The sequence below is a fragment of the Labrus mixtus genome, chromosome 17 (genome assembly GCF_963584025.1).
Source record: "Labrus mixtus chromosome 17, fLabMix1.1, whole genome shotgun sequence".
Lineage (NCBI taxonomy): Eukaryota > Metazoa > Chordata > Actinopteri > Labriformes > Labridae > Labrus > Labrus mixtus.
Window position 1 is genome coordinate 7,445,865 of NC_083628.1, and position 144,179 is coordinate 7,590,043.

At 40.0% G+C, this 144,179-nt stretch overlaps 4 protein-coding genes across 24 annotated transcripts in view; 2 read left to right on the forward strand and 2 right to left on the reverse strand.

Moving 5' to 3' along the window:
• The window catches only part of sema4d (sema domain, immunoglobulin domain (Ig), transmembrane domain (TM) and short cytoplasmic domain, (semaphorin) 4D), a 45,284-nt gene extending 34,290 nt beyond the window's left edge, over nucleotides 1-10,994 (reverse strand). Inside the window, exons 1-2 of one of the 6 annotated variants that reach the window (XM_061060783.1) lie at nucleotides 4,641-5,031; nucleotides 871-985 (exon numbers count right to left, since the gene is read on the reverse strand). In XM_061060783.1, the coding sequence (XP_060916766.1) occupies nucleotides 871-908 (38 nt within the window). In that variant the 5' untranslated portion in view covers nucleotides 909-985; nucleotides 4,641-5,031. Of the gene's footprint in view, nucleotides 1-870; nucleotides 986-4,640; nucleotides 5,040-10,972 lie in introns of those variants that run through there. The other 5 variants (XM_061060785.1, XM_061060786.1, XM_061060782.1 and 2 more) reach the window with 5 other exon arrangements.
• Nucleotides 10,995-15,355: 4,361 nt separating this feature from the next.
• On the forward strand, nucleotides 15,356-46,160 carry add1 (adducin 1 (alpha)). 16 transcript variants are annotated; one of them, XM_061061885.1, is made up of 19 exons: nucleotides 24,479-24,676; nucleotides 26,555-26,763; nucleotides 27,549-27,711; nucleotides 28,016-28,167; nucleotides 28,954-29,034; nucleotides 29,196-29,345; nucleotides 29,441-29,584; nucleotides 29,750-29,848; nucleotides 30,143-30,316; nucleotides 30,543-30,893; nucleotides 33,754-33,849; nucleotides 33,969-34,061; nucleotides 35,597-35,683; nucleotides 37,220-37,376; nucleotides 37,895-38,254; nucleotides 39,476-39,565; nucleotides 41,350-41,365; nucleotides 43,346-43,399; nucleotides 43,873-44,009. In XM_061061885.1, exons 1-18 carry the CDS (start codon nucleotides 24,550-24,552, stop codon nucleotides 43,395-43,397), a joined length of 2,601 nt encoding a protein of 866 aa, XP_060917868.1. In that variant the 5' UTR covers nucleotides 24,479-24,549; the 3' UTR covers nucleotides 43,398-43,399; nucleotides 43,873-44,009. The 16 variants fall into 16 exon arrangements, with proteins under 16 accessions (XP_060917866.1, XP_060917868.1, XP_060917871.1 ...); XM_061061888.1 differs by lacking the exon at nucleotides 43,346-43,399 and having other exon boundaries at nucleotides 24,480-24,676; nucleotides 43,873-44,022; XM_061061887.1 differs by lacking the exons at nucleotides 41,350-41,365; nucleotides 43,346-43,399 and adding an exon at nucleotides 40,758-40,795 and having other exon boundaries at nucleotides 24,480-24,676; nucleotides 43,873-44,011.
• A 1,276-nt stretch (nucleotides 46,161-47,436) lies between these two features.
• Nucleotides 47,437-60,691, forward strand: nop14 (NOP14 nucleolar protein homolog (yeast)). The gene is made up of 19 exons (XM_061060646.1): nucleotides 47,437-47,554; nucleotides 47,873-48,055; nucleotides 50,616-50,750; nucleotides 50,960-51,101; nucleotides 51,948-52,105; nucleotides 52,940-53,077; nucleotides 53,174-53,296; nucleotides 53,395-53,526; nucleotides 53,638-53,968; nucleotides 54,073-54,203; nucleotides 54,315-54,400; nucleotides 55,124-55,259; nucleotides 55,580-55,681; nucleotides 56,873-57,026; nucleotides 57,138-57,297; nucleotides 59,269-59,416; nucleotides 59,510-59,628; nucleotides 59,947-60,102; nucleotides 60,189-60,691. Exons 2-19 carry the CDS (start codon nucleotides 47,873-47,875, stop codon nucleotides 60,283-60,285), a joined length of 2,631 nt encoding a protein of 876 aa, XP_060916629.1. The 5' UTR covers nucleotides 47,437-47,554; the 3' UTR covers nucleotides 60,286-60,691.
• A 3,093-nt stretch (nucleotides 60,692-63,784) lies between these two features.
• Nucleotides 63,785-73,633, reverse strand: LOC132992392 (alpha-synuclein-like). The gene is made up of 6 exons (XM_061061654.1): nucleotides 73,341-73,633; nucleotides 72,716-72,874; nucleotides 72,496-72,525; nucleotides 70,918-71,060; nucleotides 65,930-66,001; nucleotides 63,785-64,587 (listed from the first exon to the last, which is right to left on the reverse strand). Exons 2-6 carry the CDS (start codon nucleotides 72,834-72,836, stop codon nucleotides 64,570-64,572), a joined length of 384 nt encoding a protein of 127 aa, XP_060917637.1. The 5' UTR covers nucleotides 72,837-72,874; nucleotides 73,341-73,633; the 3' UTR covers nucleotides 63,785-64,569.
• Nucleotides 73,634-144,179: the final 70,546 nt, after the last annotated feature.

The window sequence follows — 144,179 nt, forward strand, 5'->3', positions numbered from 1 at the left end:
CACATCCACCTCATTTCCTCTGCCAAGGAACTTTTCCTAAGAGCGACATAACCTTTTACTGAGTCCTGCACAAGCATTCAGGGTCAGCCATGATACAGCACAGTATTCTGAAAACAACCCATTTCTCCTGTTTTGTTTCTGTTCAAACATTTTTCTTCTACATCTGAAGCGGTTAAAGGTTTGGACTTGACCACATTTGCACCCATCTCTTTCAGCTGACCGGCCGACACCACTTATTCCGCTTATTATGACCGCTGACGGCAGATTATTTTGCTTACTGCACCCAAACTCCCCATCGTCTATAGATAAAAATCCAAAAGAAACACCAGGCGAAGAGACAATGGTGATGTTGACAAAAGAAACAAAAAGAGATAGGGTGCATAGAGAAATGAAAAAGGGGGAAGGGGGAAAGGAGGAACCAAAATAAAGAAAAAAAACAGGGGGAGAATACAGAAAAGGAGCAAAGGGAAAGGTTGTACTGCAAAGGCGGAACCCCCTTTAAATGACTGTGTTTTGTCAGTGAAATAAAGAGCAGCTAACAGCAGCAGCAACATACCAGCACAGTGAACGAGAATGCAAATCAGCCCTGATGCAAATGTCATACGTCTTCAGGGGGCAAAACAGACTGTCTTTATACCGCCCCCACCCCTCCAAACATTACACACTTCTCTCTGTGCGATCAGAAATCCCCCATGATTCTCCTCTGAAACACAAACACTTCCAGGAGACAATCTTGCGCAGAGCAGGAGGAAAGTAATAACATCATCTTCTTACTTCACACTGAACAAAAGGCCCGAGTACAGTGGGCTCTTTACTCAAACACACACACACACACACACACACACGCTTCAGAAGAGATCAATCACTTACTTGTCTGTCATGGCGTCGGCTAGCGAATACTGATTCATTAAAACTGCTTTTCGCTTTCTTCACCCAGTTGGAAACGGTTGAGGGAGAGGCCCAAGGTAAGAGTCACAACACCAGTCTGCAGGAGAGGGGGAAATCAAGATGGATTTGAATTAAATCACAATTGGACGAGACAATACAACATCTCATAAAAATTATCTTTCAATGTATTGTGACCTATTATAAAGGCTGAAAACAACAACCCTCATCTTTATTATTGAATCAGAAGTGAGTGAAAAATGCTTGCCATAGCCCAAAGTGACATATTCAAGAAGGGTTGTCATGATACCAGATTTTAAAACCTTAATAGGATTCTAAGACAAATCAAATGATATCAATTGCAAGTTAATATATTTAATACCTTTTCTATTTACAAGAAATCAGTGGATCTCATCTGGTCTAGCCTCAGGACCCACCACCAACTCCTTCATTAAAAATAATTTCTGATAATATTCCTCCAATCAGATTTATACAATGAAAAACAGTGCAGTTTGGAGCTCAGACGGTACAAAACATGTGACAGACCAAAGAGACAGAACAAAAAAAATCATGTTAAAAAAGTGCTGCATAGACTTTATTACACAATTTTTCTCCAGGTAGATGTTTGCGACCCACTGTAAACGGCTCTGCGGCCCACTAATGGGTCCTGACCCACTAGTTGAGAACCACGGCTCTATATTAGAGTATAGAGTGTTTATAAATGGGGATTCCAGTGCCAATGTTAGGTACTTCTATAATTATATGCACATTCTTTTGTCTAACATGTATGTAGGTCAGGCAACTAGACAATTCACTGCTTTTGATGAGCAACAAAAGATGAGAGCTAATCAGTTCTATTGTGACGGCAACTGCACATCAGCTAGGACCCCCCCCCCAAAAAAAAAGAGGAAAAGAAAACCCAGCAAACAGGCCTTGGTCCAGACTGGGACTGCGGCGAACTTTGCAGTCATGCTTCACTAGCTCACAATTAGCCGAGCAAGGCCCATGGTCTCCTTTAACTTTCTGTGGGATACTGTTACCATAGTTACCAAGGCAGCCAACCAGCAAGCCAGCTAGCATAAATAGGAGTGCACCAAGAAATCCTCTGGGTAGCAAGGAGACAGTGTTCAACCAAAAGCACAGATTAAGAATGCATTGTTTGCGATTGAGGAGCAATCATGACATTTTCACATCAGTACAGCTGCGCACACATTTAAGAAATGCAATACTTTGCAGGAATCTAAATGCACCACCCTGATAAGCATGCGTGTTTGGGGATGCACATAAATCAGCAGATGTTCCCTGTCAGCATCCTGATTTTTCAATTTTAATGAGGAGCCGAGATAAGTCACATCCTGTGTCCTGCTGGGTGACGACCAATCTCCCAAACCCTTGAGATTATCTGCCTTTAAAACGATTACCAAAGCAGCACATTACTTTCAAAGATTATACCCTCTAATGTGTTAACACACTGGCAGCACATAGATCTGACTTTCCAGAGAGGGATTTAGGCTCCATAAGCAGATAAAGGTTAAACAGCATTTCGCTGAACGTCAAGTAAACATAATGGACCTGAAGCAGGAAACGAAAGCTGTAAAATCATATGTTTTACCTCTAAATCACGTCAATTTATTAATCCAAAACTGATTAACTAAAGACGACTTAATAGTTTTATAACTGTCAGCCTAGATTGAAGGGAACCACAGGGGTGAAGGAAGGCTCTCCACTCTGCCCAACCCTATCAGCATCAATCGCAGACAGACAGCCTCTGAGGCAGCCAGCGACAGTCTGTCTGCTGATGTGCCCCCCTTTTCCCCGCTTTCCTTTCACCGTTTCCACACATCTTCCCTGAATTCTGAACTTTCTGCTTTAAAGCACCCATCATATTTCCTGTTGCTGTACCTCCTGCGCACCTGTTTCTTTCATTTCCTGCCTAATAGCAGCTCGTTGATCTTATTTATGCCCCTGTCTAGAGTACTGTACAGAAACATGCATTAGCTGTATACACCCAAGTAATCTCCTGTAATCACTTTAGTTCCATTTCCTCGGGTCTCTCAGCCTCTGTGTTTGAGGGAAATGTTTTAGAAGGAGAAAAACTGTTCTACTGAATTAATTGACGCAATAATTAATGGATTGATGGTGCAGGGTTATCTGCAGAGCATTATGTCTTTGCAGAGATAAAAAAAAAAGAAGAGAGAAGAATGCAAAGGATATGTCCCAGCATTGTTTTTAGAAAGGCCAACAAGTCGATTTCCAAATGACATTTTGCTAGATTACTGAATTTTTGCAAGAGTATGTGAAATGCACAATGTGGCAATCCAGAAAAGTATGAGAGCTTTATGGAAAACATCCCTTCTGCTGTGATGATGTATGTTTTCCTGCAAAGCAAGGGTTTTTTTTTTTTTAACCACAAGCCAAAATATAACTCCTGCCTTCTCAAGTACACCATGATACAGTGCTTGTATACTGTGCTCAACAGGAAATATATCTGCACCACAGTGTTTATTACCAGTGCACAGTGAGATACACACTCAGACCTGGAAGAACAGGGCTCTTTGGCTTAAATCAATAGCACTTGAAAAGATACATCAGAAATCTCTGATATACCTGAACACATCATTCACAGACAATTAAAAAGAAGCCAAAAGTGTTTCTCTGCCCAGTTAAGGATAGCAAACCTGTGGCACGCTAAAGGAAATCGGACATGTCCACACTGGGAGAGCAACGCCCTTTCTTCCCCTCTCAAGTGAGATTTATAAACTCCTGACAACAGCCAGCAAGAGGAGGACTAACTCTTCAACATCTAACGCTGGGCGTACAGTGCGATTCTTTTTTTCATCTTGAATGTAGTGTTAAATCACACTGCATGTTTTAATCAGTCCCTGTTGGTTTTGTCTAGAGGGAATTCTGATAAAGTTTATCAAAACAACATGGCTTCATCCTCGATGGCGACAAAAAAGAAAGAAAAAGGTCTGCTTCCTGCAATCATAGACAAACAAATGAAGAACAAAAGAAAACCGTGTGGGAGATTTGGATTATTTGATCCTTCAGTTCTGCAGCAAAGTTGTGTATTCTAGCACGGCAGTGTTAAGAATACAGATAAAACAACGGCATGAAAGATGCTACCTCAGTATCATCAAACACATCTCTAAAAAAAAACAAGCTAGAACAAATCTTTGAACATGAGCAGAATCGACCTCGGCACCAGCAGCATTTGACAGAAAACAAACTGAGTATGCAAATATGCCAGAACTCCAATCTATTACAGACAAACAAGATTAAAGAAGTAACTGTTAAAGGTGTCATGGCCTATAAAAACAGAATTTAATCAGCTACCTTTTCAAGTTAACCAGTTTTGCATATTGCCTTATCCTGAACAGCATGAGCAAATTTTTTTTTACAGAGCATCAGTCAACACAGAAAAATAATACAAATGCCCTTATCTCTGTAAACAGCTTCAATTTAAGCTTAAATAGGAAAAGTAGAGCCTTTCTAGAGAACTGTGTGGGTTTTAACTCAAATAAGGCACAGCAGAGTCCCACTCACTGCATCATGAAAACACTGAATTATTCACCTCCCAGTTGCAAGTCGGGGTAAAAATAGCATGCACAGTACTGGAGACTATCCACTGCCCCGAGTAAACATCAAAACAAATCTGATCACTGAAGCAGAGGAGAAAAGGTGTTGACATTGCGAGATGCCAGCAGTCAACACACTGTCCACACGCGCAGGCTCGTCTGCGACGTGAATCTTACCATAATCTGAGAAGGAAGATCCTGCAGGTTGAGAGAGAGAGGAGACCCCTGCTTAGTCACTGTGTTTTTTACTGGGAAAGTCACCAAAAGGTTTGTATGACAGATGGAAAAAAAAACAAAAAAAACAGAAAATGATCTTCCAGCACGACTAGTCTGTCATCTCCTCCTTCCGTGCTCCCCCGGCGGTCATGCTTCTTCTCTCACACTCCCTCCTTCTGTCTACCTCTGTCTCTCTCTCTCTCCTTTCTTGCTCGATAAACACTAAAAAGACGAGCACAAGAGGCTGCAAACGGTGGAGAGAAAATGCTTGCATCAGCGGTCTGGGGTTACTTTAAAGCGTGACAGCGGTAAAGACTCTGTCTCCGTACGAGTCTGTAACAAAAACAGCAAGCAACGCCTGTCCCTCACTACCACAGCAGTCAATTGCTGCTTGCCGGTGGACAGCGACAGCGCAGAGATCGCGCCTCTGGAAAGCGTCAATGCACACAATTGCTGAGGAGGGGGAGGGGGAATTTTGGGGTAGCGGGTGAGTGGAGGGAAGAGGGGGGAAGGGGGCTAAGGTTAGGGTACTGTGCATGTGGGTGTGTGGGAGTGTGTCTATTGTCGCAGGGTTGTTTTTCCCCCCCCCCACCCCTCTCTTTTAAGGAGTGAAAGGGGACTTCAGGTCCAGCTGCTCAGCACTGTATTTATCAGTGTGTGATGTGTCCACAGTTAAGTTTTTTTATTCCTAATGTTGCCATAGAGCATTGCGAAAGTCTGCAATAAATCAAATTTTCATTAAGTTAATAACATTGAGCTGAGCAGCAGTACATTTATTTTACACCAGGATGATACATTTCCCAGAGATACATGGATCACATGCGGCCCCAACTTATGGGAGATGAACAGACAAGATCATGGATCGACTGTGATCTGTTGCACCACATGGAATTTGATACAAATAGCAATTTTGAGATGGAGAAATATTACTGACAAGGTCTTCGCTATAGTGAATTAAAGCTATGATGATGATGATGAAAAAGGTACTCAGGTGGCTACTTTTTTTTTTTTACACAATAATTATACATTATGTGTGCTCAGCTGAGATGCTCTGCAGAAGGTGCTGCACACAGCGCCAAGAGTTTTGCAAACCTAAAAGAGTCAAGAGCATGGTCAACTTAAACTACATGATGACATCATTTCTAAAGTATTGTTTACTGCACTGCATTTCCAGCAAAACAAGTTTTCATGTTAAAACGTATATGATGCAGATAGATCCGTGATTGGCCGACAAAACATGCTGGCAGATCTATCAAGGTCAGACCCTTCTGGTAATATAAATTATATTATTTAATATTAAAATGGAGTTGCAAATATCAGACACAACTTTATGATTTTGTATCAGTATGTCTTTCTTTAAATATTTCAACAAAATGATGAAACCTGCAACCTTCAGGAAGGACGTTTTTGTTTCAGTGACCCTGCTGTACTCGCAACACATCTACACACCAACTTAGCTGCCAAGACAGTTTACACCCTCGGGCAATGGATCATGGTGTTGGCTTATTTCTCACTATGCAAACACTGAACCGATCCAACAGCAAGCAAATGAAAGAATACTGATTAAAGTTTCAGTTATCCAACATCCTGATATGCAAAACTATCCCAGAGTCGCTTTTGACCACTGACATGCTAACTTCCAGTTGAAAGTTGAAGAAATAAAAGACAGCACCTTGTGCGTTCAGCTGTGTCACACAGTGATATCTCTGCACAGTAACAGAATGTACTGTATGTAGTCTCGCTCCACACTCCATTCCCTTCCAGCTCCCTGCTCTCAGCCGCACAACACTGGGAACCTTTTCAAAACATCAAGTAAGCTGTCAATAGCAGCGCTGCAGCGGCGCATCAGCAAGCTTCCTGCACTCTCAGCAAAGAATAGGAGCGGGTGCAGCATCTTGGGAATCTTGATGGATTTCCTGTACAGTTTTCATAAAAGTAGTTATTGCCAGCACTTCAAAACAAATAGCACGCTTTCGACCAGAGCTTCTTTTGATCAATGAAAACAAAAAAGCAATAAAGCCTCAAAAGGGTGTGGACTTTTCTTCACCTTTATTGTTACCTAACACATGAAGCAGAGAAAAACAGGAAACCAAGCTTAACGTTCAGTGTTTTCCGATTTGAAAACCCACCATTCAAACGCGAGACAATTTTGCTGAGACATTTCTGGAATGCACCAATGCATTATGCATGGCCAGTAACGCATAAAGTGCCGACACATGCCACTGTCTGCTGCCGAGACACAGCCAGATGCTGCACCCGTCTTCGCCAATAGGAAATTATTCCAGCCTGAGGGTGTTGGGGTTCTACTAGGGTGCGGCAGGGGGAGGTTTGTGTTGTGGGAGTCAGACAGAGGTGGGGGGTTGCGGCCCCAGATGTCCGTTTCTAAGAGCATACGCAGCGCACCTCAACATCAGAGCAGGACAGGCCGACCTCTAACCTCTACCCTTTAACTCCTGCAGGACCAAAACAATGAGGCGGCTGCAAGTCGTACATCACACTCGCCTACCTTGTTTCCTAAAACCACGACATCCAATAGGGACAGATCCCATCGGTTATATTCTAAACCGCCCCTCCCACAAGAGCACATTTGAATATCTGCAATACACAGCAAAGTGCATTAAAACTGACATATATACTGCACCTATAACAACACTGGATATTAGCATGTCAGAGGATTACATTATTGCTTTATTTCTAACAGATAATTATATATATATCAATCCTTCAGTTCCCAGTGATTCCTTCAGATGTCTTGGGCTGTTTTCTCACATGCAGACTTACAACTTAGCCCAGATTCGTTCCTGTCAGCCGCCTAGTTTTTCTGTTAGATACACTGTTGTTAGGTCTTCCCTACACATGTTAGCTTGTAGGCATTTTTCTGTAGTTTGGAAGCTGACCAAAGTGACAAGGAGGCACCTTCACATAAAACAAAAGTCATTTTCCCCCAGTGTTGGGTATGATTTTATAACGACGCGAGAGAATCTTTCTTGCTGCCTCGACTTGACCAGGATATACTCAAATGATGAGATTGCTAATTAGAAGGAGGGAACAACAAGGAGGCGTGTCCTTGTTGAAGAAATAGCACCTTTTACAGTGACCTCACAGTAGGAGGTGGAACGCCACAGGCCCGACAATTAGCAGGTAATTCAGCCTTTTCTGCCAGAGGAAGAGGCTGACGACCAAACCCAGCAGAGAGGGGGGGGGGTAAGAAGAAAGCCTCTGATGGCTTGTGAATGGTCGCCCTCGAATCCATTACGGGCTTATTCAATTACCTGACAGTCGCTCACTGTGTGCATGTAAAGAAACGTGAAGTCCTTTAAAATGGGGTCTTCTTGAAGGTGGCAGAATAATTGCATTTGGATTTTTACAGACGAAAGGGTATATGCAACGCTGGCTACCCTCCAGGAAGAAACACAATTTCGACGCTCTAACTTTTTACAAGACACAAATTTGACAAACAGCCCAGGCTTGTTCTGAAACCCAAACAAGGCATCCAAGTAAATAACCCCTGACATCCAGAACAAGTGCCATTTCTGCACAAAGTTCACATTTGACACAAAGCTCTCTTTTAGACATGCAGTTGCAGACTGAACGACCATTTCCCACCAATTTAAAACAGATCATTGAGTCGGAAAAAAAAAAAAAAAGGACTCTAAAGACAAGCCTGCGTGCTTATGCGTGGTTATCTTTCACAAGCAAGAGCGTTCAGGCTAATTTCATTTAGCACATGTGAATCCCATGCTTCCAATGAATGTGGGAAAAAAAGACAAAGAACGTCTTGAAGGTAGTTCAGTCACCCAGCTGATAACATTGAAACAAATATAGACACAAATGTGATAAAAATAGACTAATTAGCCTCAAGTAAACTGGAGAGCCCATGAAAGCGTCATGTGCTCAGAGATTTGTATACTTCAATCTTCGATACTTCAAAAGGAAGAAAAGACTGCCTTACAACACACACAACCTCTAACCTGAGGGAAAGTCAGCAGCTCAGCGGCACGCAGCCTGTGGTTTAATGATTTGTCTGCAGCTGGTGAATGATCACACAGCAATATCCTGTTAAAGCCAGTTCTCCAGGCCCCCCCCCCCCCCCCCTCCCGAGGGTCTGACTGACATGATTCTGGCCTACCCTGGTGACACTGAAGCGCCAGCCAGCGATCATATTGACAAGACCAGAGTGGCCGCCCCCCCCCCCGCCCCGCGCCTTGCATGACCCAGCCAAGGACCTGTAGAATCAAACTCGATGAGGCAGAAGAATGACTTATTGAGGCCGCTGGGGAAGGGATGTCACAGCCCGGGCAGTTTGGTGGAGCGCTGAGCGAAGCGGAGGGAGAGGCGGGACGGGGCAGTTAGTGTCGCTAACGAAGCTGTGGAAAACAAATTTAGAAAGCACAACAGCTGGGTTTTGGGACAAGCCCAATGGCTGGCATGTTCAGAAATTCCAAAGCAATCATGCAATGTAAACTACGTCTGTATGTGATGTGAGGGGCGTTTACGCTTCTGTAAAGAGTATCAATGATCCACGAATTTACTTAACCTCCCTTTATGACAAGTGCAAGAGCAGGTGGGAAACTCTGCAACTCTTCTGTTCTACTTTTTTAAAAAGGTAAATGATCGTTTTCACAATCAAATAAATTGTATTCTGGATAAATTAGTGACACATTTGGCCTGTTTATCCCAGGTCATGTCCTCTACTGCTTTCTCACACACAGAAATCCTTGTATAAGAAAAAATAATCTCCAATGTGCAAACACACATTTTTCTACATTATAAGACATAACAATTGACCAATAGGCTTTTTTAAAAAATAGGTGCAAAGTTTTAGCCCAACATCAAACTTAAACTTGAAAATTAACCTTGGATTAATAATAAATATTTTTGCGAATATGAAACAATTTCATAGGTCGATAGAAATGATCTTTTTTTAATGCAAAGCTGTAGCGGTTCAACTGTGAACATTATCTTTTCATTCTGCTCTGTTTGGACAAAATGATCAAGACATTCCGTGACTTTTTAATGGACCAAACCTTAAATTGACCGAGAAACTAGTCATCAGATTGAGCAATGGTTTAAAATAGCAAATACACGTGGCAACCAATCGGTTTATAAGTTTGCAATGTAAGTATATGATGAGGAAACTCTTGGGATTTGAGGAGCTTGACTAAACAAAACATCTTGGATTATAACCTCATATTGGTGTTCAAAACAGGAGCAGGTTAATTGTCTGTTTACGCGCAAACCAATGATGGGACTGCAGCTCTCATCTGAAGTTTACACAGAATAAATGAAGCCTTTGTCTGCATTTCACTTTTAAAAAAAAAAAAGGTAAGAAGGCCAAGAGAAGGACTACGGTGATGATAGTGTGGTTTGAATTATACTGCACAGAGCCAAGAGAGTCACTAAAAGAGCCAAGAGTTCAGTTAGCCAGGCCAGAGGGCAACTTGTGAGACAGAAAGCAGCTCCATAACTCCTTATTACTCCCTCCGGTCCACATAAGACAAAACTAAGACTAGACAAGCATGCAGGTGAAAGGTTTATGAGCATCCTCTGATGAGCTCCAGCTGCACTACACTTGCCCTCCTGTCCTGGGCACAAGTTATTCTCCAGGCTGAAGAACTGCAAAAAAAAACACACCCTAAGAGGCAAAACAGTGCATGCTGCAGGTCTGTACGCTCCATCCAGCCTTCATATAAACGGTGGTTACGTGTCAATAAAACGCTTTTGTTGTTGCAGTGAAAGAGCACCCTTGATTTATGCATGCCAAGGGTAGAAACCCCTCGATGACCTCTGGGTGCCAGAATGGCATTTTGAAAGTGCAAGGCGAGTTTAATCTTTAAAAAGATTGGTGTGAGCACGGCTGGGTGAACCGAGTAATATTATATTCACGTGTTATGCAGCGCTTCAAGGACAGACAGTGACTGCATGCACACAGTCGTCCGCTTACATCTTCATTTTTGTCGGAGTGAAAACATCGCGCCACAGTAATTAAAAACGTTAAAAACGAAGCAACCAAGGCGCGGGGGAAAGTGTAAGCAAACGTTGTGTGCGCGTGAAATACGTTCAAAACAAAGCGAATATTTCTTTCTTTCTCGGCGTAGTGGGAGTTTAGACTTCAGAGCAACAAGTGCAGCTGAGCTTGAAGTCCGCGACAGCACGCATGAATACGACCAGCAGGGACACACAGTCTGAAATAACTTAGCAAAAAAAAAAAAAAAAAAAAAAAAGTCCCGATAATGCTTTCAAAAACAAGTTATATAATTTAGCACCGAAGTTAAACCGTGTTGTTTACTCACCGTGGGGACGTTTTCCTCTTTGACCCGGTGTGTACGGAGATGAGCGTACGTCGTTGCAGGAGCAGCAGCAGCAGCAGCGTGACAAAGTTTGGTTAGTGGCTCTCTCTCAGCTCAGCATGGCGGCTGGGGGCCAGGGACTGGATTCAAACCTCTCCGGGCTGTGATATCAACAGACAGGGGGGAGGGAGCAGGCTGCAGAGAGGGGGGGGGGGGGGGAGCAAGTGAAAGACCAGAGGTGGAAGAAGTAGCTCAGACTTTGAACTCAATTTTTAAGCATCAATATTGCGATGTAAAAAAATAATAATAATAATAATAAAAACAACAAAAAAAATGTTATAGGAAAAGTCACACATGTAACACTTCACGTGTAAGTAAAAACATTCAGATTTAATAATTGTGGCTGGGATGCTTGTGATCACCCTAATTTAAGACGTGTTCTCTTTAATAAGGATGTCAATAAATTATATTTTTGTTATTTATTAGAATCTGCTTAGCTACGTCTAAAGTTAATAAATAAATGTGTTGCAAAAAAATGCAAAAAAGTACAAATCTGAAATGCATTGGAGCAGAGGTATAAGGAAGCACACAAATGAAATACTCATGTTAAGCACAAGTAGCCTACCTATGAATTATCCTTAGGACAGTAGGCGTACTACAGTCCATGAAATGAATTACTTAATACCCCTAAAGAGACCCACATATCTTTAAAAAAAATAGTCTATTTATGCAGCTTCAACCTGGACTGAATCATTTTTTCTTCCTTTTTAATAATATACTTGCTTATACTTTTCTTAGACAATCCATTTGATAAAGCTTGTATGATGTCAAAAGGGAGTGTAGCAAACTGATACTTTCTAATTTGCAGATTTTTTAACCAAATTAACAGAAATGAATTATTTGTGATCTAGCTAGTAGTATTTTAAAGTTTTGGAATTAATAACAGAATATACTATAGGCTACATTTATCCAAAATTGGGCCTCCTGCACAATGAGGCATTCAAATGTCTGACTTCTACTCTTAAATGTGTGATGCATTAATATAGAAACATATATAAGTCTATGTACAGCTAAGATAAGTTGTTGAAATCACCTCTTCTTTCATTCGATTACAAAATCTAAACATTGTTATTGTGAAAGTATATTAACAGAAAAGTCATGCACATTGCTCTTGACTTTTCCTTGCTTATATTTTAAATGCAGTTCTTCTTGTGGAGTATTTACACATCGTGGTGATGATTCTTCCACCATCAACAAACCATAGGATTTGTGTTAAAGCAGGACTTCAATGCACACTTGTCATTCAATGTTTTGCTTGTTCGGTTCTTTCTCTGTAAAAAAACGGACACCTTGTTTTAGTTCAACAAAATATCAGTTTTAAGCGCAATCCTCCAATGCCAACTCCTTGTCAGGCCACAAATTTCCAGAAATGTGACGGAGGTTATGACCTTTCTGTCCTCTGCGGTGCCTGTACAGTCCAGTTGTAGAGTATAGTTACCTCTAACACTGGCTACGAGGTCTCGTTTAGGTGAGGCCCGTGGGTTGAAAAGGTCACCGCTGGAGGTCAGAGTTTACATAACATTTTGCTAAAGGAGAAGTGAATCAAAAACACAGTGGAGGAAAGACAGGCTGAGCCTTGTCTCATTGTGCAGGCCAGAGGAGGAGGGAGAGGGGGCTTTCCACGGCGCTGCGGGGCGAATACAATACCATCTTTGAGTGAAAGACAGATTGCTGCTGCTGGTGGAAAATAGAATAGCATTTCAGTCTACCTCTGTGGCTGCTTTGTGGGTTCACCAAGTAACAACTGTCGAGGAATTACCTGCCCACTTGAGCAGCAATAAGTCTATAATTTCCCTTTACTTCATTAAGGGAGATGTATGCCGCGTTCCTAAACATGACAATACTTCCAGGTATCATTGGCTATACTACAAATTGTTTATTTTCATACGGGCCTCTGGTGATCTGAGAGCTTAGAGTTGAAGGCTGGCTGGAGTTAAAAGGGGACGCTAAGTGCTGCCTGAAATGAATACGAAAAGCAGCTGGGTTTATCTTCACTCACGCTTTGACATGTGCTGCTAAGAGAAAACAGGTGACCGAGGAATGTGCGCTGAAACCCAAACGTAATACTGGAGCTCAAATGATTTGTAGCCACTTAGGCAGCTCTTCCTTATAAAAGATATATTTATTGCAATTATATGATGTCTTTATGATGAATGTTTTCCTTTTTGTTTAGTTTCTCTAGCCTTGTGTGTCCCTTGTTCTCATTTTGTCTCTCTGCGTGGGCACAGTCTGTATAAAAATGACATTTAAAGGTGTCATCGAGTCATTTTAAAAGAGGGAGGACAAACAGACAGACACAACACAGAGGAGGTAATTTGAATGCTGCTCCTGATAAATGTATCAGCTGAAGACCAAAATGTAAAATGAATAGGGGCAGAAAGTTTCTCTCTCTCTCTCTCTCTCTCTCTCATACACACACACGCACACACACAATAGACGAGAAGGTAATAGAGTAAGGTGTGGATTTCAAGTGTAAGTATATATGATCTTCATGCCTGAGCTCTTCAGACACAGCAGTTGGATATATTTAGAGTCCCTAGCTGTGTGTCTCTATGCTACAAGGCAGACCACAATTATTCACAACACTGAAAGAGCCAGCGCTGGTCTGAGATGAGTCAAGAGGAGAGTGTGTATGTGTGTGTCCACTGGTACGAGGGCAGGATTTACAGTTGAATGGTCAGAGGTCATGGACCAGTCATATAAAAAGTACATGCGGTTAAACCCCTGAGTTAAGACGAATTACCCTTTTAGAGACTTTCACTCCAAAGTCGTCAAAGTTTTAATACGCAGACACTTCTGTGGCTCATAATTACCAGGATAAGTTCAACATTTAAAAAGAAGTAAAGTCTTACTGCCAATAAAGGGTTAAAGAGGGGTGTCTTAAAGGCTGAATGTGATTAAATACAGGCAATTCAAGTTATACACGAGAAAAGTCTTATTAAACAAATATTTGTATACGTTTACTGACAGAGGTGGCCAAAAAAACCATTTGGTTTGTTGCAGCCTTTTCTTGTGTTGCCTCACCTTCTTTGCACTGACATGCATGAGTCATGACACATTTCATATTTAACCTAGATTAATTATTAGCTTACATATTTCCCCACAAAACAAGTTAGTTTAATACATAAACTCTTACCAGCTTTTATGGCTTTGGGGAAATGAAAGGTGGATTTACACCCTTGTAACGAAGCAGGAGACTGCCATCTAGCGGAGATGACGAACACACTCATTTAAAGAACCGTCAGGTGGGTTACCCACTTTTGTCCTGAATCTACTTCAGTTTCAATTCAAAAAAAAGTTTTTGCTTCGGTGATATCTTTGTATATTATGTTATTAAAAAAAATAGTTGTTTAAGAAGCTGCAATAGGGGAAATTGGTCTGATTTTCACCTTGCAAACTGAAGAAATGTATTAATTGCGCCCCCTGGTGGTCAAGTGAAGTTGGTACAGTTCCCCTAAGTGCAATGTTTTCTTTCTGCGATATTACTGAACTCGAGGGGCATCAGGGAGGGTTAGGGAAACCTACCTGACTGGGACCATACATGAGACCTCTTTAGCAAAGCACTGCCTACTGACCTGTCTGCAGAGGGACCAGTAGATAAAGATCATAGACTGTAAATATTAAGATATTGTGCATGTGTGTATATTTCAGCCTATGTGTGTGTGTGTTGCATGATTACAGAGTGTAAAAAAACAGAATTTCCCCTTGTGGGCTCAATAAAGTAAATCTTAATCTTAAATGCTGCTATTTATCATACCAAGTCACTTTAATTACTTTATCTTGTCATTCTCTGCAAATACTGTCTCAATTCTCAATTCCCCCCAGTTAACTTCATCATTCATTTTATACTGTATATACCCCCTGTTTTTAATTTTATTTTTATTTATCTTATCTATTCTGTTTAATGTGTATTTTTGAGCTTTCTTGTCTGGGTTGTCTGTAACGCCCGAATTTCCCCTCTGGGGATCAATAAAGTATTATCCTATCCTATCCTAAATCTTAATCCTAATAAAGATTCAAATGTAACCCTGCCTATGCTCCTCGATTGATGTCAGAAATTGTCTATAAGTGGATAAATCTGGAGTATAATCATTTCTGAATACCTCACCAGTACACTACTTGTCTTATTTTATCTGCTTCATGGATAAATCCAGGGATGTGTCAGAGCTTGTTTCTGAGGGGCGGGGCTAACAGCTCATGCTCCAATCACTCGTTCCGATGCTATCACGTGCCTCACCTTGACCAATAGTGAGCCGCAGATTATCCAGTTCACCCTGAGTTTGCCGCACCCAAGGTGGATGACGGTAAGATGGGGCGGAGCGACCCAGCGACGAAAAAGGACAGGGAGATAAACCCACTCTGAAACCGCCAGGGTCGGGGATAAAAACAGAGGAAAACCCGCACGTCCTGCGTTCGCCTAGCGCCGTTTACAAATCAAACACGTCATCGAAAAGAGGGTAAGCGCTGAAGTAATGTACCAATTTATGCATTATATCGGCTTTATCTGCCTGTACAATAAGGGCACATGTGGGGTTTATTTGATTGTTTGTGCCCTGTGGTGCCTCTCGTTGTGTTGCTGTATGGCGAGCTCTCACGTTGTTTTGCTAATATGATGGTCGGCGGAGTCTGCGAAGAGGAGGCGTTGTATGTTGCTTTACTGCATATTAAACGACTATTTTTTTTTTTTGCTTTTTGGTGCGATTAAATGAGCACAACCTCCGCCGAGACGGTTTCCTGTGTTGAACAACAACATTTGCAGCCCAGGTTTTTGCCCCCAACTGTGGTTAGCCTGCTACCGAGTGAGCAGGCCTGTGCTTCCCAGGCGCTCAGTTACTGGAGCTTTTTTTTAAATTTATTTTTAAAACGGATTTGGGATCTGCTCAAAACCATTTATGTCGTTTTTCTTGAACTGGGTCGGACTGTTTTGTACTCTGGGAGTGTCGTGAAGCAGAGGAAGTAGGGCTGTGCTCAGTTTGTGTGGTGATGGGGCAGTTTCCTGTTAACCAGATAGCACCATGTCCTGCAGGATAATAACTATGTGCAATTAATATTTGGTAGTCACTGCATCCGCTAGAGTATGTTTTTAAATCATAATTAAAGGGGGGGTTGAGATGTGAGAGTTGCAAAGTTATTATTGTTTTCAATGCATACGTGATAAAAGAAACCCTACAGATTACTGCTGAACATTGTTGTACGACTTGCATTGGGACATTAATGTAAATATTATTCACAATGGTAGTGCAAAATGCAACAGATTAATGTCCTAACATGAATGACTACCTAATTGATAATGGAGTTGTTGCATAATGTTTCAGCAACCCATGAAGAAAAGATAAAAATACAATACATATGTATCAGCTGCTAACAGTACAAGTTGTTGTTGCTTTTGTGGCACATGATATAGTCAATGATTGTTCTTGAGATTTGTACTTTTTGCCACACTATATTATTAATTTCTCATTATTTCCCTACATTGAAAGCCCTAAAGATAGTTTATAGCAGTGGATGAACTAATTGACTGACATGTAGGTTGCAGCCCTGTAGTAGGCGTAATGTGAGGCAATAATAACATACAAGTTGTTTAATTTGGAGTACATAACTATTTCCCAAGTCCACTCTGAAGCCCCTCCCCCCTCCAGTCCATACTGTACGAGGTTTTTGCAGCGCCAAACTGCCAACAGAAATTGCCTGTGAGTGTGTTAAGGGATGGTAACTCCCTGGATTTGGTCATTCTGTTAGAATGAGTGAAATTCCCAAAGGAGGGAGCTTAGCTCTGACAGTCTGACTACGTGTTGCCACCCTCCACAAGCTCTACACTACTACACACACACAGATAGACACTCACTACCAGATACTGAGCTCTTGAGTGTTTGTTTTACTCCCACTCCCCACGCCCACACCCTTGACTGCACTGCAGCTGAAAATGTGTTCCTCATTTCAAGTCCATTCTCTATTTCACTCTTCTCTTACCTTCCTCCCCATATGTGGTCACTTAGCAGGGTTTCAGCAGACCCTTTTTTCCTGTTAAAAAATGTGAAAATAGTCTTTTTTTGAACTTTCACTGACACCACACAGGTCACTTAAGATCATGTCAATATATGTATCTATGTTTGGGTCAAATAGTTAGCCAGCATAATGCATTAAAGATGCACATACAATAGTTCAGACGAGAGATTGAGACCAGGGAGGGCTGTGTTGTGTCAGATCTTCCAGCACTCGGTCCAAACATGCAACAGACAGATAACCCCTAAGCTGAAGTACTCACATGCTACCACTGCAGCGTGTGACCTGACCTTGTTGGTAGTCAATAATAGATAATACCTTTCCCATGCCTTTACATCCCCTGATATCCAAATTATACAGTATATGTTTGGTTAGTCCACAGAGCTGTTTGTCTTACCTCTAATTAAACTTGTCTGTGGATTTTCAACCTAATCAAGTCAAGAATGATTTATCTCATTTTAGGGTTTCTGTTCCTCCAGAAATCTATCCGGGAGAAAGGCACATTCATAATAATTCGGAGTCATGTTTTAGATATTTAGCTGCTGCTTTCTCTGATTGTCTGCTAGCTAGCTGCTAACTTTGTCTGTATAGCCTACAGACGCTGAAATGTTCTTTTGTTGGTCGTTCACACATGCACCTCACAGCGGAAGACTATCCCTGACGGGGGGGGGGTGTATTGGGAGGGGTCTCTATATCAATGCTTTCTGTAGTTCGACAATAACGAAGAACACATTGAACCAGAAACACGATGAAGCGGTCACATGCACCTAGGTCGTACTGGTTGCTTGAAAACAATCTGTCGTCACCTGTCGCAGGATATAAATGTCACCATCCCCCTCCCGCTCACTAATGGTAAATATTCCTGAATATTTCCTGCTGTGGTCTCACATCAGCTCACACCTACTTCACAAGGAAAAAAGGGGTTATGTCAGAGTCAGAGTGAAAGATCTGGCCAATTGCCTTCACACATGCAGCCCGCAATGAAAAATTTCAGGACGTTATCAGGAGTTTTGTCCAAGTGTGAAAGCGCCATGTGTTGTCTAGTGCCATTAAGGTTGTGTACAGTGAGTTTACAAAGCTGAGTACAGCTCCCCTCTGACAGTTGAGACGATGTTGTTAGAGCTTGGAGAGCGAGCCCAAACGGTAAACATTTCTAGTTGTACAGGTGAAAAAAGAGGTTAAACTGGCTTTGGCTTCATTAAAACAGAGGGACGCTGCAGATCATGTATAATAATCATAATGTAATCGGGTCATTAGTCTTTTTGTGTTTAGCACTTTAAAAAAAGTTTTCATATTGTTATTAGACAAATTGCTCTGAGATGACTGTACAATTTCATTTCATCACAGTCTCTCTGTTGATGCATGCGTGCCTCAGACTCCTTCTGTTTCCAGGAAAGATCATCAAATTGGCTCAGCGTTAATACCTAGAAACTGCACCATCTGATGAAATTACAGCGTGGAAAGTAAATGTAATCTAGAGGTAGTGGGTGCGAGAGTCTTCTTGACAACTGCATAAGTGGGTTTTAAAGAACAAATGTGTTCCCACCATCAGGCTAATTGGGCTGTTTTTTTTTTTCAGGCTTATCAGCGTCTGGTCTAGAAAGGGAAATCACTGATAAAAAAAAATATGGCAGCCGATTGAATGAATGTAGAACTAGAATGAAAATGGACCTCGTCTTTGTTCAATGTGCATTGAGTGTGGACTAATTAAAGAAAAGAAAGGCTTCAATCTTTAACAAATATCAGATTTTTAAGAATATGCACTTTAAGCGTACACTGTGAACAGCTTATCATGTTCTGTAATACTGGAAAAATATGCCTCAATATTTGAATTTGAATTTATTTATTTAATAGGGACAATGCAATTTAACATGATTTCAATACAAAGCATGAAACTGATGTGCTGCATAGAGAGTATATAGCTATTGCTAATTTCCAACTCGTGTCCCCAGTTGGGCCTTTGTGTAATTTGTAGAACTTTGATAGGACAGTCTTGGTCGAGATCAGGTGAGCTTGACGTTCAAGCCATTTTATGAAGTGACTTCAGGCTTAAGAAATGTGTGTTTTTTATGGTATTTTATGCTTTTAATGGACCAAATGGATTATAGACTAAGAAAGGATCATTTGAGCTGTTTGTAAAAAAAAAAAAAAAAAAGATCATCAGTTGCATCCTGCTGGATATGCGTTTGTGTTTGCTCATTTAAATATGTGGAAGTGGAAAGATGTTTGGGATAGTCTCAAACGTAGCCAACAAACCAAGAATATGTTCATGTGAGTTCTGTAAAAATTGATTTCTATGAATTAAAATGTATTTGTTGCAGCTGATGAGGTATGATATTCATACTGAGTTAGATAATGGCGCGGAGATAACGACTTAAAATGGAGCTTCGTGGTCTGCGTTGTTGTTCCTGCTTTACTTGGTCGATGTGCTTTCAGCTGTGAGGTCAGCACTTGTTTTGTTGCCTCCTCAACACTGCTCTAGTTTGTCTGCTAGCAGCTCATGATGTTGATAACACTACAACTACGACACTGTGTGTGTCAATTACTGTCGGTTGCACAGGACCGTTTAGAGGGCCTGCGCTGAAATGTCATCTAATGCATTCCTACCCGTCAAAGTAGTTAGGGTATCCACCCACCCCCCACACACACACACTAAAAGCAGTTGCTGGTGGATTCTTAGTCCTCAGTCGTGATAGGCATCCAGCTCAGAGATATAAAGAGACTTGTCTGAGTGCTTGTAAAACTGTACACAAACTGATGCAGAAAGACCAGCAGGACATTGAGACCAGTTTTAACACCATGATGATCTTTTCACTGCATGTTGTGTGATTGGCATATTCTTGGAACAATCTAAATGGACCGTTTTCTCTTTTTGGAGAGCTTAGTCATGCTGACAGAGCTGCATTTAATCTACGCTTCCGTCTCTTAAAAAGAAAGCTTTGGAAAAGTACAGTTACGTCTACCTTTTCTCTTTCCCAGCCTCTGTGTAGAATGAAAACGCATATTAGGCTGTGCCATAGCAATTTCAAACGTCAGCTGATTCAGTTTTCTAAAAGGAATTGTGACCCCTTGTTTAACGCATCAGCATCCTGTTCATTTTCCTGTTTGAGTGCACACATGTTCTCTCTCCTTCTAGACATTAAAGTGAAAGATTTCATTAAAGAGCCCTTTTGCCTGTGAAAATACACATTTGAAAGAACGTATTTGTTCCAATTTTGACATATTTACAAGATTTTTTTCCACTTAAGCAAATAGTTTTAATTGGTTACCAGCTTTGGTCTTAATTAGGGAGGATCCTAGTGACTCATTTCCTCGTTGATTAAACAGAAATTTAAAGTCAGACTAACCGACTAATCTAAAGGTAAGAACACACAAACACCGTCAAATTGGTTTGTTGTGGCTAACATTAATAGTGCTAGCACCACCAGCCTTCGGTCCGCCTTCAAAATACTGCCGGACTGCACTAATCCAAGATACAAGATATTATGCATTCACTGTGCTTGTTTACATCCAGGTAGTAGAGCTAGAAGAGAAGGTCCATTCGCCTGGTCTACAACAAAGAGACAGATGGCTGTGTTAGAGCTTGAGCACAGAATTTGACTGGCATAAAGGGTCAACATATAACAATATAAATATTTCATGTAATTGACTAATTCTATCCATGGTGAGGACCGTTAACCATTCAGTCACATCTCTAATCTGAATAGAGCGATATAATGGCAGATCTGTTAATGCAGCAGCACAGTGAACACCTATAGTACAGTTAGCTAAAGTGTCCTCTGGGAGGTTTTGTAGAAGGTGCTGCGTTTCACCCCCAGGCTGCTGTTTCACCCCCAGGCTACTGTTTCCTGTTCTTCACCTTTTTTTTTTTAAGCAAATCTAAAACGCTTGATTATCACATTTACAAATCCAAAAGTCCTCTTATTTCTCACACATTTAATAATCTGCTATATAAATATGCTGTTTGATTCATCATCAAATCTCTTTCCAGTTGCTTAGAGACGCTTGGATGAATATAGATCAAGGGTTCTCCACATCCACTGTGAAAATGTCTGTAGACGTAGCAGCTTTTGCTGTGCTTAAGCTGCCAAATGTTCTATGTAGCCGTGTCCATTGGTGCTGAAATGTTCAACACAGGGTGTTAATTGACATTTTTTTCTGCATGTTGGGGTCAACTATGTGTCTTTCTTGTGATGCACAAAGTACATTATCAAACATTTAAGAAGTAAAGTTTCTGCTCTGATCTTTGGTTTTTCCATACCACACTGTCCCTCTCGTGTTGTTTAAAGAAGAAGATAAACCCCCTTCATGCTTTCAGTTGTCCTTGAGTGATAGTCTTGTTAGAAGAAAAAGTGCAGAGAAGGAGCAGATTCTGACAGTAAATGGCTGCTAAAAATTCTCCAAAATGTGCAGGGTGGTGCACGAGTTTCAGCTCCAGGCACTCCCTTGGACAAAGTACTTTCCAATGAATATATTTTGGCTAGGGGATACAAGCTGACACAAGATGTTCCATTTATACAATTAATTGATTATTTAATGTTCCCTTTTGTTTTTTGAAAAAGTGAAACACTTTCTGCTTATTATGATTGGACTGGATTGTGACTTTTGTACAGAAATGACTCAACCTCTCATTGATGCACAGTGACATTACCAGAGTGGAGTTTTTAGTACCATCCTGACAGGGGATAAGTGATTTTATAAAACAGGGGGGAAAAAAAACAGTTCCCCTGACCTTCACATCATAAAGTTAAATGCTCCTTTAAATACAGACTTTGCTTCCAACTTGACTCTTCTGCTATTTAAAGTTCAGGGACTGTTGTCTTATGAGAAATGCGTGCCGAATCTTCCACTGTTTTCCTGACATGTTTTGATTCTGATGTGAAATGATTTTGACGGCGTGTGTCTTGTGACACTGACTGGCTTGCATCGTGCTTTTAGGCCTACAGCTGCTCTTACGTAACAGTAATCTGAAAAAAAGGCTGCCCTGTGTTTCCATGGTAATGTGTTTGGTTTCCATAGCGATTGCACTCTCAACAGGAGTGGAGGCTAGCCGAGCCCCTGCGACTCCATATCTGAAGAGATAAGAAGTAAGGGGTGGGCCTGTTGTTGCGAGATGACAACATTCTGCATCGATGGAGCCACTTCCTGCAGCTACAGCCGTTGTTATTGCTACACTGTCCATTAGAAATAAACACGTTTTGTGGACGGTGTCGAGTGCTGCCCAGCTGGATTTTTTTTCAGCTGACATTTGTGGTCAGACAGAGTGCAGCAGGAAATAGGTTAGCTCAAACAAATTGATCAGATTTACTGTACCTTCATACACTCAATGCACATCACAGCAGAATGTATTCCCTGTGATCGTCTCCTTGCTTTGTTATTCTGCAAAAGAATAGATATTAGAACATTTTGAGGCTGCAAAGATCATTTCTTCACACCGTCTTGTATCCTCCCTCCTGCCTTTTCTGCTCTTCTTTTCTCCTCCTTCTAGCTTTAGAAATACTTTTAACAACATTCTTACTGTTCAGTCTCGCTGTAAGCAGGTGTTAGATCATTTGGTAGTGTTCACTGCAGTGCTGGAGTCTGCTGGGATTGATGGCAGCTACGAGACATTTAAAGGATCAGGTTACACATTGTTGCAGTGGTGTGGTTGGCATACCTTTTTTTTTTTTTTTTTTTTTTTTTATAAACCCTTGAAATGCCTTTTTGGCCAAGAACCTCTAAATGGCACAATACAACTGTGCGCTTTCTGAGCCGGCTATTCAAAAGTGTAATTACTGAATCGGTAACTGTGGGCTTATTTCTCCCCACTGAAAAGCAAAAAACTTGGAGAGAGTCTTAAAAACTAAGATTATAAACTTGTTTTTCTTGATGATTAAAGTCGTTGTTTGCTCTGTGTTTACTCTGTTACTTTCTTAAAACAAAATCAAATTGTTTTAAGTTCCACTGTTAGTTATGTTATATAAAAGGCATTGGACCATGAGTGAGCAGTTTTGTAATGTGTGGTCAGTTCTCAACAAAGACTGACCTTTCTCTGGAATAAATGCAAAAAAACAAGTATTTCCAGACACTGTACATTTTCATCTCAAAGTTATTATCTGAACAGAACAGGGCACTGATGTATTCATGAAAAAGCTGACCACTCTCTCCGTGATTGATGATCTGAGTCCTTATCGACACTTTTCTTTTAATTTGGTGGAAAGACAACAACGCCATTTTAACAGAACTGGTATACCGTGTTATGTTCTGGGAAAACAAACACATTTCTCATCCAATCAAATGTATTCAAGTTCAAATTTTCTTTTTCTTGATGTTATCTTTGAACATATCATGATGGCTTTGTTTGCCTTTCCATAATAGTCATTTTACTGAGACGACCTTGAACATATCATAATGGATGCATATGTATTCTGGCGATTTCAACACTAGATAACCATTTTTTTTTTTTTCCGAACAGGACTTGTAACAAATTTTGGGTGATCTTACCACAGCTGCTTTGAGTGGAGAGAGGATGACTGTCCAGCAGCATCATGTGTCTGCATGCTACTTGCAGCAGCAGCCAGAGTTGATGGATTTTTTTTCTTGATTCACAATACTGATACACTGGTTGGCTGGCATTTTCGATTCCATCCAAAAACGTTATTAGTCAATTGATTTGTGTTTGCGCACCAGTGGTATGATTTATTTTATTTTTTTTTAAATGTGGCTTGACTCGTGATATAATGTAACGTTTTAAAGTAACACGAGACTCGTTAGCAGTATCGTTAAGCTCAAACGTTTGAAAATGTTCTGAAGCGTGTCCCTCTGGAACCAGGTTTCTGTCACCTCTCTCCCACTCTGCTCTCAGACGGACATCTCAGCAAGTGTATCATCCTCTCATTCAGTCTCAAGAACAGCATGAACGTTGACCGCTTCGGGGGTTGTCACTTTAATTTCGACGTCTCATCGTCTGCAGACATGTTTGATTCGTTATGTTGCCTCTAGCTGCATGAACATCGTGAACAACAGGCAGCAAATGTAGTGTGACCAAGTCAGTCTGAAGTGAATTAGATCAGACCAGCAGCCCAGAAGTATTAAGACCACCGTCCTGTGAACCAGACTGACACGGTCTGTCTTTAAAGGGCTGCAGAGACTATAGTGTTCTGTGAGATATGCAACCAAATCCAAAAAGTTTATTTTGAAGTTTTTTTTATGTGGCAGGTTTATGTGAGGTTGTTGTTATTTCTCCAGTATCAAACCACTTTGTTTCTGGGTTGTTGTTTTTCACGGTGCACTGACATAGATGTGTATTAATAACAGGCTGGGGACTGGGACTCTGTGTCTTTAATGAGAGCATTTGGCACCAGAGCTAATTGCTGATGTCTTTATTCTTCTGTCAATAACTGATGTCCTAATCTCAGCAGTGGGACACAAATGAGTTTTCCTTCTAGAGAACGGTTTGCAGGAGCAGAAAGCAGCTTGTTTTTTGTTTTTTTTTCTCACAGTGGTTCTTTTATAATAGAAATTAAAGAAACGCAGTCATGATTAAAGTAAAACAGCAGCGAGGATTTCGTTTCAGGAAGTCAGGGCAGAAAGGTTTTACATTACCGCCCGTCTCTACTGCCTCCTCTTTGGGCACAGTTTGGAGTTTCTTCGGACACAGAAAACGTAAGGATTATCATGTAAAATTAATGATTTTCTTTTCATTTCGATTTTAATAATGCATTTTGTTCGAGTAGTTTCTAATAATATGCGATTGTAGTGTTCAAAGAGTTTGTGTTTTGATTTGCAGCAAATGACTGAATCGGTCAGATAATGCTCGCTGGTTGCTGTGGTTTGATGGTGTTACCCTCCTTTTTTCTTATTTTGTGTTTCTCCTTTTAATTCTTTCCTCCTCTCATTTGTTTGGAGTCATGTGAACTATTATAAAAATGTTAGCAGTTCCCTTTTCTACTTCGTAGGTCATTTTTGCACTAATGCTTCAAATAACAATATTTAAACAAACTTGTTGATACAGCCATCGCTAGCCTCAGCTAAAGAAGAATTTAAACAGGCTGTTTAGTTTCTTTGTTGAAGTACATCAGTTATAATGGATTAAAATCTTCAGTTGCTTAAGTCTAATAAAACCCAGAGTCAAACTGCTAAAATTTAAAACTTTTTTTTTCATATGTTTTTTTAAATGCAAAGTGATTTTTATGACTTATCTGTGGTCATCATCAAATGCTATTGTTTGTGTATCCAATGAAAATAATTTAAACACACAAAAGTTGTATTTAGAGTTTACCCAGTGAGCATGAAAACCTTTTAATCTTTTTTTTACAACGTGTGATCATTTACTTTCCTTTTATTTAAAGAGGAAATGGACAAAGCGTTGTTGGACTATGTTCAGTCAAACAACATAGACTGAGCACAGAAAGTAGCTTTGATTGAGCAGGTGACCTGAGATCTGTGAAAATGTCCAGTTTGATGTTGTGGAAACTCTCCAGACGTCACATAAAAGCTGACGGAGACAGAAAGAGACTCTGTCGGCGCTCAGTGTGAGACTGGATGCTTTGGGTTTGGTCTACAGTTGTCATGGTGGTTTTGGCTGAACATTTGTATTGATGTGGTCTAATGGGCTGCATCACTTTCTGCCAGAGCTCCCCTCATTACCCATGCATGCTTACACACACACACACACACACACACACACACACACACACACACACACACACTTCCCTATGCTAAGTCGGCCTGTGTCCTTCAGAGTCAGGCCTGGAGAGATCTGTGCTGTGACAGACAGGCGAGACTATTTATCCTTGCATACACCCGTCCAGCTTGATGTAACTATAGGAAATCTGTCTTTATTCTCTGTGGTTCTCTAATCGCTCAACGTCAATAACATTAGACAAATTATAAAGTTAGGGCTTAGTGTTGGTTATTGACGCAGAAGCATATATGTACAAATTAAAACATATTTCCAGGATGTGCAGAAGAAATTCCTGAGTGATAATTAAGACTTTTTTTTTAAAATATGAGATCTGCAGTTTCTTTTTTCCCTGCTTAACTCTGCACAGCCTTGACAGCTGATGGGTGTCCTGATTCCAGGAAACACATTGTAAAAATCAATCAAAACCCCTCAGAGCTGAGAAGAGTGGTCACATGATCTGGACAGGAAGTGGAGGAGAGAGAGAGTGTTGTGTGATTGGCTTTGTAGTTCAATGACTGCCGATAGTTCAGTTTCTCTTTGTCGGCAACTTTCTTATCCGACTCTAACTGAGATCCATTTAATCAGTTTCAGTAGTGGACACATTTCAGAAAGTTAAAAATAACTTAAAGTTAGTTTTAAAAATAAAAGGGCTGTCATACCCGTATGACAGGACAGTGAATAGATTCAGAAACAGGGATGAGAGAGTCGGGGATGACATGCAGAGGAAGGCCGGGGGGGGGGAAAGGGTTTAAGTCCTTGAGGTTGAACCCTCATGAATGAATCAGACATACTTTATATTAAGTAGAAATGTATGGAAAGGGATTTTTTTTTTAAACTCTGGTACCCTCTGTCTGCAGGAGGCCAGGCCAGGATGAACGGAGAGTCAGGAGCCGGAGTGGTGACGGCCCCCCCTCCCACCACAGCCCCTCACAAGGAGCGGTACTTTGACCGGGTGGACGAGAGCAGCCCTGAGTACCAGAGGGAGAGAAACATGGCCCCCGACCTGCGGCAGGACTTCAACATGATGGAGCAGAGGAAGAGGGTGTCCATGATACTACAGAGCCCGGTCAGTGCACAGTAAACTGTTAGAATCCTGTAGAATGCGTTACAGGCACTGTTGACAAAAGCACTCTGCATTTACCAGAAATGAAAAATGAAAAATGGCCTCCTTCAGTGTAAGGGCAGCAGACCTCTAAACATCACATGACTGATCCAGTTTATTCCTCATCAGCAGTCTGTCTATGATCAGCTGAATACCCGTACAGAGAGCAGCACTGTATAGAGGTCTATTGTATGTATGGTAAGAACTAGAGGCATACAAAAGGTCCAGAATATTGCTTTTAAGAGGGTTTAATGTTATTCTGTTCAGGTCAGTGCTGATAGATACATTAAGAGGTACTTTGTATGTCTTTCTCTGTTTCTGAATTTCCTGTACCCTTCAATCAGTTATAAGGTACATTTGCTATTTTCTGTTAGAGTTTGAAAACTGTCCAAATGTCAGGGTTACATTCCTGCTCCTTTTTATGATAGCTGTTTAAAGCCCAGCAGCAACATTATATCCTCAGTAATACAAATCCAGTATGTGATGAACTGGCTGTCCAGAGCAAGTTTCACATTTAGGAATATACACAATATATTGAAGCATGCTGTCTAAAAATCTATGAGCATTAATTCAGATTGGTTGTGTCCAGGGTTTTTGTTAATGCAGGTTTATATTAAAATTGAATTTGATCAGTTTTTTTTACCTCTTCTGTTTTGTAAAGTGGTCATAGTGATCCTATGGGTGTTTTGTTTTGTTTGTTTTTTGCCCTTCAACTGTTTTTGGTTGTGTTGTCATGTTTTGACCGGCAGGCCTTCTGCGATGAGCTGGAGACAATGATCCAGGATCAGCTGAAGAAGGGGAAAACGCCCACCAGCCTGCTGGCTCTGCAGCAGATCGCAGACTTCATGACCACCACTATGCCTTCCATGTATCCAGCTGCACCACAAGGAGGCATGGCAGCACTCAACATGAGTAAGCAGAACGAGCGTGTGTGTCTTTTTGACCCCAGCCCTGATATGTCTGTGCTCACGATGAGTAATGAAGCGTCTGGGGTAGTTAACATCTGGACAAAGAGTCCAGTTTTATTTAAGTGCGCAGACTCCATCTTAATGTCTGTATTTATAAGTGAGAGAATGGAGCTTCATATTTTTTTCCATACAGAGCTCTGTAGTTTATAGATAATTGCTCTAGCAGTGTCCTTTTATTGTCATTACTATAAAAAGTATTTTTTAACCTCTTTCATATAAGCCTATCTGACTTCATCTCTTCCTCTCAGGTTTGGGTATGGTGACTCCAGTGAACGACCTGCGTGGTTCAGACTCCATCTCATATGATAAGGGCGAGAAGCTGCTTCGCTGCAAGCTGGCGGCCTTTTATCGGCTCGCTGATCTGTTCGGCTGGTCTGAGCTCATCTACAACCACCTCACAGTACGATGCACTTCCTTCTTTATTACATAACCTGCCATGTTGACAGAGTCGGTCATCTCGTTATTACATAAAGATTTAATCTGAAGCATGCAGTCTTGTCTACTCACTATTTATAAAAAAAATGTTATTAAACTGGTGAGAGGAAAGAACTGAGGTAAAGATACTGCATTAGATGAATGGACATGTACTTACACTTAATAATCCAGCAACGCAACAGAAGTAAGTTGTGTTTATTTCTCTTTCATTATCTGAATGAGCTCTCCTATAGTTTATAGTATAGAGCCCGCCCAAAAAAAAATATTACCATAACATAAACTAAATAAGGAAAAAAAACTCCCAGCCAGTCAACATTTTTCTTTTGTCTCAAACAAAGCCTGGAAGGGTTTTTTGTGCAGGTGTCACTTTCTCAGTTTTGTCCTTCAGGTGTTCTGACAGTGTCAGAATTTGAGAATCCACGCACTAAAACAGAACGTGTCTAAAAAAAAAAACTAGTGAAGAAACAAACAAACCAAAAATCCCTCAGAGGGAGTTGTTTTCATGTGCGGTGGAAAATGATAACACGTGTTGACACGGCTGTGTAAGTCGTCAATCTGCTATGAGTGTTTAGAATATTTGTCCTTTATTTATGCCATATGAGATGAACAGTAGAGGCCTTATTGACTATTATTATTGACCTTTTGAACTGTTCATAGCCTGACAGATATCCATTTTAAATCAGACATTTTTCATATATTCTTTGCCATGTAATAGAGTAATGTAATGTAACGTTTCTGTTTTATATTTTAGGTCAGGGTGAACTCAGATGAGGAGCGCTTCCTAATTGTCCCCTTTGGGCTCCTGTACAGTGAAGTCACTGCTTCTAGTCTGGTAAGAATCTGACCTAATGTGTGTTAAAACTGCATTTGTTTTCTTTTTTACTTTTCTGTCAGAGAACAAAAAACATTTTCAACGTTTAACTTCAGATACACATAATAAAATATTTGAAAGCGACTTAAATGAACCCCTCCCCGTCTTCCACCGCTCTCCAGGTGAAGATTAACATTCAGGGTGAGATCGTGGACCGGGGCAGCACAAATCTCGGCGTCAACCAGGCCGGCTTCACTCTCCACTCTGCCATCTACGCTGCACGGCCCGATGTGAAGTGCATCGTGCATATACACACACCTGCAGGGGCTGCGGTGAGGGACCGTGTCCACAAAGTGTTAATACCTACGACAAACACAAGCATGTTTAGTCATGATGTCATGTGTTGTGTTTGTCTGTCTGGCTGCAGGTGTCGGCCATGAAATGTGGCCTGTTGCCGATCTCACCTGAGGCTCTGTCTCTGGGAGAAGTGACCTATCATGACTACCACGGCATTCTGGTGGATGAGGAAGAAAGTACTCTCATACAGAAGAACCTCGGGCCTACCAGCAAGGTAAAAACATTACTAAATATAAACCAGAGAAATTATGTTCAGAACTATAATAATGTTTGAACTGTATAAGTTTCATTTTGAACAAGTCAGCTAATTTCTTTATCGTACAATCAGCTGTGGAGTTTTGTTGTTCTCGTCTTAGTCTGTGTTTTTTTCCCGTCCCAGGTGCTCATCCTCAGAAACCATGGCTTGGTGTCAGTCGGGGAAACAGTGGAGGAAGCTTTTTATTACATCCACAATCTTGTAACCGCCTGTGAGATCCAGGTGAGTGAAAGATGTTCCCTGATATATCGTGACTTAAAGACAAAAAGTCTTGAATTATTACTTTAGCACATTTTGTGTAGAATCCCATATCCCATGTTGTTTGTCTGCACATATCATAACTATTGTCTTTGTCCCCTTGTGTCTCCACATCTTTCATATGTGTTCATTCTTCTTCATGTTTATGTGTGCATCTGTGTGCGTGTGTCTTCATGTCCACTCTTTATTTTCCGTCCGTTACCTGGATCCTATCCGTGGTTTTGTCTGTCTCTACCTACCCCCCTAAATTTCTTTCAGGTGCGAACACTGGCCAGCGCTGGAGGGCCGGACAATCTGGTGATGCTGGACCCGGCCAAATACAAGGCTCGCCCACGGGTGCCAGAGCCAGCCGGCGATGGGTCATCCACGCACCCAAAGTGGCAAGTCGGGGAGCAGGAGTTTGAGGCTCTCATGAGAATGCTCGACAACCTGGTAAGAAGAAAGAAAAGGGGCATGTGTTAAACTTTCTCCCCCCTCCTCGTGTGAGGAGGGTAATGAAAATGAATAGGATTAAAGATTTAATGTCTAGTTGATGTAAATGTTTAATTTAGTCTGTCAAACTTCGTCATTAACAACATAATCATTGAAAAAGAGATTTTGTTTCTGCATTAACCCTTTGCTTACCCCCTTTTGTTAATATCTGTCTTCCTGTTTCCAGGGTTACAGGACGGGCTACCCTTACCGCTGCCCGGCATTGCGAGACAAAGGTAAAAAGTACAGTGACGCAGAGAACGCTTCCTCCGCCCACGGTGGTTACTCGTACGGCGAGGACAGTGACTCAGGCGCTCGCTCCCCGCTGAAACACAGCTTCCAGCGCGGCCAGCGCGACAAGACCCGCTGGGTCAATGCCGGCGGCCGGCCCGACGAGCCCTGCGAGGACGGGCCCGACGGCAGCAGCCCCAAGTCGAAGCCTAAGGTGTGGACGAACATAACACACGATCACGTCAAACCCTTGCTGCAGTCTCTCTCGTCTGGTGTCTGCGTGCCAAGCTGTATAACCAACTGCTTGGTCTGTGCCTACCTTACTGTTCATAGTATAGATTGTACAGCTACTTTCTTGGTGATATGGGTAGGTGGTCGGCATCCTGAGGCTCTGGGGTCAGCGAGGAGTAAAAGTATAGTACAATGTGTCATCTTTAATTCAGCCTTCTTTATTTAACTGCTAGGCTAAGAAAGGAAGTGAGTATTCTGCTACTTTTCAAAAACGTTTAGTCTTCTTCAGGCTCACTCTGTAACTGTAGCTGCCGTATTAACCCACATTAAAGATGCACTTAACGCCGCTCTGTTCATTACGTCAAAGCAAAGCTGTGATTATTCTGTTGATTCACTTTGCTCTTGTTCTCTTTCTGGTCTCCTAATGCTTCACGATGCCGGGCCAGCTGCCTCCCAGCATGCCCCACTTGCATGTGTAGTTGTGAAATGCATTGTTGCTGTTGATGTTTTTCCCAGAGGAGCGAGCAGCAGGGGTGTGGCATGAGTCCTCAAGTGGGCAGGTGGATGTGGGAAGACATGGTGACCACACGATCGCTGACCACGCTGTAATACACGCCCTCTTTCTCTTTGCATCTTGGAAGTTAGCTCCGGTGAAGGAAAAGCAAATACTGCTAGATTTAAGTCTTTATTAACCTAAAAGTTCTAAGTGTAAGCTTGCATTGTAAGCTGCTAGTGTAGCATTAAGATAGATTTACATTGCCTGCTAAAAAAAGAGTGAGGTGGCATGTCTCGGTCTGAAGATCTTTAATTATATGAATAATACCAGATACATCATAGACATTTGTTTATAAAGAGATAACGATTATATAACAAGGAAAACTTACAAAAGAGTTGTGCAGCCTGTATGTATTTTACATTTTTAAAACTTCTCAAAGATCTTAACTTCTCCCAGTTGTATGTTTCCGTTTCCCTTTATTTTTGTACTCTCAAATTTCTGTTTTAGTTTCCCCCTAAAAAATGCTGAGAAAAAAAATTGAGGCCTGCATGAGTGGATTTGTTTGAAAAAAAAAAGTAAAAAAAAACAGAAAAAAAAACAACAAAATGTGGAATTTGACCTGACTTTTGAATTAATTATCTCCTGTTGGGAAAGTAGGAAATGTTGTGTTGTGAGACTCTTTCTCAGTGAGTATATCGTGTTTACATGTTCATCTCATACTCAAACCAACCCCCCCCCCCGACCCGGCTACTTCCATCCTGAAAACCCTTCCTCATGCGTTTGGAAAGCTAGCCAACCGAGCTTCAGAATAAAAACTCAGGAACGGAGTCATGAGCTTCTGCTTTCCACTGCAAATGACATGCCTAGTTTGAAAAGGTTAAAACAAAAATATCCTGCATGAAAGCTGAAGATTTGATTTGTACCTTCACCCGCTGCTCATTCAGAAATGGGTGCTGGCTTTATTTTCCTTCAATCATGCTGAGCATTACCAGGTTTACAAAACCACTGTGACAGTAAGTGGGGAAAACTAAAAGGTTTTTGTCCCTGCAGGAAAGATGCCTCCTTGATTAGTTTTTTGTTGCGTGGCGTGGCCTCGGGTGTTTTTCTCTCTTATCTCTGTCGTCCTTGTTGTCGTGTATTAGCCTGGGAAATGACTTTGGTGATGCCAGCTCACCCCTCACTGCCACTCTCGCTTCGTAAGCCAAACCCATCATCTCAGTCACCCCACCCGGCCATCCCTCTCACCTCACCCTCCCTCGTCTCCTGCCACCACCCACCCCTCACCTCTGCCTCCCTTACCTCCCCTTTTAACCTTTTTGTCATTCTGTGATGCTTTCAGTTTGTCTTCAGTGTGCTGCTTCTTTTTTTGTTTTGAATAGACGATCAATGATGATGACAAAGGGATTTAGGTGGTCGCAATACATTGTTAGGCTTAAGTCGCTATATCCTACTGTATGCTTTAACTGGTGTCAGGCACAAAGTCGTCTTTTAATCCGTTTCACACATGCATGAAACTCTTGAAAATGTCCTGAAATGATGTGTTTGTGTTCACACATTCAGCTCCACCTAAAAGTTTGGAGATATTTCCAGGAGTTTTTTTTTTTTTTTTTTTAAAAGCTTGTGTGAAAAGCTGGCACATGTGCACAGCTGCTTTTCAGCATCACTGATCATAGGGTGGGCAGGATTTCAGGCTCAGTCACTCACAGTTTCACAGTGTCGACCAAGCCTAACTTTTTAGCAGATTCGTAAAATCATAAAGCATCACATTATGTATCTAAAGGTTAGTTCTGCAAAAAAAAAAAAAAAAAAGAAATACGATTTTTTTTTTAAGGCAGCATGTAGAGGCACAACTTTGAAACGCCTGTTTTTGTCACTTAACTTTCACATTAGCTGCAAAGTCACCTGGGAAGACGGGACGTTTTCTAAGACTGATCATAAGAAATCAACACCACACTGATTTGTGAGGAATGAGATGTGTAATCGATAACACCTAAACTGGTTGAAGAGGCTTTTTTACTTGAGTCTTATGAGAGTGTTGCCGTAGTTTTTAATACCGTCTGAGAAATGATTTATTTCTAAAAACATTTCAGCACTACAGATCTGTTTAGATTAGATGGTTAGAATCCTCTGCTAAAAGAAAACACTCTATAGACTGCAAAGAGGAAATCTTAAATCAAGGGTTTTTTGTGTGAAAAATGTTATTATTATCCAAATGAACCCTTTATTGAATGTGCCTCATCATCATTGGTTCACTTTTTTTACATTCAAACCTTTTTACAGCCATCCAACTTTGTCCATTTCAGTTCAGCATGACTCTTGTATTGTGAAGCCTGCATAGTATTTTGTCTGAATCTATTTCTGTTCCTGGGTTTTGATTTCATGAATCTGAGTTGAGATTTTTTTGTTTTGTTTTTTTTAACACTTCTTGTGGTGTTTACAGTTTACAAAGGAAGAAGGACTCCGCCAGGCTGCCGTAGCCAATCAGTTCATCCCGATGAACACCAATCCAAAAGATGTGCTGGAAATGAGGAATAAGGTATCAAATATTTCTCCCCCTGCTGCCTTTTTGTTTGAGTGAACAGAGAACATCTCAAGGCTCATAAGGAACTAGAGATGTTTATCAGTTGTTCATGAGTACATTGTTGTGCTTTCTAGATCCGGGAGCAGAACCTGCAGGACATAAAGACAGCGGGACCCCAGTCTCAGGTCCTGTGTGCTGGAACTGGAATGGAACGCTCCTTTAACCAGGTCAGTCGGTGAAGTCTTCTGCAAAACCAAAAAAAAAAAACAACCTCTCGCTGCTACAGCTATCCTGACCTGGAGATGAATCCAAACAAAAGAGACTTTTTTTTTTTATCATTGAATAACACAGTTAAATGCTTGAAAAAATACCTTCATATTCAGTCCAGGTCTGGAAATGCTGCAAACTGAATATTGTTTGTGAAGTTGTTCTGGACATTCAACTTTTTATGGCAGAATTTGGATGCGATCAAAATGCACTCTTTAAAATCTGATCTGACTTCAGTTTCTAAAGGAATAACTTCACTGCTATAGACAGACATGTCCTCCATGTTGTTTTGGGGTGACTGTGTAACTGTCACATTATTCTTTGACCACAGAGATATTCACTCTGCCAGGTGAGTAATGTGTTGGTAGAGGTAACCTCACTCTGCTCTCCAAACCTGCCAACTCAGGTTGTGTCCATAGTCATCCATTTTATTTTTTTTTACTCATTCCTTTGAGGATCGAAGATGGTCATTTGACAGATATATTGAGTTTTATTTCTGTGCATGCACTCTTTATCCCCATCTGAGAAGAAAAAAAAAACACCTCCTCAAAGCTTCCTGGAAATGAAACCAAACACCTTAAGGAGTACGACAAAAAATAAAAAGGGATTCGCTTTTTATTTGAAAGAGTGTCGAGCAACTTTGAGGTCAAACTTCACCCCGCACGTCAGCTGTAAGACCGAGGCAGTCCATCATATGCTTCTGTTTTTGTCAAGCCAAAGCTGTTGCATGAAACCCCCTGTGTGGATAGTTGTTCTCTACCATGCACGCTCTCTGCTTCTGTCTCTGCTCTGCTTGTCACGGCCTCAAATCTCTTTCTAGAACCACCTCGCTTTGCATGCGTTTCCACGTCTGTAAGGTATGTGTGTGTGTGTGTGTGTGCAGAGGTGGAAAGTTATTAATGAACTAACTACAGGCCAGTTTACCCTTCTTTTACACAATCTCTTTAATGGGAAAAAAAAACGATTTAGCGTTTATTCGTTAACAGGCATTATAGAAGTTAAACTGTTTTGTAACTAAAATGAATAATTCCTCTTTTCTGCTTTTCAGTGTCTTGAATTCTCTCCTTCACATTTCTCTTTTAAGATCTTGTTAAAATGGCACCTATTCACAGTGACCATGATGAATATCATTTCCTTAGAGTAGCTTTTAGTGTAAGATAAGATACTCCTTTATTCATCCCACAACGAGGAAATTTAAAGTGTTACAGCAGCAAAGAGCAAGGATGGCCAACAAAAGAAACACAGTGCACAATTAAATAGAATAAGAAATAGTAAAAACTCTCACTTTCTGACAGCCTCACATCTGCTCCACAATATTTCGATAAAAGCATTTGTAGTACTCTTTCCACCTTTGTGCACGTGAAAGCTGCTGTGCTCCTGAATGTCTGCACACATTCAGTCATGCCTGCCCGACAGACCGCTGATTCAAAATGTGCTCGTGTTTCAAGAGATGGCTTGTGGCCCCCCCCCCCCCTCACTGGGTTTACTATTGCAGGACGCCCCTCTGTCTGACTGTACAGACACTATTGACGGCCTCGATGTGTCCGAGGGGTCCTATAGTCCTGCTAGATCAATTAGAAAGGTACTTGCTACTTCAGTCATGAATGCTATTCACCTGTAGTTCACATTCTCAAGTCACTGCGCTCAGTCTGCAGATAGGCCTGTATGAATACAGTAGAATTTAAAGGTAGAATAAAGCCGTTGACCCTTTTTTCTTTTTGTATGGTCGTGTGACCTACACTAGTGTTTCTTGATCTACAGTCTTTAAACAGTTTTATTTAAGGTTTTTGATCCTTGTGATGGATGATTGCTGTCATGACTCTTTTGTAGGAGAGCAAGCAGACTTTCTGTTTCAAAACACAATTCAGCATATTTGTTGATGTGAGCAGTGGAGAGGGGAGGTTTTAGATCCGCTGATGGTGGTTTTCTTTACATGCATGAAACACGTTTGAAAGAAAGAAAAGAAAAAAAAATGTCCTAGAAAACACATTACAAGTGTTTTGGCAAATTAATCCACATTTCACGACAGCTCATTCAAATACATTTTATCTCAGTCAGTAAAAGATTAGATTTTATTAATTTATATATACTTATTTTATCAAAAGTCAGTCGATATGGCAGTTTCTGAGTAACACTGAAATATTTTAGCTTTGGCTCTTTTTTGTGGTTTTAAAGTCAATCAATTTGTATTAATCAATCTTAATTTGTGTGGCTTCAATTCACAACTAATGCTATCTCAAGAGACCTTACAAAAAGGGCAGGTCTAGACCGCACAGTTTGTTATAATATTTACAAAGACCCAACATTATTCCACTGATAGGAAAACATTCAGCGAGGTTACAGTGTCAAGGAAAACGTTCCTTTTAAGAAAAAAAAAAAGCAGAAATCTTGCGCAGACTCATGTTGCTCCGACTTTGTTGGGCTTTCAGAAAGAGATGGAATGAGACTGAAAGAGAAACAACAACAAGCAAAACAGATTCATAGCTACAAGCTGCCACTTATAATGGTAAAAGCATTTGTGGTATAAGCAGGAACAGCAAAATTATGATAATCGACCCACAGTATGAGTCTCATTATTAATGTAAACATCTCTACTGATGACACGATGGGGAGGACTGATGATGTTAATTATAGCAGCTCTGAGATTCACAGTAACAGTGATAATCGTGGTAAGACTGATACTGATGGATGCAGCAGTTGGAGTCAGTCAGGTGGACAGCGGCAGGCTGATAACGCCTCCTCAGGTCAGACACATGGCTGTAGTAGTTCTGCGTTTGTTGTCGCTGATGCTGCACTAAATACTTCTCGAATCTGTCAGTGCTTGGTTATCATGTAGAAGTGTTATTTAATATGAATGTCAAATACAATAAGATATGTTTCTGTTTGTCATAGATTGATAGCTCTATCTTTAAAGCACATGTTGGCGCTCATATTCTGCATAATCTAATCTGAGAATCCTGTTCATGTTTGTCAAAATGTTGCCTTTGTGCAAGTTTTAAACACAGCAGCTGTTTCTCTCTAAGATAATTCCTTTCATGTGTCAACTGCAGTAACTTGTTGTCTGTGTGAGCCTGCATGTCTCAATGCTTTTTGTCTACCTTCTGTGTGTGTCCTGTAGGGGGAGCTAGTGACCGCCTCCAAGGCCATCATTGAGAAGGAGTACCAGCCCAAGGTCATCGTCAGCAAGCAGGGTCCGAACCCCTTCACCAAACTCACCGACCAGGAGCTGGAGGAGTATCGCAAGGAGGTGGAGCAGAAACAGAAAGGGCCTGAAGGTAAACAGAGAAGAAGAAGAAACTAATCTATCAAAATAGCCACAACTGTTCGTTATAGTCTAAGCTGATGTGAGAATTATAGATGTACACGATAACTAGTGTAGGCAGCATTGATTTCACAGCAGAGAAGTGTTCAATCACTTGTGTTTTAACACCTTCCCCAGGGTACATTACTCTGCATAGAGAACAGGGAATGATACTGTGTGATTTAGCCTCCTCCTTCTTTAATCACTCTAGCTTGACCTCCTTCAAGAAATGAAAATTACACAATAATCTCACTGATATGAGTCTGCAGTGCAAAGAAGATTTGTTCTTTGAGCTGTTAACTGTTGATGTTCACTTAGTGTTGATCTTATTCTTCATATTCTCAAGTGATTTGCAGCTATTCTAAGTATATAAGAATCATTTAGATAATGCTTGTAAGTAGGGAAATAAGGCGTGCAGATTCCTGCAAAAAAACGAATGAATTTCTGTAGGCCAAACTGTGATGTTATCTCTCCACACAAATGAATTCACAGTGCAGGGACGTGATGATAGTAAGGAGGGATCAGCCTCCAATGTTCCCTGTCCTGAGCCTGAAAAGCAACCGAGGGGTCAAGCCTCTGACTCCCAACCTCTACAGTCTGCATCCGACTCACCCAGCTTAGAGCAAGCCCCGCCTGCAGCCGCCCCTGAGCCGGGCTCCTCTGCCCCCAGCCCCTCCAGCGAGGCAGAACCGGCTCAGAGCATCGAAAGTACCGCAGAGTTAGTCGTAGATGAAGTTTTAACGTCCGCGGAAGAGACTCTGTCAGCTCCAGATTCCCCACAAAAGGAGTTCCACTGCGCCGTGCTGCGAGCCCTGAGCAAGGAGCCAGTGGTAGACGCAGACCGGGCTCCAGGTACAACCAGATGAAGCGGAGTCATCCTTAAAATCTGGCCTTCCGCTTCCCTCACCCTCCTGCTCAGGCTTGACCCGTCTGCACTGGGAGTGTGGGAATCCTTGCCTGCTGTGTCCTCTCCTTTTCCTTGCGGGTTTTGGAGTCTGCTGCCATTGTTTTAAATCCCTTCCCACAGTTCAGTCTTCAGAGTCTTGCTTGATTTCCCCTCGTCATCCCCCCTCTCTCTCTCTCTCTCTCTCTGATGCCTTGCGCAAAAGGCATCCGAGTTTAAGCAGATCATTACTCTTTCTCCAGGTTTGATTGGACGAGGGACTGAGTACAGAGGATTTGAGCAGTTAAAGGATACACTCTTTTGAGATTTGAAACAGCGCCTCCACTCTTTGAGGTGCTCTCCCCTCAGGTCTAGAAGTGCTTTTGCAGTGCAGTGCTGTGCTAACCCTCAGGGAAACTGTTTCTGAACTCAGTCATCCAATCAGAGCTTCCCGTGTGTGGACATAAATAAGGATGTTCTCCTTCTTCTTTTCCTGCTAATCTATCCTGGATTTCCAATCATCTCATGATAAGATTTAGTTTTGTTTTCCTCTCGGGGAAATTTTAAAGCTCCTGTGAGGAACTTTTCAGTTTGTGTTGATTCATGCGCCCCCTGTGTACAGAACGGTACCTTTTATCTCTTAGCTGTTCTTGTCCTGTACTTGTGCAAGTCATTTTTTTATGTTGAAGAATGTCATCCTGCTGATTCATAATCAGTAAATCATAAAAAATACATTTTAATATTTGCTGTGCATATTGTATAAAAAGACTGCTTATGCAACATTGCAGCAGTGGTCATAGGCTGTAAAAATAACGACAGAGAAAGTATCAATTTTGTCACCGTTCTTCTCGTTTGCTTCCTTTAGGGCATATACAATTATTAACATAAATGTCAGTCTGTTTCATAACAGGGTTAAAAACTCCCCACAGGAGCTTTAAGGTTGATTTTTATCAGGGTTTCTTTTAAAGCTTCTGCGGTTCTCTCCTGATTAATTCTTCCTCCCTGGATTGGCTCCCTTTGTTTTTCTCCCTTTGGTGTTATCTTAAGATTCAGAATTTTGCTTACAATCAAAATCTTAGCCTAAAAAATAAATGCTCATTCATTGAAAATAATTCTTGTTCATTATATCCCGTCTCATATGTGGTAAAAAGATTCTCACTATTTAGTTTCTGCTGTTTCTTTTGGTTCAGACCCTGAGCAGCTAGTTGAGCCTGACGAGGAGCCCCGAGGCCAGAAACCCACCACCACGCCGCCCAGCACCCCGGTCAGAGCAGAAGAAGGTAGGTTTGACCTGAAGTACTCGACACACCTGGCTAGCCTGGTTCAGCATGGGTTCCTCCAGTCCTCCGACTGGCTTTTTGGCTGTTTTTAGGATCTACAGGAAGAATGCAGAGACTTGAGCTCATCCATCTGCCTGTTTGTCTTGAAGTTTGTTTGTGTTGTGGTCTTTAATAATACTACTACAGGTGTTGTGCTTTGTTTTGTGTAATAACAGGCCAAGAGGTTCAGTTTGATCAATGATAGATTCCAAATCATAGGTGCAGATTAAGATTTAATTTTAAAGCTCCTGTGAGGAACGTTTGGTATGTGTTGATTTTGGCGCCCCCTGTGGACAAAGCAGTACTTATTTTATATGTACATCATGTTTAAACTTTGCAGTGGAAATCGTAAACAGCCCGTGTCTTCAGCGAGCTGTTGAAGACTTAGTTTGACATCTACCCGGCCTCAGCAATTTCAGGCTCTAAAAATGACCATCTACAGATAGTTCATCTTTATTCTAATGGTCTAGTTTGCGAGGCATCATTATTCATTTTATTCACAACAGGCAGAAAACACCTCACAGGAGCTTTTAGATGTGGTGTCAGGAAATAGTTCAGAAAGACAGTCATAGTGAATACCAAAATGATTTAAACAAAACTAAGTTGTTTTGGTATTTTAGGTTTTAAATGCAGGCGCTCCAGTTTGACGCTTTTCTTTTAATGTTTACTTTTTTCCCTCTTGGTCTTTATTACTATTGGATTACACCTTTCTTAACCGTATCATCCATGATGATACAAGGATCTAGTTATTATGTTAATTTAATCGTAATTTCAATCACACACTTAAAGTTTTTTAATGTGGGCCACAGTCAGCAAACAGTGAATTTATAAACCTTGTGTGGGAGTAAAGGGATACGTAGTTTTAATAGCAGGTGTAATCTAATACCTGAAATGTTGTTTTATAACAAATGTCTCTATGTACAGTATCTCCTCTGCCCCTTCACTTCCATTCTCCATCTTTTTGGGGTCTACTAAGAATGGTTCCCAACCATTCTTTTTAAATTTCTTCTCCGGTGTTTTTTTGGTTTCTCTCTATTTCACATTTTTGTTTCCTTTTTTTTTTTATAATTTAACACAGTGCTTGTGGTTTGATCTGCATAGACATTTGTTTCTACCTGTGCTTTTTCTTCTTTGTGCCTGCGATTACAATCAGGAGATGGAAATACAAAAGAGTACCTGTTGCCATAGTAAGTACGTACTGTTCCAACTCCTAATTACCCGCCACCCTCCATGCCCGTGTTTTTTGATCATTTACCCTTTTTTTTTATGTGCATGGCTTCACTCGTAGAGCTCTTCTGTGTCCTGAACTAACCCATTTCTTTCTGGGATCTGAGACTGTTCAGTCGGTTCCAAGTCTGTACTCTGAAGTTCTTTAAATCTCTTTCTTGGGGTTGATGGGGGTTATTTCAGAGCTCCACCTTCTCTTGTGATTTGCATTGACTCACTGAAGTCTATATGACTAAGGAAAGAAATGACAAGACACGTCAATAAGACATGTTCCTCAAAGTCTTATTTCTCATGAAATGAGAGTGTCCTGGATTTAACAAAGTGAAGGAAGTTCCTGAAATAAACCTCAACTCTCAAACCTTTTTAAATTAGGTAACCTTTTTCTTCCCTTTATTGACTCACTTTCAAGTAACCCAACCTCTCTCGCACTTATTCACATTCTCTCAATGTACATGACACTGAATTTTTGTTTCATGGGAAAAAAAAATCAGGTAATGCAAATGTTGTTTGTTTTACAGACGAGTCCATGACCAGGTACATGAGTGCTTCTCTGAGTGTGGCTTTCAAACCGAACTTGCTGCTGATGGCTTTATGCTGACTCGCTGTTAGTTTTAGCTTTAAAGATGGTTGAGTTCCACTGCTTTTTCTGTGTGTTTTTTTTGTCTCCATTTTATCTGTCTGTAAGTTTGGCCTCATCTCTGTTCTGACAGACATGAGAGAGTAAAATGAAGAGTGGTGTGCAGTGTTTTCTCTGGTCTTTTATAAAGGAGTTTCTTCATGCTAGTCTGTAGCATGCAAGCCACATTAGAAATGCATAGACCAGTAGTTGTTTTGCACCTGACTGCATTGTGTGAGCTTTAACTGAGCTTGAAGTAGTTTCAGCCACTGATCCACAGAGGTCTGCTAACTCTTTTTGCTGGGAGTATTTTTGAACCACGACATAAACAATTCAGTAAACATGAACAAAATTGACAATCCTTCATTAAATTAAAAAAAAAAAAAGAGAAAAATGTTACCAGTTTCCACAGTCTGAAAGATACTAAAGGACATCGTACTAGTTACATTGCCATGTTAAGCTACGCTACACTACTAAGCCTTTTCCATTCATCCCTGCATGAATGCAGTTTTCCATTTCAGTTTCAGTTTGACTGGTACAAGTTATAATAATCAATTTAGTTGAGAAAGACTAAAGTACGTGCGTTCAAGCAGAGAAATAGCATTTTCAGACAGCAACCTTTGATTTCTGCCTACTCAGATTGTAACAGATGCTCACATTTTTGAGCTATAGCTAGCTAGCTGTTCTTGTAAGCCGTGTAAAACGGTTAAAAATCCTTCTCTATCTGACTTTTAAGTTTTAAAGGAATAACAGGCAAAGCATTCAAATTCAGGATATCTGCTAGAGCAAGAGCAATCTATCTTTTTAGCCAGCAGGCATTTTCTTTTCCCGACTGACACATAGAGGTTTTCAACAGCTACAGAGAGCTAGTAAGATATTTAAGTTAGCCTTATAAAGTGGCCTTATCCACCTCACTTTGAGGTTTAGCTAGCTACTATTGTTAGCCATGTAAATTACTTGGTGAAAAAAATCTAAAAGAATAACACCTTTTTTAGACAAATATAATATAAGGCAGCGTCTCATTTTGAGCCAACAGCATAAATACTGCTGACTCACTCTTCACGGTGTTCAACAGCTGCAGAGAGCTAGCTAGGTTTTTGAGTTAGCCTCAAAAATCCAGTGCATGCTTCCAGACAAAAAAAAGTATTGTATTTATATATTGTTTAGCAAAAATAGTTGACTCCTGTTTATTAACTGAACCTTTTAGTTTTCAGCATATTTTGCTCGATTAGAGTAAACTTATTGAAGTGGTTGAAAATCTGCCTTCAGATGAACTTTTAATATTTAAATGGACTTGTATTAAAATATTAAATTGTAAAATATGCTTTGAGATTGTTAGCTAACAGACGTGTTTTTACAACCTTTAGCTAATGCTATTTGGTAAACACCTGGGTCAATTGCAGTGTGACTTAAACGCCCCGTAAATACAGTAAAGAGCCTGCCATAGACACTAATGTAAGCATAACTTTGATTGTACCATCAAGAACTGGACCAAGCTCCTACATAATGGATCTTTTGCTCTGATATAGCTAGCTAGCTATGTATACATTCATTTTATTCCTCGAAAAATAAAAAGCAAAAGACCAAAGAGACTCTTTTAGTACTCATTATTAAGGAAAGAGGAAACCTGTATTTGTAGTTTTTGTACTCCCAGCAAGTGGTTTAAATTTGTATCAGATACAACACTGTGCTCGCCTGTAAGTAAATTATTCCTCTGGTTGTTAATTCAAGGCTGAGTTTAACCTGCTTCGAAATCTGCGCCAGTTTAATTAACTCACTGGATCGTCTGCTGCCTTTTTATTCTATAACCTCACTTGTGTGGTTATGTGATTAAAGTCTGTGGAAACATTGCAGTATGTGTTCTGTTGTAGACTTTTATTTTTGTTTGTTTTACACAGGGTGCAAATGAGCAAGGGAACTGCCCTCATTAAGATTTCCCTATTTAAATGAAGGTAAACCAAAATGCTGTCTCAGCGTGGACCTGCCCAGAATGAGAAGTCCAAAATGTTACAAGAGCGCAGTCAGTTGCTTATTAGCCTTGGTAGTTAGGATTGTAGGTTCTTGGCAGATGCTGTTCTGTTTTGTGTGGTTAGAAGATAACAGTGCATCATGTTTTTGGTTTAGTGTCAGGTGTGCTATTTTCTTTGTGTGTTTGTGAAACGCTCTTTCGGGTTTCAGAAGAAGTATCTGCTGTTGAGGTAATAAACATTTCTGCATTAAGGCTCTTAGAGTAAAGACTTAATCATAGTTGTTTAAACTCATGAGGTGACAAGTGAATGTTTTTTTTAAAAGAAGAAAACTGTGTGGCTTTGAAAGCTTATCCGGTGGTTGATTTCTAGTTGCTCCAGTAGTGTGCAAGCTCGACTGCAGAACCGTCAATTTGTCCTCCAGTGATCAATAACTCTCCCCTTTCTTCTCCCTACAGAGTCTTTACCTGAGCAAACCTTTAAGGACGAGAGCGACGCAGCCACCCTGAGACAGACCCTTCCAGATTTAACACCCGACGACCCCTCCGATGCTCCGGCACTTCCTGCCGAAGACTCCGCCCCTGCACCTGCACCTGCCGCTGCAGAGGCGGAGGCGGAGGCAGATGCAGGCGCAGATGCTGACGCAGACACAGCTGCTGCAGCTGCTGAGGGGGAGGATGCTGCTGACGCTGGCGAACAGGAGGGTGAAGAGTCTCCAAGCAAATCGCCCTCCAAAAAGAAAAAGAAGTTCCGCACTCCCTCCTTCCTCAAGAAAAACAAAAAAAAAGACTGAGCCCTAGATAGGAGAATGTTTGATCGGTCCTCATGGCTGGCCTCTGCCTCTCTTCATTTTCACTTTTTGTCTGCTTTCATTGCACCCTTCGAGCAAACCACAGCTACACAGTTATGCTTTTTTGTTGTTTTGATATAATTTGTCGCTGGCTTATTAACCTAATTTTCCTCGTTAGTGTGTGCCAATTTTGTATACAGTGTAAAAATGACTGATTGCATAGAGGTTTTTAATTATTAGAGGCTTTTAGTTGTGAGAGGGTGATGCATTCGGTCTTGTCCACTCCATCTGGCCTTTGATGCATGTCTAATACTACAGGCCCACACTCTCGGTGTGAGGTTTTAAGGGTTTTATTGCCCTCATTTTTTTTTAAATAAGAGTATTACTAAACTGTTGTAACCACTAGAATGTATTGGGATTGTATCAAAAATATGTCAAAGTGTCTTTTAAAAAAAAAAAAAAACAATGCAGAAACAGAAGCTTGTCATTTACCTTCTGACAGTGAAAACTACTAATTACAATCATTTAATCACATAGGAGAACTACAGTATGAGAATGTAGTCATACTAAACCAAATATTCTGATTAAATCATATTAGCGTAATCAAATCTGGTTGAAGGTTTTTTTCCTTTTTTACTAAAATATTCCACCAACAAACATTTGACACACCCTAACCTGACAGGTATGTTGTTAAGTGCTTTACAGCTTGTGATATTTTCCAAATCCAATTTAACCGTGTGGATTGAACCTGCGTTTGAACCCACAGATGTTGAGTGTTTCACAACAAAGTGAGTCATCCTGACGGTGTTCATTCGTTGTCCTTGTTGATTATTTCCGAGGGATGGCAACATCTCTACTCCTGGCTTTTTTAAGTCTTTTATTATGAAGGAATGTGTAAAGAGAAATTCTTAGTCTGTGTTGTTTTCATTTTTATTAATTATTATCTGAGCCTGACTTTGTTTGGCATTAGCTCCCTGATCCCCTCTGTCTCTGTGAACGTCAGAAACAGTTAAATATGCTACAAATTGTGAGTTTACGCATTTAATTTTTTTCTTTATTGTAATTGTTTTCTGTATTATTATTTTTTTTTTTTAACCTGAGCTTTTTCCTCACAGGGTAGATTGAGGTTTGATCGCCTGCTGTGAGAGAGCACTGTGAATCCTATCTTTCAAACCACTGTCTATGAACTCATACCCACACATTGTTTTTACAGTCTGTCACCGTGCATCAAGACACAGAACACATCACGATTATGGAGCTGCATGATCAATCATCCTTCTCTCCACTTAGACTTTCCCGTTTGAACCCCCAGTCTGACCAAATGGACACTCTCACCTGTGTGTTTCCAGTTGCAGTAAAGACACGATGTACACTGGAGAAACATTTTGTTTTGTTATGGCACTGATGTGTAATCGATGGTGTGATATAAGCTATGCTTAAGGCTGCAGGTCGTTAATACAAAGACCACGTCCATGCATTGCTTCTCAGCTTGTGTTTATTCATCTTGTTCGATTGAAGAATGATTTCAATCCAATTTGTGGTGAACCAAAAGATGACTATTACAGAAAACTCCTAATTTGGCCTTTTTTTCCAATCTGCTACATGCAAAGCACAGGATGTCTGACTCATGAAGGACTGCATGTGTAGAGTGCTTAGAGTGTGTACTCTCCCTTTTAATGACTGTAACCACCCCATTGATTTGACCTCTGTTTGTTTCAGCTTTAGAGTGCAGACAACAACATCACAGTCGTCACAGTCATGGTTTTTCATTCGAGTCGACCATAGATTCTTTTACAATCTCACATCTATGCTGATTTGTATCCTCTGTCTGACCTACTTCCAGTTGAAATATGTCTCAGCATTGTACCATCTACAGGCTTAATTCTTCCACCTCTCTTTTCTCATGGCTCTGCCTCTTTTACAACCATAAATAAACAAACACTACCATGAAAGTCAGCGCTGTGTGCTTGTAGTCATTTATGGCTAATAGTGGGGGGGAAACGGGACAACGATACTGCATGCTAAGTGCTCATGTTATTTATCAAAACATTACATGTTCATCCTTTAAAGATGTGTGTTTGCACTGTTAACTGATGTGGCTGATTACTCGTATTTCTCAGATTACAGGACAGGTGTCTTCTCTTTTTCTTTCTTCATGACTACAGGGGGAAAGTCCTGCTTTTTTGATTTTAGGCAGGAGTCTTTGTGATATTGAAAATGCATAATGTAATTCAATCAGGTGTATCCAGCAAAAGGCAGGTTGTAGTCCACGCCTCCAGAGAGCCTCAACACTGACTGCAGGGCGCCTTTCCAAGTGAAGCTCGAGCGGTTTGACTTCCTCCCACTTGAGTTTGAACCATGCTTATGAAGCGAGGTCTACAAGACGGGACTGGAAGATGAACTGGAAACTAAATAAACCCTGACAGGTGACCACTGCAAGGCAGGTGAAGTGTCTTAAATATCTAGGACAGAGATATTATACTGCTCTTTTAAATTGTATAATGCACACATCTGGAAAGAATTTGTATCTGATAGATATAAAACATTGAATGTTTGTTCAGAGGTGTTGTTCTGTGAGTTGCCAGGAAATGCCTAAATCTAAGACAGGATCCCCCACAGTGGAAGGTAAACAAGGGGACCCCTGTGTCCAGAGAGATACCCAAGAACAGGAAACAGATGTCCTCGTGTCCTGTGACATAATGTATAAATGGCACTCTCAATGCATGTTCGAGAGAGATCATTATTGGCTTCTCGACTCTCCTGGGCGGACGTGTTCAGTGATTCTGCAACTTGTTAGTAAATAATTCTGTTTAAAAGCAAGTCAGTCTCAACGGCAAATTTCTTAATCATCAAACATATCATCAACAACGGAAATCCACATCACAGGTCAGCGGTGCGGTGTTTAAGACTGGTGCAGGGTTTGAACTCTTCACATGTAGAGGGGACCAGAGCCTTATCATTTAGATATATTATAATAGATATCTTTGTATAGACTGTTATATCTTAAATTGCAGTCCCTTTGTGTCTAATGTTGGAATTAAACATAAAAACACGTTTCCCTACAGACTACTCTGTGGTTAACCAGATTAATGTGTTAAACCCATTCAGCCCTTTCCACTTTTTGAAAGATGAGATTCAAGTTTCCGCCTCTAGGGGCGCTGTGGGGAAAAATCCTGATGTTTCTTTTCTTCAACTTTGACCTCAGAGTTGTGCATGCTGGAAATGGCAACTCGGTGAAAAAAACGTGGATAGTGAAAGATACAGAGTTTTTTATTAAATTCACCGTTGTTTAAGCTTTTGTGCCCCATGTCCTTTCCCACCTGGATTTAAAACCTGCACGCGGCTGAAAGGTAAAAACCTGTTATGTAATGTTAACTTGTTAAAGGCTGATAGTGAGGCTAGCTGTGGTTTCCAACAAGTAGCTCTTATATGTTTCTGCGTGTTGTGATTTGTTTTCTTACATATCATTCATTAAGCTTTGATGAATAGTTGACTTTTAATGTTACACTTTAAATCCATGCAGGTTTCAGATGGTGATATAGTAACATGGTCTGCTGTGTGGTTGGTGTTTGTTTATATGTCCTCTCCTCTGGTTTCAGATGGTGATATAGTAACATGGTCTGCTGTGTGGTTGGTGTTTGTTTATATGTCCTCTCCTCTGGTTTCAGATGGGGAAGGTCCCCAAGAAGAGGAGCCTTGCTGACAAGGTTCGGAAAACCAAAACCTCTGCCGAGATCAAAAACAACCCGTTTGAAGTGAAAATCAACAGGAAGAAGTTTGAGGTGCTGGGTAGGAAGTCGAAGCACGACGTGGGTTTACCTGGTGTGTCCCGATCCAAAGCAAATAATAAGGTAAGGTAACAAAACCCATCATGTTACAGCCCACCTGAAAAACTTCACTCAAGTCAGGTGAAATCTGCTGCCTCCAAATCAAATATTTATGACCACCTTTTAATGTGTGTGTCAGCCTTAAATACAAATTAAATGTCCCACATGTAACTGTTTTGATCACAGTTCATAAATTTTTATTTTTTATTTTTTATTTAACCAGGAAAAAGTCTCATTGAGATTAAAAATCTATTTTACAGGAGCGTCCCGGCCAAGACAGGCAGCAGCACAATTTACAGGGTTTACAGACATAAAACACACAAATACAGGAATCACATTCATCAGAATCTGTCATAAAACGTCAGCAACAAAGCGACCAAAAAGGGGCAATACGAGTTAGTTAAAAACATCTACAGTCAGATGTTTCTGCCTCCAGATCTTTAAGACCACCTTTAAAAAAAAACATTCAAGGAAACCAGCTCCCGAAGATTTAAAGTATCTTGCAACCGATTCCAAGAAGAGGGATACTTGAACGCCCTTTTTTCCTAATTCGGTACGGGCTTTAGGGATGGTGAAAGATAAAGATAAAGAGTGGGGGAAATTTGTGCATTACAGCAGCTCCAGAAAACGGGGGACGGGAATATAATTATTAAAAATAAAAATAGAAGTTAAAATCAAATCAAACATATTTACATCAGTTAAATAAAAAAATACAATAATGGAAAATGACACAGTAACTACACAGGAAAGGGTTATTGTTATAAAAAAAAAAACACACTGTGTAGCATGATGTGGTGATGCTGTTAAAGAGTCTGATTAAACAGTCTGACGACCTGCGGTAGCGCTCTGTCTTGCAGGGTGGGTGTCTGAGAAGGTGTAAATCCTGCGAGCGAAGATGGTAACTTCCATTACTTTTTTTGAAGTATGTAGGTAGGATGGAAGCAGACCGAGAATACCCTTATAAATTGGTAGAGTCGTCACCTCTCAACCGGAAGGTTGAGGGTTCGATCCCCAGCTGGCCAAATGTCCGATGTGTCCTTGGGCAAGACACTTAACACCCAAATTGCTCCCGCTGCTTCAGTGGTGGTGTATGAATGGGATTCGTTACTTCTGATGGATGATACTACATAGCGATCATCACTACCATCAGTGTGTGAATGGGTGTGAATGGGTGTGACATGTGGTGTAAAAGCGCTTTGAGTAGTTGGAAGACTAGAAAAGCGCTATATAAGCTCATGTCCATTTACCATTTACAGGAGCACGTTCAAACATATAAATATATAGATTTCAGTTGTATATCTTTTGCAGTTCATTATATGACCTGTCCCAGATTGCAGAAATGAAGTTTAGTAAATATTTTTAGATATTTTCTGCCTGTATCAGACTGTGTACTTATAAACATGTTTGTATTCTGTACACAGGAGCAGTTCTATCGATTAATCCTCCTAATGCCGTAGAATAAAAGTCAATAATGAGATTGTTCTATCGCACGTGATGCTTGTTCAATTTGAACATCTTAATTGTCGATCAAAATAGAGCCAGAGGAGCTCAGTCTTGGAGTGATGTCGATCAGAACGGCGAGTTCCAGATGCACAAAAAGCCAAACTTCACCATCATCTCCTATGCTGATCGTTTGTTTGAATTTGTTGACGAGCTGAATTCTGCCCGTTCATTATTGGTGTTTCACAAAAAGCTTCAGCAGGTGAGACGGAGGCCCCTCAGCCTGTAGGGACTTTGTTTTGGGATTGGGTACCAGGGGGTGGCCAGTTCAAGTCCCAGTGCGGATAGAAGTCTGGAAATTGTTCTGGTTGCTGGAAAGGTGCCAGTTCACTTCCTCCTGAGTACTGCCAAGGTGCCATTGAGAACCCCCCTGTGTGCAACCTCCTCACTCAGACATGTCTTCATTGAAAAGCATAGGTCCTAATTGTGCCTGTGTGTATTTCAGGCTTGTGTGTGTGTGTGTGTGTGTGAGTAGCATGTCTCTCAATAGAACATAGAGGAAACCTAAATTTCCCCTCATGGATGAATAAAGTACATAAAGCAGCGGACCTCAAAGAAAAAGAGAGACCCAGACCTTAAATTGATAAACTAAAGATGTTTTGTGATGTAAAGGGATTAAGATAACTGCAGCTACAAACAGAAGCTTAAATGTGTAAACGCCAGTGTGACTTTAATGTAATATATGGTTGAATAATGGAAAGCATAAAACAGAAGATTCTGCTGTCTGTCAAAGAGATAAAACAAATGGAACAAAAGAGAAACTCCTCTCCTGTGGCGCTTTACTGGGTCACAGCTCATCATCCATGTAACACTATCTGTGCTGTGAAGCCTGGTGCCCACAGTATCACGCTGAGGGAGGGCGATAACTAACAAGTTAAACTGAGGACAGAAGTATAATCTGCACATCTCTCCTCTGACTGAGAGTTTAAGATTTAGTTTACATTTAGTGTATAAATGCTTTTCCCTACGACACCTCAAAGGGAGCACAGGTGTCTATCTATCATGATGGAGCTTTGTGTGTGTGTGTGTGTGTGTGTGTTTGAAGGAACAAAAATGACATCGCTTTCCATTTTTTGACCTGCAGAGAAAGGAAACCCTCCTGAAGGAATACAAACTGAAGAACAAGTCCAGCAAATTGATCGACAGGCGCTTCGGAGAGTACGACACCAACATGGCGCCGGAAGACAAAATCCTGAAGCGGTTTGCGATGGAGAGGCAGGTCAGTGACGACATCTCTCATCTGACATTAAAGGTTCCCTGAGTGTAAAGCAGGTCTCAATAAAAAATCAAGCCAGCACTCAGATAGAAGAGGGCAAATTAGACCAAAGTAAGAGCTCCAACAGCAGTTTAGACGCAGTTTCCCTTTGTGCTACAAAACAAGAATATCTGATCTCACAAGGTGTCCTAAAAATTGCTTTTGTCTGTCAGCGTGTCCACGATAAGAAGGATGTGTACAACCTGAACGAGGAGGAGGAGCTGACTCACTACGGACAGTCACTGGCAGAAATGGAGAAGTTCAATGACATTGGGAACAGTGATGATGAATCAGAAGAGAAGGGGCTTTTGTCAGGTGAGTGAAACACTGATATTTTTAATCCGCGAGGTTTTATGTATTCAAAAGTATCGTCTAAATATTCAGTTTCAGACGTTCTCTGGTGTGGACTTCTTCAGTTAGGGTTAGCACCTTTTACAAATCATCCTTTTTTGACATTATCTTGTGCGTGCGCTTCACAGAGCAAGGTCAAAAAGTGCTTTACAGAATGTACAATCATGAGAATAATAGAAGATAAAAATAAAAAAAAACACACAAAAACCTTCAATTTTACAAAATGACAGAACTGTCTAAAATCCAGTTTGAACAGATGTGTCCTTTTGAAAGCGTCAGACGAAACTGCAGAGGGTGATTGCCGTGGAAGTGTGTTTCAAAGTGTCGGGGCCACAAATTCAAAGACGTAATCACGTTTTTGATTTCAGTCAGACAAAAGGGACAAAAAAAAGTAGAGCGTAGTCAGAAGATCCGACGGTGATGGAGGGGTGGAGCGGGTCAGGGGTCGACCCCCACAGGTGCCTGCAGGGCTTCATCCAACAAACGAAAAAAAACAAGGATATGAAACTGAATTCTTAGTTTGATTGGAAGCCAGTGTGGGGGAAATAAAGTAGGTGAAGTGAGTTGCTGGACCTTGCAGATGCAGGTGTCGAGCCGGGAAGATACAAAAGTAAGAATAAGCATCTCTGACTCAGCAGTAATAAATAATTTACAGAACAGCAGCGAAAATAAGAAAGAAATTAAGATGTTCTGATATCTAAAGTCAAAGCCCGTGAGCCCTCGCCACAGCTTGATTTGATAGGTCATGATCTAGTTTTAAGAGCTGGTAGTAGAAAAAATAGTGAGACTGTAATGTCGTTCCTCATGCAGCTGAGCTGACCGCCTCCCACTTCGGAGGAGGGGGGGGCCTCCTGAGGAGGAAATCTCCGGGGGATCAGCAGCAGCAGCAGGAGGAAGAAGGAAGCCACCGAGCCAAGTCCAGACAGGAGCTCATCGAGGAGCTCATCCAGAAATCCAAGCAGGAGAAGGTGAGCATGAAACACACAACCCCGTCGATACATCCTCTTGATCACAACTATGTCAACAAGTGACATTCACTTAGCTTATCAAACTGTATTTAGTCATTAAAGGATCAATCTAGCGATGATTTTGTTGTTAAAGACACTAAGGCGCATACTCAACCCCCACCCCACCGGATCATGGGTTGGCGGCCTGCCAGAACAGAAGATTTCTGCCTTTTAATAAGGCAGTTTTTTCTTACCACTGTAACTTTTGCTGCTTTGCTAAAGTGCTCATGATGGATAGGCCGGATCTTTGTAATATAGCAATAAGTAAGGTCTTTTATCTGCTGTTTGTAACATAACAATGAGTAAGGTCTTTTTACCTGCTTCTTGTAAAGTGTCTCGAGATAACACTTGTTATGAGTTGACGCTATACAAATAAAAATTGATTGATTGATTGACTTTGAGCCCTGCATGACACAATCCCTTATACACCCCCCCTGCTGTTGTCAATAATTATTTAATCTATTAATGTCTGTGTAGGTTCTCAGTCATAGCATATTGTATCTGCAAGGCCAGGAGAAAAGACAACATACACTGTTTAAGACTGAGCTGTGACAGGAGCATGCAACTTTGTAATGTTATGAAATGGAAACCGGTCAACTGGATAGCTGGTGTCTTTTAACCCCGTGAGGGTTGGACACTGTGTCAGTCAGTCAGTCCAAGTCATGGTAACTCAAAGCTTGCTCCAAAGTCTACTCATACTGCACATTACAGGAGGGTTTACAAAGTGCTTTGACATACAAGCACACATGAGAACAAAGTTCCCCATGATTCATCTTCCTCTTCCGTCTTATCCAGCGTGAAAGGCAGGTACAGAAAGAGGAGAGCCAGGAGCTGACCGAGCAGCTGGACAAAGAGTGGAAGAGCATCCAGGCCCTGATGGTGAAAAAGACGCCCAGAAGTGAAAGTGCCGACCAACCAGAGGAGAAGCCAAAGGTAAGGGTGCATTCGCTTAACGAGTGAATACAGATCCTCCTCACAGAGCTGGACTCGCCCTCTGTTGACCCTCTCTGTTTGTTTTGTGCGCTCCAGCCGGAGGAGTACGACAAGATGGTGAGAGAGCTCGTCTTCGAGATGAAGGCTCAGCCCTCGGAGAGGATGAAAACACCCGAGGAGATCGCTCGGGAGGCGAGGGAGAAGCTGCAGAAGCTAGAGGTGTGGTAGTGAAGCAGACTGAACTTTTTGAACATTTTTTCAAATCGCTTCTTGTCGTCACTACCTGACGTCTTTTTAAAATCTAAACTTTCCTTTAGGCCGACCGTCTGAGGAGGATGATGGGAGAGGAAGCTGTGGACAGCACACAGAGTCAGACTCACATGTCTGCTGATGACCTCAATGATGGCTTCATCCTGGACAAGGAAGACCAGAAGACTCTGTCTTATCAGGTTAGAGAAGAGAAATGCTTTATTTCTGTTGTAGTCTCACTTTCTGTTTGTTTGTTTTTTCACAGGTCAAAACAGACCGTTTTTAATTTACATTTCTTTTTTTGTTTCCAGGATGGAAAGTGGAACATTGGAGAGGAGTCAGAGGAAGAAAAGGAAGAAGAAGAGGAGGGAGAAGGTGAAGAGGAGGAGGAGGAGGAGGAGGAATCAGGGGCTGAGGAGGAAGACGGAGATGAAGAAGAAGAGGAGGACGAGGAGGGCAGCAGTGAAGAAGAAGAAGAAGAAGAAGAGGATGGCCACTCGGACCTGGAATCTGAGCAAGAATGTGAGGATGAGGAGCGAAACAAGGAGGGTGAAGATATCAGTACCAAACCGAGTCTGAGCAAAGAGGAGCTGAAGGCCCAGCAGGAGGCGGCTAAAGCAGAGCTGCCCTACACGTTTGCAGGTAATTACACAGAAAGAAAAACCAGAATCTGAATTTGTCTTCAAAAACTTCGTCCTTTCAATCTTTTTTTGTTTTCTTACACTGTGTGTTTCTTTATCTTGCAGTTCCAGAGAACTACGGCGACCTGCTAGACTTGCTCGACGGTCACACCCCTGACAATAAGCGCATCATTTTGGCCAGGACTCAGAAATGCAACCATCCCAGTCTGGCTGTAGGCAACAAGCTCAAACTGCAGGTACTAATATGATAAAGGCGTTATATACAATCTGCACTTGTTGTCTGTGCAGGAAACGACTGCTCCAACTTACGATGTTGTCCTTTTTTTTTTTTTTTTTTTTTGTCCTAGAAACTGTTTGGCTTTCTGTTGGAGTACTTTGGAGAAATGACCAACTTGAGGCCACCTGAACTCACCACCGTAGACAAGCTCATACCGTCAGTTACAAATGCTGCTTTTAACCTTGACACAAATGTTAAATGGGATTTTTAAATGATGTGTTTTTATTGGTAATGGGACTGTGTACAAAGTAGAAGGAAACTGTTGCATTTCAGCCTCTCCACAGGTGGAGGTCGGAGCTCTCAGAGAAGGACCTAAGCTGTCAAAATGAATTCAAAGGACTCCTTCACACGGGCAGAATCCAAAGAGAATACTGCAGCCCAATAATCACTTACGGCAAATGTATTAAGGAGTTTTTGTTTTAATCTGCTGTCAGTGATTTGTGTGCTCCGGTACTCTCTACAACTCTCTACTTTCTTCGGATTCTGCCCGTGTGAATGTTTTTTGACGTTTTAAGACCATGTGAAATGTGATGTTGGCGTAAAGCTAGTTTGGTGGATTGCTGCCCTCCGGGTGGGGATTTAGTCTCTGCCTCAAGCGAAAGGAGTTAAAAGTATCTCGTGGTCTCGTTCAAGAGTGAGGGGTAAAATGGATCGCGAGAGAAACAGAAGATGATGCTTCTCCAGAAAACGGGAGCGGTGATATTGAATGTTGAGAATCTTTTAGTTTTCTAACTGATTCTCCAGCTGTATGACTGTTTCCCCAGCGTGCCCCCGACATGTGAATCAATCTGACACGTGGGAAAGGATCACGGCTTAAAACAAACCTCTTAAATGAAGCGTTTACTCTTAAAGGGACTCTCATCATTTCTCCCTCCACAGAGAGCTGTACACTCTGTGTCAGATGTTTCCAGATGAGGCCTGTAAATCCTTGCAGAACATCTTCGGAGACGCCGCTCGCTGCGTTGAGGAGGTGCTTGACATGAGAGGGCAGGCAGATTTGCCAAAGCTGGACATGGTATGTGTTATCTGCCGTGATGAATGTTCAATATGCTGGATTCAGGTTTTCAGAGTTTTAAATGTTGGTCTGTTCACATCACTGTATCCATTCTTGCGCCACTCAGTAACGACATGACCTATGCAATTTGTTTTTAACAATTCACAGTGTCTCTGTAGTCCTCATATGTATGTATAAAACCCAACAACCTAAACCTGTAAGATAGGGCAACCTGTGTGTTGCCTGAGAGTGGAAACTCCTTCTTCTCTGTGTGACTGAGACGTTAACATTAAATCGGTTTGTTTATTTACAACACAGAATGTTTGTTTATGTCTTTGAAGCTTGTTTACCTGAAGGTGACAGCCCTGCTGTTTCCCACCTCCGACTTCAGACACCCAGTAACCACTCCAGCGATGCTCTACATCAGCCTGAATCTCACCAAGGTACACGCAGTCCTCAAGGAGTTGATCCTCTCTGTTGTCATGGATGTTTATGTTTTTTTTTGTTTTGTTTTTTTAATTCAACCCTGCCTCTGTCCACTCCTCCTCGGTCTGTTACTTCATCATCGTGACTTTTGATTGGACCTCTTTCAGACATTTTTGTTGTTCGTGCATTTTTCTGCTGATAACAAGAGGATTCTAAATGTACTCGTAAAACATTTTCACAACAGCAGCTGGATGGCATAATTGTTAACTACATTTATTTAGAAGTTTTTCTTTATCGATCATGCTTGGGGGAAATTCAATTTTTACACTCTGTTATTGAGACTCATCGGCTGAAACACACTCACATGCACAAACAGGATCCCATGGACATGCACTGATGGAGAGATGTCAGAGTGAGGGGACATGAGCTGGTGGGGGGGGGGGGGGGGGGGTTGTCAGTGCATTGATCGAGTGCACCTCTGCATTGCTTAGGAAGTGATCTGGCACCTCTCCAGCTACCACGCCAATTTTCCGGGATTTGAACCACGACCCTCCGGTTCCCAACCCCAAGTCCTTACAGACTGAGCTACTGCCGCCCCTAACTCACAAATAAAGGCCTATGGCAAATAGATGTTTGCTTTTAAGCAATTTTGCTGTATCCATAGGGGAGCGAATCACAGCGTAACTCAAGATACGCTACGACACGTTGTGTTACAACGTGATAAGATATGTGATACGTAGCATATGCTGATGATACTGTCACGCAACAGAGATTCTGTGATAATTTATATGATGCAAGAAAACTATATAAAATGTTACATCACAATATCTGAAGAATATAAAATGAACCTAAAAAAGTAAAATGCAGGATTAATGTATCTATCCTCATCATGATAAATCATTTAACTTCTTTTCACCGCTCTGATATCTATCCCATCGTCGTCTTCTTCCTTAATCCAGCTGTCAATTTCTTCTTTGTCCAATTAACTTCCGTTCCCGTTGCCCTCGTTTGTTTCCCATGCACCACCATGAGGAGTCATTGGCAGAGAAATCTCTTTAGAGGGCTGTTTTTTATTTTTATTTAAATATCAATATTCTGCACCAGGCATTTGATAATTGTTTGACATGAGTCAGGATGCTGTATCGATATTTTGTTCCACCCCTAATTCAAGCCAGTTTGTTCTTTCCCATGATTTTGTATGTCCCTAGGTTCCAGTGAGGTCATTACAGGATGTGACAAAGTGTTTGGTGCTGTGCTGTCTGGCCGTGGAGTACTTCTCTTTTTCAAAGCGCTTCATGCCAGAGCTCATCAGCTTCCTGGTTGGGATGCTACAACTTGCTGTGCAGGACAAGACGTCTTTAGGTAGATGAGAACTCCCAACATATTTGCACAGCTCTTTGATGCATGTCTCGATGGCACCGTTTCATAAAAGTGAAACGGGAGACGACATTATCGGAAAACATTGTGTTGCAGGTTGCACGGTGGCGCCGCCCTTCAGGCCATCAGGGAAGTGCAGCGAGCTGCTGGTGCTGTCGGACTCCGAGTCAAGCAAGAGCTGGAGCAAGAAACGCCTTCAGCTGTCCGCTACGGAACAGCTGGAACTCAATACCGACCTTGACAGAGATCACCACAGGTAGGACGAGAGAGGAGAGAGAGCTACAAATGGAAGGAGAGAAACTGCTTCCATGTCTGTGCAGAAGTGCGGAAGTTTTACAATCTGTTTTCTTCGGCGGGATAAGTTAAGGTCGTCTAATTCACATTCTTGCTGGGAGTTGGATGAAAAGATCTCTCAAGTCTGTCAGTGAGAGGACGTTAAACCCAGGAGATGTTTAGTTTAGTTAGCCCGACTAAAATCCACCGCTTCAAGAGTCTCCAGAAAATGCATTACTAGGTACTGGTGTTGATTTTACTCTGCGGGTGAAATAGTGCCCAGTTGTTTTAGGAAATTCATTTGCATGTATCTTACAAATGAAAGCATCTTACAGTGATAACCCCCCCCCCCCCTCTCCCTCTGTAAAAAAAAGAATTACATCATCAGTGAGAATGAGTTAGCTTTGTGGGCAGACAAGCAGCTGAAGCCAAAAAAGGAATGACAGTCAATCTTTGGTCTTTTTTTTTTTATTGAATCTGTTAAAGAAAAAGAAAACTCTGTCTATAAAGTAAACGAAGGCCTAGAACTCATTACCCTCAATAAAAACACAGCTTGCATATTCAGTCGTATAGTAGGTTGTTGTACACTCCAAAAATGCAGCCTGCATTAACTTACTTTTTAAAGTCATGAGGGCTGCGAGTGTCGAAGTGAAGACCGCGCTAACCGAGGCCCGAGACATTTAGGGAGCGAGTCAAGAACAAGACCGAGGCAGGACGAGACGGAGACAAGGTCATAAATATCAATGAAAAATCGTCATCTTGTGTACAGCAAACCGGGAAGGTTGCGGCCGTAACCGGGGGAAACAATCAAACAACATATATATTGAAGTCGTTTTTAGAACACATTGTCCTTCTAATCACAGTAATGGCGTGCAAAAAAAAAAGTAGCCTGTCAGTGTGGGTCTTGATTTGAAATCCGGAGTCTCTTGAGGTCTCGAGTACTACCACACTACTGCTAACCCACGCTGACTAACTTTAATGAAAGGATGGGTTCACGTTTTCATCTTTTATATTAAAACAAACAAGATCCCCAGAGACGAGGCATTCGCAAACAACAGATCTCACAAAGCCTTAATTAGCCATTCAACATCGAGTCTATGAGAATACAGCACACACACAGAAGAGAATACAAGCTGGGAGACAATAATAGGGACAGTAGGATGACGGAGGGGGGGGGGGTGGGAGAGAGAGAGAGAGAGAAAGTGTGAGAAGATCTTTTGTCTTCACACTGCTGCTTCTCGTGTTCTGTGTGGACCAGTATGTGACCACGGAATATGAAAAGGCGTGACAGGAAGAGATGAAGGGGAACTCATGAATGACTGTTTCTAGCCGAGGAAAACGAGGAAAGGCCAAATGTAAAATAAAAGATTGTATCTCAGAGGGACCCCTCCTTGAAGCAGTCACGTTGTATAGAGACGTGGCACGTCGGCTGTACTGATACAGAATTAGCGCATGATGAATGTCTACATTGATGTCCACCACGTTACTGTTATTAAAAAAACTAATGAAAGCCAGCATAGCGTGTTTTACCTGTACATGCTGTGTGGCGCCCGAGCTAATGCATTCCACTCGTGTGGTTGTGATGAGTCGCAGCGTGGTTTCACACAGCAGCTGGTGTGTGGGCACGCAGCGAAGCTTGCAAACGGGCTTCAGCAGACCGTGATTTGTGGACACTCTGTGAGAATATACGTCTGAATTTGATCTAAAATGAAGACTCATGACATGCCATAAATCACATACAATGCTGTCATCATGGAGGGAAACTAGGAAACTAGATAAATCTGTTGATGTAAAGTATTTTAGTTCATCATGGATCAGGCTGAGGCTTGCTAAGACCTTAAATCCCCGATGTAGAAGTCATTTTGAAATGACCTAAGCCAACTCAACATCCAGTTTGACAAAAAGGAAATCTTCAAACTGTGGCGTTCATCCATGTTCATGTATCTCTGCACAGGTTGACGTGTCTGTCTACGACCCTGGACCTGCTGAAGCGCTGCTGCCTGCTCTACAAAGACCTCTTGTCCTTCAGTCACATCTTTCAGCCAGTCAGAACGCTGCTTTCCAAACACCTTTCAGCACAAACCTTACCAGAGCCCATACAGGTCGGTACAGAAAGGGTCCTAGATGTGTCTCTTTGTCTCTGTGTCTTATTGCACCACCAGCCTTTTTCTGTAATGTTCGTTGTTGTGTTTCAGGAGCTTCACGGGGAGGTCTTAGAGCTCATCAGCGGCGCTCCTGTGACTCACAGTCCGCTGGTTTTAGAGAAGAAGAAGCCCATTCCTCTGAAGCTGCTCACACCCAAGATTGTTGAAGTGTAAGTGGTGATCCAGTCTATTCAGAAGTCGTTTTTTAATGATGTTAAAATTGGAAACTTGCTGCTTGTTTTGATGGATGGATGGACTGAAATGTTGGTGTTACAGCAGCAGGTTATGTCAAAGCACAAGTTTAATAAATAATACACAGAAAATAAACCCTGACACAAGAAGAAAGAAAGATACACATTCAGTAATAAATGAAAGCTTCAAATAGAGAAAATCTGAAACCTATATAAAGCTAAAATATGTCTAAATTATAAACATACTTTACAGGGAGGTTGTGAAAATGTGTTTTTTTTTTCAATCTAAATCGTCAGGTTGGATTATGGAAAGAAGCGTGGCAGCTCCAGGGAGGAGAGGGAGAAGGAGAAACTGAAGCACAAGTACAAGAAGGAGTTCAAGGGCGCTCTGAGGGAGATCAGGAAGGACTCGCGCTTCCTGGCCAGAGAGAAACTCAACGAGGTCATGAACAGGTGTGGATCTCAAACCGCCGTGTCTCTGAGGAATGAGTTTGTTTGACAGGATGAAGCCTCTTAACTTTGTGCGTTTTGCGTTTCAGAGATGCAGAGAGGAAGAGGAAGGTGAAGGAACTCTTTGGCAGTTTGGCGACTCAGGAGGGAGAGTGGAAGGCCCTGAAGAGGAGGAAGAAGAAGTGAGAAACAGAATGTTAGTCGTCATCTCTTCTCAAATGGACCTCTCCCTCCTCCAGATGGATAACATCTACAAGGAGGAAATACGTGAAACAGGGAGCTACAGTTTTTTTTTTTACGTTTACAGATTTAAAAAAAGAAATCACAGCATGGATATATGAAACTGTCCTATCTCAACCACACTTGATACTGTTTGAGGAGGTAGCTGTCAGGAATTTGCACCAAGCAGCCAAATACTGTGATGTAGGCGTTTGGAGTGACGATAGGATGCTGTTGTTGAAAGTGTCAGTCAACACAGCAGATAATATTTGGTTTGCTATCTCCATTTTACAACAGAATCCATCACTATAATGTGCTTTAAATCTACAATAATAAAAAAAAGCATGTTTCTTTTCTCCCATTTTCCATCAACCATACGTATGTTTTTTTATTTAAGATCACTTAAAGCTCCCACGAGGAGACTATCAGCGATGAGATGGATTATCTCTATTTTATTATTAATACCTGAATCTGCTGCCGCGGGGTAGGTGTCAGGGTGAGTGACTTACTGCCAATTTCCACATAATCTGTGAGTGCCGCGGTTTGTCAGCGCCATGGTTTTGCTCTGATGGACGGCGCGTGTCCTGCCCCAGTGGAGCACCGTTTCTGGAGCATGAGCGCAGCCATGAACATCTGTACACGCGCAAACAACATGTTGCTTTGTCTTTCTGAGTTTTCCGTGATGTTCCTTCGGTACCTGTTTTGACTTCATGTTGATAAAGTGATGGAAAATACAATCCTGAGTCCGTATATTGTTTTATTTTGACGTCTTTGCACGTCCTTGTCTGACTTCCTGTCCAGCTCAATCTGTTCTGTCTAGATTAACAGAAGATTACAGCGAGCTCCGTCCAAAATAGACTCGCAGTGCATCGTGGCTTTGCTGGCGCGTGAGACGGAGTGCAGCGCTGAACTGCGCGGTGCTGACAGGCTGCACATTATGAAGTATGTGGACATTGGCAGTTAGTGCAGGATGTGGACAACGCAGTTTTTTTTTTTTTTACATTCCCACTGCAAAATTCTCAAGGAGCAAAACTTTTTTACTGTAGAAAGCAAGTTAAGGTACTTGGTACTTTTTTGCCCACATGGGGGCACCAAAGTTGACACGAATCCAAGTATCCTCACAGTAGCTTTAAGTAAGGTCTTGTTATTTTAACCATGTTTAAAATGCTAAATAATCTCTGTCTAATCATATGATGAAGGGGAGTGTAGAGAAATGCAAACCTGATGACTAGTGTCAGACAAATTAAAAAGAGTTTTTGAACATCCATTAACTTCGCTTAAATACACATAGAAAACACGTGACTTTCTGTTTAATGATGGGCGTCTTCAGATATAGTGTAGCCATTTTGTTATTGAGAATAAACTTGTAAATCCAACATGTGGCTGCATATCTTTCTTTTCACATATTTTGTTTTCACTGTTTGTTTGAGTCTGGCAGCAGAAAGCTGCTTTAAGTTTGGTTGGTTGGATCTGACAGCAGGGATAAGAAAACACTGATCCAAAGATTCATTTGGCACTAAACCAGTCCCACAAATATTTAAACACTTTTAATAGAATATTTGACTTCATGCTCTAACTTCAGCGTTTGTCTTCTCTACATCAACTCAACAGTTTGAGTCTCTGTGATGGTTCCATTCCCCCTCCAGCTCTCATTTGGTTGCACAGCAAGAAACTTCATCATTTTTGTTTTGTAACTACTGAAGCCCTAAGCAGACATGCATCCATTCATTTTAATTACTCAGTTTTCCAGCGGTAAATTATTTCCGGTTATCTCAAGATAATGAAAATAATCTGTCAAGAAAAAAAAAACAGCTTTTTTAATTTAGAGATAGCAAGAAAAATAGGGTTTGATCTGAAGAAAGCAACTGATATTAACTCATTATCACAGGAAAACAAGGGTTGGTAACTAAAGATAATAACAAACTACGACTAAACAAAATGCATGTAGGGGCGCTGGTAGCATAGTGGTTAGTGTGTGGGCCCCATGTACGGTGGCTGTCGTCCTTCAAACGGGCAGCCCGGGTTTCGAATTTGATCTTTGGCTCTTTTTTTTGTCATTCCCCACTCTCTCTCTCTCTCTCTCTTTCCCTGCGTTCTGACTAAAATAAAATGCATAGATACATGTCCGCTTCTGTATTCAACACCTCCACATTACAAACTATGAAATAAGCCAATATACTAAACTTTGAAAACAGCTGCAAACATACAGTATGTGCACCATAACTAGAAATGGTCCTTCGAAAGTGATAAAGCTGTAGACAGATTTGCAGTGAACAAAATACCAGAGAACAGATGATCAGATGCTTGGCAGATAAAAATGGAAGCAGGTTCAGTAAAAAGCTGTCGCTGCGGTCGGTGGTCTTGATGTTAATGGAGCAGAACTGTCTGTCAGAGGAAAGATGTCGCAGGAGTTGTCTGCGAGGAGAGACCTTCGTAGGGTGCGTCTTTCTTTCTTTCTCGACAATCTATGAAGTGTGTCTGCTGGATGACTGGGTACAAGCACAAGGACCAACTCGCTTTATTGTTATATCACAAACTGGTTCAGTGTCTACAGCCAGGATTATTCCGGCCTGTTAACACAGTTTCCAAAAGGCATATGTTCCCCTAATGAAAGTGCACTTATTATAACAGAACATCTGCTCAGATTTCCATCAAACAAAACGATCGAATGATCATTCTAATGTAAAATCATGTAATTAATATATATAATATATTATAATCTGATTAATCGTTTTAACATAACGGCACATTTCAATGAAAACTTTTAACGCATAATCCAGAATATTTCAGTCATTCACTAATCTGCCCTCTTCTTTTCTGTTTAACAGAAATAATGAATCGTGAATTTCTTCTCAGTTGGTTCATTTTGGTTTTTGGTTTTTTCCACCTTTGCCCCTCAAACTGCCTGAATAAAAATCACTTATTATGAACATACATGCTACGCGTACATTTCCAGCACTCCATGATCGTATTTAATACAAAAGAGAAATGAGTCTAAAACTTGAATGTGGGCTCTGTGATGTCATTGTCCCTTATTGTCCATCTCACTAAGTGTCTACATTTTAGAATATGGTTTATTTTCCCCTACAATGTGTCTGCAGAATTCATTTCCTGTATTTGCTCAAAGAAAACATCGACCAGGGTCACCGTGTTAGATGGAATTACAGCCCAGTCATTTAGAATGGTAACAACAAGGGGTCTTAATGCCCAAAATGTGAGGATGTGAGGGTCCAGAAGAGTACATTTAGGTGTGTTTTGAGCTATTTATTGTGTTCTGTGTGCCCACCTGCTCGGTCTCACCATGAAGACCGTCCCCCAGCTGGCTCTGGGTGAGATAGATTTGGGTGCATGTCTTTTTATTTACATTTCTACTCCATACTGATAATAATTCCTGCCAGCTTGTTCTTCTTCTTTTGATGATTCTAAACATCATACTAAAAAGGATGAATCGGATAAAGCAAAAACACACTCTTTACATATTTTATTCAACACTAACACTCCAAATAAACACACCTCACAGCTGTAAACCTGTCTACTTTTACATGCTCTTGGTTTTTCAAAGTCCAAGTCCACAACCTAAAAAATACAACATGTATGCACAAAAAAAGTCCAGCACTTTAAAGCTCATCGCCAAAAAACAGTGACATTGTACGGACAAAAATAGAGAATATCATTATGCCTCGGTTTCAGACAGATCACTGTATTGAGTTCATTTATATAGAGACACTTAGGTGTTTGAAGTGGTAAATTGTAGTATAGTTCCATGTTTGAGTTATTGACATAGCCACACATGTAGATTGTTGAACATAAAGACACACACTCACACATACATAGACACACACACACACACACACACATAGACACACAGTGACCAGGAGGCGTTCTCAGTGGAAGGGAAACACTGTAAAGGACAGCTGGTCACAGATGACACACCTGAGGTCTGCTTTAGGACTGATGTGTATAAGTCACACATGCACACACAAAAATCATCTCTTTTTTTTATCTACAACATTTACACACACTGCTGTACATACATATGTGACATCACACACACACACACACACACACACACACACACACACACACACACACACACACACACACACACACACACACACACACACACACACAGACGTTGGGTACAGACTCCAGGTAAGGACGAAAAACGAGGCACAACGGGACTTGGCAGAGCGACATGGAATGTTTCGGTTGTTGATCTTTTGATCTTTGATTGTGACGCTCTTGATCCGTTCAGTTATCAGAGTCCTCCTGAGAGAGAAGAGGGACAAGAGGTGGGCTGTTAGTGTTCTGTCCTGTAGCTAAATGACCTTTAATGACACATCACAGTATTGCACAATGACACTACACCTCATAATGTTACTGTATAAACCACACTCGATCAAATGTTTTTTTTAATTCCCCTTGCTTATGTCACCTACTCAAACTCAGTCTTCTTCCTTAGCAAGATTTCCCTTCAGAATCAGATTTATTTATCAGCTTTAGAAGATCATTTTAAACCAATGTTTTCCTTCCAGTTACAGAGTGAGGGATTGATGTAGCCTTGAGTATTAGCCGATATTGAGAACCCGTCCATAGTGTGTGATTTAAAAAATAAAAAATGTATACATACAATATATCTATGTTATTAATGTTTAACACCTCGATATTACCAACCCTTTATATATTTAATATGTGCTATCACTGTTGCATGGCCTGGCTTGGTACACTGGAGAAATCCTGAAAAAGAAACCGAGCACCTTTAACAAGCTAGGCTAACGTTAGCATCAGCTCGGCTCATGGAGCCCTGTGGTTCTGTTTAACATGTTACCACCATATTTGTGTTGTTAATAGTAGTATTAGTAGTTACACCATAGTAGTGTTTTCAATTATCTTAACTTTAAATTGTAAAAAGATTCAGCCATTAAATGTTAAAAGAGAAAACTTTAATTGCTAACATTTTGCTAGCTTTGGCTAACCTTACAATCTCTGATAGCACAGTTTTTGTTTTCTGTCCCGTAATGATTTAACCAAAACAAGTTAAGCTTTGCTGTCATAAATATTAGTTTTGACAGCCTTTAAATATGTTATTTCTATGTAGGCTTGTGTATTGAAAAAAAAAATGAACAACTTGATTTTTGGGGTGGCAAATTATGTCAGATTATTGACTGGTGTCACTCGTGCATGCTGCTTTCCATTATCTGAGGCTTTTTTTGAGATTGGTATCAGTATTGGAACAACTCTACCAAATTTAAAATAATGGACAAACATTTTAAAGATAAATGTTACTATGCCTTCCTGGCTGTTTTACTGTTATATTTCAGTAGATTCATATTATTTGTTTAGGCTGATTAGAGGAAAAAAAAAGGGCTCCCTTGCACTGCGTTTTCCAATTCACCTTAACAAGTTAAATACTTGTCCTTTAAAAAGTCCATAAGCTGCTTCCAAGCATCAACATCAAATATTTTATACAGTAGTGATGAAACATTTTACTCTCAGTGAGCTTTTAAATGTAATGCTTTTTCAATAAATCGCTTTTCTGTATTAAACTTTCAATCCCCTTTTTTTCCCCCTCAAACTTTGACCGTAGGATTTACGTCGAACGGTTTCTCACCTCTGTGATATCAGCAGGATCATTGTCAACTGGTGACTCTGCCAGGGTCTGCGCTGCCGAGGGATCCTCACCCTGGAAAAAAACAAAACTTTCTTAAGTCAATTTCCATTCAAGCATGTGGTTAAAACGATAAAGGGGAGAAAAGCAATCCAGAAAATTAAACATTTTAATGTGTTAAGTCTGTGCACAGATAGCGGCACTTAGAGGAACAATGAAAACATAAAATAACATGGACTAGCAGCTTCTCTGATCTGCATTTGTGCAAATATTGAGCCTGTTAATTCTTAATTCTTCCCAACTGAGTAGTTCAGACGGTACTCCTCATTTGAACATTTTTGATAAACAAACTGAATCCCAGTTCAACTAATGCTTCATTTATGTAATGTTCTCCGAGCTAAAGCCTATTTACAAAATTAGATTCAGGGAGTCTTTTGGCGCTTACAGATTGCCGGTTGAAGGCGGAATACTTATGTCCTTGTGAAGCTTTGTGTGCACTGTGCAACGCACAAAGGCAGAATGGTGGTTACGCCCCGATCCACCACTGGAGGTAGTAACAGAGAGAGAATACGGGGGAAGACGGAGGCAATGAGTAACGTTTGGGACGACGAGGAACAGCGGTGTGTGTGTGTGTGTGTGTGTGTGTGTGTGTGAAAACTGTATGTGTGAAGCTCCTGTTGTATGTTCACACGCCGTGCCTCTTGTGCTTCTGCCATGCGGTAACACAATGTGAATTCGCAGACTGGGACAACAATATTTCACCATAACAGATACAATGTGTAGCTAAAAGTAGCTAAAGGCACAATGATGGCCGAACATCGTACAGAACCTCAATCTGTAAAAGCATTTCTAGAGCCCATTTTAAAATAAGAGCCTTTTCCATCTATTTTAACAGAATGACCTTTTGTAAAAAAAAAAAATTGACAATTTCTGTGTCTGATTTGGATCGAGTATGAAACGTTTGGTCTCTGTTTTTAACTACTGGTATAAAAAAAACAACTCTGATTTGGCATAAAAAAAGAAAAGAGCTACAATAGAAGGGGCAACTTTCAACTGTTGAGACAATAAAGTATATAACATGTTTTTCATTTTGATTTTACAGTGACCATCATGGGCCTAATTTGTATCCCTTATCACCCTTCTTAGTGGCCTACAAATGCTGGATTGCGTAATATTTGCATTATTTGCCTTAGGAAGGTCTAGACTGAAGCTTGTGTATGCAGATAGACTCTGGAGCAAAGAAGTTCCACTTGTATTTGCCTTTTTCAGAACTTAGTGGTTATAGAGCTAAAGAGACCACAGAAGGAGAAGGTTAGGGTAGTTGGACAAGCCTCACTTTATCATATTTATCAAGGTGTTTCCTGCCCCCCCCCCCCCCAAGACAGGCGACATAGATCAGAACACTGACCAAAGTATTTTACAACCTCATGTTTATAATTGTAACCATGACATGCATATCCCTGAAGGAGTTTTACATTTGCGCTTTAATTTGTAACGTTTTCCAGTGGAAGAACTGAACTATATATTTTGTCTTTTAAACAAGGCATGAAGCATTAATGAAGAAGGTGGGGGCGGTGACGCGTCTCCTGTCCAGCTAAGAGACGGGGGCTTGATTACAGCCTGTGTTCTTAATGAGGAGCGGTCACAGTGTGCTGACGCGCACTCACACACACACACACACACACACACACACACACACACTTCTGTGATGTGTAGATGTGACGTAGCCCCCGTGGCTGACATAACCTCAAACCAGTCATTGCTCCTTTTCCTCCTGCTGCTGCATTTAACACCACCCATCAAGCCCCCATCTGTTGACCCCGCTGAGTCAGAGAGATGTGTGCTTACTCTAACACACACACACACACACACACACACACACACAAAAGCTCCATGGTGCCAATAAGACACTGCCTCAGATTTACTTTTGCCAAAAAGTTTAAGGTTTTAATACCTCACCTACAATCTTTGTTGTTTTTTAAAGCAGGTTGTAGACAATAATTGCTTCCCAGGGACTGAAAATACAGCAGCTTCTCCTATTTGATTGGAGAAATGTGATATATTCGTTGAGACCTGTCATCCCCCCCCACACACACACACACACATTCAACTCTTTCCACCACTCATCCTCTTCCTCATTGTCAATGTTTTTCTTCTTCTACCTATCTGGCTTTTGTGTCATGATATGACTCACCACTAGCTGATGAAACGGTGAAACAAGTAGATGAGGAGATTAATCAGACTCCCACCTTGTGTTTGTGTGTGTGTGTGTGTGAGAGAGTGAGAAACGCAGGAGACCTTCTTTGATGGGGCTCTCCAAACCTGGCATTAATTTTTCAAAATCAAATCAATATTAATGACGTTTAATGGCTGTGCCACCTGGGAACGAGGGATAAAGGAGGACGATCTGCTGCCGTCTGCATGTCAATCTCACGATCAGAACACCAGGTTTTTTTAATTTTCTTTATCATGTCTGTCCCTGTCACTCCGTCCACTCTGTGTCTGTTTGTCCATCTGTGCGGCCGTCTGCCAGTTTGGCTTGTCAGGGTTCCTCATAATGAGGCTGATCACATTCCAGGTGGAGCTCCATCAGTGTTTTTATCCCTCAGGATGAAAATCATGATTAGCTGTCCAGCTGCCTTAATAACACAACTGCTACGGAGGATGCACAGATTCAATCGGATGTTTGTGAGAAATACCACCAGTGATGTTTGATAGATTGTACAGGAGCTTTTTCCAGCAATCTTAAGATCAAAGCAGAAAATCACCTCAATAAAGAACTGCAGAAAAAAAAACCATTTGTGCAGGTGTCAGTTGAGATAATAACTTGGTAATTTCCTTGGTATTTTTTTCCTTTTACCGCCTAATTGTATCTATTTAGCGCCGATACAAGCAGGAAGCACGCTGAGGACATCTTTGTGTCTTAATTAATGTTATGGATTCCCCTGTGTTTCAGCCCTAATTAACGGAAGGCAGATCACACATCACAGCAAACATTCGACATTCCAGGCAGGGAAATATTTCAACGGCTTATCATTTCCTGGTACTAACAGCAATGTTATGCAAGAGAAGGGTTATACGAGGCAAACTTAGACTCCTATTTGATTTTTTAACACACAGCAGTCCAATTATAAACCACAGAGTATCTGCTTTGGTTTGACAATAAAAGAACAGCGGTGACAGTTTTTTTTTTTTTTTTTTTCAGTGTAAAAACCAAGAGGACCATCTGCTCTTCTTGTTCAGTTTGTCCTGCAGAAACAGTTTCTGCCTTCATGAGAGTTGTCATAAATAAAAGTGAAAATGTAGTTTGGGATCTTGCATGCTGCAGCCTAATGATGATACCCTGTGGAGTATTCGAGATACATAACTTTGTTGCATTTCGTAACAAACACAAGATGTCTCTCGTTTAATTCTCAATCTGCATATTGGTATGCAGCAAAACAAAAAATCTGAGTCTGCCTGAAGCGTTCTCATGAGATGTAAACACATCAGGGACCTAATAGTGAAAATATTGCTCTATAGCACTGCTAGTGGTCAAACACTCTATAAGTGTCCTTTAAAAGTGCATTGTAGTTGTTTCAAATACTGCTAAAATTACTGTGTGCAGTCAAAAGAAAAAAAGGCTAGAAGGCTATGTTACTCTTCTATATTTCAGATAATTCTTGAAAAAGTCCTGATTGGGAAGAGAAGGTTAAATAAATAGAATAAATGTGATTAATCTATGAAAAAGAGAGACACTAAACACATAGCTCTTATTGAAGATGTGTTGCATCAATATTACAGTGAACTACCTCCTCCTTTTGACAAACCATGGCCAGACTGACTGATGAACACCACAGGAGAGCTAACAATGTGTAACGTCTTTCATTTCAGAGAAAGAACGACGCAGCAGACATGAGAAGTGAAGATGGATGACTCAAGGTCAGAAGGCCATTTTGACACAGGAGGAGAGTTCTAGCTGGAAGCCGCTGACATAAAATGGAGGGATGTGCTGAGCTGCAACCTACCACCGCTACAGGTGTTCAACAGTATCATGTGTGAAAGGTATGGACTTAACTCTTCTCGTTTTATGTAGAAGGAAATCTATATCTATTTCTTACAATGATAATAGCTGGGTCTGTTTGTGTTAAAGGCAAATGACCACGACATATAAAGTCACAGCTTGATAATGCTTCTCTTACTCTTTATTCACCCCATAATTTGAATCACAAGAAAGAGAAATGTGAGGAGTCAATTAGTAACTGCTCACAGCACACAAGCGACGGCTAACAACTTCAGACGGAAAGCTTAAATATGTTGACTTTGGAGTCATTGAAATTGAACTGAAGGAACTTTACTCTCTTTGCGGCGCCTGCCCACAAAGATTTAGTCAAATAACCAACAATAAATACATTTTCACTGAAGGCAGCTACAATTGAAGATAGATGGACATTATTTGCAGGTGGTAGCCAGCTAATGTTGGCATATTAATCATCTTTCATTTAAACCCATTACTGCGTATAAAGTGGTTGTGGAACTAGTATATCTGGCACTGTGAGCCCAGCGAGCTAAACTGGAGTTGAAGGACGTTGATTAGCAGCAGGTGTTGTTATTCACATTTTGTGCACACTTGTAGTTTATTTGGGCAAATTTGTAGTTTATTTAATGTTCTTGATAAATGTTTATTTTTAACTTATTAAATGGATGGCATATTCGACATGAACATTTTGTGTTTGAGTGTTGAGGATTTTTGGACTAACTCTAGCTACAAGTGAAAAACCCAACCAAATATAGAAATGTACGTCATCAATATAAAATGTATAAAACTGTGGCTCTGCCATTACTCTCCTGCTGGAGGCGCTAGAATGCTTTTGTCTGGAAGATAAAGTTCCTCAGCTTGCTAAATACAATTTTTCCAATAATATAAATGTCAAAACACATCTGAATTACTGAAAAAACAACAACAACAACAAACAAATAGATGAACTGTAAATGGACAGAATCATTCCTACTTTTTTGGCCGGATCCTTCTTGACCAATCCAGTTGCAGCAGCAATGCTGCCAGCACCCTCCACAGTTTTATTGGCCACAGCGGTTACCCCGGTAACCACAGCGCCTCCCACTTGAGACACTCCAGAAACAGTTCTACCGGCAACTTTATGGACAAAAGATGAAGAACAGAGGAGGGCATTTAAGGAGGTTGTGTGACTCTATGTAGCCTCTATTCCTGTGGGATAGGGGGGTAAGGGATGTACATAAATATGATACACACGTCACAATACTGGACTTCAGAGCGTAATTGTGAATTAATTGATAAATTGGCGTGAAAGATCATCATTCTTCAAGCTATACGTTTTCACCTTAAATAAGCAATGAGTTTACTGTATCTGAATTCTAGTCTGGGTAAACACAGCTGTTTAAAAATCCTATAATCTTAATAATCCTATTAGGAAATGCCCTGCAGATCTTTTTATAACTAGATTATTACCTGTACATTCATTTTGATAAATATGAACTTCAGGAACAACCTGGAGGCACATTGCTTTCGAAACTCTTCTTCAGCTTTAACCCAGTTTTCAACACACCTTACAATGACTTGTAGTGTATTTTAGTTATAAGTAGCACGTTATCTGGTTTGTTTTAAAATGTGTTTCATATGACTTTGTATGAAGGTAAAACTAGACTTTTAAATCCAGGCAGGCTTTCTTTATAGGTTGAGGATGAAAATAATGTATTACCCTTCTTGTCTAAAATAAGGGATATCAGATAACTCATGCTGAACTCTGTATTTAATGTTTCCATTTGGTGCTTTTTAAACATCCACATCTTGATGTCATGGCCCTATCAATGGCTCAGAGTTCTAATCTACATAAGCTATATACAGTAGCAGGAAAAGAGAGGAACCAAAAATCATACAAAACAATGTCAACTTCATCTTTTCTGTTGTTGAAGTGATCACAAGCATATCAAACCCATGATATAAGGTCATAAGTACACCACAGCTATGTTTTTAATGGGAGAAAATAAGCTACATTGGTAGTTAACTATTTCTTGGCCATCATAATTAATCACAGCTAAGCGGCAATAAGGTGTCGGCTATCTATCCCTGCATGTTTGGACCTCATGAAAACACACTACAATTTCAGATGTGGGTCACTTTGTCCCTCTGAGAACAATATATCTTCTCTCAGACTTTAATAAAACACCATTACATCATATATTTCTTTTATAATCCCAGCCTCCAAAACACTAACCGTACTTGGAGCCGAACATACAACAATGCAGACGTTTCCCTGGATCCCTATAACAGGAAGTCTCCCTTGGCTTCTCTGCTTGTTATGTATGAGAAATGGCAGGACCCAGTGGTCTGTGGGGACTTATGGGCAGGTGTGTGTTGAGCAAGGTGGTGAAATGTGACACTCGCTCACCTAGTGGAAAATATATTATTCTCTCTATTACCGACCACATGAGGATGCAGTGATATTCCCCTTTTTTAATGTTTTTTTTTTTTTTTTAAATGTCATAACCTTTGTCTTGTTGTGTGAAATATGATATTAAGAAGCATTTAAGGCTGAATTAGCTTATATTACCTGTTGTGACTCCATCCACTGTTTTGCCACCTGTAAGGTAAGGCAGGTGATTTAAAAAAAAAATGTACAGTGCATAAACATGCTGATTAAACTCAGGCCTATAGGTGAGTGTAAAACAAAAAGATAACTTGTCGTCACTGTAGACGTGAAAAAAAGCTTTTATTTCCATTTTATTTTAACAACAATAGTCTCAATTAAACTAATTGAATTCAGAACCCACCGACAAACTTAACCCCATCTCTCGTCATCTCGGCCGCTCCACTCACTCCCTGCTTGGTTCTCTCGGCCGCCGCCGCGACCCCTTCCTTGGCTCGAGAGAGACCCTTCATTAACGAGTCCATGGCTGCTTGATTGGCTCCCGGATGACACGCGCTCACAGCTGTGGGGATGTCGAGATAACAGCCATGAGAGGCGCTCGGTATTTAAACGTGACATTACACACACACACACACACACACACACACACACACACACACACACACACACACACACACACATACAAAAAAAAAATACACGACGCCACCGCCCTACTTTCCTCTTTGCCAGGTTTTGTCAGGCGAATCTCGGTGTCTGAAATAACATGTGTGTGCTGTTTCATACATCAAACCTGCTCTGAAGCGTGCTGAAAAATCCCACCTGTAGGATTTTGGGTTCAGCCCCACTGAAAAATCATGAATGGATTTACTATCATTTGAAGAAAAAAAAACGTAAAGAGGTCTAACACATTGTACCGCCATAGAGGGGGGGAATTAAAAGTCAACCAACATTAATTAGAAAAAATACAGCCTAGCCTATATTTTAAGGACGAATAGAAGAAGAAATACAAAAAAAATAGGTGTCCCTACCTGTTCGCTTCAACTGTAGGCTACTCAAGGCGACAATAAGATGAGTCTTCCGGAATGACAGCTGAGATTTTCTTATATGAAGAGCCCGAAAATCCTGTTTTATTGTTTCTAAACTACAACTACTCCACAGGCGAGGTGTGTGTAGTGATCCTCAAGACCAGACAGACAGGAAAGAGAGAGAGAGAGAGAGAGAGCGCGCGAGAGACTCACTCCACAGGTTTGATCGGCGCCTCCTACGTTTCGGTGATGGAGAGAGAGAGAGAGAGAGAGCGATTAAAACCCCCGTGATGCTGATGCGTGAAGAGATGCTCTGCTGTCTGTCTGTGACACACATAGTTCCCCCCCTACACACACACACACACACGCACGCACACGCACACGCACAGATTACGTAGCTCTTTCTGTGTACGTGGTTAGACAACAGCGTGTAGGTGCAGCAGGCTCTTAATGATCATCAGTCAGTGAATGCATCTGCTGCCAAACGGCCAATTAGTGGCTATATAATTATGCAAAATAACACTGCTGGTCTTTTGCATGCAGTGTCCACACATGTGAGTAAGATGTTAACCACAGCTTTGTGTGAACTACATAATGATTTCCCCCCCCCCCCCCCCCCATCTTAAATTAAAAGGTAGTTTTAGTACTGGATTTATATAATTAGTCTTTTTACAAGCATTAAAAGTGACTTTTGATTTTCTTTTTTTAAATACAGGTTACACAAAACAAACACTTTTTTTTTTTTTAAGCTTTTGATACATCATTAGAATAACAGAGATTTTATTACTCAAATGTTGATCAACTTCAGGAATAAAAATCTGATCTTCTAGATTAACTATTTGATCCTTTTTGATAGGATGTTACTAATGGCTTTGGTAATAGAAAGCCTAGTTTAAGACAATAACAGGAAGTAGTTTTGGGTTGCCAGGTATTGAAACATACTTTTGAATAGGCACTTATTTCCAGAAAAGGGCTACAGATAGATGTGGTTCAAATGCCTTGTTAGAAAGTGGGACACATGAAGAACTAATGTGTGAAAACAACTCTTATTGTTACAGTCTGTTTGAGATCATTTGGTTAGTCAATACTTTGGAACTCATCTGTAACATATGGAAACAGGGAGTGATGGAACAATGGGGCAATGTTAAGTTTATTTGTATAGCAATTTTAATATAGGCTTCATTAAAAGTAGTTTGCATGATACATTTAAAGCATGAGGCAGAGAAAACAGAGTCATATTCAACATTTGTGTATTTTAACACGAACATCATCAGACACAAATAGAAACATCACAATACATCATAATGGTTTCAGCTGAACACAGAAAACATTGACTCTCTTTAATAAATATATACTTCCAAGATCTGCAATGTGGTTGGCAAATCTTTTTAAGTGCCAAATGAATATAAAAGTAGTTAGTATATTTTCTTTGACATTTCCTGGTAAGAAACTACACACAAACTGTCCATGTACAGTATGGCCTTGAATCTCAAACATGAAGAAAGCCATCATATTTCCTCTAACAAACAAAGATGTTTTTTTCAACAGAGAACTAGGACTTATGTGACAGAGAAGAAAACTAAATCAAGCTGAAGGTCTTCTAAGTTGCAGATATACCAAATTATAAATACAATGGCAAATACACTGGCAATGTATTCAATGCAATCGACAGTATGCTGGAGTTTTCCTGCATTTCTTTGGTAATTAGAACAAGTAATTACCAAAATATTGGGACCCTTGGACTTTGTTGTTGATGTTGTGGGGGTTTGAAACAGGTATCAGTATTGTTTGATGTTCACCAATCATATCAAAGTTTAATAATCTGGTATTGTGACAACCCTAATTTACAGTAAATCTCAACATATGGGATTACCCACTACTCTAAAATAAGTTTCTCTTCATAATTCTTACCATGCAACCAACCCCAAAAAAAGGTTAAACCATCAGTTACAGCATTTTCTTTGAAACCAGTGCCAATGTTTCTCCCATTTCCAGGTTCCAGTGCTCTGGAAATAAATGTTTTTTTAGCATCATGTACATGTTTTTACATATGAGCATGAGCATTTATTACCTCATTCATCAGTCAGTCGGCTCATCACTTGGTTCAATTTCCCACTGGCATTTATTGCCCCAATATTGCTGATCATTTCGGTGTGGAATTCCATCTTTAATTTGTTGCCTCTGGTAGGTGAGCCATTAATCATTTTCTGTTTGCATTCCACTTTCCCAAGGTCATTTGAAATATTCAAACAGTCGCCTGACTGATTACGCAAATGCTGGAGAGCCCGATTTTAAAATATGAAATTGCTGTATTAATAGTTTGGAAATTGCAAAAATGTAAAGAATCTGTGATGTCATGATAAATACACTGCTTCTTTAAATCATCACCCCCTGAAAAGACGACGCATTAGACGTATCGGGCCATATTCAAGGTGAAAGAACTTCATATGATATCTCATTCACTGATGTCAGCCATCAACCAATTCTAGATAACTTAACCATTAGATCTACACCCACCCGGTTGTATAATTTAACACTTGCAGACAGTAATGTTAGCTATAGGGAGTGGTTAAAAGTGCAATACTTTTCTTTAGGTTTCCACGATATGCGCTGCTAGACGCGCCCAATTAACCACAAGTTTTCCTTTGTTTTTAAGGTTGTTTATTCCTCTTCTTAACAGACAATTTTAGCATTCTTTTCTTACCGGGATGGATGAGACACAGACCTGGCGATAGATTCTTTTGTGTAGATTTTTTTTTAGATTTTGTAGATCTTTTGCTTTGCTGCGGTCTATAAACAGTGTGACTGCGTACCTGACTGGGCACAGCTGATATTCATTAGCAGCTGCTGTCGCTCCTTCAGTTGTGGGCGGAGTTTGTATTACGCACCGTCCTTTCCTCAACCACTCGGAATTAATTAATAATTCATTTAAATAAGAAATAATCAATAAACAACTCAAAATTGATAAACAAATGCAAAATATCCAATAAATCACGAAATCAACTATTTGGCTTCAACAGTGGTTAAATGCTAACTTTAGCTCTGAGAGTAGAAGTTGAGCTATCAAATATCTTGTTTTAACCTGACATATGGGCCTGTGTCATCCCACATTTTCACATCTGTTCATCTTTTCAGTTAATGATCATTTAAAAAAAATTTGCGAGAAGATAATGGGGTTTTTTTCAAAAATATTTTTATTGTACTTTTAACTTTTAAACACACATACAGACAATTCAAACAGTACAACAGAACAAACAACACAAATTAAATTTCTCATCTATATCTCAGACACATGGCACACCCCCACACATTATAGACAAAATAGTTACGCCTGTAACCACAAAGTACGGCACGAAGAATGCCACTGCATCCAAGCTTGTGCAGGAAACAGTGTATAATAACCACAGTTGACACAGTTTTAACATTTAAAGCAATGTCTTTTAAGCAAGATTAGAAAACAACGCATAAAATAAAGGGCAATTAAAATACATTTAAAAAAAATAAAAATAATAAAAATGTTCTGCCCTGTGACCCAGAAATATCCCCTTGTCTGTTTTCTGGGCTGTACTCCATCATTCCCTTTAGTACAGAATTTGCAAGTCTTTTACCACTATATCTGAAGAAGGGTGTCCAAATTTCCAAAAAATCCTCACCTTTAACCTATATGTTAAATACTCCATTGGTATGAGGTCAAAGATTATTTTACGCCATCCTAATACTGAAGGTGGAGTATTATCAATCCATTTTAGTAATATGTTTTTCCCGGGCAGCAAACGTGAGGATACTGAACAGCCTTCTTCTATAAAAGCCCTTTAGCTGAGGACTGGGTAAACCAAGGAGCAAAGTCTGAGGCTCAATATTAAATTGAACATTACAAATCAAATTTAATTTACCAGCAATTTTACCCCAGTAATCTTCAATGTGGGTACATGACCACATACAGTGTCTATAGCTTCCCACCTCCACAATACATTTTGAGCACATTTCTGACAGACTTGGATTCATCCTGTGTCTTAGCTGGGGGGGTAATCTGTAAGCGATGTAGTATTCTAAACTGAGTTTCTCTAGTTCTATTACATATGGAGATCCCCTTTGCAGAGCTCCATATTTGAGCCCATGTTGCTTCATCCATTGTTAGGTTCAGATCAGTATTCCACATCCGCCTCAAGTAATCTGAGGACATGCTACCAGCAAGGTGGAGTTTCGCATAACCCTGACCAAGAATTGATTTCTTGCCTCTGTGAAGAAGTAAAGATTCAATCTATAATGTTTTTTTTTTTTTTTTTTTGTGTAGCAACCCGGAAAACATTCAGTAAGACAGAATTTTAGTTTCCCACGCTGGGGGCGAGATGCCAGAGGAAAATGGCCACCGTGTAAATTCTGAGAATTATTTGACCATTGGGCATGAAGCTGAACCTGGAATTTTGCGGTGCACCCGTCATGAAATTAACCTAAACAATGTGGCTTACTGAGAACCTCTCCATTGCCATTTGACAGTTTAATACTCTTAGTGATCCATTTTTCTGGTTATTCCTATTGGTCGTGGATAGAGATTGTTCGCTATGACGCTGTTTTGTCCTGGTGGTGAATTTCTGTGTCAAGCATCAATACTGTGAAACCTATACAAGCCCAGTAAGAGTCCATAAGAAATACCCACTGCGTGTTGGAAAAAAAGCCGGAACAAATACGTTATCCATATCTGAGAGGGATATATATTTAAAGTGATCATATTATAACTTAGAGGAGAATCTAAATTGAATAAATGACCATTTACTGCATGTTATCCATTGAACTCAGAGCTGGCATCTCCCTCTACAGAAACCAGATGGCCTCAACACTTCCCCTCCACTCCGTTCTGTAAGTTTCTATGTCGTCTCCCCACTCAGAGCCCCAGTCCCTGCCCAAAGTCTGTCGCTATGTTTTCTTCTGGTGAGTCATCATCCAACACGAATCTCCACAGAAAAAAAAATTCCCGGCAATCTGGCTTGTAGTTGCCAAAATTTTGAACAAAATAGGTAAACCTGCACCGACTGAGCTACATCACCAACAATACAAGCTATAAGAATACAAAGAGTAAAGAAACACATTTGGATTTAAGGTATTCAGCTAATTTCTACTGTGCATTAGCTGTAGAAACTGTCAAAAAAGCATTGCTGCATTTATGGAGAAATGCACACAGTAATGCATGTCTATCTTAGCTATAATTCTGCAGTCAAATACCTCTTGATTGGTGTGTTTATCGTTGTTACTGTAGAAGTTGAATACATTCAAATGTGAACGTTTCAGCACAGATTGTAGGTGTACTGTACATGTGCTATGATTCACTCTGTAAGTAGGGCAAATTAAAGTATGCAGAGCACTTATTGATTTCTTTTTATTTATTTATTTGTAGCTCAGCTCAGTGTATTGCAATGTTTCTGATACGTAATAGTTTAAACATCTCGGATGGTTTTGGCTCCAGACCAAGAAAAATATCTAAATCTGTACTTGTACTCCGTAATAAACCTCAGCCAAACAAGAACTTGAGCCATTATTAGAGGAAAAAAAAATCCTCAATCAATAACATGGATGGAAGACTAATTACAAGGAAAACAGCACATGCTCAGAGGGATGATACAACGACCCCTTGTCTTTAAATAGCCTCCTAGTTGTCTCAGCGATGTACCTGATTTGTAAACACCCAGTATCACAGGGTTGAGTCGTGCTTCACTCCGTTGTCAATCACATGCTACAGAGAGGAGCCACTACGGCCTTGTGTCATTTATCAGTAGCTACAGGGGACAGGCCGCGCTCATTACTGTCTGTGCTGGCTGCAGGCTCAGTGAGACGCAGCACAGAACAGCAGCCCACAGGCTCAATTAAAGCACCTGATGGATTCCACACTAATAGCAGTGTAGCAGTGTCTTTTCTTCAGATTAATGACTCCTTTGCGTGTGTTAAATATTGCTCTTACATTTGGCACAAAAGAAACATGGCTCCCTCTGTTTGGTTTTTTGTTGCGCTTGTTTAAATGTGAGTCAGTATAGATTCAGATCACAAAATATGAGCTGTTTCTCAGTTATTGTTTCTCCCTTTAGTTTAAACATTCAGTCAAAGAAAAATACTTAAAATCATTGTGTTACATCCGTGGTCACTGACTCTTCCCGCATACTGCTTTCAGTTTTATAAAAAAAGGGGGAATAATGGACATTTTGATAGACTCTTCATTAGATCTCATACTGAGGCAGCAGGCAGCAGGAAGAGTTTCTGCAGCTGAACCTGCAATGCTTTAACTATACCTTTCACCATCTTCTACGAAGGACCCCTAAATGCCTGCATGTTGGCCCTCACACACAATAATCAGGACCATTTCTCACTCATATTGGCATATTTCTTTCGTTCGTTGCCGTGAAAGGGCAGGGGTGCCAGTAACGCAATATCATTTATCTCATTTATCCGTCAGCTGAACTCCGACAGATCATTACAGGTAGGATCATTTTCTCCAACATGCGCTTACATCATAAATCATTTTGATGATAAAAAAAAAAAAAAAAGTGATTGACTCTGCACTGCAATCATTAAAGAATGGTAGAAGATAGACAAAAGTAATAGATCTTATTCTTTGGACTTCCTTGAGAGAAGTTTGCAAAGTAAATGTCTCTCAAAGACAATATCAATCGATTTGTACGAACATGCTGCAAAATTCTTGCCACATTGAACCCACTTGAGATGCCTACTGACAGCTTTAATTACTGGAAATCAAACACAAGTTTTAACAGCAGAAACTGAACAGTTTATATTTTTTTTTACGGCTTCTATCTAAATGAAAATCTACAGTAATTATCTGAGACGGATACATTGCTGTGAACATCTATTTGATATCAGTCAGGACATTTCACTGTGTGCATGAGGCAGGCCGCAAAGGGGTGCAGCAGCTACAGGGACCAGCAACAGCAATGAAAAATAGCACCTCATGACCATCACACAATGGATGAAATAAACACAATCTGAGTCACTGTTGTCATTTGTTGCCTTGATAAATTATTTTCAAAGAAAACATTTTTTTTTTGTTTCTTATATTCAATTGAGGGTGCAGCAATTTGAAAAGAGGGTTCTATGTAAACTTCTGCAGAAGGTAGAAGCGGGCCTGGCATGAGGAGAGACATGTCTGGGGCTGCAATGAACCCCAGTGAGGCATATATAGGTTTATATAGGGATGCATCAAAACCCCGGTATGAGTCTGCAGCTCTGCCCTGCTGTCTCCACTGGTCACATAGTAATTGGTGTTTCTGTTCATCTTTTTGCCCTTTTCTCTCTCTTATTGGTGTCTGTGTGTTTTGCGTCCCTGAGTCTATGCATGCGTGTGGGAGTGTGATTGAACACCCAAAAAGCATCAAAAGGAGTTCAGAGCTAAAGCCTCTTTTTTCTCTTTTTTTTTTTCTATCTCTGGCCTCATTAAAGATGGACCGGCGGAGATCTAAAGTTTAAAAGAGACTGAGGAAGATGTAAGAATTATAAATTATAGAATAAAACAAAAAGACAACTATTTAAAAAAAATTAAAATCAGAACAATGGAACCACTTTCTAGACTACTGCTATAATTATAAATGCACATTTTTAATCACGAATAGAACCAAAATAGTATTATCACAGAACATAACTTTGTATTCGATGTTCAAGTATTGAAAAGTATGTCTGTACTGCCACCTTCTGGTAGTTTATGTGAAAGCTTATTGAACCCGTTGACCTGGACAAGAGAAAAAAAACGACTTATTCTCTGTCAATCCTTCAGAAACATAAGGGTGTGTACTTCAGACTTTATTTGAAGTCACGTGATCAGCTGATAAATGATCCCCTTGGAGAGATGAAGGAAACCTCATGAGTACATTTCAGACAAGTTATGTGTTAAAGACGTTGAGAAATCAATGAACATGCTTATCTTTGCAGTGTGACTCGGGTTTTCTCCGGCTCTATTAGCACTTCATGTGTAATCAAAGAAGGGAAAACAAGGTGATGAATCACGTCTTTGTTAATCATTCAATCTCTAACGTTTTGGACTGCCAACAGGAGGATAAATCAACAGCGAACGATATTTCTGTGACTTCTCAGATGTCCATCATTCAACGTCTAGCTGCTATGAAACTAAATAAATTCATTGTTATTATGATTAAATCATCAAATGAACACCTTAGAAACGTAAAAGATCACTGACACATAGACACACTTTTACTTAATATGCATATTTCTGTGTCATAAAATCTCCATCTGCGTCCTTTAATATACAATATATGTTATCACTCTGTTCATAATGCCAAGATTTGTAGAACAACAACAACAAACAAACATCATTTGATCTTTTGACGTCATATTTTCCTCGTTGTGGCCCATCGTTCTATCAATGGCTCACAAACTCTCACTCTCGCTGCACTCTGTCTGAACATTGTCCACGCTGTAACTCATCAGGCACTTGGCAGACTGAGAAGAGCGCATGACGGGGTTGGTAATTATAGTCACTCCTTGGGCGTCATTGGTGGGTATTAAAGTGGGTGCAGCAGTGAGAGGTGAAGAGGTGATTGTCTGCATCGCCTCTGTGTTCTAATTTAGAACTGATTATGTGACGTCACGAAGATGTTTAAATGCACCGCAGAGTTATTTCAATCATCTTGAAAAGCAAAATGACTCTTCAGTTTGTGACAGCCACGTATCTGTGGCCCACATGTTGTCTGTAAATATGACTTTTCACATCAAATCATTTTTTTTTGCGATCTAATATTTGTATTTTCAATAATGGAGGTCAAATGACACATCACAGTAAATCATTAAATCATATATATCTCCTCCATTCTTACCCTCCTCCCTTTCCTCCCCCACCACGTATGAAGCCTGGGTACTGATTTATGAGAATGACTGACATTAATTGTCAACATATAAACACAGAATAGATGTATCTACATTCAAAAAGAGAAGAGAAATAAAAGGGGCAGCACTTTCAAAAGCAGGTCAGTTGTGATATCCTGCAGGGTAGAAAAACTGAACTTCATGATAAGTTATTGCAAAGAGTGCACGGATTGTGTAATATAGCTTAATTTAGTTGTCTCCAGAGCCCTGGACAAAATGTGTAAGAACAGAAGTTAAATTTCCCCTAAAAATGCAGTTTTGTTACCCAGCACGCGTTCACACAGAAATACTTTGGATATTCTTTTTTCCCATCGTGTCATGAACTATCCAATTGGAACAAGTACGTATTATATTGTCAGCTGTCACAGTTAATCAGAGATTTATTATGGAGGGTAAGATTATCTTCATCAAGGTTTTTTTTTTTTAAAGAAAAGGTGTCAGTATTGTGCAGATGGTGAAATCCGTTGCTGGGATTTTCAAGTACAAGTTATCTTGTCTGGACTTGACATTTAAATAAAGCAAACTGTAGTAATTCAGATTTCCTGTGAGTCACACTGTAGTTGCTTTGAAAAATTAACCCATTATTTGATTGATTTTAGGGAGTGACCTCAGAGACTATGACTAAGTTAATAACACCGGTGGGGTGCTCCCTCAAGATCAACCCTTAACTTACGCAGTACTTCTTCGAATCAGATTTTCCTCTCCCACCCAACAAAGGTTTTAGACTTTCTTCTTTCACTACGGACAAATCTCAAGTTGCTCCAGTAGGCATCGCTTTACCTCTCTTATTGTAAGCTGACTCTACGGACTACACTTACACGATGCTCTTTTTATGCCTTTCGAAGAATTTGACCTTTCCAGATCAGACTGCTTTTAGTCAGTGTCTGAAGTCTGAAATGTATTTCTTGATGTATTGCATTCATTGTAACGCGGACTGGTACAGACCTGCAGACACTGCACTGTCACTAGATGGCACCAAAAGACACTCAAATTGCAGACAGTGTCATCTGTTTAAAATGGCCCAACACAAGTAGAACAAGGATGGACTTGCACTTAAATTGTTTCACTTTAAATACATTATTATTTAAAGTAAATTACAAAAACAAACAACAACAAAATAAGGTTTAAGTTGGACCTCAAATTGAGTTACTATGACGTTAAGGTAAAGGTAAAGATGGTGAATTGGAAGTTTTGGAAACAACCATAAAGAAAGAAAATAGTTGTATAAGCAGGATATGTTGCAGTAATGATGTTATATTTCTTTATGACATCTCTGGAGAGATTGATGCGTTAAGCAGCAGAGATAGATATGAGCCTCAGACAACAGATCATCTTCAAATGATTCAGAGATTTTGATAATCTGGTCAGGTGGTGTTGCCACTGAGTCGGCTTATGTTGCCTTTTACACAGAAAGTCATGAAGTAGCATCAGAGGTACTGAGCGCAATTAAACTGAAAAATCTCATCTTGATTCCTCCAGCTCTTCTTCAAACATACAACACCAGAGAGGGCGCTCATTGAGCACAGACGAAGACCAGTAAACGTCAACTAGGGTATGCAAAGCTACAAGTGGCAACTGTGTCTTTACACAAAACCTCTACATACATGACATTTTGTGGGTTTTTCATTGACCCATACCTGACCCTTCCAACAAGTTTCATAAAAACTGATGGGTAGTTTTTCATAATCCTGCAGACAAACAGATGCCACCTAAAACCAGAGTAAAGAAAGTAAAAGGCTGATGGAAGAATGATTGCTTTTGTCACCTTAAGTCTGACATTTAACGGATTATTCCACAAAAAGTTAAACCTGCATGGTTGTTCAGTCTTTCCACTTTCCACTGAGAGCTTTACCGACATTGTAGGAATACCACCTCTCACCTAACACCACATTTTGTCTAAGCAATAAGCTAAATCGTGCCAACTGAGATGATAACTACTAACATTGAAACATCTTGGTATTCAGAGAACTCCTCAATAAGAACTTTAACTGGGAGTTTCAAGAAAGCTTTGCAACCTAACTTACTTTCTCTGTCCTTTTTTAAATAAGCACTGTCATTGTTTATATGATATACGGCGTTCAGTGGTTGTATATCAGATGTATGCCACATGCTGGTAGCAATTAAGTGCATCTGTTGAAATACAAACAGAAACTAGAGGAACCTGCAAAACCTCTGGATGACTCATCTGATAACCCACCTGGAAAAACAGCTCCACTGCTTAAGGTCAGATTGAAATGATAACTTTAACTTTGTCTAGTTTAATCTCATCTGATGTGTTTCTGTTGTTCTGAACATGAAAGAGCCAGGAAACCAATGGTCTGTAATACCGCATTTTTTTCTGTTCTGATAAGAGCTCTGCTTAGCCATGTCGGCCATTTTCTCCACAACTTTGGTTCAAGCTGAAATATCTCAAAACATATGCAGAACTAATTGCCTAGATATAACTCCATAGACATATAGCCTCCAGACGTTTTTCTTTAAAGCTACTTATGGGGCGCTGGTGGCCTGGTGGCTGGTTTGTGCACCCCATGTGCAGAGGCTGTAGTCCTTGAGGTGGGCGGCTCGGGTTCGAGTCCAACCTGTGGCTGCTTTCCTGCATGTCATACCCATCTCTCTCTCTCTCTCTCTCTCTCTCTCTCTCTCTCTCTCTTCAGTTTCTGATGCTGTCTACTGTCCCATCACTCAAATAAAAAGCCAAAATGCCAAAAACATAAATCTTTTTCTTAAATCTACTTTTTTTTTTGTTATAATCATAACCATTCCTGTACTGGCACCAGATGGCTGATATTTTTGTTTTGGTTGAGCGACTAGATGGCTAGCATGATTTTGTTGTTTTATCTCGTCCATGTCAGTTTCAGTCAAAGTAGGCAGTGGTTTTCATCAAACACACTGTGCGCCTGCACCACCAATTACATATCAACAGAGGACAAAGTGATCGACTAGCTTGACGAAATAGTGTAGCAATTAGAGGTGAACGTGCCGTTTATTCCCCTTAGGAGTTGGAGGACACCAAAATCAGAGCTACAGTAGCTAGCTTAATAGAGATTCACATTCGGCATTGGCCAGAATCATATCCTCAAATAATAGCTAATTATGCGTCATGTTAGCTAGATCTGTAAATTTAAGTTTTGTACCAATACATTAACCATCTTAACCATTTAAGTGGTTATATTAACATTTTAAGTGTTCCCCTTTCCTACATCAAGTGGCAGTTATCACAGTTCATTTATATAAATACTGTATATGTGTGTGTGTAGCATGTACACCTATTCCACACACCATAGCATTTATGCTAACTTGCATGGCCGTCCCTAAAGGCCATCAAAATACATAAAGAATACCCGTAATTTGTAGCTTCATTTGTCTTGAATGTTATCACTGCCTGACAATGAAATACGAAAAAAACAAAAGAAAATGAAGACGTTTTCTGTCTTGTGTCAAATGGAAGGAAACTTCACCTTTTTGGTTTTATTGACCAGCAAGTGTTTCTGCGTTTGCTTACATTGGATTCATTTATTTAAATGAAAACACAACTTTTCAGCAACAAGCATCAGAAAATACAATTATCCAGTTATAGCACCTCGTCGACCGCAGGAACTTTCACCCAGAATTCGGGTCCTTCTTGAGGAACTGTGTGCATTTCAACAGCAGGAACCAGGGTCTGAATTTAGTTCAGAGGTAAAGTATCTACCCCTAAATAAGACCCTGTTAGGGGGTTTTACTTTCCAAAGGTCCATGAACCTTGGGAGGCAGGGCATGCATTGCTGAACGTGTCTGATTGGTCAGGCACAGAAGGGCTTTACATCACCCATTGTTAATCAGTGAATTCATTTGCAATGCAGTGCAGCCATATTTGCATAATGTTCCTGGGACTTCAGGCAGCGGTGGAGAACTATGGGCCACAGGTACCATTTAGTTCCTTGAAGAGAATGTCCAGGGACCTTTGGTCGAAAAGGGACTTTTACTTCAGTCCGATAGACACCAGCACAATCTGGAGCCTCAGTGACTAATAATCCACGTGTATTAGTCGTCTGCGTGGCTGATAGGAGGACACAGACTGCTCTCGGTTGCGACCATAATTCACTTGCACTCTATGACTATCAAATATGTTTTTCTTGTCTCTGTCCACCATGATGGGTTCAAAGGGAAGTCTTGGAGTTTGAAAACAACGGGGACCAGCTTGATGGATGGTTGACTGTACAGTATATACAGCTGATGTTGTTCAGCGCAGCCCGTGCAACTTGGATCAAGTGGAGAGCCTCAGAGACTTAATTAGTTAAGGATGTCTTCTTCAAAACATTTCCATTAAGATTACATAAAAAGAAAAGGCGAGATTGTAGAAGGAGATAGCAAGTTCAAGTTACAGATTCCTAGAAAACATCCTGAAATTTAAGAAATCCAAAGCATGTGAAGATGGAGCGAACAGAGAATAAAAGCCAACTCTTTCCTGGGGTTAACCAATTGAATTACCCTCACCTGGGGTTTTTGATTGGCTGCCAAATGCTTCACGAGGCTCACGCACAAACTGTAACAGGACAGTACACGCATCACATCTTCATCAAACACAACAGCAACCTGTTGCACGTCATTTATTCTGTCTTTTGATTTCCTGCTGTGAAATTGACAAGACACACGGTTACAGTTAGGATTGAAACCAAATGAAACCTTTTTCAAGCCCATACACATGTTTGGCCTACCAACACACAGAAAAAAAAACCACACATTTTCCTCTGGAGTTGGATCTGTGTAGTGCCTGAGGAAGGCCTGTATGGTTCTGTGCCATGAATCTGTGGTTTCCAATACAAATCTCTGGCAGCGAAAGAGGCATTTTCACTTTGGCCTGCTGCTGCACAGCATCAGTCACTGTTTCATAACAACATGCTTCACTTGTTTTCTTAACATTACCCAGCAACAGTGAAACCTGGATCTACGGCAGATCATATCAAACACAACATGTGTGATTTTAAACCACGGCAAACACTTCAGAAGCTGTGGATTCATTTGAGTCTCTAATGTACAAAGTTAATCATTCAAGTATTGAATAGAAAGTGTCTCCTTTAGGTTATCACGGTATGCAGAACATCTGCCTTGGCCCCACACTGTATACATATACGTCGAAAGATGAGGTGCTACAGCCGCTGACACCCAATTCATGATATCATGTAAAGTGTTCGGGATGAGTTTGTGTGTGTGCTCGTGTGCTCGTGTGTGTGTGTGTGTGTGTGTGTGTGTGTGTGTGCGCTCGTGTTTCTGTTGGAGAGGGTCCAGGCTTGCAGATGGCCCTGGTTTGTGTTTGCACTGAACGGCTGCAAGCCTCTCACCTCCCTGGTGACCATGACAAACCATGTGTGCACACACAAACACACACTCAAGACCACATACGCTGACTTTTCCGGGGTCAGGTCACTTCTCCTTAATGTTTAAATGTTCGGTGTAATTGCTGCAAATTCTTCTTTTATAGAACTTTGGAATTTTAAGATTTGAATGATTTTTTCACCCTTTATCCTATAAAGCATAAACTCAATGCAGAAACCATGTTGCTGCCTTGTGAATATTTACAAAACAAACATGCCAGATTGTATTATTTTAAGTCTGGGAGAGCCCTCGCAGTTATAGAAGTTCTGACGTCTATCAGGTGTGTCCTTCTGACTTTGTTCTATTTCTATCCACAGTTTTATTAGCAGCCAATAGGTAGAAGAATCTTCAGTAAGTGTACCTGTTTCCACCTGCACACTCTCGCTGGCTGCCAGCCACTACTATAGCAACAACAATAACAACACAGCAGGAAAGCCTTTTGGACTTCCTGGGAGATCCTCTGGTATGCAGGTTAAAGTCTGGGCCAATGTTTGTCAGGAATGTTGCCTGGGCAACCGGGGCCTAAAGAGGGAAACCCCTTATCTGCTGACGTTGTCGTTCAACTGTTGTCACAGTTCAAAGGCCGCCTAGGGTTGGACGAAAAAAAAAAGACACACACCTTTAAGGTTGGTCTACAGACAGTATGTGTGTCACCATGGCGATAGTGTTTGGGTGGAGCATACACTCCACAGGGCATGAAGGGTTACAAATCTGGGACATAGAAAAGAGAAAGAAAAAAAAAGGGCGTCCCCTTGGCTTTGACTCAGAGCTGGTAGACTTACACTTTCTAGCAGGAACTCCAAAGATGTAACTTCATGAATGAGTTGCAAACCAAAGGCTTGTTATGTCAGTGAAACACAGGAAGTGTAGTTTAAGGGATGTGTAATTGTTGCACAGTTTTCTCTCTGTTAGTTTACACATGTGCTGTTTTGAGAATCTGACGATGACCTTTGTACAATAACATGAAATAAATTAACTTAACGATATATATTTGCACGTGCAAGTCAAAGACAAATTTCTGCCTTTAGCATGCAAAACAAAGACAAAATATTTGCTTTACTATACTATTATTCTTTTATCATATAAGACAAGATGGGTCCAGAATGTTGTCAAATACAAGAACATCATCAAGGCTTTCAATAAATTATACAATGGACACTCACTCAAAATGTTGTGCATGTACATATTGTTTCTACCAGTTTCCACAGAGTTTAAAAATATAAAGCCGGATCAGAATTACATTTTTCTTTGACAGAAACCCTTTCATTACAGTTGCATGACATTACTTTTAAGATGGTATTTATTTCTGAAAAGAGGCGAATGCCAAGAGGATATCTAATTTTCAGACGTCAAAGCTGTTAAGCTAGAAAGTAAAATGTTCTGTGAACCCGTCTTTTTAATCCTAGAGGAGATGTTTATAAGATGTAAGCTGCCTTTAACACATTTCTATTCAGTTTGACCCTTAAAGGATAATAGTTGGGCCAGTCAGACTTGAAAAAAAACAATTTATTGATTAATTAAATTGTCTGTATGGCAGCGTCAATATAGATACCCCATCGTATCGTATCTTGTTGTTTATCATATCACATTAAAGTATATTATAGTATCCTATTGTATCGTATACAGTGAGAGGTCATTTTAGCATTTAAAATGAGTAGTTAATGTACTTATTGATCTGATTTTCTATAAGGCCAAATATTTTATTTTGTTCTTTACATATTTATGTTGTTCTAAATAATCATTGGGCCAGATTGAGGTTGTAAAGAACTGATTTGATGAATGATTTGGCCAATGAGTCGCTTATTGGACAGGTTTGGTCTAAAGGCTGAGAGCTGTGTAGTGAACTTTTATTTCCATCATACTGCAGAGAACAGCAAGTGATGAGAAAACTAAAAGCTTAATGGACAGATATCAAAAGACGGGTAAAGTCTTTCTCTCACACATGCCAGCCGACACAACCTTACACAGATGGAGCAGATTGTGTCAGCGCTCTGATGATACTTCAATCAGTCCTTTTAAAAATCATCATAAGTGTCAGCGTCCTCAGTCGACCGTGTTGCTGCATAATTCTCTTTTGTAGCTTGTGGGAACTCTCGAAATGTGCTCTTTCACTTGGCTCGATGTGAAGAGGAATTCCAGGATGGGAAATTCCAGAAAAGAGTGCACCAAGGCCATGATTTTGATTTAAGGATAAGGAAGCCAAAGGAGCCTGAGGAGCATCGGATTAGGAACAAAATCATTGCGCCTCAGCATGCTCAGTCATGCACAATATGCAACGCAAAACAATATTTCTCACATTAGTTGTCATAGAGGAAATCTCTCTTTTGCCCAAATATTCTTCTTTGACAAGAGGAAGACTAGAGGCCGATAACTGGGAGTGTGCAGATAAGCTTAAAGTGACTCCTCTGTTCTCCCCTGTTTTATAAAATTATAAGAAATCTTTGATGCTTGTGTTTCACTCTGTAACATCATCTTACCTCCTCCTACGTGCCAAACGGAGCATTAGACAGGCATCATGCACTACTATGTGTTCATTAAATAACACTCTCCCTGCCAGCATGAATAATTTAATGCTCTGTTCTCAAATTGAATCAAATGTTGTATCAGCTGGAGTCAGTCAGACTCAGTGAAGGAACTCACATCAGCCCAGAAGTCTTAGAGTAAAAGAGCAACAGAATCTATTCTACCGTATTTTTTCTTTGGATATACAACTGCGCTCCTCCACCTTATCTATCACATTTTGCATATTTCTTCAATCAGTGCATGAGAAAAGTTGCTTCTATTTCCATAGTTTGCTGTGATGTTTCAATGGCAGGATGTACCTTCTGTTGCAGGTCCATGCTGGATGACGTTTTGTGGAATGCATCTTGGAGCTTTTCTCAATTCATCTTCTTTTCAATATACATTTTTGGGCTTTAATGCCTTTATTTAATAGGACAGTGGATAAATTAGGTAATCAGGGGGCGATAGTGGGGAATGACATGCAAGAAAGGAGCCGCAGGTCGGACTTAAACCTGGGCTGCCTGCTTGAAGGTCTAAAGCCTCAGTGCATTGGACGCGACCTAACCGCTAGGCCATCGGTGCTCCTATTGGTCTTTATTCTTTTTGGCCCTCGACTAGCTCCCAAAAAGTTGAGCTTCAGTCTTACAGTAAGTCAAATTAAGTCAGGTTACATTAAGCCCCCAAAAGTTACATGAATCAATATATATCAACTCTTCACAGTATGCTTATTAACTGTCAGCCAAAACACACATGAAGTATGTTTACTTATTAAACAGATAATTTGCAGTTTTCATTCTGCAATATGTAAAACAATACTATTGAAATTTAAAAAAAGGGGCCTCTCACAAACAATTACTTTTTTTTATATTTTAAGATCAACAAGAATCCAGTCAGGGGAAGCTTTGAAAGAACTTTCTGCAGCCTTAAGCACTAAAACTCTGCAAACAAACACTTACCGAGCTGCGGACTGACACCGCTGCAGGGGTGACATATTTTACAGTGTGAACTATGAATCATCTGAACTTCCATTTTATTATGTTATTTCTCTGATGTGGTTTAATGATTATTTCACTTTTGTTTTGTTTTCCTTATTGGATTTCTCTTATTTGTAAAACACACACACACACGCTGCTGTACTCTGTATATTTTTCCTCCTGATGGGATGTGTAAACATTTACTTACTATTCATTAGTGATGATAAACCTAAGCTAAGCTAAACCATTGATCAATATTACACCATGTCTTCCTATGGAGTCCTCAGGAAGATACCCTGTTGGACAGCCCAATACATCAAGTGACCTTTCCTTTGATAAACAACATTTAAGGATGCAGATGCACTAAATCAATTTGGATAATGTTAATATATGCGTTGAAATATTGATTAGGGATGATCTACCTCCTGTGACGAGAAGCTCTTTAAAAAACGTAATCCCCCCCGAGCATCCAGCCGGCAGAAAAAGATCAGACGGGGGTGTTTATGCTGAGGTTGACCTGCTGAATTAAAGATCAACAAAAATCTAATTTACCCTTAAATGAGCATCAATGATTTATGCATAAGTCCTGCACTTAAAAACAAGTATTTGTTTAATTTATTTATTTCTAAATAGACACTGTTTTCCCTCAGAGGGATTATAAAACTCTGATATTAGACAACAGCCGTATTAAAAAACTTTGAGTGAAAATAATGAGCATTTTCAACCATCGCCAAAAAAAAAAGCTACCTTAAAAACACTCATTATTTTTATTATAAAATTTGTGAGCATATAAAATATAATAATATTTTCATTCATGTTTGTTTGGCCAAATGAAAAGCAGCACGTACTGTATGGTTCTCACCCGCAGTGCAGCATGAATGGCAAGGTGTGCTATAAAAGAAGTCTTTAACGTTACAATTGATTCAGAGGGAACCCTGTCTAAACAGGTCTGGCTGGTTCCTCAAAGCAGCCGTGGACAATGAAACCTGGGAACACCATCAGAGTAAATCCTTTACTACAACCGCACCCTTGTGTTCAAGCGTTGTTTCTATGAGGACAAATGAAGTAACACTTTTTCTCATGCGTGTTTGTGTGTGTTTACGTGTGTGAGGAGGCGCTACATTTTCCATGATGACAGTGAGGGAATCCTGAGGTGCAACCCTTTTGTATTGTTTCTCATTGTTTGGCTAAAATGATTACAAAACAAGGGCACACGAAAAAGGCGGTTAGCATAGCATAGCATCAAAGCTAGCTAGGGGTAAACAGCTAGCCAGGTTCTAAATATAGCTACAGCACATGATCCCCCCCCCAAAAAAACCCACAACTTTATGTTTTTCATAACAGTAATAATCTGTAGGGATCAAATAGTCAAGTTACAAATAAGTTAGCTTCAGAGGTACTTTAAACAATGCACATAGTTAGCTAGCTAGCTGTTTGACTTTAGCTCAATGAGTTGCAAAAGTTGGTGTTAGTGTTTTACCCATTTTCTTCTCCTATTTTATTAACTACTACTACTAAATACAGCAACACTGGGTTCTTTATAGATAATGTAATGACCGTAATTTGAAGGCAGCGCTGGGTTACGAGTTAATCCGTATTGGGTCAATGTTGACCCAAGCTCAGTGATTGAATGTGTCTGAAATGCACCTTGGGAGTAGTTGTTACTTTTTCCATTCTTCTTGGTTCTGTTTAAGCGCTTCATCTGTGAGTAATTTAACAAAATCAATGACAATCCTGCTCAAAAATTGGCGTGACCGTTTTCAGAAAGCAGATAAAGCAGTATTTTATCTCCAAAGAGACACACTAAGAAATAAACAGTCAGTAAAGAAGAGCATTTTCTTCTTCAGTGTTGTTCATGTTCTTTTAACATCCTACACTTTCCATAATGCAACTTGGCAACAACTACAGTGAAACGCTCCCTTCTGGTAAACACCCACCATTACACTCAGTGTTCCCAAGTTCTCAGTTTCAAATTTGTAGACACCAACACGGGGTTGAGATACTCGAGTGATGTCACTTGACTTATTTTCGCAGACTAAACAGCAGACATTACACACATGTTTTCACAGGCTTAGTTCAGTAGTACTCTAAGTGACGAATTAATTGACTTTGACAGGTAAAATTGAGGACTGTCTCTTTAACATACTGAGTTGAACTTGCTCTCCGCACACCTTGACCTCACTTTGCCTCTTTAATGACCCCACTCATGTTCTCTCTCTGTGTACATCTAGTGTTTCAGGGCTGACTGACATTATGGTGGATGCTCTGCTAGCCTCAGGTCTCAGATGGCTGACAATTACAGCTCTCATTGTGTTTCATACAGTTTCTACAGTACAGTACCCCCCCCTACTCCCACCCCTGTCTGCCTTTTCTATTCTATCCCAACTTCTCAGCCGCCTACTGCCCCCTTAATCAAAGCCAAGTAAGATTTAGAGAGGAGGTAAACACTCTGGTTTTATGATTGGGCCCCTTCTCAAAGCGTGGCCTGTATAATTGAAAAGCCCTCGTTGACTATTTTAAGACACTAGTGGGAACAGACTCCCATGTGTGTGCTACGGCTGGGAATGGGGCTCTCTCTTTTTCTATTGCGTTTACTGATTGCTAAACAAGCTCGGTGTCTTTGGCTCTTTCTCTTCTATGATTACCGTATTGTAGCGAATATACAGAACATCAAACAAAAGCCTAAAACAGATATCTCCTGTCTCGCCCACAGCCGTGATCTGTCACTTCTGCAACAAAATAAGAATGGTGAATTTCACAATGAAAAGCTGTTTTGACTGGCCTGTGTATTTTTATTTTTTTTAAGTAGTTTTTTTTTTACTTGTACCATCTGTTCTTCACACTGCTCAACGAGTCCTGACCGCCAACATCCCACAAACTAAAATTAACACTGTTTCACTGTGAGTAAAAAGTCTAAACAAACAGAAATATCAGCAGTCAGCGTCTTCTCTCTGCCCCTCAGTCAGCCATAATAGACCCTTTGTTCAGCTGAAAATATAAACTCTTATTTGAGAGGTTGTATGCATGTGTCAACTGGCGCCGTTTAAGTCATGACTGTGAATGCTTCGCACCTGATTTTAACTTCTCAAAAGTGAAAAAACACACGTTCAAAAATGGCATTTACGTGATTGGACTGACAAATAAGGACAGCAAAGACTCTGCGTCAAAATGAAAGAGCAAGTGAGGACACTCCTTTACAAAACCTGTTAAGTTGTCAAATTACGCTCCAACGAGGCGCATCAAAGTCGTCTCACCGCTTGTGAGGGATTCATGCTCTACACATGCTACCTAACCTGAACCGCCCTGAACTCATTACATTGGATAAGGGAGGGGTAATCCGATTCTACATGCGGCATGAGTTGGCAGAGTCGAGTAGATTTCCAAGTGACATAACCTGTCTGCATTAAACATCATGAATCACACAGTGAGGAAGCACCTGCTAGTAAATTACTAAACTTTCCCCAGTTTGTATTTATTAATAATACACAAGACAAGGAGTCAGCCAAGGTAGCAGCTGTGTCAGCCTTTACTTCATCACATCTGTGAGCTTTAGGCTAACGTTGGCATGCTAATATGCTCACAATGGCAATGCTAACGCGCTGTTGCTAAGTGGATGTAATGTTTACCATGAAGTCAGTCAAGAAGCACTTGCCTTTTGTGCTTCCTTCTGTAAGGATTTTTTGTTTGTGTTGTACATGCACTCCTAACAGACAGATTCAATATTTATTATGAATAATTGATGTACAAAATGCAAAAAAGGCCGATCTTTAGAGTACTGGAAATCGTCTCCAGTGCTCTTCACATACCCTGTGGCAGCGATAACAGTCATTAACTTACTTCTAATTTCATTTATTACCTTAGTTATCGTTGTCCTAGTAAGTGGTCTCTTTTACTAGTGTCATGTCCAACTAAAGACAACAGGATGGGCAATAATGGTACCATTTACAGTACAATTAAAAAGAAAACAAGGTATGCTTTTTATATGTTAAGTCATGGGTCCAAAGGAACAAGATGAAGTCGCCTAACATGAAAAACTTTTAAAAATGGCTTCCCCCATTTCTTACATTCAGTCCATGGATTACACATGATTCTGTGGTGGAGCATATATGTGCAAAAAGTCCTGATAATCAATAGTTTTTCCAACATTGTATTCAAAACCACATAATTCACCCTCATGTTGTCGAACAGGAAATATCAGGGATCATCAAAGACATGAGGATCCATCATCTGGAAGCCATGAATGTTAAAACAAAACCTTTGTCAATTAATCAGAAAGATGTCAGATATTCGTTTAGGTAGGTAACATTTTGACCTGAAGGTTGCACTGGAAGAAAAGTCAGGGAATCGTTCCAGGATTCATTCCCCTGCGGACCATGAATGTAACAAATTATTTTGGTCTGGAACAAAGTGGGCGATTAGAGACAGACATTGCAAAAAGAAAGCACAAGTCATGAAGAGATTTACAAATCTTTTATCTTATCTTATCTAGTATTTTATTACTGCTGCTGGTTTATAATATTTTCAAATCCTATAGTGTAAGTTTCATTTATTTCATTTGGAACATTTGTAATACTTGTTTGGATTCATAGTTAAAAATAACTTTAAAATAATACTGTTAATGAGCAAATATCTTCACTATAATGCACCATCACGGGTAGAAAAAAACCCCTCCATGGTACTTGTGGTAGAACAATCTTTTTTATATATAGAAATATAGTCCAATAAAACTGTTTAAGTAACATAAAAGCACGGTCCCCCAACTCTAACAAATAGGCCTCTTACCACATGAAACATGAGCTTTGCTTTAATACCATTCACCATCATAACCCAACATGCCTCTTAAGTCACGCTTTACTGGGCGTACCTCTTCAGACTCTCGCTCTGTTTAATGGAGTTTAACAAATATAATACTGGTTATATTTGAAAATGTTTGATGACCAGCAAAAAAAAGAAGGGGAACCCCGACTAGCACCAAACCTAAAGAACCAAAACAAAAAGACAATATACAAATGTGCAAAATGTTTGAAAACTGTTGTTTTTGAGGGTATAATGGTATCATCAAGTAAAAGTAATGCCGAAGAAACTGAAAGTACAAAAGATGTTCGGGTTTAGAGTGCAGTTGTAATTAACATCAACCATGCAAGACTCAATCAATAAACATTAATAATGCAACAGTAGCCAAATCAAAGAGTATAACACTAATGGAAACAGAAGTGCGTGGGGTTTCCAGGAATTTGTAATTCCCCACTGCTCTCCTTTGGCCTACTAATACTTTAATTCAGTGGAGGGAGAGGGGTTACACAAGTTTGAATACACACCATCACGACTGATGAACCCCTGCACTGATGTCGTGTTTGATTAACGTTTGATTTAAAATGAGCGACTTTCTAGTGAGATATTTTGACAATCTCGGAAAGTGTGATGGAGATAACCCTCTTGTGTTTCTGCATCATGCTACGTTCATGTTATTTCAGACCCATTCACTCATCATGTGCTGACATGTGATGAGATAAGGGTTCACCCAAGTGGTTGTTTTGTCAGGAGAAAATCTGATATTTTTAAAAGTTCTAATATATTTGAAATAGCTATAAAAAAAAACAAGACAGTGCTGAAATACAAACAAAAATCGCTGACTCATGTTAGCCAAAGCCCATCATTCAAGGTGATTAAACTGAACTCTAATGTATTTTTTGTTATATTATTTATTCCGTTTTTTTTTAACCCCTTTACATCAAGCTCTAAAATTATACAACCATTTGACTTGTTTCATAGACTTTCCATACATCCGTCCATGAATGTCGTCTTTATAGCCTCCCACTGAGCTACAGTAGTGCTAAATGCAATCTTAATTCAGCAAACATATTGATGCTGGAGGTTGGGGTGAGTCAGAAATTATTTTCTGGAAAAATATGGCCTGGCTTAATCCAAAGATACATTTCTACCATCACCTCTGAAACTCACAAATGAATACATTATATCTCATTAGTTGTAGCCCATCCATGAACGTGCATCATTTTACTCAAAGTAGAGGTCGTCTAGATGTTCGACATAGGTGTGATTAGCGCCTAGTTGTTCTTACCTTTCTGTTAGAGATTTAGAGGTGTTGATTGGTTGATTTCTTTTTTTTTTTTACTTTGGAGAGATCCAGCCCAGCGTTCCCTCTTATTTTCATTCTTTATGCTAAGCTAATTTAACTGCTGCTAATATACATATGTGGGAGTGTCATGGATCTTGATGGCAAAAGTTTCTCATATATTCACATTTCCTCATATGTAAAGTACTCCTTCGTAACTTGGTTTGTCTGTTGACACAATAAAAATCTGCTAGTAGTCATGATGTTTGATTAATGGTTCATAGAAAAGGGTGACCATAGGTGCTGAACGCTAATATGTCCCCTGCTTTACCGATAGAAAAACATCACTAATGAAGCACAAGTCAAACTTCATCACCGATTTGTCTGTACATGCGTCAATCAATTTTGCGGTTGCGGCTGTTGCTCAGCTTTCCTAGCTAATCATATTAACAGGACCTGCTGCATAACGGCAGGTAGACCAGCTGTCATACTGACAAGGAGGTCAGTGTTTTCCAAAGAGCTCCAGGAGAATTAGAACCTCCCTCGCAAAGTACAAGGCGAATACTGTGTTGCGTTTTGCACACACTGTTAGTGTCAGTTTTAAGTCGGCCACAGTGGAAATGACGACATAAAAAGACATATTGACAAACACAAACGTTGGATACACGCTGGAAGTAGCGCTGTTGCTATTTACTTCAGTGAGGCAAACACCGCTGACAACCAACTTAAACTCGCTGCTCGGGGGGGGCACCTTTGCCTTCCACCTTGTGTGACCAGTGCAGGTCGCTGAATTGTAGACCGATACATGTGGGTTTGCGGTAAAAATTAAAGCGTCCCTAGTTGGAGGTTTGAAAATAAGGTCACCGCAAGTTTCAATATACCAGTGAAAAAGCAACAACGTGCAAAGCAGCCCTGCAACCAGACATTACAAGTGTGTTTCCAGATTTCAAAGTTAGCCACAATCATTACATTTGATTCCAGAAAAAGATCAAACAAGAGTCAGAGGGAACCCGCACGCTGCAGACATCAGAAAAGCTCCACTGCAGAGGACTACAAAAATAGATGCTGTTTTTGTTTCAAACATGCTCAAAACGTGGAGCACATATTCTGTCAATGGATCTTGAGAAAAAAAAAAAAGTTCAAGGAAAATGAGCTTTGACTACAGTATAGAGAAAGACAAACCGAAAAAAAAAGTGACTTGTTTTATGGGTATCCGCTGTGGCAACAACAACCAGCATCACCACACTGTCGCTACTACACAATAAAACACAGCGGCAATGACTTACTAGACAGTGATTCTGGTCTCACTCATTGTTACACAAACAGATTTATCACATTTACAAAGAGGGTTAGTAATGTTTATGTAGCTTGTTAAGCAATATGAATCAAACTTTACGAGCCATTAATCATTTAGGTGCCTTCATATAGTGTATAGACACTGTAGCATCATCTTATGGTGGCCCTTAAGGTCAAAACACAACATGATCTACTAAACCAAGATAACAGGATAACATTTCACAATAAAACTTCACTACACATCATAACATTTACGAATACACACAACAACAATTAACAAAACAGATATTATATACTGTATATGTTTCCAAAAACAAGATGATATTTTACACTCACATTTTAGAAAAGACCAACAGCAGGATTGATTTCTTGGAACCTAGTTTTTTCAACAGAGCCACCGACCGAGTGGATGACTGAAAGAGAACAACCAAATCATTATTCTGTCAAATGAATGAAAGTGTAAACCCAATTAAGGCTTACACTGTCCAATCATTTTAAATTAGTTTTTCAGAAAAATACAAGTAAAATCAATCAACATATAATAAAATCACAGACTCTTCTCTTTTTAATTCTTGGCAAAAAAGTGTGAAAACCCATGTGTCTCAAAATTAAGAGCTACTTCTTTAAGCTGTGCCGCCTTAAATAGTGACTTTAAACATTTGCTGCCACCAAGCACACACATCGGCACTATAGTGCTGAAGAGTATACCATGATCCCTTCTGCCTCTTTATTATACTTAGCTTAAATTAAGAGCCACTTCAATAACAATAAAGCAACAGTAGTCAGGCTAATGAAACACTGAGCTGTTTCCAGCGTGCGACTCTGACCCAGACTTCACTCACACCCACCGGCATATTTTCCCCTTACATCAGCAAACAAGAAAACGGCAAAGCTTTTTTTTTTTTATTATTCATAAAGCAAGATAATATAAACTGTCACTGGCATCGCACACTACATTGTGCAGTCTTTTTTTTTTTTTCAACTTTGAATTACGCTCTCATAAAATCCCCACTTTTTATTCAATACAACATGTCTAGACTATATTTTTACAATCATTATCGCCAGTAGCTAATTAGGATTTTATTGTGCAAGTCAATTGGGGTTTTGGTTTTGCCTTTGTTTTTCTAAGTTTTTGTCATTCCTTGTGTCTCTGGGGGAATGCCAGTCGACCAGTTAGTCAGCCACCCACTCAGATTCAGAGCTGATGGTGGAACCACAAGGAACCAGGAACCGTCTGAATGTCTCCCCGAGCGTCACACTGGAATATAAAAAGTAGAGCCATGCCGAGCATCAGACACGGTGACAGGAAACTCAGAAATCAAGATGTTTATGACAGGACAGCATCACAGTACCAAACTTTTAAAACTAGTGGGCTCACACTGTGTACATCATACTCTGAATAAAGCCCATGCCTTCATTGCAGTCAGTTGTTACTTTAAAGAAACGCTATGTTAATATAGGTACTGCAAACATTGGTTTAGTTGTGATACTTCACTTAGCTAATTGCCATGGCTGACACTGACTTCTCGTGTAAGGGTATAACTGGGCTGGACTTCAGTTTGTAATGGGTAAAGCCATGCTTGCAAACCATCTGTACAGGTTGCTTGTCATCCCAGGTCAATAAACGGTAATTTAAAGTTTATTTGGAATATGTTTTTAAAGAATGAGCTGCACTTATTACACTGGTTAACACTGGAAGGACAATCATGGTTCCAAGAGGATGAATCCCATTGACTTTGTGTATGTGTTGACCTAATATTTTACGTCCATTTCAGGTAGGTTGTACCATGTTGCCTTCATTCAGGTGGGACAGTAGAGAGAAATATTGGTAGGAAAGTCGCAAATGTTGAAGGTCAGACTCGAGCCTGGGACGCCTTCAGGGACGTCCGCCTCTGCACATGCTGCACATGATCTAACCGCTGTGAGCTGACTTTTTCTCTAGATGTAGCATCAGGTAAACATTTGCAGCTTTGAGTAAAATTGAAATGAAATTCTCCTCAGGCTGAACTAAAACAGCTTCGCAGTCCTCTGTCTATTTAATAAACAGCATTATGAGGTCAAATGATAATTGTCCAATGATTTGGTTGATTAAAGGCCATGTAAAACGTTTTTAGCTGGTTATTAAACTGACTGAAAATGATGTTGATTGATCTTAATGAGCTACAAAAGGAAAAGTGATGAATTACTGATATGTAGTTATTGTAATGTCTGAAACCACTGCCACAGAGTAGGAATCCGACGTAATGATTAACAGCAAGCCGCAGAAACAGACTTTTTTCCACCCAAAAAAGATTCCAAGACAAAGATTCTTAACGAGTGAAACATTTGACTGTTTAAAGAAAGCAGGATTTCATTTTTTTTTTTAATCAGCAGAGGAATATGAGGTTTCACTTTGTCCCCAAGAGTCACCAAAATCGTCTTTGGAAACAGACATAAAGAATGACATTTCTTTTGCCGATTTTTTAATGCTGATTAGCAAATGTTTGCATGCTAACATGCTACGCTATGTTGATGGACATGATCAGTTTTATATCCAGTTATGATCATGTAAACATTGTTATTATACCGCTGTTGTTCTGTACAAAAGCAAATGTATTTTATACTTCATTTTATCCTGCAAATGTTCTGTAAATATCTCCTTTTTCTCCAGGTAGCTAATGCTCTTCCCCTCTGGTGAGAGACGGTGAAATGGATCAGATTTTTAGCTGTAGCTGCAAAGTCTAAAGAGGAATTTGATTTAATGTGTTTTTAAAATGGAGGTTTCTTAGTGTGAGTTCACAAATTCTAAAGTTGAAACATTATATAATGCATGAACCATTAACATCACATATCACACAGCATCATAAAACAATAAAGCGTCATCTGCATATTCTCACTCTAATTTAAATGCTAATGCATCAAAAGGTAAAAATGCAGAAATGCAGATGAATTTTTTTTAAACGTTTTCAAGGTTCATGAAACCTTGACTCATGAGCTCATGGTCTTGAATTTAAATAAGCCTCCACACAATTCACAACCCTACTCTGTGTGACTGACAGGTAGTGGGGGGGTTTGTAGGGGGGGGGGATAGGCTGCTGGAGGGTGGGAGCCAGTGAGGGGAAAAAGATTGAGAGTCACAAAAAGAAATAGAAGTACGACTGAAAATGAAGGCAGCCCAACAAACTATATATAGGCCAGATGTGGTGCTGGTGATGCTCCTTATAATAGAGGTGGTTATTGGTGTCAGATTACGCCTTTTCCTCCCTTTCTCTCTCCCGCTCTTGCTCTCTCTCTTACTCCAGCTTCTTGGGTCCTGGGCTTACAGCGCTTTATGTACCCCGGCAGACCTTACATTTACTGCTAAATTACCCCTGAGGTACGTCAGCAGCCTGCTATCCACTTCACAGCTGTCGGTGGTGGAGTCCATAGCAGATTAAAAAAAACAAACCAGCGGTTGGGGGAGGGGCATCATAAGTAAAGAGAGAGAGATGGTACCTGCCATATTTTGCCCTCAAGATTCCCTGCAGAACGAGTGATTGGGTTTCATGGAGGCTGTGTGTGTCCGGATGACGGAGAGGTAAATAACAGGTGTTACATGCAGGGTGCCTGGGGTGATCATCTAGGAAGGGATTATCCAAAATAGCATGAAGTAGATTGGGTGACACAACAAGAAAGTTAAAGCATTGTTTGGGAGGGAAAAGCACATAGGCCGCTTGTGTTTACCTTTAAATCTTTTGTCTGCTCATTTATTTGTCTATTTCCCTTTTTTCACAAAGGTGAGTAATCTTCAAACAGTTTCTTCTTTTTTCAGGCACAACTGTCCATCAGCTGTTTCTTCACAAATGAGCCACAAGGCTTAAATAAAGCCCACACACTGTATCTCATCACAAAGTCATGACACATAAGACTAAGAATTAGCTTGAGGGGAGAACAATGTTCACCAAAAAAAAAAAAAGATTTTTAATTTCACTATAACTGTATTTTCTTTAGCCAGGTTGGTTATATTGAAAGACAAATAAAACCTGAAGATGATATTTTGATGTATATTTTAGAGACCCATAGAGAGAGATTTTCTTTGCCTTTTTTTTTTTTTTTAGAAAAGTTAAAATCAAGTTTAAAACATTTGTTTTGTCCTTATCATACTCTTTCTTCTCCTGACTATAACACACTGAAAATGCAAGTTATAAACAGTTCTTTATTGTATTCTTATATATCTTAAGATATATGTTTTACCTACCCTCTAAGAATAAGGCACTGGCCCTTTAAGAGAGGCTCAGTGGAGAGACGCTGTGGTGTGTAGGCTGAAAAAAAACCAAAGTGATCTTGTGTTGAGCTGTGGACATTTCTTTAATAAAAGTTGCAAAAAGTGAAGATGGGCGAGTTCATTTTAAGGGTGCAACATGACCACACTGACTTTGCTTCAGTGAGTCCCTGGAGGAAGACCATTTTTTTACCACCAAAACTTACAGGCTTAGTGGTTAAAATAAAACCTGCAACAAATAAAAAATGGAAGCCATCAAAATACAAAAAGTTATACATCTCATAGTGAATTCCACTGATGTTAATAAAAGTGTGCCATCCATGAAAAATTTATGATTAAAGTAAACTGAGTCATACAAGGTTAAACCCAAAACCGCAGCCTATCTCTCTCTCTCTCCCCCCCCCCCCACCCCCGCCCTACAGAGATTCATCCAGAGATACATGATTACTGCTCATCTCCTTGAGCATTTCCACTTGTAGAGGAGTCTTGAACATGATCTCTGCTTTCCATCTTCCTCCCATTCTCCTCTCATACATCATCCTGTCTGTGTCTCTTTCTCGCTCTCTTACACGCACCACACACACACACACACACACACACACAGCCATGCATGCCAAGCAGTAATCTGATGGGCAGAGCCTCACCCACATGATTTCATTCTTATTCCTGCTGTTAGCTGCTGATGTTAAACAGGTACCACCTGACCTTCATTCCACTCGCTCGATCCACCGAATGTTCCTCCCTGGCTGTATTATGTTTCTTTCAAATCTGGATATTTTTACTGGCTGTAGTGTTAGAAATGGAGGGCTGCATTTACTGGATCGGAAATACATTTTTAGTGACATAGCTACACGTTTTAATTTGCCAATATTTTAACCGGAAGTCCATTGCTGGTCTGCATAAAGCCGCCCTGAAGCTAACGTCTCCCTCTCATTCTTTAAAGAGCCGGCAGTTATTATGTGTTTCCTTTAAATGACAGCTTTTGTCAATGGAGCACATTTTTGTACCATTATGTTGATCAAAATGGTTGGCAAATTCTATGTGCTAGCTTTCATGGCACATGCATATCAAGGCGTGTGCCCACTCCTCCTAATGATCCATGCTGTGAAGATTGTTTGTCTTCCTCTCCCAGGGAAACGATTGATTAGGCAAATATTTTTACTGGCAACGAATCTGATTCAAACTCTAAGAGCAGACATTTTTAGAATGTTTCTCTGATTTCCCCACTGCCTGACTTTTGCATGTTCTTCCTGCAACATAATTCCAACATGTTGCCTTAACTAACAGATGAGTCAGCGTCGTGCAGCACTTAAAAACAGACCTTCCATGTTTAATTAGTGGGCTTGCGGGGTAGCTGATTCCCTCTATTTATTCAGCTAAACGTTACTGTTCTGGTCGAGACAGATGAAGCACGCTCCTGCCATCGGTCCCCTCTTTGGTGATGTTCTGCAAAGTGTTTAATTATGATCGAAATTTACGTCCTGAGAAAGTGGATCATTCAGACGCAGTGCGTTTCCCAGGCCCCGCGTATAACCTCCTGCACCCCGCTCACACGTGCATGCGAACTCGTTCAGAAAAAAACTCCTGCAGAGGATATCGCAAGGAAATGATGCGCAACAAACGTTTAATGACTTAGGAACAGTATATCAAAAGTGTATAAGCTGAGAATTTAGGCTTTCATTAATTGAACAAAATGTCAACGAGCATTAAAGACAACAACATAGATGTGTAATCAGGTCAATGTTAAATGGCTTTCATTTATTGAATCAAAGTGTAATTTATCAAAAAAAGATTTGGGGCATGTTTCCTTAATTAATGTAGATTTGAAACATAAGAGAGAGGTTGTTCCTCTTTGAACATTTTTAAACACTTAAAAAAGTTTTTATTTTTTATTTTCAGGTTGGAAAGTTTTATTTTGTTCCTACAAATCCTGATAAAAATAAAAAAGTGAAGTAAGGTCTTATATATTCAGTGGATGAATGAATTCAGTGTCGTTTATATTAATATTTGAATGCGTAATTACATTTTGACACTTCATTTCAACATTAGAGTTTCACTTACACGATACAAAGTTGTTCCTCTTTAACTCACAGATCTCCCCTTAGCGATGACAACAAGCCACTTTGGTGCCAAAAAGCCGTTAATCCCACCCCAGGGCCTAAAAACAGCTCTAGTTATCTTTCTCTCTGCTGAATGGAGCGATGCACAAAGAGAGGAGGGTAAGGTGGTAACTCGAGCTCCGGGCTTGTGTCGCCGGCTAGCGTGCTGACTGTGAGAGGCCTAGATTGCGTCCAGTGTTTCCCGTGGCTTGAAGAAAAAGAGTCAATTCTCCTCGGTGGTGTCTGATGTCTTTGGATCCACTTGCTACTCCTGTTACCTATCCTAGTGGAGGAAAGCTAAGAGAGAGTGTAAGAGAGGTTTTTATTTAATATACTTACATGACACATAAAATGTAAAGTTTTTGCAACCTGCAGAAATGTAACCTCTGCTGTGAGTCCCACTTTTGCTTCTTTAATGTTTGTAATGTAAAAAAAAAACATCTATTATATTTTTTTTGTGAGTTGCAAACACTTGGCAATCCTCCTGACAGTCATCCTATACTTGACTCTGGGAAGGCTGAGATAAGGTGACGAGAGAGGATGTTCTGGGATAAAGTGACACAAAGCAGCAGGTGTGGGAAGAAATGGCTCCGTGTACTCTGCCCAAACTCCGGCAATTCCCAAGGTAGCCATCGATAGCTTGGATTTCCAACTGTCTACTTGACCCCTATGTGCATTGATGACTTATATGTGAAAGAGAGATTGGGGGAAAAAACAAGGGGACAAGGGGACAAGGGGGTATAAGTTGCAGAATATGGATATGCTGTGAGAAGAATGTGGAACCTCAGGTCAACTCCCTGAAAGGTAACTGGAGGTGACACTGTGCTGGGAATCCTCCACTTTTGCAAAAGTACTCACATTTAGTTAAACTTTTGTGGCAATGCTTAAACTTCCAAAGACACCAAACATATTGTTATGGAAATATCTGTAGACATGAATGCTCTGGTAAAGAGTTTTTAGCTGATTATGAAACAGACCATAAGCAACGAGACTGATTATTTCTCTTCCGTTACTTTAAATGCCTTTAACTGCCGTAGCGGAGTATGTGTCTGACAAAAATGTTTTTATTATTTTACACTTCCCGAGGCAAAGATTCTCAATGAGTGAGGATGAGATTTGTTTATTATAAAAAAAAAATAAGCATTACTTACACATGCAGAGGACAAGATCAGTAGAAAAATAAGTCCCTCTGTTTGTCCACAGGGAGCGCCAAAATCAACACAAACCAATAGTTCTTTACTAGAGCTTTATGAAAACTTAAACTTAATTTAATGGACTGAAACCGCCCTAAACACATGTAACATTTCTTTAATATAATACATATATATACTTTTAATGAACAGCAGGAACTAGCTGATACAGAATAGTTGAATCTGATGATTTTAAAGGCAAACTAGAACAAATCTCACCAATTTAACATGCTCTGCAGGGAGCTGAAATTGCCTCAAACAATGTCACTTGAGTCCATGATGGTTGGGGCAGAAGATGAATAAAATCTGGTATTCTGGAGGTTTGATAGAAGAGAGGATACCAGAGCTCTCTTGCCTGCTTCTCATAGCTGCCTGTGGTTAGCATCTTGAGGTTAAATTAGCCTCTTCTAGCATACTGCTGCTGAATCTAAGAGCAAATTGTTGCCTTTTGGTTTGCATTAAGAGTTTTGTAGGCACCATGTGTTGTCAAGGATTAAAATACCTGAAGATATATTCTGCACCATCAAATCTGATCTCATTTAAAACTAGGTTGGTGTGACTCTGACATTTGTTGGGATAGCCTACCTGTGGCGTACTCTTATATAAGACTAGTTTTGCTAGCTTTTTTCTCTCTTACCGGTAGATGATTTATAAACTCTCATGTGTGTGTTTCTATCAATCTATCAGGATATATGAGCATCAGGCTACATAATGGAGACAGTTAGCTTATCTTAACTAAGCATTAAGACAGGACAAAGGCAAACAGCTAGCTTGGCTTCTTGCCAAAGTCACAAAAACTTGATACCAGTTCCTCGCTCAATGATTTACACGTTTTGTATTCAAAGAGGAGGTAAGCAGGACTACTACTTGCCCAAAGGAAACCTAGGCAAGGAGAAGTCAAAACCTTAACTGAGCTAAGCTTGCTACACTAAGCTAACTGTTTACTAGATGGAGCAAAAATATATGATATTGTTTTTTACTTGGCAAGGAGGCTGACATTTTATGTTAAAAGAATGTCAAAGTATTCCTTGAAGGGGAAATCCAAAGGATTAAACTCTGTCACAGGTTTTTACATGCTTTCCTTGTGTGTTCCTTACAGAGGCATTCAGGTGGTGTTGAAAGACGGGCAAAGCATAAAGCAGACAACGTAAACATGTGGAAGCCTGTATAGTGAAAGAGAATTATTGCAGAAATGATTTGGCTTATATTTCACTTATTACAGCTCTCTTTACAGTCTATTAGCAGCATGTGGTTTGAGCATACATACATTCACGAGGCTTTGAAGGGTTTGAAATGTTCCTCTCTGTGATGTGTGCAAAGCTCATCGGTTCAGCTTGTACCCCCTCTGGCCTGTAATTAGCGTAAATCTGGCAGAGTCTTCACTACAAAACACACAGTTCATTCGCTGAGAGAAATATGCTCTCATTTCTCACACTGTTAATGAAGCGTACCTTGTCGTATCTAGGAGTGTATTGAAACATGAAAAGCCTTAAAGTGACAAATGATTTGTCAGACACAAGTTTGAACCCAAACCTCGATAATAGATAGCAGGCTCATCTTCAGGCTGCAGTGGTTCATACTGATGACACTCCAGAGAGGAAAGCAAAAATGCTTACTCAGTTTCCCTGGATTCCTTCTGAAGTGCTTCACTGTTTGCTGCCAAACAAACAGCATGATTTTGTCATTATTTCTTATCCTTGTTTTCCCCTTTGCCTGTTTTTTTTTTCTCCCTTACTTTTTGGCAGCCTGGTTGCTGTGATATGCTGCTTTGTTTATGTGATATTTAATCTTGCTTAAGTAAATGCATCATTGCTATGCGTCCAGTGAACCTCATGGGAAAGCCTCGTAAACGTCCCAGAAGGTGCACTGACATTAAAGAAGGGGTTTATACGAGGGTAGAGTGCATTTAGCAGAGTGAGGCAAGAGGGAGAAAGTTTGGATTCGAAATGTCACAAACATCTGTTCCTCCATGATGCAATCGCATCATGCTTGCAGCTCAATGTAGCAGGAGCGTAATGGTTTGTTGAAATGAACCAAACCCTTCACCTTGAGCTTACCAGAGGGGGAACACTGGAAAAACTCCCCCGTGAAATCTAAAACTTTTTATTATTAAGATGACTTAAAATATGTCACGATGTATAAAAGCCCATTTGTCTAGAAATTTCAAGCATAGTTAGGCCTTGCTAATGCTAAAGAAGTATATTACCACTGACATCAAACCACCAACACAAGGCTTCAGAAACTCCTGTTTTCAGACCTGATACTCCTACAATGAAACCATCAGAAATTAAACATTTTATATAAAGGAAGTTCAAAATTTCTGGTAGCGTGTTTTGGTCAATTTTCTGATATGTTATTCTGTCCAATTTTACATTTTTACTTCCTGCATTATACTTTTTTTTTTTCACTCATTACATTTTCCAAACAGGCCAATCTTTTCATCTTTAATGCATTTTAGGTCATTGCATGTCACATTCAAAGCAGCAAGACTGATTCAGAACTATCTGGATGGGACAATATCTTGTCGTAAATCCGGGTTCTTGGGTTTTCCATCAGGGAATATTACCAAGACAGATATAGCATGACAAAAATGACGTAAAGACGTATGAAGACGAATCTGAACCTTGAAAAAAGAGGCGTCAACTGAACAGGATGTTCATGTCCAACAGGCAGAACTTGTTGCAACGCTGATGAAAAAGAACCAGCCGGTTAAGCTGGCCACGTCAGACCAGAAGTCTTTCCCCATCAGATTGATTTCTGCAAAATTAATCCATTTTTTTTTAATATAAAGTTCATTGTTTTTATTTCTCATGTTTCAGTTAGATTCACACAGAAGCAGCCAATAGCAGTGCAGGGCTACTTTTTCCTTTTGTTACCCGAGTACATTTCAGAGTTGTACCTTTCCCCTTTTCCAATACAAGTTCAATCACAACTTATATGTAGAAAATGTCTGTTTTAAACAGGTATTTTGTATACTTGTAATTGGGTGAAGAGCAGGTGTAACCTACCTTTGCCACCTCTGAAGGTTGCACATTGAGGTCCAGTACTAACATGTTAAATGCAAACCTGAAAAGGAAGTCTTACCTTCAGAGGTTCACATGATTCATCTGATTTACAGAATCCCTTTTCATTGTCTTTACACACCCTTTCCTTTGCGAAGAGGAAAGCCCTTTGTTTGGTCCTATTAATGTTAAATGCGCTGCTAAGCATTTACACCCACAGATAACACGAGTGACACTGCACCACCGTCATATGGCGTGATGCCCGGTTGTGCCAGATCCTCGCTCCTGCACGGGTGCCAAAAAGAAGACTCCCCACGCCTTGATCTGGTCTGAGTCAGCAGAGCGCGGATGGTACCCTGCAGATTTAGTCCGTGTTTGTGCGAGCGCCGCAGAGCAGACATGAAAAGGTGGTTGGAGGTATAATTTTATATACACAAGAAATGCACGAGATGAGGTATTATTTAGACAATCGTAATGATACAGTACGTCAGAGAGAGTAAAAAGGTGTTTAAGAGGTAATTACATAGTAGAACCACAGGGCTCAGGTTTATTTAACTGAATCACAACCTTAGAATCTGTGGTTAAATACACACTGTATATAAATGTTAACAGGAATGAATCTGACCCAAGTTGGTCATAAGAAGGATAATTTACACTTATCAGTGGTGTATGACATGACACTATAACCCACAACAGACATTACTGTAGCTGAATTTGAGCTGGTTCAATGTCACATGAAAAAAGGACCGGTTCAAATCTTTTATGTCACATAACAAAAGAGCTTGTCGCTGACATACGTTTTTGGAACGAGCGACACTCCTCTCCCTTTGCAGAGGTTGGAAACATTGACACAATCATAATTTTATTAGAGTAGGTATTTATTGGACCCTATGAGACGTACATTTTAAGTGGCCCGAACGTGTTACTGCGCTCGCTTTACACAGCTGTTCAGCCTCTCAAAAGCAACATACGGCCCATGTGTGTCTCACTGGATGCTTCAAAGCGTCCTTTAGAGATATGAAATGTTATATCAGACGTATGCTGGAATAGTTTGTGGAAAAACGACTTCTCGGGGTGTGTTGCTGGGTTCAGAGCTAATTCACGGACATTCTGAGAGCACGAGGCTTCAAAATATGTGGAAAGAGTTGATGAGTAGACGTGTGTTTACACAGCGAGAAAGTGCTCAGATATAAAATAATAATGAACATAAGTAGATATAAAAATGCATTCTATTTCAAGCTTTAAGCAGCTGTGGAGTCTGCTTCATCTATTTCTGTTTTATACTTTTAAAACCTCTAAAAAAAACTTTAGGTTATTTCGAATAAAAGTATTAATTTATTTGCATTGTACATGTTTTACTTTCTCTTTTTCAAGAAGTCATCTTTACTGTATTTATAGTCAACAGTTCAAAAATCATTCATGTTTACTCTTGCAGAGTCAGATCTGATGAACGATAACGATGCCTTTTATATCTCGTCACTATAATAGCCTCAAGGACAAGGTGATTAGCTTAGATTTGTGCAAAATATGAAAGTAAAAGAAAAGGAGAACCTGTCTGTTTAAAAAAAATCTGCTCATCAGCTCAGCTTCATATCACTTATTAGTGACTTATTAGAGCATACATTTTAATGGTATTATACCAGATTTAGTGGATACGTTGTTATATAAATGCTCACAGTATTTAAATCCATCTATCCAATGTGATCTGCATGCAGCATATCTGCATCATATCCCAGCATGCATTGGACAGAAGTCAGGGAAAGAGTCCAACCAAGCAGCAGCCTCCAGAGTTTAAAGATGAAGCCAACGGAAAGAGCAAAAAAGTGTCCACTTGAGGCTGGCTTCAAAAGCCAAGGAATCCCCGTTAGAGTTTATTTTAAAATGTCCATTTTTAAAGCAGAAATAAACATGTTTACAGATGGTTAAAGAAGATATTAGATTGAAACAGATCATTTATGTATTGGCAAATGTACAGAGGGATTTTTTTTTACAACTGGTTATATTGAGGCAAAGAGGTATTCAGGAATTTGTATATTTATTGTTACCACAAGACTAGATCCATGTTTCTTACAGCCCATGAGTCCATCATATTTACACACTTATATTCACTTGTAGTGTCAAATTTGTCTACAGACACTTGACCTGCACGGCTCTTCGCTGTCGGAGAAAACACTCAACCTTTTTAAAAGTTGAATACACATTACACAGCTACAGCTCCAAGTATAGACACAGATAACTGGACATGTCATATGGTTACTCTAAAAACATAATGTTTTTACCACCATATGCAAATGCAAAAACTGAGATATTAAAGCACCCAGAGGGGATTGTTAATTTAATTACAAAGTTAAAGATCCTTTGAAGAGTTTTTAGCTGGTTATGAAAAAGTCTTCAATCAATATTGATGACTATATCTGACCTACAAAAGACATCAAAGAAAATATTGATCATTTCTATAATGTCCTTTTAGGCATTAGGTGTCAGAAGAAGTTAATTGCGGCACTCTGCCGAGAGCCAAGTCTCACAGTGAGTGATCTGTTTGACCGTTTAAATGAACAGGATGATATGCTTCATTAGAAAAAATAACGACTTATGCATGGACAGGACAAAATCAGAAAAAAAGGTGCCGCCTTGTCCACAGGGGGCGCCAAAATCATGCCTCATAGTTTCCTCACAGGAGCTTTAAAAAAACATATTTAGGAAAAGATTGAAACGTCATTGTTGGACATTTTAGTAATTTGTCACAGTTGTTCCTTTGTTAACTTGTGCTTTAGAGAAACCTCCATATGGACAGCATGATGTTCCAGTTATCTGCTGTAAAGCTGTAATATAAACAACATAGCAGCTGAACTGAAAACATTCAGCATGGGGTTATGAAAAGCACCTGGACAGCATGACCTTTCATTTTTCCTCGATGTTAACGAACACAATTTCAGAGTTGAAAATGTGTTTTTGTCAGATAACAACATACAAGGGGAGAAGTTATTTCAATGATTTGCAAATGTTTGTGCAGTACTGGAGTTCGGCCACATCCCTAACCTGATTTGTCATTTAGCTGCATATTTTTGATTTTATATCATGTTGCTGCTCTGTAATGTGTCCAGATATCTGAGGTCAGAGCTGTTTGTGAGTCCGCAGAGAGAAGGAAAGGGTGATGATTGTGACCGAGCGGAGAGAGAGAAGCAGATGCTCCCTCAGGAGGAGGGTTGAGCCGCACACCTCCTCTCTCCCTCTATTCCCCCACATTTTTTAATTCTAAGAGCATATGGACACTAAAGAAAGACCACAGGATAGGACACACGCAGGAGAGGACAAACAAAAGAAAAAAGCAATGGAGGAGGGGAGGAAAAAGCTGAAAAAAGGGAAACTGACAGGAATGCTGTCATGGGAAGGAGAAGAGAGGGAGAGGAGATGAAGAGGTGTGAGAGAGAGGCCGCATGTTTTACATAAAGATGTTTTTTTTCTGAAATTAGAGCTGGAATGAGAGCGACGGATGGAAAATATCGAGCATAGCATTGCGCATGAGGCAGCGGGCAGCTTGCCTGCTGAGGCAGGGTGCGGTGAGGAGATCCTTGACTCAGTTTGCACCATTTTCTGGCCTCAATCTGATCTCTGTCAAACTGTAGCACGGCTAACAGGCTTATCAGTTTAATAAAGCCATGTGCTCTGGATGTTTGATTACAGCGAGTTTACATCCCTTACTGAAAGGATTGGCGATGAAGTGAAATAAAACTTCTTTCTTAATCACTCTTGATACTTTTTTTTGTTATTTGGCACATTGTTCTGTTTTATTAGGAACAAGTTTCGACTAAGGGCTTGACTGTAAAATTCAAAGGGTTGAATCAACTTGGAAGTCATCAACCAGTCAATCAATGAATTTTAATTTTTATCGCACACATTCATAACCCGCTAACGTTATCTCAAGACAATTTACAAAAAACAGCAGGTCTAGAGCGTACTCTTTATTATCTTATTTACAAAGACTCGACATCACTCCACTATGAGCGACGCACTAAGCAACATTTAACAAAATTACAATGGCATGAAAAAACTGACTTTTAACAGACAGAAACCTTGAACTGAACCAGACTCATGTTGGAAAGCCGTCTTTCAAAACGGTGTTGGGCTTAGGAAGTCAGATAGAGGGAGATGCAATAAGAAAGATGGATAATGAAACAGAGCAACATCACCCACAACAACAATGAATTAAATAGATTTATAACTATGCCATGTATAATGGTGAAAGTATGTGCATTATTAGCAGTATCACAAGATATCGTGATCATGATTTTGATTATTATCATGACTTTTTATATATTCATTGAGTTAAACATTTTCTTTAACTGCATTTAAAGTTATTTTTCAAGATGGTGTATTCATTTTATTATCATGTTTAGGTTTGTGTTGATTCTAGCGCCCCGTCTTTTAACGGTCAATCTTATCACTCACCCTGAATCTTTGTCGTAAAAATGTAAAAAATAAAAAATAAAAAATAAAGAGGCTGTTTCTGCAGTTTGGTGTAAATTCCCTAATTTGACACCGACCTTCATAGGTCAAAGGTGACATCAGTATCAGTTTTATAACCAACCTAAATGTCCTCATAAGAAATGTGAACCCCAACAACCCCACACCCTAACATTTATGTAAAGTAGACTTTATAAATATTCATATTTAGTTTCTCTCGCTCTCTCTCTCTCTCTTGTTCATCATAGTGACAGTTTAATAAAAAAAAAAAAAATTCTTCCTGTGTTTTTTATTTATTCAATTGTCTAATATCATATCAAACATTAAATGTCAGGAGGGAAAACATTTATTTATATTATTTATAAATTAAAATATTTTGACTCAACTTCAACTCAAGTGCATTTATTTATTCATGTCACAGCTGCGTTGCTATGAATTATGGGTAACTGGGTTTCTTTGGTCATTTAACATAAATTCCTTGATCAAGTGTAAAATGTTATGTTTATTGATTAAAAAAAGTATTTTTGTTGTAATCCAAAAAAGAAACATTGAATGAATGACAGCCTCACTTTACTGTTTTCACTGATGTCTTATCACTTCATTGAAGAGACTACAGTTCAGATGAGTATCATTCACAGACGATTAGTCCGCCCAGCATGTGTTTGACTCAGAAGTCTGAGAAACTGTTTATTATTTTTTATGAACTGTGTGCAACTCCTCACGCATATGCTGCATTACGCTTCATAACTTCTACCAGCATAGAAAGTTATAGCTCATGTAAGTTTCCAATTTTAAAGTTAGACCTCACATCCTGTGCTCCACCTGCTGCAGCTGGAGATACTGTATATATATTAATGTATGTGAGATAATATGCCAACTCTCCCATTTCGATGGATTCAGCTGTTTCCAAATGTTTCCTGCTCTTTTGCTGAGCTATGCAAACACGACCTGGAGGTTTAACTCTCTGCAGGCATAAAACTGTTATTGATATTCTTGAGCAATAAAGAAAACACAATTCATCCGATGTTCCGTCCAATTCTAAACATCTCCCTGCTATTCTTAATGAAATAACCATGGTCATAAAAATATGGCAACACAAGAGTCAACCCCTGTGTGATGTTTGATGTGAGGTCATCCTCTGAGTGTGATGCTGCAGTGTTTTGGCCTCGTCGTCACCCTTAGTTTGCTTACAAAACTCTGCAAGACGTTTGGAGTCATAAAATCGAGCTTCGAGTTTATTTAATTTTACCACACTAATCAATTATGATTTTATTACCTGGCAGCAGAATAAAAAGGAGTATGTATTTCTTTTAGCACCAGGATGTAATGAAAAGCACACAACAGCTTCAAAACATGTGTTGTGTTTGTTTTTCTCTCTTCATGGCATCTTGTAAAGATGTCTTTTACTTCCTCTTTATTTCTCTCTGTCAATCTCTCTTTTTTTAACGTCTGCAAACTCCCAAAGCTGCATATTAACTCAGACATGAATTATTCTTTGTGTTTGTTAGAGAAACATTTCTCTTGTCAGTGTGTTGTCAAGTTATGGTGTGTTGAGTCGAGCGTGCTGACTGAGTCCTGGAAACAGAGAGGCATGATGTTGCATTCAGGGGTTTTACTTCTACTGCTCAGGGCCCGTACTCACAAACACTCTGAGAATCCTCAAATCAGAGATCTCCTAACTTAGCATAAAAAAATCATAGCAATGAGTCCTAGCTTTGGAGTGATTCAGGAACATTCTCAGAGCAACTCTGAGTGAGGAAGGAACACAAACTTTTATCTCAGTGAGGTTGACCCCGTTACAAGGTAAGAGAAAAGGTAGCCTTGTGAATACGACCCCTGAAATGTTCCTGAACTTTTTTTCGGGTGGGCTGAATGTGTGAACACAAACTGCTGAATTTTTCACTCAAGCTTTACAATTATTTTTTCCTGATGCTCCCTTGAAAAAAAAGATTCTGCATGAAGTCTGATGTGTGAACACAGCAGGAAATATTCAGGAAAAAAAGACAACCCCACTTCCTGCCCCGGGGTAAACTTAGTGACATGTGTGAATAGGAAAACTCTGGATGATTTTATGGGCAGGCTGTCCTGACATTTTCTTGAAATTTTCAGGAATGCATGTGTAAAAACTGTTTTATTTTTTTAATTACTTGCAGACCTATATCTCCCTTACACAAAAAAGTGTCAACACAAATTAGCAATTATGTCTACTTTGATATCCCATTCAGATATATTTGATGAGAAAATCCTGCACCAATCAGGATTTTATGATATTTGAAGCAAACCACCGGAGTGCTTGTTTGGTATAGCATGCTTACATTACAAAATTCCTGCAAATCTACAATGCTTCTTTGTTTGAACTCTTAATTAATTATATGTAATCATTTTAACGTTATAATACAATAACTGGTTGACACCACATTTTCAACACCTTTACAGGCCCCAACTTACTTTGATCAATAGTTTCTCATATTGACACAAGTTTCAGTTTCCACATTATGTTGTGTCACTTAAAGATTGAATATGTGTATGGCTGATAGTTCTCTTCTTACAGGCGGGACTCAGTCATAAAACTGTAATGTCAAATACTTGTGGCTGTGCACCAATCAGAAATCAGCAATATTGATTTCACATCAGATGAAGTTTGTGGGTTGTTGGTTACAGTTTGTTGCCAAGCAGCTGCCAATCCCATTGGATGAATCCACAGCCACACTCTCATGAAGAAGCAAAATTCATTTTGAACTAAAACTCTTCATACATGTTTTCTTAAATGATCATTTTAAATGGTACATTTGTTATGAATCTTTTAAGTAGGGGAGAATATTTTAGGGGCTTTAAGTTTTACGTTTGTTTGTATAAAGGACTCTCTCAATCAGAACTTTTGCAGTTTCTCCTTTCAGCCCAGATGTTGCCTCATGTGGTGCTGATGAGCTCATTTCATTGGCCAAAAGACAAATCAAGGTCCCCTCACTCACAACAAAACAGTAACTGTAGTGATCACCTCGGGTCAGTGTATGTATTATTTGTCAGATGAGACTTTTTAACCTTTAACCTTGGCGAGAAATATGTTAAAAGGAGCGTGCATTCATTGCACAAGAGATACGGCTCCTCTGACGCAGGGAGCCAAGAATGTGCTGATTTCAGATGTGGCGAATGGCAGCAATGATGATTGTCAAATCGTTACAGTGTTGTTATTAAAACCATGTTTCCCTCAGCAGGAGAGACTCGATCTCTTTTTTTATTTTTATGAAGGCAAGTGAACCACAGCAAAAGTAAAATTGAATAATTTGTGGATCTGAGGGTTGATTTAGAAGCTTGCGACGAGTTAGATCAACACTTGGATCAGGCACCATGTGGCATGTGATCACAGAATATTTGGATATAAGACGATTGGCTGTGCAAAATCAGCTTTTAATCCTTTTTTTTGAGTGGTCCTATTTTTTTAAACTGTAATTCCTTTTTTTACTTGGACGATGTTGTTTTCTGGAATTTACTGTCCTGTAAAAGCACTGCTTGAAAAAATCTGGACAAAAATGCAATCAAACAAATATTCCCCAGTGGACACTCAAAACCTCATAAACCTGTCTTAAGTTTTAGACAATAATTATTAAGCAATACAAATGATGCAAATCCACAGAATGCAACAATAAAAACAACAAAACTTGCAATCCATGCTTAAACTTTGAACTGGCTTGATAGTATTTTTGTCCTGTCTTGCGTATTGTATTCAGCCAGGATTAATAGCATACGTTTTTGTAATTCCTGTGGTTAAAGCCCCCAGAGAAAACCATTGTTTGCAAATGCAAATTAATTTAGAGAGTGAAAGACATGAAGTCTATTGTACAATTAGTTTAGAAGACGCAGATTGCTCTGAAATCATTGCAACTTACGAGAATGAGGAATGTTCCCCTTGAAAGGCAATAAATCATTTTCACAATCGTACTGGACAACTTACTTCATAAAAGTCATAATGAATCTCTGTTATATTAACATTGTTGCAGTGTTTTAAATGTTTCCTCAGGGAGCCATCTGACTGGCCTCCATCAATCCTTCTGTGCAGAGGGGGAAAATTGGAGGTGGTTAGCACATTATATCATTATAGTAATCATAACTTCACTGAGACGGAGTGTTTGTGGGTAAACTCTGTGATCCCGTAAAAGTGTTTTCATAGCAATCCTTACTTTAATATGAGATAGTGCCAACTAAAGCATTACTCAGTCTACAATGTTCTGCTATTAATAATTGTATTATATTCACTCTTGAATGCACACAAAGGGCATTTTAATCTGACATCACTCTGAGACTAAATGATTTTATATAGTCATATTGTTGTGTGTGTAAAGTATATGTTAGGTTTTAAACCGTATTAATTGTCGTAAAGTGACAAAAAAGTTAACATTTCACAGTTACCTATAGATCAGATGGCAATGTATCGTCCAATAGCCTAGCCCATATTTATTCGATAACTCATTAGCTACCATCAAATAATAACTTTTAGCATTCAACCCCTTCCCTTACATCCCCATTTGATGACGTAAAACAATGCAACACAATCTGAACCATGGAAACTCCTTGCAAACTGTAACGTTAGCTCAAAAGTGGACCGCTAACTTTCTCTGTTGAAAATGTTAGCATTCAACCAGTTTGAGCTAACATTAGCAAAGGAGAGGCTGAAAGCTAACGTCACGATTTGATGGTTTAAAAAAGATACAATCAATATGTTTTAGGTTTTATGACAAAATATTTCAAATTCTATTTCAAATAGCATTTTAATAACACATTAGACACAATCATCAGACAACAGCTAATGTTAGCATACAATCACTTCTTAGCTAACATTACAGTTAATAAGCAATGTGTACTGTATCTTGCAAATCACTTCATTTTCAAACATAAATGTTCCCATCCTGGTGAGGTCATCTTTTCTGCTGCTGTAGCTCAGTTTCATTCAATATGCATATTAATGTAGAAGTACATTTGGATAGCCTATAACAACAATGCCAATTCCCACACTACCTGGATTTTAAAAGCCTCTATACACATTGTGATAAGTGTGTAGTCTGCATTTGCAATTGATGTCTAATTAAATCATTTGATCTAATTGTGAGCCAACCATCAGCATGTCAAATGAACTCAAACATCCATTTTCCTCCGTGGCCTCAATCCATCTCATCATCTTCTACTGAATACTATTCTGAGTTTTTCTTCGTCATTTTTTTGCTGCATTTTCAAAATAGATAGCGATGAAGATTGTCCCAGAAAAGCGGAGGAAATAGCAACAGCGGTTGCACCAGAGTCTTATTGCTTCACACTCAGTGCAGAATAATTTTTTGTACATAATTTAATGGAAATCCACTAAACAGCTTTGTTTTAACATAACACTTAAATCTGGTTACACTCATTCAACAACTGTCACAATACAGCTATGTGAAAGAAGTGGATAGTGATGTGGGGAAATGTGAAAAGAACAATTTAATAACATATACTGTGATTGGGAACACACATTTTTGAGTAAACATAAAGTTCATTACACCCTAACTGTAGTGAATATGTTGTACTAGCAACCTGCACATGATCCCACAACGTTAAATGTGCACAACGCTTGAATCCAGATTACATATTGTCATCATAAATCAGGCTCAGATGACTTTACAACAAAAATATCTTTGCACTTAAGTAAAGGGGAAATGGTTTGGTTGGATCATGGTTAGGATTAAGAAACTAAAGTTAGGATATGGTTTCGATAATTGGTTACTCAGGCAAGCTGCTTCCTAAAAAGAGGAAGTTCACTCACAGTGCAAAACACTACGACTGAAACCCAGGACAAGAGAGTTCAAGACTAAAGCCACCGATCCACCAACGTGACAGCCCTCACTTTCCTCCACATCAGTTCAATGTAAAAACCACCAACTGTTTCATATAATCCATAATCCAACATATCTCCATCACTTTTCATGACCTTAAATATCTTTACATTTTTTAAACCTCTTGTGAACATTTCCAGAGATCATTGATCGACCTGAGTGGTTCATACTTTACTGCACACAAAAGACATTTCACCAGTTTTATTCAGGGTTAAAAACTTGATGGATACTTTCTCTGATTGAAAATTTAAACCCTCATTTCCCAACTTTTCTCTGCGTCTCTCTGTTCCAAAATGTACTGACAGAGCTCTAATCAGAGCCAGATATGAGCCACCAAATTCTTCTCAATGACATCAGAGATGTAAAAGATGTAGAAAGTTGAGGCCAAAGATAAAAAAACAAAACATTAATAGGAGAAAATGGCTTTAACTTTGAATCCTTACATGCTTTTCGACAGTCTGCTGCACTCCACACTGAGTTAAGTCAGTGTAAATCTGCCCAGCTTCCAAATTATTCAGATTTATTATTTTGAGCAAAAACTTAATAAAAATCCAATTAACCTTTAGCTTTTTAAGTGTTGAAACACTTTCAACCCAACTGTAATCAGTCACCTAAAACCATTGACTTGGTTTACATTGTGGACTCGCCAAGACTTTTTACAATGTGTGCCTTCAAATTTAATGCTGCGTTTTGTCACTGGTCGCTTTATCAGCATCTTTAAATAAAGTTTTATGGTTTGTTTATAATAATACTTCACACGTTGAAAAGAAAGCAATTGAGCATGAAGCTTTTATGAGTCTTGGGACAAAAATATGGAAGGGTCATGGCAACAATTAAGAAAAAAAAATGGAAAAGGGGGGGATTTCATATTAGCTCTCAGACAAACACAGGGTCGTATGAAGGCTCATCAGAGTTCTATTAGCGTCCTCTTCGGGTCACACGTGGTTCCGATTTAGAAGAGTTCATAGGTCATCATACATCTTAATCAGACAATAATAAGTATCAGCATGAACTCTCAACCTTCCATTTTCTTAAGTCTGTTGCTCGAGACGCATGATTTAAATCTTTAAAGTCTCATAAGATTACGCTGCATTTGAGTTCATCCTCACATCATCTTTTTGCCTTCCAAAATGCATCCTCGTGTATTTTCTTCAACAGTCCCTTGATATACATTTAATACATTAACCTGGAAAAGTAAGATTTTTTTCATCTTTGGAGGTCAAAAAGAGAGCCTCGTGGAAAATGTAAATCGACAGTATAGTGCACTTTAAAGACCAAGTGCATACCAGACGGAAAGGCAGAGCAAACATGACACCCATAGGAGAGATAAGTCCCACAGACCCCCCAGACATCTGTGTGTTCAGCAAATGTGATTAGGGTTCAATTAGAGGAGGAACATTTTGACACATGTCTTATATTTGGAGTGAGAAGAATGAGAGAGCAGTGGTCGAGGAAGGAGGAGATTGTGTGGTTGATATTCAATACACTGCAGATTTTCAAAAGACAACTATGATGTGCTGAGGTGTGTTTTGACCAAGCGGCAAACCTCCGGTGTTGAAAAAAACTGCAGTTCATCGAGTGTACGCTTGAGGCTGGCTGCAAGAGCCCCGGAAGTTACATACACACCACATTCAAAAATGTCCAGTTTTTACAAACGAAATGACCGTGTTTACAGCCTTGGTCTGATTAGTAACGCTGAGACAGGATTTCCAGAATGTTGAACGCCATTGACGAGCCTCCAGAGTCCCTGCAAGTATCTATTGGTGATGTCACTGAGGCTTTGTCCTTATTCACTGTCTATGGTTTTGAGTTTATATTAAATCTAAGCCTCATTCTCCAACTAATATATATGCTTTCTTTACTTTTTTAAGAAGCGCCTGACTTTAGGTTTAATCGCTACTGCTGGAATAAAATGTGTTTAATACATTGAAGTTTATAAGCCAACAACTTTTATACACTTTCATTGTTTGGATTTGTTTCATTTCAGAAGAGTGAATTTGATCCGTTGCAGGCCCAGGCTTTAATTTTCTCTGGGAGTCGATCCAAAACAGCACATTCTGGTGAGAAAGTGCACTTACAAGACTAACGTGACCTCACAATTCCACATGCGTACAAAAAGTCAGTAATATATCGTGGTTTCCTACGTCACTGGATAGCTCTGTGAAACCACTTTAGGCAGAGCTGGAACTCTTGTTTTGGTAAACACTCCTTTAGAAACCACCCCGATCACAATGTGGCTCAACGGCTGCTGCCAGAATTAATATGCGGTTAATGACAAGGTTTGGCTAGCTGCCCTCTGCTATTGATCCACTGTGGATTCTTCCAGTCCACTTTATTGCCCTAATGTAAAACATCCATCACTGATGATTTCTGCTGTCAAGCTCAGCTGAATTCTGTACACTATATGCTGTATTTTCCCTCTGCAGAGTCAGGTTTCTATGGCAGGGACAAAGCATATTTGAGATCATTACTTACATTCTTTTGTCCTCTATACACATTAAGTGGGCTAAAGGCCACTGGCTTATAGGGCTGTGAACGCTGCTTCAGTTACAGTAAGATATGAAACATTTTCACAAGTAACACTTTATTTTAGATTTTTGATCGTCAAGGTGCGCAAATATACGGAGGCTAAAAAAGGAAAATGCGTTACAAGGACCTAAAAGATTTCCATTAAGGTGAAAGGAGCTGTAAATTCAGACACACGGAAAAAGTCCAAAACAAATAAAACAGAGATGTGCCATTAATAAATAAAAAAAACCTTCTGAAAAATGTAATAAACACATAAAATATTTAGACGATGCTAAGTCAAAAAACACACCAGACAATAAAATCAAGAGACTTTCTGCATTTTCAGTCATTGCAACTGAAGTACTCCAGGCCTCTAGGGGGCACTTAGTGAATTGGGATTTAAAAAAAAAAATACTTTTTTGCCTTAATTTGGATAGGACAGCTGTAAAAAGACAAGAAATGTGTGGGGAGAGAGAGAGTAGGGGATGATATGCACCAATAGCCTCTGTCCATGGGCTGCATGATCAACCTACTGAGCAAAACCAGCAGCCCAATCGGGATTTTTTTTGGGGTTGTCTGCCATTGTTGGTGACCGTACAAAAAACAAGGAGCAGCAGAACATTTGAGAGGAAAGGTAATAGGTGTAGTAAGACAATTGATGCTTTCAATGGCGTGCCTAGCTAAAGAGGGGTTTGCTTTAGTGAATGTGAAATATCAATGACAACATCTGGAGTCAATCTACGGTGAATGGCAGCCTGATGATACCATTAATGCCTGTCAGAGGATCGCTGAAAAAAGCATAGGCTGATGTGATTGAAGCAATAAATCCAGGGGGGATGCTTACTCAGGCATTGAGGTTATACGGTTTTGTCCATCTGCCTCTGTCTGTCTGTAAGTCTCTGCCTCTCTTTGCCTGGGTTGGGCTTCAGGTGTGTTGTAACTGCATTTTTTTTCAAGGCTATACACTCACTACAAAGGTGCCAGAGTCCTGTGTTTCCACTCAATAACCTTTTTACTAACAGTTAAATTGAGAGCTTGCAGCACCAACTTATAGAGTAACACAGTCTGTGTAAACTGCCAATAATAATATAAAGCTGTTTTGGACCTTCAAATGAGGCATACAAATGTTTTCTTCCTTACAAGTATTATCAATGTCACCAAACAATGATTAAACGTGCTCCTCTCTGCCATGGACCTCCACCCTTTAAAAAATGTTGGCATTGTAGATGATAAATATTTTTGCTGCGCATACTCCATATACAGAACCAAGGACATGGCTACAACTTTCCCTAACAAATACACAATTAAAACCACTACATAAAAAAAGATGTATTATGGCTCAGTACAAAAGGCAGAGGAAGTAAGGACCTACTGGGAAGCAGCAAACATTGTTGGTTTTGGACTTTTCAACAGAATTCTTTACAAAAGCGAAAAAGCTAGCTCTTCCTTTTTTTGATTTTCATTTTTCTGTGCTGTTTTGGTAACTGTATCCCACTTTTGTTACTTAGCAATGTTCATGATAGTTAAAAAAAGACAAGGCTACTTTTCACTAAATATCTAGAAAAAAAAGCAAAGATCCTTAATATTGCTTCACATTTCTTCCCATTTCCTGATTCCCCCTTTTCGTACCTGTCATCATATTTTTGAACTGCTGTTGCCACATCAGGATGCCCCACCTCAACCTGCTGTACGGTACTTTTCCTGCCATCCCATCCGGTCCTGCCAAATCTGTCCTTCATTGCCGTCTATTTTTTTTTTACTTCTCTCAAACTATTGTACCTCTTTCTCTGCATCTGTCTTCTCTCCTTTCTACCCTGAACCCTGTTTCTCCATGCCTAACATTCCTCTCCCCTTTTTCTTTACAATAATGTTGACCTCCCATTTGAATTATTGACAAACATGATGCAAATCTGCCCAGAAAGTGTTTTATAAACATGAGAAAGTAGCCAAAGAAAGCCAAGCCCTGTGTAGCTCAGATTTTTTCAATTAGAGCTAGTGCGTCTTTTAGCCTCCCCTCTGCTCCCTCTGCACACACACACACACACACACACACACACACACACACACACACACACACACACACATGAACACACATATACACACACTGACATGTGCAAAGGTTGAAGGAATTGTTACAATCCAGCTGCCTCCCAACCGAGGCACGTCCGCCGCTGCCAAGGGATGATGATGCTGATGATGAAGTTGAACTGGACAGCATGCCAGCATTGGTCCCATGATGACATCACAGCCTGATGTCATGCAGACGGGTGTGGTGATTGGACAGGCAGCTGAGAAGGGTTATGTGTGTATGTGTGCGCACATGTTAGGGCAGGGTGAAAGTATGCATGGTCCTCTGGGGTTCTCTGCAGTCAGTCAGAGTTTTGGATGGACACTCGCGATTACGTTCGTGCAGGAGAAGGAAAAAAATTGAGGAAGAGATGTTGAAGAAGGAGGTGGAAGTGAGGGAAAAGAAGAGGGAAGAAGAAAATAGGATGAGAGAGGAAAGAAACAAGTGATTGAAAGGCTGAAAGAGAGAACCAATAGAAGACTAACATGCTCAAAGTGGCAACACTAAAATGCCATAATGTTTAGTCAGAAACCATGTTCACCAACTTTAGTGTACTTACATTTTCTTAAATCCCAGATCCCCTTAGCTATAATCTGAAAATGATAAAGCCTCCAAGAGCTGCGCGTTATATTTGACAGTTTAAATGTTTGAACTAATTAAGCTCAAGATGAAAAGTTATCGCATTCCTAAAGTTCTTACAATTCTACCTGGGAGGAACAAACACGTGTGTTCAAAATGACATGGCATATACATCCAGTAGTTCAATTGAGATTTTTAGCTGGGAACCATACATTCCTGTATGAAATTGTGTGTCAATGTCAATGGGATTAATATGTATTTTTTTTTTTACTTCCTGGTTGCTCTTTAAAAAGCAAGGGGGTTGTAAAATACACTAGAAATCATCCTCTGGGAACCATGAAAGTCTGCACCAAATATCATACAATCCATTCAGTAGATTTAGAGCTATTTCATTGGACAAGAGAAAACTTGGTGGTGTACCTTTTGGGGGTAGCTAACTTGGTGTTGATATATATCCAGAAGGGACCATGACTCATTTTAGCAATCCATCAAATAATTGTTGAGATATTTCTGTTTATTTTGGTCAAACCAACCAACCAACTTCAGCGGCAGCTCTAAAGCCAGTCCTGTGGCATGACTAGATTGGGAAACAAATAGATTCTTAATTTGAAATTAGAAAAGTAAAGTAGTACATAGATCCCCCCAGTAACAATGGCTGCGGCTGAGAGATATTAAACTGTAAGTGAAAGTGTATATTCATGTGGTAATGGATGGAGGTCACTGGACACGTTTAGAATAAGCAGTAGTCTTTGTTTCCCTCTAAGGGAATCCAGTGCACCTTAAACCTGTAACAACACGTTAAATCTTATCTTGTGTAGTGGACTGGGGTTTCCTTAAAGCTTGTTTTTTCCGCTATTGCGTGTCAGCGAATGTAAAACATTTTTTCTTGGACTTTGGTTGGCCTCCTTGTGGCAGTAAATTGCCCCTCAAACCTCCCACGCAGTCCACAAGCGATAAGAGCATATCAGCAGTTGTGACTGTTCATAATTTGATGTTGTCACAACACTGAAAGAGACAAAAAGTGATTTTGTTCTGTCAGGATTAAGAGTTAAATGTTTTACTCAAGGAATAGGTTGGATCAGTGGAAATAGCAACAGTAGACCACAGAGTAGACAAACTTGTTTCCTCAAAATAGAGGTAGGGACAATGAGTCTTTATCTGATAGCAAGTTGTCGATGACTCATGTGTGGGTGAAAGTAGGCCAGGCTGAGAATGAGAGACAAAGGTATTCAGGTGTGGGATGTAACCATGGAGTTCAGCCATATACCACAACCTCACCCATGTGTTTGTACATTTCAAAACGTGAATGGATATTTGAGTGTAAGATCTTTTAGAGACAGATTGAAGTTCAGAGAGTAGGCAGGCTCTGAGAATTCCATTGACACAATGGTTTCTAAGTAAGTTCTTAAAATAGTTCAAATCAGATATGCATGCATAAAATGTCTGATAAGATAATGTTTTAGTACCAACGGTCTGCTGGGTTCAATGTGCACAAATGCTTGACTGTCATTGCCTTGTTTATGTATTAGAACAGACATAGTGCTTAAAATCCAACAAAATATTTCAATTTAACAGACATAGTTACATAGATGATAATATCCGTTTTTATGTATGGACTGTGTCCTTCAACCATTCCTTTAAAATGAATGAATGGCGCTGACCCTTTTTTTATATGATCATTTATAAAAAGAATCATATGAAACTGAAAGCAGCTGTATTTGTGACCTAACTGGAAGCAACATACGCTATCAATGTCAGAAACAGGAATGACTGGAACAGATAAAAATCAATTAAAACAACGTAAAAAGAAAAAAGTTGAAGGCTGCAGCGATGGCCTTACAGTTTGATTACAGACATGTAAACTGTATATGCCCATGTTTCATGAACCAGCGAGTGAGATTGTTATGTTTAAATGTATTTTACTTTCGAATACTGACAGCTGTTGAGCCGAGAGAACCATGACGTGTGTTACATAATTTAGGGTTTGTTTTGCTGCTATGACGCAACTTCAAATATGGCCCCACAAACCCCAAGAGGTTAGTTTATAGACATGTAATTTAACTTTTATTAGGCCAGCTTTAGTCGTTGGAAGTCAAAGATGAAGAAAGAAAAAAATTGAACTCTGCCAATGTTTGCATGGTCCACTTGAGAAACACTCCACAGAAGAATGATAAAGATTATAAAAATCTTGACACCGCTCTTTAGTGTGTGTCTTTGCAATTTGAAAAATGTATTCTCAAAGTTTGAAGTTCAGCATTGGTTGACATGGAAACAGGTCAGTGACGGTAAACATACAGATTTACTGATACTCTTCATTTTGTAAGTGTTTGACAGTGATATGACTTTCATTGTTTTGGCTCAACTCCAGCATTATGGATTTGAAATAAGAAAAGACTGTGAGGTTAAAGAATATCAGTTTCAAATGAGTTAAAGGCGTCAACAATTATACTTGGGGATCATTGTGGGCTGCTGTGGATCAGTGGTAGACAGTCGTCTCTCAAACAGAAGGTTTGCAGTTCAATTCCAGCTCCTGCAGTCCACATGTGGAAATGTCCTTGGGTAAGACACTGAACACATAATTGCTCCCAAAGGCATAGCTGTCAGTGTGTGAATAAATGTGGATGTGATTAGTCTGACTGACACGTATAGCCACAGCAGTGTAGAGATGTGTACAAATGGGAGATGTGAAGTGCTGTTTAAAGCTGGGAGAAGTTTTTAGCTGGTTATAAATCAGACTGAAATTAATATTGATGACTCTGTATGGCCAACAAAAACACTTACAAAGATTAGATTTTTGTAAATGCTTCGACACAAGGGATTGCAATCTTTTGGTCAACTGATCATAAATTGCAATTCTTCCAAGATTATCAACCATAAAACATATTTTAGGAAGATTGAAGGGTCTACATATTTATGGAACATGCTTATCCATTTACTAACAGAGGATAAATGAGGAATCTGATACCTACTTTTATAATTGTGCTTTAAATATTAAGCTAATGCCAGCAACCGCTAACTTTGCTTAGCGGAGAATAAAAATAGAGAGACCAGCTAGCGAGCTATTGATATTTAAAGTTTTATTTTTTCTTGGTCGACACAGCAAGCCTGGAAACGCAGCCGATTGCCTATGAATTTGCTCTGACCAAGAAATAGTCCAGAACATTATCCCCTGAAAATGAAGTGACATATAACGTGCTAATAAGAAGGTATTAGAGGGGTTTTAGGATGTTTTTCTTTGGCCTTTGACAAGCCACGCTAGCTGTTTCCAACTGTTAGGCTACCTGTTGCTGTGTGTTTAGCTAAGCTAACGTCCTCCTGGCTATTGCAAGCCACATTTTTGATGGACAGACAAAGAAAGAGGTATCAATCTTTTCACCCACCTATCAGCTAGGGAACAAGTGTATTTCCCAAAATGTTGAACTTTTCTATTATTTAAAAAAAAAAAAAAAACGATTTTGCAGTGCTTAAGGATGACTCTCTGATGCTAACATTGACAGGGCTAGTGAGGCCTGCAGTGGTTGATCTCTGGCCAGCAGGGTGTGGGTTTACTTCCTCTGCCAGCACTGGGTCAACACTCCGGCACAGGGCTTGACATCCTCTGGTGGGTGGAGAGATTGTGTGCTGTCTGGGGAAGAAGTGCCTCGTCATGGCAGATGAATGAATGTGGGGATAGGCTTGGAGTGGGAATGGGTGTCGTTCGAGTTGCGTCTGTAAGCATCAATGGGTGTACTCGGATAGAAAGATATCCAGTATGTAAACTTGTGTTTGTGTTGCGCAGGCAGACGTTTTGGGTGTGTGCACTCCTTGAACATGTCTGGGCCCTTTTGGTTTGTATACCTCCAGCTGACTGAGGCTTCCTGTTGTAGTAATTGTCTTTTTATAGCTACACTATGGCTCCCTTTGGCCCAGGTCGAATAAGTTGACAAGCACTTCAAGATCACATGAAGTTTAAGCTCACTAACATAGGGAAAAGGTTAAAAAAAACAAAAACTGAAATGATTAGGTTCTTTAAGGTGAACTTAGGAATGTTAAATGTAAACGGCCAATCAGTAAAACACTTAAATCCTCCTGAGGTGGCTGCTGAAGATGTTAGGCTACATAAGTTTTGCTCCAATTTATTCGCCTGAACTTCACTTATCTGGATCATTCCCCCCCTGTATTGTTTCTGTACAGAATAGTAACAAGATAAGACGTGGCTTGGCTTTGTGTATGTAATAACCCCACCTCTGTGGCATTCATAACACAAGCCTGGGTCACAGTTCAGAGGGAGAAAGGATAAAATAAAGCAGCGGCAGCGCTCTTATCCGACGCTCCCCTCCCTTCTCTTTTCCTTCCTGCAAAATCAGATCTGAGCCCTTGCCTGTCTCTCCACCCGGCCCCCCGAGAGCTAGAGGGGGAATCTGTCTGTCCCCAGTGCTTCCTCCCTAGTCGCACCAACACGGGTGGCGCTGGAGCTGTTGCGTAACTGCAGGTTGGAGGCACGATGTTATGAGGTCAGCGTCCTGTGACCGACATTTTGCCGGGCTACTCCTTTCTAGCCGGCTCAAGCTCCAACCTGTTCCTCCCTTCCTGAGTGCATCCTGTGATGCATCCTGTGATGTAGTGAAAGTAGGTCTAAGTCTGAGGTTAACGCTCTTACCACAGTAGGCACTCTTTCAGAGGGTGGAAACAATAACACTGACGCTGGCATTATGTCACGATTTAATTCAAGCAACTATACCATTAAGTTGACCTTCTGCACCGTCTCAACAGGGATGAAAAAAGATAAGCATCACAACATAAGAGAGCTGGATTGCTTTTCAATTTTGGTTTGGTCACTAAACTTTTAATCTCTGTAAACGGGTAACTTTAAATAAATCCAGGATCTGTGTGCAATGGGGCAACATTGAATGTTTGGACGTGTTATTGCCTCATTTTGAAGTGCGAGAAGTTTTGTCCAATTTAGTTTGAGCAGACAGGAAAACGGTCCATGTTGGGAAGAAAAGAGATGAACAGCCTCAGCTCAGCAACTGCCTCACATTTGATTGATTTCTATAACCACACACTGGCATATTTTTCAATCGGGTCAAACATGTACGCCACTAATTGTAGCCATGCTCAATGACTTGATTGGTGGTTGGCAAAATCCATCTTTAGCTTTATTAACTTCCTTAAGCGCCACCAGTTGGATTAAACTATTTGATGGATTGCATAAAATTGGAATTTCGTACAGATGTCATCCAGCTGAATTAATGTAGTGATTCTGTATTTTTCTGCCAAAAAGAGGATGACCCTTTTTTTTAAACATCCGTATGAGTATAACATAGAAGTCATAAAAGTCGATACAGACATTTGTGTCCCCCTCAGATTAAATTGGAGTCATGTTTGGGATTAATTGTTTTCTCTAGCATGTCCAAGTTTCAGTTTGTTTGCTACTTTTGTTGATCACCAAATCCCTGCAAAAACTGAAGATGATCCAATACAGACCTCTTTTTGGCGATGTGAGCATGCTAACACTCTTGGATAAAATGATAAAACTGGTAAATATGTTACCTGCTCTACATCAGCGTGTTGATATTTTATCATTTCCATGGTGAGTATGTTTGCATGAGGATGTTTTCTTTTATCCCACTGTGCCTAAGCAGAGCATCACAAAGCAGGGAGCGCGGCTGCCGACTCTTTTGTTTGTTCAATTCTTTGCATCTGGACATCAAAAGATTCGGAGTTCCTGGAGAGAGATCAGTGAGACACTGTGATGCAGCCCGAGGACGCTATGACAGCAGGCTTTCTGCACCGCCTTCATTCGTGACCGTCAGGGACAATGCAATTCTTCTTGAGCAGACTGCGCTGAACTCTCTGTTACAGGAGGAATCATTTCTCTTCTACTCTTCTGAACTGGACTTAGTTCTGCGTTGGACAAGCCTTCATGGGCAAATATCACATTTTGACACCTTTCCACAACTTACCCTCTAACCTTAAAACTGCTCTGCTTTGGGATTTATTCCTGCAATCTTTGGCGTTATAAAAAAGTGTCTTTGTGCTTATCAATCAAAGCATCAGTGAATTCAAACAGGAAATAGTTTTTTAATGACCGTGCTGCCTTTGTACCGTAACGCTGTGCGACCCAATTACCCGCCAATAATGACATGTTTGTGTGTATTCTAGAAATGGTCCTTGGCTGTGAGCACAGTTACAAGTTGTGTTCAGACAGCGAGTGGGGCAAAGTCTTAAAGGGTCTCTTTGAGAAGCTCCTCAGGTGCATTTTGTGGCGTGCAGCTTTATCTCGCATACTGTGGTCCACTTTAACGTTTCCTTTTGCGAGAACAGTCTGTGCTGTAGATGACCACGGCATGGAGTGGAGACCAAGTGGCGCACAGAAGCGGTGATAGCATCAAATTGCTCCAATCGTTGACAAAAACCGTCTCTGTTTCTCACATTTTATGACTCCGGCCATGTTTTGAGTAAAATGGCGTCTTTGGAAATGGAACTGAATAAGACGCATTATGGAGAAGGCAACAGAGAAAAAATATCAGAGCCATTGGGCAAGGAATGAGAAGCGGTCAAAGCAATTAGCTTCTATCTTTATACACAAGTTTCGTGTGAGTGAAAGGTTTTCATTTCTCTTTCTTGGCTCCTTCCTTCCTTAAAATAAGAGTTTTGACGGGAAAGCTACAAAATGAAGTACCTCGGAAAACACATTACTCAAGACAATTTCTGAGTAATCTGTGGGCAAACAGATTGAAAACACATTCTTTACTGAAATGAAAAATAGCACCTCAGGCTCTCCAGGATGGATAGTTGATGCGGGTATAGCATGTAACTTGCAAGATTAGCATGACTTTGGATTCATGCAATGGAATAATATGTATGACTCCTTCACCATATCATTACTTCTAGATATTTCCCATGACCTCTGAAGATGCCCGATCAGCATTTTCTCACTCAGTGCCCCCATCTTTCTGTCACGTCACTCTTCCTGATTCAGTGTGTGTACAGTTTAAGATAAAAGGCTGCTCCTATCTGTGGGCTGAGGGTGTGTACACTAGATCAGCACGCCAAGTGAATATTTGCTATCTGGCCCGGTGCCCTATAGCTTCTCTCTCACGATGGCATCTGACGTGGTTTTCAATGCCTCAAGGCTCACTGAACATGTCTGCGCTGTCGTTAACAGGGCTTTTATCCAAGCTAGGGCGAAGGAAATTGTCACATTCCTGTCGGGTTTTTGCTTTAATTTTAGACAGCCACTACAGCCATAGGTTGTATATTGTCACACGGACATGCTTTTATTCTTTGTGAAGCCAAGTGAAAAATTGTGCTGGCAGTGTCCACTGTGACATTTTAATTTTAGGTAACACCCTCATTATGGATTAATGGGGCTTAAGAGTGACATAATACTACAGAGACCCTCAGCTCCATGGAAAAACCCCGGAACAATGATCCTTCTTTGACCTAAAGTTGTGTTACAACGTCCTCAACACCTGCGTTTTTCAGTTTTTTCAGCTTTTCTACCCACTTCCATCACCCCATTTTCCTCACTATAGAACCTTATTTCCACTTCATGCATTTCAGTCGCCTCGCTCTAGTCTTTCAATCCTATATTTCCCTCTTTTTTATTGTTTGATTTGTCTGTTGTAGATTTACCAATTTATTATCCGGCTCTGAGGTCCTATATTAAGATGAATAAATCAATCCTTCTAAACTTTAAGAAAGAAAGAAACTAAACAGCTGAACATTTCCATGGAGATCCTTTATCTTTGATCTTAACCTGGCACAGGGAGCTAACAGTGCTCCAATGGCATGATGATGGTGATGTAGAAGAAGACACAAATAATGGCAGGAGTAATGGAATACTACTCTCGGGTCTGTAGCGGCTGCTTACGCACGCATCAGAGTGAGTCACAGGGAGGGGAGGGTCCTCCCTCGCTCTGCAACTCTGTGGTGAGGTATTAACGTAGTGTGGAGAAAATAAAAACTGGTTTGACAGATAGTTACACAATCGAGATTCTTTGTTATGGAACGCAAACTAAGATGTGGTGGATGTGTTGATGAGGGATATGCATTCATGAACTGAACTGTTAAATGAAATGACAGGAGAAAGTTGAGAGGAGAACAATGAAAACAGGCAGATCAATTTGTATTTGGAAGAGAGAATATTTTCATCCAACCCATCCTGCTTAAAATTAGCGTGCTATGTACTTAAGGACTTAAGGATTAAGTGATCTTTCACTGGGTTTTACTGCATGAGTTTTAACTATAATTGATTTTGGTCAACACAATAAATGGACAGTACAAAAAAGGTTTAAAGGAGCTACAAAAGTTTTGGATGTGCCAACAGCTTTAGCTTCTTTCCTTTGACTTCGTCTACGGTGCTTTCACATTTGCAAAAAATGTGTTGAATGTGTGAACGCAAACAGAAGTTTTTTCACTCCGAGTTTTTACTGCCAGCCCACTCGTAAATTTTCCGTGTGAAGTCAGGGTGAGCTGCAGGAAAAATTCACTGCTAGTGAGGGAGAGGAGGTGTTGGCGCAATGGCGATGGACTGTATGTGCGTAACGAAGCGGCTTCATTACGTTTTCTGTTCGCAAGGATTTTAATCTCCAATCTTTTTTTGATATCATGAATGTGTCGAAGTACACTTATGATTGATATGAAGGCGAAAATTGTCATCATAGCATCGGACTCTGTTGCTTCTTCCGCAAGAGAGTCCACCATTTCCGCGTTGTTTGTTTTTACGTCCTGAGACCCCCTCCCGCCCCCCACTTTCAAGATTTCAGGAGCAGCCTCAAATTTTCTAGAAATTTTCAGGAGTGCATATGTGAAAACACTTTTAGTTATGCTAGCTATATAACTGGCTAGCAGTCTTACAGTTAGCCTTACCAACACTTTCATGCAGTATCTAAAAAAACAATTAAAAAGACATTGTAATGACATTTTGTCTATTCTCTTGGCTATCCATTTTCACCTGTAGTATGGCCCTTAAAAATTAAATCTGTATTTTGGTGAACGACTCAATACGTGTATGATTAAACCAATCAGCCTCAGTTATAGTTAGACAGCTTGCTTAGTATCAAATCTTAGCATGCTAACATGCTAAATTAAATGGTTAACAATGCAAACCTTATATCTTTAGTATTTTATATATGTCATGTGTTTATGTTAGCATGATGATGTTAACATTTAGCCTAAGCATGGCTGTAATCATAGTTTTCTTTATCAGAATCATAGTTCGACTTATTAGGTTCACGCAAATTATGAACTTGTTGTGGTGCAAGAAGAAAGAAAACAGAAGTAGAATTTAAAAAGCAGTCAGGGAATTTAAATAGAGTACCATAAAAAGGTTGATAACGACATGAAAATGAAATTAAAACAAGATATGTAGGCTACAAAAGGTGCAAAGGAGGGGCTGTACAGTGGTGCAGGAATGTGCAAGATGATGGTGAGTGGAAAGATCTTACAGTATAAAATGACACACAGTGTGCAGTATAAACAGAATACAGTGTGGGTTACTGTAATGCATAAAATCTGATTTAGCCTTAACATTAATGTAATGTCATGGGGCTGGGTTTCATGAGGGGGAGACTGGCTGAGGGATGCTGCATGTTCCAAGATCTTAAAAAAAACGCCTGGTAAGAACAATCTTCACTGAGAGTTGTGCTAAAGCGAGGAATAAAACACAAGTATGTTAAAATTGTTATCTTAAAAAAAAAAACCCATTTAAAGTTGCAAAGCATTTTCAGAGTACACTTCATTTTAAGGTTTTGGTAATAGATAATGGCCATGCTCAAAATCCTCTGGGGCAGTCTTAAACAGAGAGGGGAAACAGAGGTGAGTTGCTCCAAAAATAGCTTTCATGTCCTCCCTGCGGTGGTTCCCAGCTCTGTGACAGAGGGGAGAAAGTAACACACGACGCTATAGTCTTCACAGATACACAATACCCCATCTCCTCTATTCACGTGTGTCTTTCAGACACACAAAAGCATATGCACTTGCAGAATGAGGAAACAAGGATACTCGTAGCTTCAAGGTATATGTGACGACACCAAGACATCCGTTAAGTCCTGACAACACCTCAGTCACAACAGCTACACACAGCTGATTGTTCTTCTGCTCACGTCATCTTGTGTGGACTCACCTCATGCACTTGTTTGCTCTGTGCAGGAAGCTGCCCTCACTTATTTAGCAAGAAGAAAAAAAAAAAACAAGGGCTGCTGAATGAGCCTTTTATTGTAAAAATGGGGTGCTTTAAATAGCTAAATGACTTGCCGTATGCGATGTGGTGACACTGGTGTTAAAGCCTCCAAGACTAACAAAAAGTTGTATTTTTCCTTCTGAGTGGAGGTCTTACGAGTCTGTGTGTGTGGGTGTGTGTGTGTGTGCATAATGCTTACATCGTGTTTGCATGCCCACGCTTTACAAGCTTTTTGTGAAGTTCCATACTATGTCGACATTTCACCACAGCACAGTGTTCTGCATCACATTTTCCCTGCTACACAAGCAGCTAGCTCATGTCTGCCATATATGAGAGCAGGCATACATACTGTAGATTGGCGCTGAAGGGTAGTGGAATAAGTCCGCACACACTCTCACACCGTCATCAAGCTGGAGAGCATCCACTGTGGTTGTAAGGCCAGCAAACCAACGCAGGGCAACGAGGTCATATAGTCAGAAGCGCTGAGTTAGTCACACAGTTCTCTGAGAAAATCTGGTGACTTGAAGTATTGTTGGAAAACGTACACAAAGCATTAATGGGATAATAGAGTTGGAAAAAGTTATACTTTAGGTCAATTATCCAAGTTTTTTCTGAATCCTTTTATTTAAGAAAAAGTTCCTTAAAATAATTTGTAATAACGGCAAAGTCCTCTAACATGGCATCACTTCATGTTAGCCAAGGCAAAAAAGCAGCTTTGCAGTAAATTATACTCTTAAGGTATCCAGTATGGTGAGGAAGTTTCTTGACCAATCTAGTACCAAATTTTTGCCTCAAAAAGTTGTTGTAAATGATTCAAAACTGTACCCTGTGCTGCCACTGTGGATGATTTTGGCTAGCACTGGTAAGACCCATGAAGAAGAGCTGATTTAAGGTTATTTTCTGATGTGAGCAACAGTGTGCCACAAGGAAAGGGAGTGAGGTTAATCACAATTTTGCAATTGTGTTTTCAAATGTCTTTCATTTGAACTTAGATGTAATTGTCTGATGTCTCAGAAACACTGTCCAAGGATGTATTTGGAAAGGTAAGAATGTACCGTGTTGAATGTCCCAGGGTTGAGCCTAAATCACGTCTTATGTTATGTTAACATGTGCAATGCTTCTTCAACCCAATACAAATTATTCTGATTAGAGATTGGAATTATACTGTTTACATAGATGCTAAATAAAGTGATCCGATTAAGATGTCGAGCATGTCTTATCTGCTGGAAATAGCAGAAGAAGAAGCTGTTCCTTAAGCGTCTGTTGCAAACAAACACACTGCTGTATGCCCCCAGATATTGGTCCTCCACTCGCCCCCCACTATGCGCTAGGGTTTTATTCTCCTCATTTCTTTCATCTATGACTATGGATTTCTTAATATTATGGATTCTGGCCGTGGCCTGTCAACCACTAAGACGTACAACAATCCTGAGTCGTTTAAAACTCTCCAGCGAAAATAAGTTGCGTCAGGTATACGGACCAGTTTTTATTTGCTCCTAACATGTTTCTATCCATTTGGGCAGTAATGAAAGCTGAAACTTGTCACGTCAGCTCAAGCCTAATCATGTGATGAGATTCTTGTTGTGTTTTGCTGTGTTGCATCGCAATAGTCGCATGGCCTTGTGTCACAATAGTTGTGTTGCCTTGCATTGGGCAGGCGTGCACACTGGGAATAATTTCACCCCAGCCAGGAAGAAAAGATCAGATCAAATTTTTACAGAGATATTGCCCTGAAAAAAACCAAAAAGTCATACACCACCCTTCTCCATCAGAATGTATTACTTTCCGAATGGGCCTCATCGGACCAGTCTCTTCAGATTGAGTTGTTTGCATGAAGCATTTTTATTCTGATCAGGGTATTATAATGATTATTAAGGGTAATTCTTAACAAAGCATTTGATAGCAATCATGTCACATCCATACAGGGTTATTAATTTACAGCTGTTAAAGAAAAGAATCAGGTTTTAGAAACAGTATAAGGAAGGAAGAAATGGTATGAGATCATTTGAACTCACCATGCACCCTCACCTGGCTTATGCTAACATTGATTACTGATTACCTGCCTTTTGGAGCAATTCATTGGGCACCAGTTTTATAGTTTGTACATTTGCTTTTTTTGAGCGATGGATCATCAAGCAAAAAGAGTAAGACTTTATATGAACAACGTCCCAAATGAGCACACGCTGTCCTTTGCATGCAAGTTCTAAAACCAGACCGGCATGTAAAACTGTCTTAAGTCACGGCAATCAAGTTTGTGGTTTAATAATTTATTTGCCCATCCAGATGGGAACTTGAAATGGATTAATACAGATCAATATTTGCTTTTCTGCTTTAGTGAATGCTCATTGTTAACCTGTCTCTGTCGCCAGCAACAGTGTTCCTGTGCCAATAACTGAAAAGTGAAATAACGGCTGTAACCACGATCGAGAATTGATCTTATATCAGTTCCAGTGGTCTGATTCTGACTTTTCTTTTACATGTGTTCAGAATTTACTTAATTCTACTTCTCTTCTGAGCCATCTGAAAAAGTTTACCCAGTTTCTCACTGATGATCAATAAAATCTGTGGGAAATAACCTAACTATTCAGTGTGCTAAAACAGACTTACATGTAATTTCACTGATGGCCAAGCTTTAATTATTACCATGCTTTTGTCATGTTTATGGGCATTTATGTGGAAGGAGTTGCCAGGGGAATCCTAGTCCAATGCTTCGTTTTTTGTTTTTTTGCGTTTTGATTTCTGTACCAAAGCCTACGAGCTCCATCATGAATGTCATTAACAGTTGGTGAATGTATGATCAATGCCTTTAAACTGCCATATTGAACATAGTTGGTATGAAATCCGAAAGTCTCTGATGTATTTTCAAAAATGCCTGCATGTTAGGAGTGTTTAGCTGATGTGGCAAATGTCCCATTTTAGTTCTGAAGAATATGAACCTACTAATTTAGCTCCCTTTTAACAGCCAGTTTTCTCTTCAGGCTCATTAAATCCATGTGTCTAATGAACAGCCTGTGAAGTACCCCCCACCACCCCCCTGACAACGAGTGTGTGCACATGTGTCATTAAAATGCTCTGTATGTGACTTTCGTAGAGTTTGACATCTGAGCATACTGATGCTGATCGTTTTTTTCTTGCATTCTTATCTAGTCTAAAAATGTATAAAAAAAAGTAGCCCGGCTAGCTTAGCTTAGCATAAAGACTGAAAAAAGTGACACATAGATAAAGGTAGCAAAAACTCAGGGGCAACCTTCAGTGCTGTAAAATAAGGCCAATGGAAAACTGCAATGGAAAAAATATTTAGTTCCTCGAGTGTCCATAAATGGTTGGCTGCAAAAGCCCAGGAAGTCCAATCAGAGCCTGTTAAAATACCCATAACTGCATAAATAAACATGTTTACAGCCTGGTACAAAAAGGTTTATGTGCAATTGTTTTTTACTTTATGGATGAAAAAACTTGAGGCCCGCCTTAACTCCATCTCTGTGCCTGTTTGTAGATTGATCCAAAGTTAGGTCTAGAAAGCATTTGCAACATGGCCACCACCATCATTGGGTTTCAAAATGTCTCTCCAAAAAAAACGAATGGGTGACATCACTGAGTTTACGTCCATTTTTTATATAAGTCTATAAGTCATGTCTGTAACAAAACCTGAGCACCTGTAAATTTCATCAGCTGCCATTGTTACACTTTTTGTCTGGGATCTTATTTGTGGCATGAAATAGTAAAGAACATAACCCTAAATACAACAGATTACTTTTTCTTTCTTTTGTATAGAAACAACAAGAGAGGCTAAGCTAACTGGCTGCTGCCTTCAGCTACATATTAAGCCTAAAGACTTGAGAGTGGTATCTATCTTCTCGTCTAAATTTGACATTAAACGCATCGAGACATATCTTCTAAAATCTAGAGGATTTATAATTCAATGCCAACAAGAATATTTGATGTAGAGTCCATGGAGTTTTTGACATGAAATGATAATGATTTCACCACTTGGATACTTTCCCTGCCAACGCTCAGTGTCTTTACGATAAATGGCATGGTATCAGATTTTACATTCTATATAAATTTGACCAAATTGGTCAGTTTTATGACATTTTATTTTATATTTAAGTATTACACTGAGCCAAATATTTTTAAGAGAGGGGAAGAGAGTGAGAGCAAGTCAGAAGGGAGAAGGGGGGGGGGGGGGTTGTTAGTTCATGAGCTGGTGGCCCATCTGTTTTGTGTTACTCGAACCCCCCTCCTCAATTAGACTCAGCATGATGTCAATAAAACGTCAGACTGGAGAAGCTTTCACTTAAATTGGGCCTGTCAAGTATTGTTCTTTCCTCAGCAATCCAGCAGAGACGATCGGTTTGAGATGATTTGTAGTTTGATTAAGGTTACCACAGCGTGCCATTTCTGATTTCATTTGGGCACTTGGCTCCAAAATGATGCTATAAAAGTTGTTTGTCTATTTGTTAGGATAGATACACAGAAAAAAACACAGTAAGAAACTAATGATTCTTGGTGAGAAAATAAGTTCTTCTTTCACTTTTAATTGTTTCCCTGAAAACAATCGTCCATGTTTCTCCTCTTGGTCTTCTGCAAGAGTCCTCTTTTTACAACTCTTCCAAAGCTTTACCATCTACATCCAGATTTATGCTTGAATATCAAAGTTCATACCGTTGGGAGGTTTGGAGAAACATTGGTGACATTAATGTTTCTCTTCTCTTATTGCACAGAAAATTTACGAGGAGTTCCCGAGTTTTAAGCTACGGGAATTTCCCAACAAGACTGTCTCCCCTCTCCTACAAACCATGGATCACCGTGCAGCGCCTACGCGCTGATATTCAGGATTATTATTGTCATCTCTGAATGTTTGCACCAATTGCAGGCATGTTTCCAGAGATTCAATCCGGGGCCTGAAAAACGGTGATCCATGGAAAAGGTCACACATTCCCAACCGCTCCCAATGGGAAAACAGGAGAGAGTCCACACCTTCTCTGGAACGCAGAGGCCTACTACCCCGAAATCTGACAACAATTACCACATGAATTTCGGCATATTATAATGCCAAACACTTTATCTGCAGACTTCCACTCAGCCTGTCTGGAGATCATCAGCAGATCATGTGCAGGCGTTTTGGTATTTTCAACTATGAAAGCTATCCATTCAAAGTATTTGGGCTTCAACTAAATCTGTTAAAGCTCAAAATATCGCAAGCCGTTATCACATTGCATCTCATGTTCCAATGTGCCTCACGAACATTAAGATTTGATCAAGAGTCATGAAATGTGGCAGGCATGGTTTAACAGCAGTGAATGAAGAGCGAAGGCGATATCTGAATCGATGCCAAAGCGCTCTTGACGGTTTAAGAATGCTGGTGATTGCTGTTATTGCTTTCAAACAGGGGTCTGATGCAGAGAAATAAAAAAAACTTTCATACATGTGTTTCTATAGAGGCCGCTTTAACGTTGTAAAGATGTGGTCACGGTTTACTGACAGCCTATACAATTAACATTTACTGAAACAACAGCTCATGTTAAAACACGTTCTTCTCCTTGGAATCTACTGTTTAAACCGAACATACAGAGGTACAAAAAATAGTACAAATATTGCAAGATACATAGTGTCTATGCGAACATATCTACAGATGTTGGTTGCAGAGCAGCTTATATATGCTTGGTCTAATTTGTGAATAAAGTTGTTCTTCACACTGAAGGTGTTGCTGGAGCTTTTTGACCTCTTCCAACCTTTCACTCTTCATGCACCGAGGTAGTTGGTGAAGTTGTGCCAGAAAATCCCACTCTGCTTCTTCAGAGCAGCTTGTGCACCAAGCAAACATTTTCCTTCTCTGCACCTGCACTGGAGACACAGATGACTTGGCCTCCTCAATGTTCATTTAGTTGTCTACCATTGTGTTGAATCTTTGAAAACTCATATCAAAGAGCTTATTGCTAAACCTTTTTTTTTATCACTGACAGATGCTGCTGACTGGTATTCAACCGTAGATGACCCAATTTTGAAGCGTTTTTTTTCTTTCTGATTAATCAACGGAGGAATGAAGGTCTTCTTAATGTTTATGTTAGGGTTCTTTCACACTGTGGATATACACATAGAACTCAGAGGACCATTTCTTGAAAGTATGACGTATAAATAAACAGAAAAAAATCTTTGAAATAGTAGATTTAGGGATTATGTGAATTAAAATCCATTAAAGCCAAGACTTTCAATAAAAAGTCAAAATATCAAAAATCATTTTCTTAGAAGTTAAAAAGCATTATATGTCAGTATGACCATTCCCTTTATGCTTTATCCCATAAAACACAGTTTCATCCTCATTTAATAATACAATTGTATTGCCCAAACATGTTAACGCTGCTTTCTCTGAAAATAACTTCACTTTAATAGAAATGCACCATCATTGAGGTTGTGTAAATACGACATTTTATTAGTCTAGACAATCAAAATATACTCAGTTCTGGTCAGCTTAGCTCCGAAACGACACAAGGTTAAATAAACCTTTTGTCTTCGGGGATACAACCAGGCAAGTGCAAGACAATGGGTTATTTTGAGTCAGCACCAGTGTTATTTTGGTATTACCTAGAGCTTTATTTACCTAAGCTGAAATATGACTGAGCTTACTCGATGTTAGACACTACGGGGATCTTAAAGCTGTCGAGAAATTTGATGTGCATAATAATCAAAACTGTAAAATATAATTGTTTTTCACAAGTAGTATGAAATGGTTACAGGGAATTTGACATGCAAGTTTAAAGCTCCTGAGTGGAGTTTTAAGTTGGTTATGAAAGGCTGAAACCATTATGTATACCTCTTTATGACCAACAACAGCAAACAAGACCATAAACCATAGGATTTATTATTTCTATAAAGTTATTATTAATTCCTGAAACTGCTGACGGTGTCAGAAAAAGTTACTTACTTCAGACGACAATCAGCAAAGAGATGCAAGGTACTGCTTTGTCCACAAGAGGAGCCAATACCGACACAAACCAAAAGTTCCTCACAGGAGCTTTAAACTGAGCTAAAGTAGATCCATACGGTTTGCTATCGTTAAGAGGCAACCTCTGGTGTTGATAAGTGAAGCCACTGCGGAAGTAAAAAAAAAAACTGTAGTTCCTCAAGTGTCCACTTGGCTTATGGAATTTCCATTATTAGAGCTCATATTAAAATGTTAGTATAATAAATTAGTCAGCATTTACAACCGTGCCTTCCTAATGGAGTTTAGAAGGCAGAAACCATTACTGAGACAATTCACGTTTTTTGACAGTCAGTTTTTTTTGCGTGCCTTTTTTGCCTTTATCAGATAGGACAGCTGATGAGAGACAGGAAATGTTGGGAAGAGAGAGTCGGGAATCACATGCTGCAAAGGGCCCAGGTTGGATTTGAACCCACGGCCACTGCGACGAGGCCTATAGTGACTGTATATGAAGCGTGCGACATAGCTGGCTACGCTATCCAAGGCCCCATCATACTACATTTCGATTTAGTGATTATAAGTAAGGAATTATGGCATACATTCAATGACCTCAAGGGTATTTAAATTAAATCAAGGCTGACATAGTACACATGCTCAGCCACTTAAACTGACATCTGTCCACTGTGGACGTTAAGCAAGTGAAATCAGTGAAACATTTCAGTCTGTGCTGAGAGTGCTGGTGTACATTCTGCTGGTTGAGAGGTTAGCACAGATCGAGACGTGACCCAGTCCAAGTTCTCTGTGTGTCAACAAGGTGAGCTCATGGGAAGTCCCTGATTCTCCCGTGTCAGACACATACAGAGAAACACATTCTCTCCAGCTCTGGCAGACCAAGTCCCAGTCCTTTTCTTTTTAGAGGCTTCTAATCCTGGCGGGTCCTTGGCCCTGACGTCAGGGGCCCTCCCCCCCCCCCCCCCCCCCCCCCTCCACCCCTCTGTCTGCCCGATGTGCTGTACCCGCTCTCTCATTTCCTCCGCAGCTCACGAACGCCAATCTCATGCTCTGGCTTGTGACGTCCAAGCATCTGATTAAAACAGACTGCCTCATCTGGCCAGCTGTGGGGGTTAAACTTCGGGAGAGAAGGGAGGTGCTGAGTGAATGTGTGGGCTGGTGTGGGTGAGAGGCAGCCAACCAGACTCCCTCTCCTCCCCTCACTCTCTCTTCCCCACTTCCCCTGTATTCTGCCGTATCATGTGACGAGGAAGTGTGGCTCCCCTCCATTTCCCCTCCTGACAGAAAGGAAATATTGTAACAGAGTGGGCCGGCGCTGGGCTCTGTTACGTCGCTGGTTAAAAATAACTGGCATATTTAAGGCTGCCGAGGAATCCCAGGGCAGGCAGAGGCTGGACAGCCTGCCGCCCGGCTGGAGCTCTCTCTCTCTCTCTCTCCTCTCAGTCTGTTTCTCGCTGGTCTCTCCCTCTCTCTCTCTCTCCGCTTCCTCTCCTTAACCTATTTCACTGTCCTAAAACATGACCATGACCAGGACCACCACCCAGTTCCTCGAATATATTTCCCTGACCCTGCAGATGCCCACCGCTAAATTATACGACGTGACGAAAGCTCAGTTTGAGTTGGTTGCGTCCCAGCGAGGCCGCAGCTCTGTCCAGAGGTTTGGCAGGGACTGTCTAAACAAACATCCCCCACTGACTGAGACCTCATCCCTATGCAAACCATCACACAGCACAACTGTCTGCTCGCATACGAGCCCTATGGAAAACAAATGCAGCATTTGTTTTTTCCTCATGAAAAATGACCAAAAGTAAATTTCTGTCACAGGGATGATTTATGTGCTCTGCTCTGCTTGCTGGTGTTCAGTATGTCTGGACCACAGTGACAGGTGTGTTGAACTCTGTAGGCCTCAAAACACCACCTGAACTCATCGGGTGTGTTTTTAAACCGCTGAGTGTTATTGATTATCAGAAATGAAACAGTCAAACACTCCTAACCTGATAGGATTTTGAATGCTCTGACTATAACTATAATATGCCATTTTATTGATCTTATAATAATCCCATTGAATTTTTCATGTGGATGTTGTAAATTTAACAGAATATTTCAGGTGATGCTGGATAGCCTAGCGGCTATATTAACCACGCGCCATGTACAGAGGCTATAGTTCTTGAAGTGGGCGGCCAGGGTCTGATCTTGACCCCTTGGCATTTTGAAGGATGACATTACCCAACTCCATCCGATGCTCTTCCTCTAAATAAAGACACAAAAAGCCCGGGATGTGTAAACTCAACCTATTTAGCAACTGTGTTCTTACAATCATCAGTCCAGCCACTGCTTTCAGTTACTTAAATGTGTTAGTTTTCTGCTTTTTGCTCCTTTACGTCATTATAGTCACTTTGTTCACTGTGTTTTCATTTGGACTATTAATCAGAAAAAAACAATACATTTCATTTTGTAAGTTGAACAATAGATTGATAATAACTGATGATTTGTTTCAGTCCCATTTTGAGTCAGATGTTCATTTTTTGTTTTTTCTCAATATGTAAATAAAGTAGCAAAGCATACAAATAGAGACGTTACTAAGTAAAGGTATAAAAACAATAAGAGAGGATATAAAGATAGAAGACGACATCACTAAGGAAGGGTAAGATAAAT

What these genes read in the sequence shown, in the direction of transcription:
- nop14 (XM_061060646.1), top strand. Translation starts at nt 47,873, where the DNA reads ATGGGGAAGGTCCCCAAGAAGAGGAGCCTTGCTGACAAGGTTCGGAAA. An exon ending in AGAGAAGGGGCTTTTGTCAG is followed by an intron (nt 51,102 to 51,947) that starts GTGAGTGAAACA and finishes TTCCTCATGCAG; the next exon opens with CTGAGCTGACCGCCTCCCAC. An exon ending in ACCGTAGACAAGCTCATACC is followed by an intron (nt 54,401 to 55,123) that starts GTCAGTTACAAA and finishes CTCCCTCCACAG; the next exon opens with AGAGCTGTACACTCTGTGTC.
- add1 (XM_061061879.1), top strand. Translation starts at nt 24,550, where the DNA reads ATGATTAAAGTAAAACAGCAGCGAGGATTTCGTTTCAGGAAGTCAGGG. An exon ending in TTTCTTCGGACACAGAAAAC is followed by an intron (nt 24,677 to 26,554) that starts GTAAGGATTATC and finishes CTCTGTCTGCAG; the next exon opens with GAGGCCAGGCCAGGATGAAC. An exon ending in ACACACCTGCAGGGGCTGCG is followed by an intron (nt 29,346 to 29,440) that starts GTGAGGGACCGT and finishes GTCTGGCTGCAG; the next exon opens with GTGTCGGCCATGAAATGTGG.
- LOC132992392 (XM_061061654.1), bottom strand. Translation starts at nt 72,836, where the DNA reads ATGGACTCGTTAATGAAGGGTCTCTCTCGAGCCAAGGAAGGGGTCGCG. An exon ending in AGTGGATGGAGTCACAACAG is followed by an intron (nt 71,061 to 72,495) that starts GTAATATAAGCT and finishes TTGTCCATAAAG; the next exon opens with TTGCCGGTAGAACTGTTTCT. An exon ending in AGAAGGATCCGGCCAAAAAA is followed by an intron (nt 66,002 to 70,917) that starts GTAGGAATGATT and finishes GTTTTTTTCCAG; the next exon opens with GGTGAGGATCCCTCGGCAGC.